Source organism: Oncorhynchus mykiss, chromosome 23 (assembly GCF_013265735.2).
Source record: "Oncorhynchus mykiss isolate Arlee chromosome 23, USDA_OmykA_1.1, whole genome shotgun sequence".
In the NCBI taxonomy this organism is placed as follows: Eukaryota; Metazoa; Chordata; class Actinopteri; order Salmoniformes; family Salmonidae; genus Oncorhynchus; species Oncorhynchus mykiss.
In genome coordinates this window covers 14,994,001-15,138,179 of record NC_048587.1, presented here as the reverse complement: position 1 = coordinate 15,138,179, position 144,179 = coordinate 14,994,001, and the positions used below count along the sequence as shown (strand labels likewise).

The following is a 144,179-nucleotide window of genomic DNA, read 5'->3' as shown; positions in this document are numbered from 1 at the left end:
CTCTCCCTCTAAACTTGAGACATCTGTGGCACTGTGTTGTGTGTCAAAGCTGCACATTTTAGAGTGGCCTTTAATTGTCCCCAGCACAAGGTGCACCTGTGTAATAATAATCATGCTGTTTAATCAGCTTCTTGGCATGCCACACCTGTCAGGTGGATGGATTATCTTGGCAAAGGAGAAATGCTCACTAACAGGGATGTAAATCAATTTGTGCAAAAATTTGAGAGAAAGAAGCTTCTTCTGTGTTAGGAAAATTTCTGGGATCTTTTATTTCAGCTCATGAAACATGGGACCAACACTTGACATGTTGCCTTTATATTTATGTTCAGTGTAAATAACGTTCTTCAGTTATTAATTATTAGTCTAGGGATTATGCTTGAATGGAATAATTGAACTGTAATAACAGGTACTGTCACGTTCTGACCCTAGTTCTTGTCTTATTTGTTTGTTTTAGTTGGTCAGGACGTGAGTTGGGTGGGCATTCTATGTTTTGTGTTTCTAGGTTGGTTTTCTGTGTTCGGCCTAGTATGGTTCTCAATCAGAGGCAGGTGTCGTTAGTTGTCTCTGATTGAGAATCATACTTAGGTAGCCTGGGTTTCACTGTTGTTTTGTGCGTGATTGTTTCCGTGTCTGTTCGCCACACGGTACTGTTTCGGTTTTGTTCACGTTTATTGTTTTGTATTCATTTAGTGTTCAGTTTATGTTTTTACTTACCACGCTGCGCATTGGTCCTCCGATCCTTCTCGCTTCTCCTCCTCAGATGAAGAGGAGGAGGAAAACCATTACAGGTACATTTCATAGGTAAAAAAAACTATGTTCCTTTGGGTTTTCAAGTTCCTCTCTCAACTACAGTGGATTTTTAGGGCGCCATGATGCCTTGGGCCAGTTAAGAAAAACATGCAGTGTCCTGGAAAAAGCTTTTATCTTGGGCAATGCAGACCCAGAGTAGACAAGGGAGGTGATAGGTGAGAATAAGGATGACTCATGGTTGTTGAAAAACAGTACTTGAATTTATGAAGGGGCTCAGAAAAGGGTTTGGTGCTATAGGTTCCAGCAGAAAGACAAGAATTATAAAAAGAAGTATGAACCATTTCTAAAGCTGTGTTTTCAGCAAGCATGCTTATTACATATTTAGCCATGTACACTTTTTTAAAGGAGCTATATGTAGAATTTGTTATTGTAATTTAGGAAATGTTGATATATCTGTAGTAAAAGTGGAATGATAGTGTTTCACAATTTTTCACAAATATTATTTCGGGCCTGTAAAATATTGCATTCTGATAATGCCGCCTTCCTACTTGACAGCAAAAGACGGTCTGTCCTCTGTCAAATTAGAAGCTGCACTCTCCCTCTTTTCCTTCAGCGTCACTCAGAGGCGTAGTTGAGCGCTTCAAGTTTCTTGGTGTCCACATCACCAACAAACTATCATGGTCCGAACACACCAAGACAGTCGTGAAGAGGGCACGACAATGCCTATTCCCCCTCAGGAGACTGATGGGTCCTCAGATCCTCAAAATGTTCTACAGCTGCACCAGAAAGCATGGTTGCATCACCGGCTGGTTGGGCAACTGCTTGGCCTCCGACCGCAAGGCACTACAGATTGTAGTGCGTATGGCCCAGTACATCACCCGGGCCAAGCTTCCTGCCATCCAGGACCTCATACCAGACGGTGTCAGTGGAAGGCCCCCAAAATTGCTAAAGACTCCAGCCACCCTAGTCATAGACTGTTCTCTCTGCTACCACACGGCAAGCGGTATCGGAGCGCCAAGTCTAGGTCCAAGAGGCTTCTAAACAGCTTTTTCCCCCAAGCCATAAGACTCCTGAACAGCTAATACAATGGCTTCCTGGACTATTTGCGCTGCCCTCCCTCATTTTTATGCTGCTGCTACTATCTGTTTATTATGGATGCATTGCAGTGGAGGCTCCTACGAGGAGTAAGGGGAGGAATAGTGAAAATAGTGAAACATTAAAGTTATCCCTTTTAGATAAAACTACAGCATACTCCATATATTCATATGTCACAGAATAATTTATTGAAGTAGATTATTTTGCAATGAAGGTCAAGTCTGAGCCTTGGTCGAAAGGTGGGTAAAGTGACCTGAAGAACATCGATTGTTAAGCAAAATGAAAAAACAAAAGCAGGGCATGCAAGAATTTGCTTTTAGAGGACACAATGAGAGGGAAAGTTCTGTTACCAAGGGAAACTACAAGGAGCTTGCAGAGGTAATTACACGTTACGATGCTTTACTTGCTGAACATATCAAACTTTCAACTGTCTTTTCTGGGATGTCGAAAACAATTCCGAATTTTGTGATAGCTTCCATTGCATCATCCATTAAAAGTTAGATAAAAGACGGCGCATTTTTTTCGTGCTCGCTCAGGTAGGCTTTCCACTTTCCTCTGGTATTTATTTAACAAAGATGAGAACACATAATCACTCCAGACAGACACAAGCAAAAACTCATGAAATAAATGTTGCAGTAGCCTATGCTACACCTAAACATTAGAAATCTGACATGCTGTATCGGATGAAAACAAAATGATTTTTCAGTCTGATCAAATGTTAATTGCGCCACCTCTCTGGGACCACCATAGGGTGCCTATGGTGCCACCGAGTCTGCTTGCAGTTGTCAGTTATCTTCAGCTATTCAGGAACGTTTCTTGGGATACTTTATTGTGTCAAGTGGGCGAGATGCGCAGTCTGTGTTTAACTTCATGAATTTTGAGATGTCTGAGTTAAAGTTCATAGAGAAACTCGTTGTCCAAACCTATGATCGCGCAGCTGTAATGGAATGTATCTGCTATTTGTATTTACAGTTAAGTCCCCTCCTGTTCCCTGATTAAGAAGTGATGACTACTCCACTCCATTACCATTGTCAACTTTCTCCTGACATGAACTGAAGCCACGTCTCATGTGCCCACTCATCCACTGGCTCATGGAATGTTTCCCCTCTAAGCACTGTCAGTACCTCTATCAATTTTCTCTCATTACTGTATGTAGAGTCAATCACATACACAATCACATTATTACACATCAATGATTTTACTCCTTGCTTGGACTAATTCATTCTTAGCTCGTTTGTCTATCTGTGTAGTGTGTTGCCTTATAGTTTATTGTCTTCCCAGTCAAATCCTGTCCTGCACTGGTCAAGCCTTTGAACACTTCAACTCAGGCCTTATGCTCTCATTCATTTACTGCTGTGATCCCTTCCAAACACTGTGTAAGTAGCCCTCTTTTTCCCATTCCCCATAATATTGTACAATAAATGTCTTTGTTAAATGCTTTAGGTTAAAATAGTTAGTCTTTGAAACACACTTTGTCACCTCTGTGCGTTCCGCGCCCATACTGGGTCTCCCATCCTCCTAATTTTCAAGTCACCAGTCTCCACTGATGCATAGTCACTTTACCTCAACCAACATGTACATATTTCCTCAATTACCACGACTAACCGGTGCCCCCGCAAATTGACTAGCCGGTACCCCCTGTATATAGACTCACTACTGTTATTTTATTGTTCCTCCTTAATTATTAGTGATTTTTCTATTATTCTAATTTCTTTATTGATTTTTTAATCATTTATAGTTCAGTTTATTTTAAATATATTTTCCAAAACATTGAGATGTGCACCCCACCTGCGCTGCCCCCCCCCAACTTGAACCCTCACCCTCAGAACAGCCTCAATTTCACCAGGGGATGGACTCTACAAGGTGTTGAAAGAGTTTCACAGGGATACTGGCCCATATTGACTCCAATAAAGCCAGGCGGGGTGTTTAAACATTGTTGCAATTGGCCTAGTTTCCAAGAGCATTTCACATGTAACCCCTTTATTAAAAGACATAGAGCTGCATCAAATAGTGCATGAGGTAACGATTTACTCTGACTATATATCTATAATACATTTATTACACATCTATAAGCATTTCATGAACGTATTATAACAAGTCCCAACCACATTATTAAAGGTTAAAGAAATACAGTTGAAGTTGGAAGTTTACATACACTTAGGTGTTAACCCTCGCTAGGATGCTGCCTAGACGGCATCCCAAGCCACGTCCTCAGAGCATGTGCAGACCAGCTTGGTGGAGTGTTTATGTACATGTTCAATCTCTTGTTATCCCAGTCTGTTGTCCCCCACTGACTTCAAGATGTCCACCGTTGTTCCTGTACCCAAGGTAGAGCTGTTAACTGAGATAAATGACTATTGTCCCATAGCACTCACTTCTGCCATCACGAAGTGCTTTGAGAGGCTAGTTAAGGATCATATTATCTTCAACTTACCCGACACCCTAGGCCCACTACAATTTGCATACCGCCCCATCACACTACACACTGCCCTATCCCATCTGGACAAGGGGAATACCTGCAGTTGAAGTCAGAAGTGTACATACACTTAGGTTGGAGTCATTAAAACTTGTTTTTCAACCACTCCACAAATTTCTTGTTAACACACTATAGCTTTGGCAAGTTGGTTAGGACATCTACTTTGTGCATGACACAAGTAATATTTCCAACAATTGTTTTGAGACAGACTATTTCACTTATAATTCACTGCATCACAATTCTAGTGGGTCAGAAGTTCACATACACTGAGTTGACTGTGACTTTAAAAAGTTTGGAAAATTCCAGAAAATAATGTCAGGGCTTTAGAAGCTTCTGATAGGCTAATTGACATCATTTGAGTCAATTGGAGGTGTACCTGTCGATGTATTTCAAGGCCTACCTTCAAACTCAGTGCCTCATTGCTTGACATCATGGGAAAATCAAAAGAAATCAGCCAAGACCGCAGAAAAATAATTGAAGACCTCCATAAGTCTGGTTCATTCTTGGGAGCAATTTCCAAACGCCTGAAGGTACCACGTTTCTTCTGTACGAACAATAGTACAAGTATAAACACCATGGGACCACGCAGCCGTCATACCACTCAGGAAGGAGACGCGTTCTGTCTCCTAGAAATGAACGTACTTTGGTGCAAAAAGTGCAAATTAATCCCAGAACAACAGCAAAGGCCCTTCTGACGATGCTAGAGGAAACAGGTACAAAAGTATCTACATCCACAGTAAAATGAGTCCTATATCAACATAATCTGAAAGACAACTTAGCAAGGAAAAAGCCACTGCTCCAAAACCGCCACAAAAAAGCCAGACTACGGTTTTCAACTGCACATGGGGACAAAGATCGTACTTTTTGGAGAAATCTGGTGAAATCATTTTGGCCATAATGACCATCGTTATGTTTGGAGGAAAAAGGGGGATGCAGGTGGGACTGGTGCACTTCACAAAATAGATAGAAAATTATGTGGCTATATCTAAGCAACATCTCAAGACATCAGTCAGGATGTTAAAGCTCGGTCGCAAATGGGTCTTTCAAATGGACAATGACCTCATGTATACTTCCAAAGTTGTGGAAAAATGGCTTAAGGACAACAAAGTCAAGGTATTGGAGAAGCCATCACAAAGCCCTGACCTAGAAAATGTGTGGGCATAACTGAGAAAGTGTGTGCGAGCAAGGAGGCCTACAAACCTGACTCAGTTACACCAGCTCTGTCAGGAGAAATGGGCCAAAATTCACCCAACTTATTGTGGGAAGCTTGTGGAAGGCTACCCGAAACATTTGACTAGTTAAACAATTTAAAGGCAATGCTACCAAATACTAATTGAGTGTATGTAAACTTCTGACCCACTGGGAATGTGATGAAAGAAATAAAAGCTCAAATGAATCATTCTCTCTACTATTATTCTGACATTTCACATTCTTAAAATAAAGTGGTGATCCTAACTGACCTAAGACAGGGAATTTTTACTAGGATTAAATGTCAGGAATTGTGAAAAACTGAGATTAAATGTATTTGGCTAAGGTGTATGTAAACTTCCGACTTCAACTGTACAGTATATCCATAGCATATCTATAGCGCATTAATATCATGCTATGCAACAGCTCATATTTAGATACATTACCTCAATAGATGCATCATTATAATGACAGCATAGTGTCATTATGGCTGTTCTCAAAAGTCTGCTTCTCCCATTAAAGTGTTAGGTTTTGCCTTTTGGCATTTTCTCTGTCACGACTTCCGCCGAAGTCGGCCCTTCTCCTTGTTCGGGTGGTGTTCGGCAGTCAACGTCACCGGCTTTCTAGTTACCATCGATCCATGTTTCAGTTTCGTTTTGCATTGTCTGTATTACACACACCTGGTTTCAATACCCATATCATGTTCCTTATTTAATCCTCTGGCATACATTTCTGTTCTGTCCGTGATTGTTGGTGTCTTAGTGGTTGTTGTAGGTGTTAGTTTATGTATTTTCCTATTTGGAATTTTGCTTGACTTTTGTGAGTAAACTCCGTTGTGTTGCTCAAACCTGTGTCCTGCGCCTGACTCCGCTACATCTCTGCACCCAATCGCTGACACTGACTGGACGGGAAGAAACTGAGAGTGACTCATTTTCTGTTTAGTGTGTGTTGCACCTGACGAAGCTGTTTCGGTTGTGCCTTTTGTTACTTTGTATTTAGTGTTCAGTTATATTTAATAAAATGCCGAACACGTACCATGCTGCACCTTGGTCCTCACCTTCTTCCACCAACGGCTGTTACAATACCAAATTTAGAAAAGGATGCTACCAGTCAAAAGTTTGGACACACCTACTCCTTCAAGGGTTTTCTTTATTTTTACTATTTTCCACATTGTAGAATAGTATTGAAGACTTCAACACTATGAAATAACTCGTATGGATACATTTTAACCAAAAAAGTGTTAAACAAATGAAAATATATTTTATTTTTGAGATTCTTCAAAGTAGCCACCCTTTGCCTGGATGACAGCTTTGCACAATCTTGGCATTCTCTCAACCAGCTTCATGAGGTGACCTGGATACCTCTATGTGGTAAAAGACCAAGTCCATATTCTGGCAAGAACAGCTCAAATAAGCAAAGAGAAACATCAGTCCATCATTACCTTAAGACATTAAGGTCAGTCAATGGGGAAAATGTCAAGAACTTTGCAGTCGCAAAAACCATCAAGCGCTATGATGAAACTGGCTCTCATGAGGACCGCCCCAGGAAAGGAAGACCCAGTGTTACCTCTGCTGCAGAAGATAAGTTCATTAGCATTACCAGCTTCAGAAATGGCAAATTCCAAATAAATGCTTCACAGAGTTCAAGTAACAGACACATCTTAATATCAACTGTTCAGAGGAGACTGCGTGAATCAGGCCTTCATGGTCGAAAATGTTGATTTTTATTTCCAACTGCCGTGTCTTTGTGAGACGCAGAGTAGGTGAATGGATGATCTCTGCATGTGTGGTTCGGTTCCAGTGAAGCATGGAGGAGTAGGTGTGCTGGTGTGGGAGTGCTTTGCTGGTGACACTTTGTGATTTTAGAATTCAAGGCACACTTAACCAGCATTCTGCAGCGATACGCCATCCCATCTGCTTTGCACTTAGTGGGACTTTCATTTGTTTTTCAACAGGACAATGACCCGACACACCTCCAGGCTGTGCAAGGGCTATTTGACCAAGAAGGAGAGTGGTGGAGTACTGCATCAGATGACCTGGCCTTCACAATCATCCAACCTCAACCCAATTGAGATGATTTGGGATTAGTTGGACCGCAGAGCAAAAGAAAAGTGCTCAGCATATTTGGGAACACCTCAAGACTGTTGGAAAAGCATTCCAGGTCAAGCTGGTTGAGAGAGTGCCAAGAGTGTGTAAAGCTGTCATCAAGTCAAATGGTGGCTACTTTGAAGAATCTAAAATCGAAAATATATTTTGATTTGTTTAACACACTTTACCACATGATTCCATAGTTTTGATGTCTTCACTATTATTCTACAATGTAGAAAATAGTAAAAATAGAAGAAAAAAAAACCCTTGAAAGAGTCGGTGTGTCCAAACTTTTAACTGGTAGTGTATATTTAATCAACTTTGAAATCAGGCTGTAACACAGCATCATTTGGAATAAGCTGAAGGGTATGAATGCTTTCTGAAGGCACTGTAGAGTGGCAGCTTTTCAGTTTGTCTGTTTAAGTGAACTGTGACATCAGTGATGCTTCTCACAGAGACAGATTCACCTGTGTAAGGCTTTGTTTAACAGGATTTCTGCTGGCTGAAGTGGAAGGTGTCTTTTTGTAGACTGTATCTGAGCCTGTGTCGATCTCTGTACGAACTGGCTGCCCCTCCGGCAAGGGAAACACCTAGTAGGGCTGTTAATGTACCTTGAGGATTCAACCCTGTGGGGAACTTCATGCACCTTTGACCTCAGTGAGAAGAAGATCGTAAGTCACGGACCTATACCGACCAGTGGAGGAAATGGTTTGATAAAGGGAAAGTAATCAGGGAGTGTTGAAGTCTAGGTGTGCCTAAAACATGGTTTGACCTCATGGCATTTTCAGTAACACTGGTATGGCAGAAGAACCCTTTTGAGAACAGCCATAATGATGGCACTATGCTGCCATTGTAATGATGCATCTAATAAGATACATAAATATGAGCTCTTGCATAGCATGACATTAATGCGCTATAGATATGCAATAGATTTAAGTAAATTACCACAGTGGTGTTACAGTAAAATTGCTATACTTTACACTGAGAATGGCACACGCTGGTCTGATAGAAGTAGAGCGTGATCTGACAGGCAGCTATTTGGCTGCATTTACACAGGCAGCAGAATTCTGATATGTTGCCCAATTAAAGGCAAAATAGCTGATCTGATTGGTCAGAAGACTAAAAACCCTTGTCAAACTGCAGCAAATTTGTACTTGTTCATGTGAATTACAGTGCCTTGCGAAAGTATTCGGCCCCCTTGAACTTTGCGACCTTTTGCCACATTTCAGGCTTCAAACTTAAAGATATAAAACTGTATTTTTTTGTGAAGAATCAACAACAAGTGGGACACAATCATGAAGTGGAACGACATTTATTGGATATTTCAAACTTTTTTAACAAATCAAAAATTGAAAAATTGGGCGTGCAAAATTATTCAGCCCCCTTAAGTTAATACTTTGTAGCGCCACCTTTTGCTGCGATTACAGCTGTAAGTTGCTTGGGGTATGTCTCTATCAGTTTTGCACATCGAGAGACTGAAATGTTTTCCCATTCCTCCTTGCAAAACAGCTCGAGCTCAGTGAGGTTGGATGGAGAGCATTTGTGAACAGCAGTTTTCAGTTCTTTCCACAGATTCTCGATTGGATTCAGGTCTGGACTTTGACTTGGCCATTCTAACACCTGGATATGTTTATTTTTGAACCATTCCATTGTAGATTTTGCTTTATGTTTTGGATCATTGTCTTGTTGGAAGACAAATCTCCGTCCCAGTCTCAGGTCTTTTGCAGACTCCGTCAGGTTTTCTTCCAGAATGGTCCTGTATTTGGCTCCATCCATCTTCCCATCAATTTTAACCATCTTCCCTGTCCCTGCTGAAGAAAAGCAGGCCCAAACCATGATGCTGCCACCACCATGTTTGACAGTGGGGATGGTGTGTTCAGCTGTGTTGCTTTTACGCCAAACATAACATTTTGCATTGTTGCCAAAAAGTTCAATTTTGGTTTCATCTGACCAGAGCACCTTCTTCCACATGGTTGGTGTGTCTCCCAGGTGGTTTGTGGCAAACTTTAAACAACACTTTTTATGGATATCTTTAAGAAATGGCTTTCTTCTTGCCACTCTTCCATAAAGGCCAGATTTGTGCAATATACGACTGATTGTTGTCCTATGGACAGAGTCTCCCACCTCAGCTGTAGATCTCTGCAGTTCATCCAGAGTGATCATGGGCCTCTTGGCTGCATCTCTGATCAGTCTTCTCCTTGTATGAGCTGAAAGTTTAGAGGGACGGCCAGGTCTTGGTAGATTTGCAGTGGTCTGATACTCCTTCCATTTCAATATTATCGCTTGCACAGTGCTCCTTGGGATGTTTAAAGCTTGGGAAATCTTTTTGTATCCAAATCCGGCTTTAAACTTCTTCACAACAGTATCTCGGACCTGCCTGGTGTGTTCCTTGTTCTTCATGATGCTCTCTGCGCTTTTAACGGACCTCTGAGACTATCACAGTGCAGGTGCATTTATACGGAGACTTGATTACACACAGGTGGATTGTATTTATCATCATTAGTCATTTAGGTCAACATTGGATCATTCAGAGATCCTCACTGAACTTCTGGAGAGAGTTTGCTGCACTGAAAGTAAAGGGGCTGAATAATTTTGCACGCCCAATTTTTCAGTTTTTGATTTGTTAAAAAAGTTTGAAATATCCAATAAATGTCGTTCCACTTCATGATTGTGTCCCACTTGTTGTTGATTCTTCACAAAAAAATACAGTTTTATATATTTATGTTTGAAGCCTGAAATGTGGCAAAAGGTCGCAAAGTTCAAGGGGGCCGAATACTTTCGCAAGGCACTGTATATTTTGAAGAAATGACTAGGGGGGTTCCTAAACACAGGCACAGAAAAAGCAATAAAATGGACAATAAAATTCACAGCGCTGAGCTTTCTTTATGCATGTTTGCATCGTGTAGTCTGTTGTTTATTGATTAATTCCAGTTAATACTTTGGCCTAATCAGCCCAAGTTTGAATATAAACCAAATCTATATCATTCACACATTGTCTCACAAACAAATGGGCTATAAATACACAACATTACTGCTTTTGTTAGTCGTCTACAGTTGATCAGACTGAAACATTTTCTAATTTCCATGTAATACAGTTTTTGCGTGTGCCTGTCAGGAGTGATGTGTTGTCATGCTTGCTGAATAAATACAGGATGAAAGTGGAAAGCGCCTTGAGCTTTGTGGTTGTTCCTGGCTAACCTAACATAGCAGGCATAAAAGAAACGCTTGAAACTAGGTCCACTACACGTTGGTCTTGACGAAAACTTGTCTGGGGAGGTTCTCTTCTACACTCTTCAACCAATCCAGTAGGTGTGGAAGAGGAGTTAAGATGGAATGTCGCCTTGTTAACATCCAAAAGCGTAAATCGTGTGAAAGGCTCTCTTTCCATTTCTCCTGAAAACTGGAACACCTGGTGGTTAAGAACTCGACAGAGGCTGCTATTTCTGTGAATCTGATTGGCCAAGACACACAACGAGCCTGCGGCAGCACTCCAATGTGAAGGACGAAGAAAGTGTGAGTGGTTTAAAAAACAGCACTTTGCCCCCTCTTTCTAATGTTTTGCGTCAATACACTGCCTGCCGTTCTGGACATCTATAGTGCCCGGTGTCACAGGAAGGCCAAGAAGATCATCAAGGACCTCAGCCACCCGAGCCATGGCCTGTTCACACCTGCTACCATCTACCCTGCACCTTAGAAACTGCTGCCCTGTGTACACAGTCATTGAACACTGGTCCCTTTGTTAGCAGGTCGATGGCACAGTCCTAATATGATGTGGGTAAAACAGTATGTAAAAATGTTCAGACTCTCCACCTCCTCACAGTCGCGTCTACCCCGTCGGTGGCTGTAACCAAGGCTATGGAGGAATATATCAAGGAGGCTCTCCAACAGGGTTTCATCCGCCCATCCACCTCCCTTGCATCGGAAGGTTTCTTCTTTCTACGTCCGTGCATCGACTTCAGTGGTCTCAATTCCATCACCACCAAGTACCATTACCCCCTACCGTTGATGCCGGCTGCCATTGAACAGCTCCGCGGGACACTTTTTTTTACTAAACTGGACCTGCGTAGTGCCTACAATTTGATCCGCATCCGGGAGGGGGGTGAACGGAAAACGGCCTTCAGCTCGATGTCTGGGCACCACGAGTACTTGGTAATGCCTTATGGTTTAGCCAATGCTCCCTCGGTGTTCCAGGCATTCGTGAACGAGGTGTTCAGGGTGGTTGTGTATATTGACGACATCCTGATATACTCGGCCACCTTGGAGGATCACATCGCTCACGTCCAGGTAGTCCTGGAACTCCTGCTGGAGAAGCATCTGTATGTCGAAGTGGAGAAGTGCCAGTTCCATCAGGCAGCTGTCTTCTTCTTGGGATACCAGGATAACATCCTCACCGACCATCGGAACTTGGACTACATTAGAAGAACAAGGTGACTGAACTCGCGCCAAGCAAGCTGGGCCCTTTTCTTCGCTAGATTTGCACACAGCCCTTGCCACTGGACACCCAGGTATCACCCGCACCACATCCTTTATGTACTGGTGGCCCACTTTGGCGCAGGACGTCGTCCGCTACGCCAACTCCTGCTTCGTATATAACCAAACCAAACCTCCCCGGCACGCTCCAGCAGGGAAACTCCTTCCCCTTCCCGTGCCTCATTGGCCTTGGTCCCATCTGTCCATACATTTTGTTACTGATCTCCCCCCTTCTGATGGTTTCACCACTGTTATGGTTGTTGTGGACAGATTCTCAAAATTCTGCTGTTGTATCCTTCTCTCTGGTCTCCCTACCACTCTCCAAGTCGCTGAGGCACTGTTCCAGCAAGTCTTTCAACACTATGGCCTTCCGGAGGTCATCGTCTCCGACCGTGGTCCCCAATTCACGTCGCGGGTATGGAGCGCCTTCATGGAGAAGCTGGGGGTCACGGTCAGCCTCACATCCGGGTACCGGCCTCAGTCCAACGGGCAGTTAGAGAAGACTAATCAGGAGCTGGGGAGGTTCCTTAGGAGTCACTGTCAGGACCGGCAGGTGAAGTCGGCCTGGTTCCTTCCATCGGCGGAGTATGCCCAGAACTCACTGCTTTACCACCTGACTGTTTCCCTTCCAGTGTGTCCTGGGGTACCAGTCAGCCCTGGCTACGCAGCCCTGGCTACGTCAAGCCAGACCGAAGCTCCTGCATTGGACAAGTGGTTCCGGCATGCAGAGGAAGTTTGAAATGCTAACGTTGTGGGGGTCGGCTCCAGTACCCGGTGGACTGGGAGAGGTACGGTCCAGAGGAGCGGTGTTTGGTTCCGGTGGACGACATTCTAGAGCCCAACATTATCTGAGATTTCCACCTTCGCCGTCTGGAGCGGCCCGCTCCTCGCCCTTGGGGCCGTCCCCCTGGCTGGCATCGCCCTGCGGCTGGAGCCACACATCAGGGGGGGTACTGTCATGTCTACTCCCACTCCCCTGCTCTGGTGCTCAACTTCGCCGGTCTACTAACCACTGGTCCTGGCAACCCGTCATTATGCACACCTGGCAACCATCATTACGCACAGCTGCGCCCCAGAATTAGGCACACCTAGACTTCATCATTCCCTGATTACTTTCCCTTTATCTAGCACTCTGTTGTATCGCCCATCAGGCAGTATTGTTTCCTGGTTTCATGTTCAGACGCTACTCCTGTTTTTGTTTTTGACTACCTGGGTCTTCGTCATACATGTTGTTTCCATGTGTTTGATGACATTCCATGCACTCCATTCCAGCCAATATTGTGAGCTGTCCTACCTTCAGCAGCCTCCACTACTGTATTCTAGTTAAGGTTCATCCTATATGACTGCTGCTGTACACACCTTTTCTATTCATGTACTGTCCATAATGTCTATACACACAGTGACTCACGGTATCTGTCTGTTTCTAGTAGTAGTGTGCAGCCAGCAGGTCTGCCACCTTGACGGTCTGTCCTAGTAGGCTGAGGAAAGCTCTGGTGAATGTGTCATCTGTCCAGTCTCTCTCTCTCTCTCTCTCTCTCTCTAATACACCTGTCTGTATGGGACATCATGTTTAATCTTCAAGGGTAGTTTCACTCAAAATATTTATCTGATCCTTTGGCCTCGAGTACACTTATTGTAAATCATTAATTTGTGCATGTTGTCACTGCATCAGATAAGGGGCCACTTGCTTGACTATTCAACAACTAGTAAGCCTCCACACTTCCTGCTGAACGAAATGGACATACAAAGCAGACAGCTCCCTGGTTGTACAATGTGCTGGGTAACACATCCATTCTCATAATAATTCTGAAATATTCTGACCGAGAGCGCATGATGATTCAAAATACCCTTGATTTCCAATTGAAATCCTGTTTTTGGGGTATGTAACTGTCATGTATCTCGCCATCTCTGAACGTAATGCCACTGGTATCTCATAAAAATGTAACAATGGCATGACTCTTCTGGAAGTGGACAACAATGTGAAGATACAGCATAAATCTTAATGCAGATGGAGAGAGTGTTTAGGTCTGCTCCTGCTTTCTCTCTCCGTCTCGCTCATACCTAGCCTCAGGGATGGCTAACTCTGGAAATCCCTTCGGCCTCCTCAGAGTTAGGTAAATCTGTGTTTAGTTTCTTTGCACCCCCATGTATGGATCTACAGATTTCCTTAAAACTGGATGTTCTGGTGCCTCTCGGGCAGTTCACATTGTTGATTAGGGACCTCTTTGCTGATGAATTTGATTGTATTACTTGAGTGTGTTTGTAATTTTGTATATTTGTATTATGTTGTATTTTGTAAATGGTGTATATGCAGGGGTTCCTTGCAAAAGAGACCTTGGTATCAATGGTCTCCCTGTTAATAAAATAAAGGTATAAATAAATAAATAAATACAAATAAATAAATAAGGAGGTAAGTCGGTTTTTCCTCTCTCTTGGGGTTTTCTCTCGGTTTGAAGGTAGACACACCACATTTCTTCAGCATGAGTGCTCTCTCTGTGGCACTTCTAAATGGCCAACCCCTGTCCTAGACTCCAGAAAACCTTGAGGTGTCTGAACATGTTTGGAATAACATTTCCTTGGAAATGTTAAAGTGCACACGCACAAACATGAAAGCATGAACACACACACAGATGAGTGAACATCCAAGTGTTCAGGCACACACACACACACACACACACACACACACACACACACACACACACACACACACGTGCGCGCGCAAAGAGGCCATAAATTAATTGGGCTAGGCCATGAGTGTGAGGAGTAGCACATCCCCCTTCACAGATAATGGGAGATGCCACAGAAGAGCAAGGGGGCCATGATAAAATTGACTAATGACTGGCCTCAGAGCATACACAGGCTGCCTGTGCTTTCCCACACACAGCTGCATACTGATATATAGAAACCAGAGATAACTCTCATTAGGCAAAGTGGAGCATTGCAAAGAAGATCCTTGACAACAAAGATGTTGTCATTTATTCTTGTCTATTGTCTGAAGATCTGTTAGTCTACACACCACTTGCGTGGTCTTCACATTTTACTGTGAAGGGATTAAATTAGATCTACACAACCTACTCCACATTTTCAAAGTGAAAGACATTATAGAACCCCCCCCCCCAAAAAAAAAACATTTATTTTATTTTATTGATTGCGTATGTTTTCACACCCCAGAGTTATTACTTGGTGGAAGCACCCAAACTCTACCAGTGAAAAGCATACCCATAACATGATGCTGCCACAACAATACTTGAAAATACAATGGATCGACAACTTTGCAATCACTCCACATTTACTGGCCTGTATGACAAAGAGAAAAGACGAAAAGCCTGTGTTAAAAAATCCACTACAAATAATCCATTATGTTTGTAATCAGGCAGTTAAGTAATACTGCAAGACAACACAGCAAAGAAATTAACGTTTTGGCCTCAATTAAAAACTATAGGTTTGGATCAAATCCAACGCAACTCAACACACAGTGAAACCCTCTGCATTTACAAGTATTGTGGTGGCAGCATCATGTTACAGGTATGCTTTTCACCGGCAGGGACTGGGTAGTGAAAGGAGAAAAGGCCAGGTAAAAAGTCAGAGGAAAACCCGTCTCAGTCCTCTAAAAAAAAACTAACCTTGGGATAGTTTATTTTCAGTTGGACAACTTTACTTTTATATCATCAAGAAAGAAGAAAAAAAGGGGAAAAAAAGGGAAAATTACTACACATCTTTTTAACACAATTCCCACATAACCATATTTACATGTTAAGGCTTGTTTACGGAAGAGAGGCGACCACCTGTTCTTAATTAGCTATCTAGTGTCACCAAACACCTGTGTGTAATGGAAGAAGGACGACAGAAAAGGGTTGTAAATTAAAAACACCTCTGGCTGCAGCTGTGTTAAAACAGTAAGTGTATATTTTGCATTTGTAAAATTATTTTAATGTGATATGAAAGTGGATGGCTTTATGTTTCTAGAACCGGATCACAATTGATAGTTGATTCACTGTTAGATTTAGATTGGCTGTTTTGGCTACCAAAGCCAGTTTACCTCTGAACATAGCAAGTAAGATCCTTGGACGAGGAGTAGGCTATGTTAATACCAGATATAAAGTTGAAAATTCATGCTATACACCACACTCCCAAAAGAATGAAGCTATGGACCTCCCTTACACTACAGTTAACCCCTGAACAGCTGTGCTACTAGTGTGCATAAGTCACACAGCGACAGACCAAGGCTAACTCGGATGTGTTTTGGGGCTTCGTCGATGGCTTACTGGATGGATGGTCTCAGGGGACCAACAGAACTGTCTGGAGAGGAGATGTACACCAGCCTACAGTACAGGCTATGAACCATAGCACCATATACCGTATAATCAGGTATTGTCTGCAATACATTGTAAAGGAGATGTTCTCCTTTGGGGAAAAAGGACTTTCTTGATTAGACATTTACTGCAAGTATCCATTCATCTGATATATCCTGAAAACACGAGAACACTTACATTTGCAGATCACACAGATGATTTTCAAGGGAAGTGATATACAGAGGTGTTGCTAGTCCTGGCAGCCTAGGCCCAGCTCTTTATAAGTCATTATTTTTATTGGGGCTTGTTCTTTGACCTGGCCTATCATTCTTGAACCTATTATTTGTCCTACAATATAACAGTTCACAAAGTGGTGGTGATATATACAGTGGGGAGAACAAGTATTTGATACACTGCCAATTTTGCAGGTTTTCCTACTTACAAAGCATGTAGAGGTCTGTAATTTTTATCATAAGTACACTTCAACTGTGAGAGACGGAATGTAAAACAAAAATCCTGAAAATCACATTGTATGATTTTTAAGTAATTCATTTGCATTTTATTGCATGACATAAGCATTTGATACATCAGAAAAGCAGAACTTAATATTTGGTACAGAAACCTTTGTTTGCAATTACAGAGATCATACGTTTCCTGTAGTTCTTGACCAGGTTTGCACACACTGCAGCAGGGATTTTGGCCCACTCCTCCATACAGACCTTCTCCAGATCCTTCAGGTTTCGGGGCTGTCGCTGGGCAATACGGACTTTCAGCTCCCTCCAAAGATTTTCTATTGGGTTCAGGTCTGGAGACTGGCTAGGCCACTTCAGGACCTTGAGATGCTTCTTACGGAGCCACTCCTTAGTAGCCCTGGCTGTGTGTTTCGGGTCGTCGTCATGCTGGAAGACCCAGCCACGACCCATCTTCAATGCTCTTACTGAGGGAAGGAGGTTGTTGGCCAAGATCTCGCGATACATGGCCCCATCTATCCTCCCCTCAATACGGTGCAGTCGTCCTGTCCCCTTTGCAGAAAAGTATCCCCAAAGAATGATGTTTCCACCTCCATGCTTCACGGTTGGGATGGTGTTCTTGGGGTTGTACTAATCCTTCTTCTTCCTCCAAACACGGCGAGTGGAGTTTAGTCCAAAAAGCTCTATTTTTGTCTCAGACCACATGACCTTCTCCCATTCCTCCTCTGGATCATCCAGATGGTCATTGGCAAACTTCAGACAAGCCTGGACATGCGCTGGCTTGAGCAGGGGGACCTTGCATGCGCTGCAGGATTTTAATCCATGAGGGCTTAGTGTGTTACTAATGGTTTTCTTTGAGACTGTGGTCCCAGCTCTCTTCAGGTCATTGACCAGGTCCTGCCATGTAATTCTGGGCTGATCCCTCACCTTCCTCATGTTCATTGATGCCCCACGAGGTGAGATCTTGCATGGAGCCCCAGACCGAGGGTGATTGACCGTCATCTTGAACTTCTTCCATTTTCTAATAATTGCGCCAACAGTTGTTGCCTTCTTACCAAGCTGCTTGCCTATTGTCCTGTAGCCCATCCCAGCCTTATGCAAGTCTACAATTTTATCCCTGATGTCCTTGATTGAGTGTGTGGACAGGTGTCTTTTATACAGGTAACAAGTTCAAACAGGTGCAGTTAATACAGGTAATGAGTGGAGAACAGGAGGGATTCTTAAAGAAAAACTAACAGATCTGTGAGAGCTGGAATTCTTACTGGTTGGTAGGTGATCAAATACTTATGTCATGCAATAAAATGCAAATTAATTACTTAAAAATCATACAATGTGATTTTCTGGATTTTTGTTAAATTCCATCTCCATCTCTCACAGTTGAAGTGTACCTATGATAAATATTACAGACCTCTACATGCTTTGTAAGTAGGAAAACTGCAAAATCGGCAGTGTATCAAATACTTGTTCTCCCCACTGTATTACCTGTTTTGACAAGGCTCAGAATATTCTCGTACTTTTTAACATCTGTTTGGAATTTTCTGGCGACCTCCGTAGCCTGCTGACACTCTAGCTCCAGTTCTCTAGCCCTGTCTTGGTGTGAGCGTCGCCCAGCAAAGTCTGTCTCCTTCTGGAGCGCGACACTCCACATGAGCTGCAACAGAGGCCCCAGCAGTGCCACCACCCAGGCCCATGCTTTATAATCACTTATTTTCAGCAGAGAATCAGCTAGCAGTATCAGTGCAGTGGTGTGCCTTATCGACAGCCAACTCTGTTTCTAAAGGGGCGGGAAGGTCTATAAAATCATTAAGCAACAAGCTTCTGTCCAAGCTATCCAGCTCAGAGAAAGATACAGGTAATAGTCAAAATAATGGAAACACCAACATAAAGTGTCTTAATAGGGCTTGGGCAACCGCAGCTCCAATGCACCTCAGCCTCAGGCCTCATTTTGTTTTGAGTGGGGGGCCGGAATATAATTACAAATCATTTGTGGACAGCAAATTGACCGCAAGAAGCCCAAACAGATATAATACTTGACTAAAACAATCATTTCAAACCTTGCTTACATTTGTATATGATCATTTGTGTTTCTCTCTATTAAGCGTGGGATTACGTTGGAACAGATTTCCAACATTAAAATCACTCAGAACTTGCTGGTGTTTTTACAATATTTATTTATTTATTTGCTCAGAGAACTTGGGGGGCCAAATAGAATCCCCCAGGTGCCAAATTCGACCCGCGGGCCATCAGTAGGGGAACCCTGGCGTACACAGACGTTTCGGCTTTGCAGCCTTCTTCAGTGTGTAGATCACTTCAATCTGCCAATGTGAACAAGGCTTAAGTGTGAGATGTGAGGCATGAAACCTCAAGTGTATTTGCTTTAAATGGCATCCAGGGGATAGAGTGTGAGCAGCTCTGTGTATCCTTACATTTAGGTTCAATAGTCTATTGAAATGTCTGTTAAAATCTTTGAACCTGAGCACAATCCATTCATTTTAAGTTACTATGGTCGAGCACAGCTCCTCCTCAGTCTATCCACTAGAGGCTCATTAGAATAATGCCCTTAATTGACTGAAAGTGAAGTGTTTATTTGTCGACTGATCTAGCCCTCATTCTGTTAAAAGAAAGCTCAGGCAGAGAAAAAAAGCAATCTAGTGCGCGTCACTAGACATCCGGCATTACCGTGAATCGCTGACAATTCCAAGTAATTTGCTGAGGTGGAGGGTAAAGGGAAAGTGGGAGCATTGAGATACACTGATGCTATCTGCCTACATTTCAAAACACACTGCAGGCAGACAGACAGACAGACAGATGGACGGACATGCAGGTGCACACTCCTTTCTACAGCTGCATCACAGCTACCTCCCACTACTTAGCACAGGTCCCCGAGAGCAACTTGGGGGAAAAATGCCCAGGTTACATTCACTCAGTTAGTTATCAGAATGTACAGACGTCCATGGTAAAATTGAAGGGAAGCACTGGAGAATTGACCCTTTGTCCCTGAAATTGACTTTGGCTACATTTAGCTGCTCTGCACTTTGAGCTGCGACACTGAATTCTTCTTTGTAACATTTGTACAGTAACCCAGCTCAATTACTCATTTGTTGTCCTTCATACCAATATTCTGTCACTGGTATATTTCACAGAGGTTGTATGGTGCGAACAGTGAGACCATATCTCCATAATACCCACCATCTGGACACTAGCCCACTGGAATCCACCAGCCATGGTTCTGTCTCTGACCTAAATTCACAACTCTCCATAGACCTCCTCCTTTATCGAAATGCATGTACAGAACCTAGCTGTTTATCTCTCTGGAGTCAGCTATGTCCTTGCAGTGAGGTGATTGTTAGGAGGAAGGTGGAAGGCTGAGAGGCACCTGGGCCGAGGAACCGTCTGCCTGCATGCCTGCCTGCCAGCACCTGGAGTCTGAAGCCCCCGGGGACGCTGCAGGAACATTTATTTGCTTGAGGGACAGTCCACCATCCAAATCATCCTCATTCTGTCAACCACAATACGCCAGTGTCCTCCTCCACGGCTCCAAGACTGACATGCAGGCAGGCTGACCCTGTCAACGCCTGGGGTTGTCACGACAACACTGATGCAATGAGATCGAGATGACCCCTCTGAATGCTCTCAGTTGCAGCACACTTTATTTGCACCGTATAACTTCATATTGAATATGGTGTGTTTATTCTCTCCACTGTCTCTTGATGTAATCGATGGTGAAGATGATAATAGGCCTTTAAAATGCAGTTCGGGGAGGATCTCTTTGTAATTGGGTATAGAGTGAGAAGCATAATGGAGCCATGAGGTAGTGTAGACAAACAGAATGTTTGGCACTTATTTCCTTCTCCGTCTCTCCAATTACATTCCAGCTCAGTTTTTGAAACACTTGCCGGTGGATTTCTATCTGACGTAGGGCTTTTCTTTACATAGGAAAAACGATGTCACTTGTCAAGATTGGTCTAGTTATTGAATCCCAAGGATTTTACATGATAGTGGTTATCTTTCAATGTCCCCCCCCCCCCCCCCCCCCCCCCCCCCCCCTGTGAATTAAAGTGGGTGCGTGTCCAATCTGTCATCTCACAGTTTCCCTACTTCTTCCTCTTGTTCATCAGAGAAAAAAGGCCAATTTTATATTCCCTGAGTGAGCCACAGGAAGCTGCTGAGGGGAGAACGGCTCATAATAATGGCTGGAACAGAGCAAATGGAATGGCATCAAACACATGGAAACCAATTAAGGTGCCACCAACCTCCTGTGCATTCTGGAGAGCTGTTCTGTCCGACTCATTATTTTTTAATAACAAATGATGACATGTGTATTCTGTGGATATGACTGTGGGCTTACACAAAAAATGGTACTGAATAGAATATTTCACTTGTGAGAGAACATTCTGATTAGCTATACTGTACTCACACACCATATTATTTTTATTTCATACTTTTTACATTTTGGTTCCAGAAACGGGTCATTGTTACTGTTAGAGCCATTTTGCCTATATAAAATGGAAGAAGCCATGTGGAGCTACAGTTTTCTACCGTTTCATTTGGATGTAACTTGCCTGCTTCTTATTTTTTTTTTTTAAACCTTTTGGATCCTACATTTTCGCTATCTTGTCTATTTAAATAGTTTTCTCACTGATTGAGACAGGTGGGTGTCCACCGCAAAGTGCAGCACGTCATAAGCGCGACTCAGAAATCAAGTGTTGCTTGATGTAAGGACTTCCGCCGAAGACGGCCCTTCTCCTTGTTCAGGTGGTGTTCGGCGGTTGACGTCATTGGCTTTCTAGTTACCATCGATTCATGTTTCAGTTTAGTTTTGTTTTGTCTGTATTACACACACACACCTGGTTTCTATTACATATCACGTTCCTTATTTAACCCTCTGGCATACATTCCTGTTCTGTCCGTGATTGTTTATGTCGTTAGTGGTTGTGTTTTGTGCTAGTGTTTTTTGTATGTTCCTATTTGGAATTTTGCTTGATATTTTGAGTAAACTCAGTTATGTTACTCAATACCTGTGTCCTGCGCCTGACTCCGCTATAACTCTGCACCCAATCGCTGACAGTTGGAGGACACTCACCTGCCTCAATCAATGAGAAGATTTGAAATATACAATATGTTGGATATTTCATGGAGCAAAACATGGATTTAATTGAATAACGGAGCATTTTCTAAATTCAAACGTGACCACCATTGGCATGTATTCATGGATGCCAACGGAACCCAGGCTTGCACAAATATTTGACCAATAAAAACATTTAAATTATAAAATAATTTATCTTTCATCTCTATGCTTTCATAATTTTCCTTCAATTTGCAAATGGCTGAATCTCACCGGAAAATCATCCAAGCGAGGGAAGCAGAACCCCTCTGTCTATGAATGTGTAGCACGTGTGTCTGATGCTGTCTGCGACTAGCCATGGACGTTTAGAAGGCGTTGTCTTCCAAGTTGGAAATTGAGGACGTATCGCCAAGTAAAGCGGTCGAAAATTCTCTGTGCTCTGCTTTACACTGCTTGAGTAATAATGCCTATCAGCCAGCTGGAACAGTACTGTATTAATGGTCTGACTAGGAAGTCTTTTTAATAGCTACCCTTACTGTATATTTGTGGACAGCAGAGAGATGCATTCATGCACATTTATGCAAGTCTTCTATTGACATCCGTAGATTATTTATATGAATGTCCAAACATATGTCAGGATATTGGCTGTCAGCACAGGATATTGGCTGGATGGTACCCTTTTTTATAATATCGTCCCCTCCTGAACATTACTGTGCTGACAATGATATTTTCTTTGCATGTTGTCCTTTTCAGCATGGGTCCAGCAACTAAGGTGGATGCTTAAGCAGGCCAGTACAGTACAGCTTGGCTCGGTTTGGCTTGGTTCAGCTCAGTAGTGTGAAAAGGATCTACCTGATTCCCAGAGCAGGGCCCATCTCCTTTCCTCCACTCCCAGATCCTCTGTGGGGACAGTCTGGCTTGTAGCTCCTCCCCTTGGCTGGCTCCTCCTCTTGGTGCTATGCTCCCACGGCAAACTCATACTATTTCAGCTACATCTGCTGCTACACTTTGCTCTCCTTCTTTTGCAGTCCTGTAAAAGGACAGTTCCTTTGGAGTCCGAGGCATAGAAATAGAACGACTAGAATGGGAGAGCCTCTGACCACATCACTGACTGCACCGTCATAGGTACACTCAGTAATGGCTGACAAGGCATTGTGAAGCATGTAGTTCTATTTCTATGGTCTGAGGACTACAACTGTAGCTACCAAAATGGAAGAACCATAGAGATCCTATTAATTATATGGGAAGCTGTAACGATTGTCCTGACGAAGAGGAGTAGTAGGAAGGATCGGAGGACCAATGCGCAGCGTGGTAAGTGTCCATTTTAATATATAAAACTGAACACTACAAAAATACAAAATAACTACGTGAATGAACAAACGAAAATCGAAACAGTCCCGTGTGGTACAGACACAGACACAGGAAACAATCACCCACAACTCAAAAGTGAAACCAGGCTACCTAAGTATGGTTCTCAATCAGGGACAACGAATGACAGCTGCCTCTGATTGAAAACCATACCAGGCCAAACACAGAAATCCCAAATCATAGAAAAAGGAACATTGACAACCCACCCAACTCACGCCCTGACCATACTAAAACAAAGACATAACAAAATAACTAAGGTCAGAACGTGACAGAAGCACACTGTGCCCTTGAAACTACTCTCCCTATTCCATTATAGAAATGTTTTGGGCTTGCCTGGTATGTCCAGGGGTTTGTGGTACAACTTAACAAGGCCCTGAGAAACCTTATCACAAGCCTCCGTGCTCTCTTTTGACTCACACTCGAGGAGGTGAGGAGCAGCAGCACAGTGTAATCTATATTCACACACCAGGCACAGTAACAAGTAACAGTCAGGGACTGTTGTTGAAGAGATACCCAAGCCCAACACCAATCAGATGCCAAGGCATAAGTAAGGCCAGGAGTTTTTCCCGACCACATGACCTGGCCAGAAATAGCTCTGAGCCTTAGTTATAGACTTGTCAGATCACATGGTAAATAAAAACTCCTGGGCCACATTCATTGGACACCAAATGGAAGAAAGGGAGACTAAAAGAGCAAGGGACTACCTGAACTTGTCCAATAAGAACCATCGTTTTCCTATTCTTTTGCAAAACAGTTTGTTACATTGTGCCCTGATGAACACAACCCTTACCCTGCTTATGCCATCAGTTTTGGTGCTAGGCCTGGGCATGTCTAGGTATGATGAATGAATCAACAGGTCACATGGACAAATAGATAAAGAACAGAAAAGGCAAACAAGTTTGTAGAAAAAAAATCTAATTCAAATGCTATTCTATGTTTTTAACGAGAGGTAGAGAAATATCACTTAGTTTTGCCCCTTCAATCAACAGGCTCGTCATTTTCAAATTCCATCGGTAATGACAAAACAGTAGAGAGCTGGAAGCATAGGGTGTCTGAGGGCCACACTGATAATGCTAATCGGGGAACTCTGATTTCAGCCTCTACTAATTTGACTGTGTCGGTCAGTGGCATTCAGACAAAGCATGAAAGACGCTGTTAAAGTAATATACGAGCACTCCATTTGCACTCTATTTACAATGTATGCATTGTTTTGTAATGTGGCCTAGGTGTATATACTGCCATATGGCATTGTATTGTATTAATGACCTTGTATTAAAGGAACAAAAGCCGGTTTTTGCATATGGTGTAAAAATGAAATATGAGCTATTTTGCTTTTGGGAGAGAGGGAGAGTGATGACAATGGTATTCCAATAAATTACAGATAATGCTTATGGTATCTTTCAAGTAAAACACATCATTTAAACTAAAGTATATGATGTGAATACAGAATTTGAAACAAGTTTCTGGGGATAGTAGAATTGAGTAAAAGTTAAAGGACTTAAAGGACAATCACCCCCAAGGATTGGGAACAACATGAATCAGCAGCACACCTCTGTTATCCTCAGCTTTGAGAAAACCCTTGTCATTTCGTCTGACTTTGGTCTTCTCCTGGTGGAACTGTTCTGTTTTCTGAGTGTGGCACAGCGTTCTGTGGAACTCCCTCTCCTCTCCGCCTCTCCCTGTCCTTTAGCCACTGATCCTGGGCTCTGAGGAGGCGGATCCGAACTTCCTCCCTGAATGAGGGGACAGAGATGTAAAAAAAAAAAAAAAAAGGATTCCCTTTCCACAGCAGTGCACCTCAACAACATCAAACATCCCTGTAAGAGGGACCAATATGAGTGATGCTACTTTGACATATTATCCTGATAGGGCCTGATCGGGGCTCTATAGCACAGTCTGACGGAGGGAGGAAATGCTGTCACACCATAAGATTACTGTACCTCATGTTAATGTGTTCAATGGCCTCGTCCAAAACATTTCCCTTTTGCCGACAGGTCTCCGATAGTTTCTGTTGTGTCAAACCCAAACCCAGTAAAATTGTCAAAGAAACTGCATTGCAGACAATACTTTGGAAATCAACTCATGATTTGTAGAACGTAGAACTCAGAACTACAGATTTAAACTCCTGGACCCCAGACTTGACAAAAAAACACATTTTCTAAATGTTGAAAATAGGTTTCTCCCCTTCCTACCCTTTGCAGCTATCTGTGTAGCTGTTGAAACGTCTCCTTCTCTCCTATCATGGTCTCAATGTCCTGACGCAGGGTGGAGTTGGTCGATGCCAAGGAGCTGAACCTGCCATTCACCTGGTGTATTCAGAGGGCAGAAATAAGGGCCTTGAGCAGATGAATGTACTGTACTCTCTTTGCTTTGGTCAAATCATTAAAATGCTTGTTTTAAATAATTATGTGGGTTTGTGTGTTTGTACACAGTTGCATGTCAGATTTTTGGGGATCTGCAAACTGATATGCACTGTGGATTATTGCATTGCTCCTTAATTGGAAAATGCTGTTATTTCAGTTATACATGCAAGAAGACAGACATGGCCATGCAAAGGAAGCAAACAACATTAACATTATCAAGAGATCTGTAATCCTTTCACTCAATTACTATGTGCACTGCTCTCCGGCACCAGAGTAAATGTACTATTCTGACTTCCTGCTTCTAAAGACTTGCAGACTGGAACCTGGTTTGAATATAAACTCTTTGGCTATGTTGACTACGCTAGTAAAAGAGTGTTAAAGCATGGCTGCATCTGAAAAGGCACCATATTCCCTATATAGTCCTGGTCAGAAGTAGTGCACTTTGTAGGGAATAGGGTGCCATTTCAGACAAAACCAATCTCTGCTATCCTTGGCTATTGTCTAATTTTAGTGGGTGAAAGATGTAAATAAGATTAAGAGTGCTTCTATTCAGAGTGTTGTTCTCTATTGCCAACCTGTGACACTCACATTGGACCGATTGTCAATGACACATGGAAGGTCGAGAGTGTTAAATGCAAAGGAGTACCAATTGCGTCATTGCAATGCCTCAAGTCAAGGAGTCAATGAGAATTGCTCTGCTTCCATACTGCCTTGAACAACACAAACACTGCTATTCAACAAAGCCTTTTAGGTGGGATGTTGTTGCAATAGTGTCACCAGGCAAGCTTTAGATACTATCCCAAACCAGCTCAGGAGATTCAAATCAAGATTAGTTTCAAAACACCTATGAAACGGCAGGAAAATGTGTTAATAATGGATCCTTTTAACAGCCATTCACAAGGCTGCAATCAATGAGCTTTGTATGTACAGAACGGTGTATTCGACAAAGCCTTTTAAGTGGAATATTGATTAAAGTGTCATCAGACAAGCTTTAGATACCAAACTAAATGGAGAATTCAGGGACATCAATTCAGGTAGAGAATGACTGTGGGGTGATTTAGCAAATTTACATTGACAGTTGTGATCCAAAGAGTTTTGAAGTGGCTAAAGTTCTTAAATGTTTTCTTTTTGAATTGATCCAATCAACAGTCACTGTAAGCCACGATCAATTTCCTGAATTCAATTTCCCTGTAAGAGGGACCAATATGAGTGATGCTACTTTGACATAGGGCCTGATCGGGGCTCTATAGCACAGCGAGTCTGCTTAGGACCATGATTCACATACTAGATACAATGTGTCAGCAATTAATAAACAGTGTCATAACATCCTCAGGTCTGTTATACTCACAGACAATATTTATTATTATTATTATTTTACCCCTTTTTTCTCCCCAATTTCATGGTATCCAATTGTTCTTAGTAGCTACTATCTTGTCTCATCGCTACAACTCCCGCATGAAAGTCATGCGTCCTCCGATACACAACCCAACCAAGCCGCACTGCTTCTTAACACAGCTCGCATCCAACCCGGAAGCCAGCCACACCAATGTGTCGGAGGAAACACCGCGCACCTGGCAACCTTGGTTGGCGTGCACTGCGCCCGGCCCGCCACAGGAGTGCGCGGGCCGGTGCGCGATGAAACAAGGATATCCCTACCGGCCAAGCCCTCCCTAACCCGGACAACGCTAGGCCAATTGTGCATCACCCCACGGACCACCCGGTCGCGGCCGATTACGACAGAGCCTGGGCGCGAACCCAGGGTCTCTGGTGGCACAACTGGCGCTGAGGTACAGCGCCCTTAACCACTGCGCCATCTGGGAGGCCCTCACAGACAATATTTTTACAGTTTTGGAAACTTTAGAGTGTTTTCTATCCTAAGCTGTCAATTATATGCATATTCTAGCATCTGGTCCTGAGAAATAGGCAGTTTACTTTGGGAAAGTTATTTATCCAAAAATAAAAATAGTGCCCCCTAGCTTCAAGAGGTTAATTAATAAACAGTGTCATAACATCCTCGTTAAAGAATTAGACAAATGTACATTTCTTATTCTATGAACATATTAGGAACAACACTGGAAGTTTGGGAGAAGGGCTGAAGTTTAGGAGAAAACGTTGAGAGTGAAAATAGTCAATAGAGGCCTGGGACAAAGCAAGCGGCATCACAGCACCGTCACGGCAAATGGAGTGTGATGGCTTGTTAAGAGGAATCTAATTAAACTATGCAAAATCAATTAACTTATATCTGAAAGTGACGAAATTACCCAAGCAGAAAACAGGTCACACCGTATAGTTACAGATATGTCACACGTATGAGTTTTGATATCACGGACTGGGAAATGTTACGGGTTGCCTCTGAGAATAGTATTGACGCGTAAACTGACTCAGTGACTGAGTTCAATCAGGAAGTGCATTTAGGATGTTGAGAACTCATCCAAAACAAAAACCTTGGATAGAGGGCAGAATTCACGCAAAACTGAAAGTGTGAACCATGGCATTTAACCACGACAAGGTGACTGGGAACATGGATGTGTAAAACAGACCAGCTATTCCCTCCGTTAGGCAATCAAATAGGCAAAGCAACAGTACAGGGACAAAGCGGAGGCCCAATTCAACGGCTCAGGCAAGGGAAAGCCAGCCACGTTGCGGACACTGACGCCTCGCTCAAAGAGAAGCTAAATACCTTCTTCGCCCGCTTCAAGGAAAACAGTGATCCACAGACACGGGCCACCGCCACTTACGAGGACTGTAAGCTCTCGTTCTCTGTGGCCGACTTGAGTAAGACATTTAAGCGTGTTAACCCTCGCTAGGCTGCAGGCCCTGATGGCATCCCAAGGCACGTCCCCAGAGCATGTGCAGACCAGCTTGGTGGAATGTTTATGTACATATTCAATCTCTTCTTATCCCAGTCTGTTGTCCCCCACTTACTTCAAGATTTCCACCATTGTTACTGTACCCAAGGAAGAGCAGTTAACTGAGCTAAATTACTATTGTCCCATAGCACTCACTTCTGCAATCATGAAGTGCTTTGAGAGGCTAATTAAGGATCATATTACCTTCAACTTACCCGACACCCTAGGCCCACTACAATTTGCATACCGCCACAACGCACTGCACACTGCCCTATCCCATCTGGACAAGGGGAATACCTACAGTTGAAGTCGGAAGTTTACATACAGTTAGGTTGGAGTCATTAAAACTAGTTTTACAACCACTCCACAAATTTCTTGTTAACAAACTATAGTTTTGGCAAGTTGGTTAGGACATCTACTTTGTGAATGACACAAGTAATTTTTCCAACAATTGTTTACAGGCAGATATTTTCACTGATAATTCACTGTATCACAATTACAGTGGGTCAGAAGTTCACATACACTAAGTTGACTGTGCCTTTAAACAACTTGGAAAATCCCAGAAAATGATGTCATGGCTTTAGAAGCTTCTGATAGGCTAATAGACATAATTTGAGTAAATTGGAGGTGTTCCTGTGGATGTATTTCAAGGCCTACCTTCAAACTCAGTGCCTCTTTGCTTGACATCATGGGAACATCAAAAGAAATCAGCCAAGACCTCAGAAAAACAATTGTAGATCTCCAGAAGTCTGGTTCATCATTGGGAGCAATTTCCAAATGCCTGAAGGTACCACATTAATCTGTACAAACAATAGTATGCACGTATAAACACCATGGGACCACGCAGCCATCATACTGCTCAGGAAAGAGACGCATTCTGTCTCCTAGAGGTGAACGTACTTTGGTGTGAAAAGTGCAAATCAATCCCAGAACAACAGCAAAGGACCTTGTGAAGATGCTGGAGCAAACAGGTACAAATATTTCTACATCCACAGTAAAATGAGTCCGATATCGACATCACCTTGAAAGGCTGCTTAGCAAGGAAGAAGCCACTGCTCCAAAACCACCATAAAAAAAGCCAGACTATGGTTTGCAACTGCATATGGGGACAAAGTCAGTACTTTTTGGAGAAATGTCCTCTGGTCTGATGAAACAAAAATAGAACTGTTTGGCCATAATGACCATCGTTATGTTTGGAGGAAAAAGGGGGAGGCTTGCAAGCCGAAGAACACCTTCCTAACCGTGAAGCACGGGGGTGTCAGCATCATGTTGTGGGGGTGCTTTGCTGCAGGAGCGACTGGTGCACTTCACAAAATAGATGGCATCATGAGGTAGGTAAATTATGTGGAGATATTGAAGCAACATCTCAATACATCAGTCGGGAAGTTAAAGCTTGGTCGCAAATGGGTCTGTCTTCTAAATGGACAATGACCCAAAGCATTCTTCCAAAGTTGTGGCAAAATGTCTTAAGGACCACAAAGTCAAGGTATTGGAGTGGCCATCACAAAGCCCTGACCTCAATCCTATAGAAAATGTGTGGGCAGAACTGAAAAAGCGTATGTGAAACGTTTGACCTAAGTTAAACAATTGAAAGGCAATGCTAACAAATACTTATTGAGTGTATGTACACTTCTGACCCACTGGGAAAGTGATGAAAGAAATAAAAGCTGAAATAAATCATTCTCTCTACTATTAATCTGACATTTCACATTCTTAAAATAAGTGGTGATCCTAACTGACCTAAAACAGGGAATTTTTACTTGGATTAAATGTCAGGAATTGTGAAAAAAGGAGTTTAAATGTATTTGGTTAAGGTAAATGTAAACTTCCAACTTCAACTGTATATCCACTGCTATATTCCTTAAACAATGTAAACTATGCTTTGGTCCTATTATTGCTTACACAATTTCTATTTGGCACAAAATTGAAAAACAATGTAACTGGGAATCAAAATAGTATGCCCAAACTTCAATATTTCCCAATAATGCCTAGCGATCTGGAGGGCAGCCTTTTGCATCCCCCCCAATTGTCCAAATGTGGAATCTGTACCCTTACCGATATCATGGACAGTAATGGTTTTAGAACATTCCAAGATTTGAAAGAAGCATACATATTACCAGGCAACTCCTTTTTACTATATCTACAACTTAGGCCAGCTATGCTATGGAGTCCCTTGGGAAACCCAACTACCGAACCATCCAATGATTGAATTTAAAAATAAATGATCTGGGCTCCCGAAAGGACTGATTGCTATAATATATAAACAGCTTTTGGAAAGCTCGAATTCTGAGCTAGCCATTAAAAAAATATGATCAACAGATCTGAACAACACTTTAACTGGAACAGAATATTGAAAAATATGACCGTAATCCACACCATCAATTTATACATTTTCAATTTGTTCACAGACTGTATTTAACACCAAGGAAATGTTTAACGATGAAATTGGCCCCGACTCCAAACTGTTCCCTGTGTTCCCTAAATAAAGGTAGTCACATTCTTTCATATGATGTGGAGGTGCCCTGCAGTTAATGCTTCTGGGACAAAGTTACTAAATTCATTTTGAAGCGCAAGAATCTTTAATATTCAATGCATTGCATCTACATACCATGTTACTTAATGATGATAGGTCCTTGAATCTCTCAATCAATCAGAGATAATTGATGCTGGTAGGCAGCACTGCCGCAAAAAAAAGATGTAGGCTCTTAGATGGCAATCACCCCACTCTCTCTCCCATTTCGCCAGTGGATACAGTTACTATTAGAAGTTATGACATTAGAATTATTGAGAAAGAATGGTGCTACTCAAGGAACAATTGAGGCCTGGGTAAATATACTTGACTCTGTAAAGAATAATCTCAGCTAAAGCCCAACACATACAAATGAACAAAGACCAACACACACACACAGTGCATTCGGAAAGTATTCAGACCCCTTGACTTTTTCCACTTTGTCACGTTACAGCCTTATTCTAAAATTGATTAAATAGTTTTTTCCCCCCTAATCAATTTACACACAATACCCCATAATGACAAAGCAAAATTAGGTTTTCAGAATTTTAACATTTTTTTAAATAAAAATGTAATACCATATTAACGTATATATTCTGACCTTTTACTCAGTACTTTGTTGAAGCACCTTTGGCAGCGATTACAGCTTCGAGTCTTCTTGGGTATGACGCTGCAAGCTTGGTACACCTGGATTTGGGGAGTTTCACCCATTCTACTTTGCAGATCCTCTCAAGCTCTGTCAGGTTGGATGGGGAGCGTCGCTGCACAGCAATTTTCCGGTCTCTCCAGAGATGTTCGATCGTGTTCAAGTCTGGGCAACTCAAGGACATTCAGAGACTTGTCCTGAAGCCACTCCTGCGTTGTCTTGGCTGTGTGCTTAGGGTCATTGTCCTGTTGGAAGGTGAACTGTCGCCACGGTCTGAGGTCCTGAGTGCTCTTGAGCAGGTTTTCATCAAGGATCTCTCTGTACTTTGCTCTGTTCATCTTTTCCTCAATCCCAACTAGTCTCCCAGTCTCAGCCGCTGAAAAACATCCCCATAGCATGATGCCACCACCATGCTTCACCATAGGGATGGTGCCAGGTTTCTGGCCAAAGAGTTCAATCTTGGTTTCATCAGACCAAATAATCTTGTTTCTCATGGTCTGAGTCCTTTTGGTGCCTTTTGGCAAAGTCCAAGTGGGCTGGCATGTGCCTTTTACTGAAGAGTGACCATCGGGTTCTCGGTCACCTCCCTGACCAAGGCCCTTCTCCCCCGATTGCTCAGTTTGGCCGGGCAGCCAGCTCTAGGTGGTCCCAAACTTCTTCCACTTAATAATTATGGAAGTCAATGTGTTCTTGGGAACCTTCAGTGCTGCAGAAATGTTTTGGTACCCTTCCCCAGATCTGTGCCTCGATATAATCCTGTCTCGGAGCTCTATGGACAATTCCTTTGACCTCAGCTTGGTTTTTGCTCTGATATGCACTATCAACTGTGGAACCTTGTATAGACAGGTGTGTGCCTTTCCAAATCAAGTCCAATCAAATGAATTTACCACAGTTGGATAGATATAAAAGTATGTGGACACCCCTTCAAATTAGTGGATTTGGCTATTTCAGCCACAGTGGTTTATGACAGGTGTATAAAATCGAGCACACAGCCACGCAATCTCAATTGACAAACATTGGCAGTAGAATGAACATTCAATTCTCTGGCAACAGCTCTGGTGGATATTCCTGCAGTCAACATGCCAATTGCACAATCCTTAAAAACTTGAGACATCTGTGGCATTGTGTTGTGTTACAAAACTGCACATTTTAGAGTGGCCTTTTATTGTCTCCAGCACAAGGTGCACCTGTGTAATGATCATGCTGTTTAATCAGCTTATTCATATTCCACACTTGTCAGGTGACTGGATTATGTTTGCAAAGGAGAAATTTTGTGCACAACATTTTTGATAAATAAGCTTTTTGTGCATATGGAAGATTTCTGGGATCTTTTATTTCAGCTCATGAAACATGGTACCAACACTTCATATGTTGCATTTATTTTTGTTCAATGTATATTAAATGTAGAGTAGTGTAATACTTGCCTGACAACTTTGCATTACACATTAAATATATCAAATATAGAATAATTACAGTATTGTCCCCATTCTTCAAACCAAGAAATGCCCTTGATTTGGCATGTACGCACATACTGTACTTGCAAAATACTGGACATTCAGTGATATGTTGAAAATAGTCTATAGATTGAATGCAGTGCAATCACAAGCATCGTGTGTATACTGGAAACTGGGAAGAGGAAGTAAAGATTGGACCCCTGGTACACAGTGTTTGCCTACAGTAACAGACTTGGAGCCACTCAGGGCCTTATCTTAAACAAGGCCTTTGTATGGCTCTAAATGTTGGTATGGAATGGGCATGTTTGTATGACCACAGTTACATCAATTGAGAGTTGTCTGATAAGCTAATGAGACAGCTCTTCATTTCACTCTTACCGAACATAGTATCAAAATATATTACTCCAAACAGAGCTGTTCAGGGGTAATAATCTACAGATACCAGTTTGGGCCTGAGGCCATACAAACCATATACACATACAGTACGCTATATAGGAAGAAAATATGTTGCCTGCCCATTGAACTGATATTATCTGAACAAGGGAAAACAGGGAGAAATGAGAATGCCCAGTCATCTCTCTATTGGAACCCAGCCTTTAAAACAAATCAAATGTATTTATATAGCCCTTCTTACATCAGCTGATATCTCAAAGTGCTGTACAGAAACCCAGCCTAAAACCCCAAACAGCAAGCAATGCAGGTGTAGGCTAGGGAAAACTCCCTAGAAAGGCCAAAACCTAGGAAGAAACCTAGAGAGGAACCAGGCTATGAGGGGTGGCCAGTCCTCTTCTGGTTGTGTCGGGTGGAGATTATAACAGAACAAGGCCAAGATGTTCAAATGTTTCATAAATGACCAGCAGGGTCAAATAATAATAATCACAGTAGTTGTCGAGGGTGCAACAAGTCAGCACCTCAGGAGTAAATGTCAGTTGGCTTTTCATAGCCGATCATTAAGAGTATCTCTACCGCTCCTGCTGTCTCTAGAGAGTCGAAAACAGCAGGTCTGGGACAGGTAGCACGTCCGGCGAACAGGTCAGGGTTCCATAGCCGCAGGCAGATCAGTTGAAACTGGAGCAGCAGCATGGCCAGGTGGGACTGGGGACAGCAAGGAGTCATCATGCCAGGTAGTCCTGAGGCATGGTCCTAGGGCTCAGGTCCCCCGAGAGAGAGAGAGAAAGAGAGAATTAGAGAGCATACTTAAATTCACACAGGACACCGGATAAGACAGGAGAAGTACTCCAGATATAACAGACTGACCCTAGCCCCACGACACATAAACTACTGCAGCATAAATACTGGAGGCTGAGACAGGAGGGGTCAGGAGACACTGTGGCCCCATCCGATGATACCCCCGGACAGGGCCAAACAGGCAGGATATAACCCCACCCACTTTGCCAAAGCACAGCCCCCACACCACTAGAGGGATTTCTTCAACCACCAACTTACCATCCTGAGACAAGGCCGAGTATAGCCCACAAAGATCTCCGTCACGGCACAACCCAAGGCGGGGCGCCAATCTTTACTGTACCTTCATTATCACTGTCATTATCACCTCCTTCTCTCCCACTTGTCTCCTGGATTCCCAGAACGCTCCTTGGAGGAACCTTCAACCACAATGACACACACACACATACACACTCAGTGCTACGACCTAGTAGGGCCTTCTATTTTGATATAAAGTAATTGAGGACAGCTTCACATTCAGAGTTCATGGATCTCTTAAAGTATAAGACCATTATCCACCCACCACAAGACAAAGATGTTTGAGAGTGTCACGACTTCCACCGAAGTCGGCTCCTCTCCTTGTTTGGGCGGCGTTCGACGTCACTGGCCTTCTAGCCATCGCCGCTCCATTTTTCCATTTGTTTTGTCTTGTTCCCCGCAAACCTGGTTATATACATATTCCTCTGTTCCCCCCATGTCCTTGTGTGGAATTGTTTTTGTTACATGTTCAGTGTGCCGCGCCAGGCTGGTTATTTCCCCCTGGGTATTCTTGTGTAACCCATAGGAGGTTGGATTATTCCGTTTGTTTCGTAACGCTATTTTGCGCATTTCTCTTTCGTTTTTTTGTCTGGAGGTTTGACGCTGTTGCGTCCGTTTGTTGTGCTTCTGCCCAAATAAAGAGTGCGCCTGATCACAACTCTGCTCTCCTGCACCTGACTTCAACACCAGTAGCGCATACGCTGACAGAAAGAGCAAACATTTTTACCAATTAACAACCATTTTTCAGCAGGATAGAAGTCAGCAGGATATAACAACACATACTGGGAAACTGAGGATTACAAGCTTATGGTTAATATTCTGGTTGCACTGCATAACCACATGTCCCTGAATTAGAATCAATAAACCCCACACAAAAAGCCCCATTTAATTGAAACAGTGAATCATGTTCTCTCAGCCACCATGTGAACTGACAAAGACTCTGCTTTGTTCATGTTGACAGAATGTTGATTTCCCGGTAAGTACAAAATCCAATTTTTATTCAAAGATACTTGTGTGACATGCATGTTACAGAAATCAGAGAACATCGAAAAGAAAACAATTATCTTAGTTCAAACATCTCTACCAAGGGTGCTTACAGCTAAGACTAACCTTAATGTTCATTCAAAGATGGCTCGCATTCACTTTGCCTTGAGATTCAGGTGGTCATACTTAAAAATCTGCCTCAAGGCAAACATTCACTCAATAAGCATGGAAGCCTCTACAATAACACACAACATACCTGCTTTACGAGAAGTGGATTTTCTAGAGTTTTTGGACTTACCCATGGCTCCTCGAAATTATTTTTGGTCAGATCAGTTTTTAACTCATTGATGATTCAGTCCTTTATGTTAATCTGTGAGAGATGATAGAAAGAGACATAGAAATATGGATAGAAAGGGCTGTCAAGAGTTTTACAGTGACTCTTGGATACCAGATAACAGCCAACATCCCACTTATCATCTAGAGTAGACTGTTGAGGTATATCTTGAGTTAAACACACAGCCAAAAGACAACACGGAAGCGAGCACTATAAACAAAATGGTTGCTAACAAAGGTGTGATGTATCGACAGGGTGAAACATCTCAAGAGAAACACACACAACTACTTCAGTTGCATCTGCTGGAACGTCAAGTGGCACACATGTTATTTGTGACCAGGGGCCGTATATATCAAGCGTGTCAAGAGTGCTAATTTAGGATAAGATTAGACTTTTAGATTACAATGAATAAGGTCACAGACCGCATGTGGGGGGGCCTGATCCTAGATCAACCCTCCTACTCTGAGACGCTTTATACATACAGCCCCAGGTGCTGTCCTGTGGCCTACTGTAGATCCAGTACTCTCACAACCTACCCATGTGGTCCAAATATTATGTACTATACATCCCTATGTTTTCATAGCTTTATTACATTATTGGTTTTGATAACAGTGTAATTCCAAAGCATGGCAGAGCTCCATAGGGGAGAAAGCTTGGGGAGTGGACGATAATGCTTTAGACATTTACCTCTTACCCGACCCTGTCTATCCCACCACTGGCACCAGGTGCATTAGATGGCTTATTTCTGCTGAGGCGCAATAAAACAGATGAAACAAGTGGAGGCAAACAATATATTTATTTATTCACTGAAGCCAAGCAACGAATGGTGAACTGTCTCTTAGAGAAACTGAGGATTACTCTTGGCTAATGCATTTTTGGGATCTGTTTGTAATTGTACAGCCTTGGGAATAACTGTGTTATTAGATGGCATTGTGTTGATGTTTTCTTTTAATAAAACAATTTTACGAATATCCTTAAATTTGAAGGAATGTTACGAGGGACTGAAGTGGATCACGTAATAACTAAGTTAGGCAGTCCATAGATGACACAATTGAAGGCTGATGATGAAGTGGTCAATCTTGGTTGAGCATCATGTGCATTCCCATCTCTATTTACCGAATCCTCGTGGCCTATGGTATCTGTAGAGAAAAGAGAAAGAGAGGGAGTAAGAGAGAGAGAGAGATGACTCACACAAGCAATGTGCTCCGTCTTTTAAATCCTAATAATTGACACAGTATTCAGTTTTAGGAACATTTTAATTCTAGGAATTGTGTCATGAATGGGATAAGCAAAAAAACAACACATTTTGCTTGGTGGCAAGACTAATTGACATCTGAATACATGCACTTAACCCTTTACACTCGTACCCGTATACGGGTTGAAAATTGCAGATTTTGGGCACTAATAAGCACCTACATTGGAACGCAGTGGCAGTACAGTAGCATGCTATACATGATGTAGAGTGCAGGTTCTCCGGTTCACAGTGCTGTATGAGTTTTAACTGAAAGCTATACTGAACTTGAGCATCATGAACTTGAGCATCATGTGACAAAAAGTTGCCAAAATCTATCCTGGTTAATAGGGCAACTTTTGTAAATGTTTTGTTATCTGACTTAGGGAAATGCTGTAAGTGAAGATGACTCTGTGTATTCTGAAAGATGAGACGTTGAGGATTATAATAAATACTGCTTTGATGCCATAAAAGCAAGCCAAACACCCGTGACTCCAAATGTGCACTTCACATTTCCAAACTCATGTCATATACAGTGTCAATAATCATGCTCACTATGTTTGATGTACAGTTCCAAGATTGCATGGCATCATACCCTGGGTTGTTCTGAACATAATGAGCCTGTTTGTTTATTGTGAAGAAAATTCACAGCGGCACACGCACCTGAATATACTCCGGACTCATTTCTATGCGCACCAAAACTACAAACAATTTATTTTAATTGCCTTGTGAAAGCCTAACACTGTCAAATTATATTTTAGAACTTACCTAGTCATATTAGCAATAGAACAAGCTTTCAAGTCATGCTGACCTGACCCAGATCGTGAGTTATGATTGACTGTTTTTGGATTGTGTTAACAACAGTAATTGTCTGATGGCCGGGAAGCAGGGTTGTGTTCCAAATGAAACTACTACAAGTATGCTTGCTCTAGTTCCTCAACGGCAGTTACGAAAGCTTTCAAAAAGTACCTTATAGTTGAAATTGCTTAGGAACTGTGCACACTTTGGAGGTGTATGGCCACTTGGGGACACCAGTTAGTCGTCTCACTCAAACCCCTGTAATTTGTATTGCACCTACCCCACATTTTCCAGGAATATTCTTATTTTGCTACTGAATGTATTCAGAACATTTTCAGATTTCGTTATCAACAAATATGTCAAAAAGGCACAGTAAAAGTAAAATGCACTTAAAATCAGGGTTTGGATTCAGTCTTGTGTCAGGTGAACTGTTGTGCACTCACCTTTGGTCTAATCATTTTCCCATTATCTCCAAAAGGTTCCCTTTCAATTGCTACCATGGTTATGCATATGCCATTCATATTTATTCTATAAGAAACATTTCCCTATCCATATAGGCCAATTCCCACTAGTGTAAAGGATTAAAGGCTCACTTGATGAATGGCATTATTCCCGCATAGTGCCACCAACAAAAATGTAAACAACGGAGCAAATGCATACCATGGCATTTTTGTAATGCAAAAAGCACTTAACATTCTTCCAAATGGGTATATTTAACTACATATCAATTTCAACATATTTTCTCACTGCCTTAACAGAATACTACCAGATATGATTGAATATGGCCCAGCCCCAGAGTTGTAGTGATGGCCTACCATCTGATCCTGCAGTGTTTGTGTCTTTCTCTTTGCTCTGGACTTCTCCCTTCCTCAGTGCATGGACAGCCTGGCCAGAGGTCAGGCCTACCCTCAGGAGATCTACAACACATGAAAACACACAGTACACAACATATATTACAGCTATTCTTAGACTTCATATCACACCTTAAATTAAAGCTTTCATGTCCCAGTTTAGGTTGATTTGAAACTGTTTTTCATTTACATACAGTAATGTGCATCAGTAACAGTGTATTGAACTCACTCTCCATGACGAAGTCCATGTTATTTATGTTCCTCTGGGGGCTGCTGTGCCACTGGTTGAGCAGAACACAACGGACGCCACTCAGAGTGAGTAGCAGGGCTGTCTCCAGGGGCCTCTCCAGGGCCAGGTGCCCATCACTAAAGGAGAGGGAGAAAGCGAGAGAGATAGAGAGCGAGAAAGAGAGAGAAAAAGAGATGGATAGAAAGAGAGAAACATAGATAAAGGGGAGTGAAAGAGGGGGAGAGAGAGAATATATAGATAGAGGTAGAAAGAAGGATAGAAAGAGAGACGGAGACACATGAGGTCTAAAAAGGAACTGTCCAGCGTCTTCTCATAACCATCCTGAGACGAAGCATCAAACAGCTGTGGTGTATCAGCTGTGAAGGAGGGGATGCAACTTAATGCACTTCATTGGATAAAGTCATAAGAAGCACATGCAATGCATTACCTCTTTTGCACATCTAGCTTGGATTGCCGTAGCATGCTGGCGCTGTTCTGGACGAGGTCGAAAAGGACAGCCATCTGGCACTCTTGAGGACAAATAACAACACATTATCATCATCTGGTCATGGGTCGTTCCACAAATAGTGACTTTTGTGTCCCTTTGATATTTTATGTAAAAATGGTACACCAATAAAAGCCTGTTATATTAAATGTAGTGCCCCTTACATAAACCACATGGACAATTCAATAAACCCAAGATTTTTTATATGAATAAAGACTTGCTAAAGTGCATGTTTTTCTGACTTTTAGGGAAAGATTTCAACCCACTTAACCCCAAAATTATTTATTTCACATTAGTGATTCCTTTACGTTTGTCCCTCATTTGAAGTTAAACCCTGTTTCTACTGAACCCTCATTTTAATATTGTGAAACTATTCCTTTAAATGATATTTTCAAACGATAGTGTAAATCATAGTGTAAAAGCATGTCAGCTGGTTTTACTCTTTTTGACCATTTTCTGGTGTTTGGTGGTGGAAAACTGAACGGATCGAGCATAACACATCAACCCTGTTACCCATCGATAGATAGGCTAGAAATGTTTAACTTTATATATATATATTTTTTTTAACTTACATTCAATTGCCACTCCCTGTTGAACACAAGCTTCCATTCCCCGTCACAAGGGGAGTTATGGCTGATTTAAGATGAAATCATCAGCCTTTTTACGTCAATCCTGTTACTTTAAATGGCACCACATTCATAATTTAACTCTTTTGAGATGTGAAAACATGCTTTTTATCAAATAACATTTTATTGGCCACATATTTAGCAGATTGCGGGTGGAGCGAAATTGTTGACTATGTGCTCTTAATGACAACATTTTGAAATGAGGTGAAATAAATTGTTATTTGGGACCAAATTACACTACCCAAAACGTACTCTATGGGTGGAATGATACACTACTGGGGTCACTTAGAAATGTCCTTGTTTTTGAAAGAAAAGCATTTTTTTTGTCCATTAAAATAACATCAAACATCAGTCTCAACGTTAACAGTGAAGAGGCAACTCCGGGATGCTGGACTTCTAGTCAGAGTTGCAAAAAAAAAGCCATATCACAGACTGGCCAATTAAAAGAAAAGATTAAGATGGGCAAAAGAACACAGACACTGGACAGAGGAACTCGACGTTGAGACTGGTGTTTGTCGGGTACTATTTAATGAAGCTGCCAGTTGAGGACTTGTGAGGCGTCTGTTTCTCAAATTAGACACTCTAATGTACTTGTCCTCTTGCTCAGTTGTGCACCGGGGCCTCCCAGTCCTCTATATATTCTGGTTAAAGCCAGTTTGTGTTGTTCTGTGAAGGGAGTAGCACACAGCGTTGTACGAGATCTTCAGTTTCTTTGCAATTTCTCGCATGGAATAGCCTTCATTTCTCAGAATAAGAATAGACTGACGAGTTTCAGAAGGAAGTTCTTTGTTTCTGGCCATTTTGAGCCTGTAATCGAACCCATAAATGCTGATGCTCCAAATACTCAACTAGTCTAAAGGCCAGTTTTATTGCTTCTTTAATCAGAACAACCGTTTTCAGCTGTGCTAACATAATTGCCAAAGGGTTTTCTAATGATCAATTAGCCTTTTAAAATGATAAACTTGGATTAGCTAACGCAACGTGCCATTGGAACACAGGAGTGAAGGTTGCTGATAATGGGCCTCTGTACGCCTATGTAGATATTCCATTAAAAATAATCTACAGTTTCCAGATACAATAGTCATTTACAACATCAACAATGTCTACACTGTATTTCTGATCAATTTTATGTTATTTTAAATGGACAAAAAAATGAGCTTTTCTTAAAAAAAAAAGGACATTTCTAAGTGACCAGAAACCTTTGAACGGTGGTGTATGTATTCTTGGATTTATTTATTTATGGGATTTACTTGACAGGGACCGTGCACATTAATGAACATTTCCTTGTTTACATCAATCTAAATGCACCAGAGTTAGTAAAAGGGCTAATTCTCATCTGTAGCCCCTAGATCGGTTATGAAGGAAGGTCAATGAATTTAGGCCAGTGTGTGTAAACAAAAGGAAAAAGAGAAGAGAGCTGTTGATTGATGTTCATGACTCCAACAAGCACAGTTTGTCATGCTCAAAACTCTCTTCAGGCATTAGATTGAGTGCAGGAAGTAGAATATAACTCATTCTCCCTCCCTCTGCTCTAGATCAGTTCTGAACATCTCGGTCTGTCGCAAGAAAGACATTTCCCTGTGCTTGTACTTGTGCATGACATTAAAACTTGAAACTATCTGGAACATCTGCAAACACCTTGTACCTGCTGGCTTGTTAACTGGGTGGGGTTGGCTTGTTATCGAGTTACAGCTGTTATTCAGACGAGGCAACATAGTCTGAACATTCCTCACCACTTTGATGGTTAGAAGTGCCAAAGCCCAGCCTGTCTTTGATAGTGGATGGTATTGTGAGGCCCAGGTTGATGTGTAAGGTCATCCTGACTTCCACTGTCAATCAGATCAAATACACCCAGTGTCATCCACACCCAAAACGTCCTTTGTTTTGGAGGAGGTAAAAAAAAAAAATCAAGCAAGGCCAAGAGCCATGCCTGTGAAAAGGGTTTGATTGTTGTTGAAAAGGGTTTGAAAGGTGTGAAAAGTCAGAAGGCTTTTTGGGGTGTGTGATCAGTTATTTAAGGAAGATTAGTGAAAAAGTATCGTAATAAAGAAATCAAGACAGCAGCCACTGAGGAAAGAGTGAAGTCTCTGTCTCCCAAATACCAAAGGTCTATGAAATTAACATGATGAGAATCAATACCCCCCCCCAAAAAACATGAAGAGTGCCTTGTTCCGCCTTTCTTTTTGATGACCAATTTACCCCTTTTACCAAAGAGCACCTTCTGTCTACCAAAATCTACTATTGTGTACCTTAGCAGCGCTTCCCTTCCTCCTTGTTTTATACAGGCTGCTTTATGCTCTATTTAGAGAGCGGTATTTTATTTCACATAATGCCAATGAGAAGAAAAAACATGGCTATTCTTTTCACAACATACTGTAAGTTCAACAAAAACATGTTATTCTTTTTTGTCAATGAATGTGTTAGTCAAGTGTCTATTTCCATTTACTCTTAAATGTACTACAGCACTACGACCTTGTACAGATTTCTGAGTGGCAATTGGTGTAATAAATGTTTATAGACAAGGCCCCTAGTCAATATCAATTGCGGAGGTGTTTGTCAATGGATCTGCCAAAATGTGACACACCCGGGTTAGGCCACAGGTGGGGCACTGTCAGCTCCAGACTCTGATCTGCTGGATTGGGAACGCCAGAGTTCCTGTCCAGGGAACAGTTCAATGTGAGATTAACGTTAATTGACAGCTTGCTCTCTAGTGCGACAGATTCAGAACACTACATCTGATTAACATCTCCAATGCACACATTAAACCTACATCAAACCATTACTAGGCCTATATCATGTTAATAAATCATATAAGCCTAGTGATTATCCCTAATCCATTCATTCTGAATCTCTGTATAATTTCTACAAGTGCTTGGTGAAACTTGGAAAATGTAACAGCAACCGGCCTATAATGAAATCTAATTGATGTTATATTGCTGTCTTTCTAAATATAACCACTCGGGGAATTAAAGATTGATGTGTTTAAAGAGATTAAGTCTACTGCTCCATTTACGTACATAAGCTACACCCAGTACAATTTAAAATGTATATCTGGGTTTTTGTTTCTCCGTCACTGACTTTGGAAAATCCTTCATTTGATTAAATAAATCATATTATCATCACATAATATCCAAAGCCACTCAGATCTTTGACATAATGTGACATTTTTATATAAGTCTTTACAAATATTCCGTTATAACGGAAGAGTTATGTTCTGTGTTCTGAACTTATAGCCTTATGCCTTTGAACACCAGTCTTTGGAGTTGAATGAGTTGGATTTGGAGTTGAATGATGTTTTCTACTTAGTTTCCTTAATTTTAGATGGCAAACAACAAATCTCTGACACACAGGATGCATCCTAAATGGCACCGTATTCCCTAAATGTAGTGCTTTATTTTTTACAAGAGGCCCTGGTCAAAAGTAGGGCACTACATAGGGAATAGGGTGCCATTTGGGACGCCCTTCCAGACGAATGGGTCACTTCAAAAGGTATGTTGTGCTAATTCTGCAGTGGTGGCATATATACAACAGCAGCTTACTGGGAGGGAGGCATAGTTGGAATGTGGCAGGTTCTTGTTATTTATTTGTGTTCTGGTATTTGAGCTTTGGCTTTGGTTAAGGGCATGGTTGTTTTCTGATCAAACAATTGAAATAGTCTGTATTTGATGGAAAAAGCTGATACTATAAAATAAAATCTACCTCAAATCGTCCAACATCTTCACAAGAAGGTTCTTGAAACTCAGACCAAACAAACTCAAACCACAAAAGAAAATAGGTAGGTATTGGATACAGTACCAGAAAGGTTGAGGGCAGCCAGCTTGGATGGTGGGATGTTAGCGAGAAAGCGCTCCATTCCATGGAAGATGAAAGCACTGCAGTTTGTCAGCAGCTGCTCCAGCTCTGCGAGACTGACACACACACAACAGTGTTAGTGGCTTAGAGTGCAGCATGCCATGAAAAAACATCAGCCATCAGATTGGTATGCCAGCGGACAGGAATACATGACATACATATGTGACTCTTGTGTCATTACTGCTAATGAGTGTGTTGAGTGAAAGTGACTTCTGACCTGGGAGTGCGTTCACTCCCCAAAAAGCCCTCCCACAGTGGGGTGAACTGCTGGCTGTATGCCTCCAAAGTCCTCTTCATCCTCTCTGTCAGGCTGCTGCCTTCTGAAACACCCCCCCCCCCCCCCCCCCACACACACACACACACACACACACACACACACACAACGTACACACACGACACACACACAGAGAATAAACAACAGTTCCAGCATCATTTACTATCATTGGATGAGGTATATTACTGTAGGACCCAATCTATAGTAGAAGCTGGACTGCATAATTTAAATCTAAGCTGTACCTAAAAATTGCACTGACAAAATGTACAGTATGAAGGGAGTTTGGTGACCCGGTGGCGGAGAGGGAGGAGGACACGTCAAGGCCAGTCAATAGTCCATTGGATTTTGGCAAAGAGCACATTAATCACTGCAAAATTCTCTTTGCTGAGTAGGAGTCATAGCTCTAAACACAGAGGCTGTGTCCGAATACCCATACTAGCGTACTACATACTGTACTTAAACCGCATACTATGTACGCATCGTTGCATAGTATTTAGCACGTGATGTACTGTTTATTAAAAAGTATGCAGTATGCCATGGCCGCAACGCAGGCCGTGTGTGGGTGGATTTTTCCAAATTTAACAGGCATGCACCACATTAACCAGCCTGATAATAGCTCATTTTAATTTGATTAATTTCTCTGAATAGAATCTGAACTCTGAATAGAATAGGAATGTAGTAATAGCACTATCACATTCAACTTATACCATAGTAGACCACATAGCCCATCTATTCTATTTAAAAAGGACTGAAGACAGAAATGCATAATTTGGTTCCATTTCAACATATTTATTAGTGAAACCTAAGTGCTGTAACATACATACATTAAATCAAATAGCCTAGTACACACACCAAAACTTTTCAAATGCTCAAATCAAAAGGCTATTGCACAGAACAATTTGGACAGTTGGGTGCATCGCAAATTCAGAACCGTTCGACAGCAACGTAATAAACTAAAGCACTGATCATTGGGAACGAGATGAAAATGACTGCTAAGGCTTGATCCATACATGTAATAATTCAATAGATAGCCTAGCCTACAAAACTATAACAATCCATATGTTCAAATCAAAAGGCCTGACTAACATGACATCAATAACGTAGCCACATCCCGAGTCCCCTGTGTCGACACGTTCAGAAATCAAAAGATGGTTTAATATTTAGTTTAAAAGCTCTGACGAAGGCCAAGAGAACAAGAAACACTTTTCAATGAGAAAGCAGAAATCCATCTTCCTAATTAACCTCTACGGGATCGGTGCCCCCCCCCCCCCAGGACATATCCATATATGATATGGGCAGAAAGATTCAATTATTTTTAATCTAACTGCACTGTCCAATTTACAGTAGTTATTACAGTGAAATAATACCATGCTATTGTTCGAGGAGAGTGCACAAATATGAACTTGAAAATGTATTAATAAATCAATTAGGCATATTTGGGCAGCCTTGATACAACATTTTGAACAGAACAATGGTTCATTGGATCAGTCTAAAACTTGCACATACACTGAAGCCAGCTAGTGGCCAAAATCTAAATTGCGCCTGGGCTAGAATAGTACATTATGGCCTTTCTCTTGCATTTCAAAGATGATGGTACAAAAAAAAAAGAATGCATGTTTTTTCTTCGTCTTATCTTTTACCAGATCTAATGTGTTATATTCTCCTACATTCATTTCATATTTCCACAAACTTCAAAGTGTTTGCTTTCAAATGGTATCAAGAATATGCATATCCTTGCTTCAGGTCCCGAGCTACAGGCAGTTCGATGTCATTTTAGGCGAAAATTGAAAAAAGGGTAGGATCCTTTTAAGTATAGTTTTGTTGTTTGGCTACATGAAGAGAAGTAGGGCCTATCAATCGCAGCCCACCTCTTCCAATGCATTGTGGAAAAGTGTGCAGCGAATTCTACTAGATGAAAATCAGAAATGAATATAACATCCTGGCATTTAAACCATACTCGATTTAAAAAAAATGTACATACTACAAAACATTATATTTTTGCATACTGAGAATGCGTCATGCACGATTGCGTTGTTTTGTGTTATTGGTTAATTTTGGTAGCACATCCCCATATCTGATTATCAGCTGTAAAAGCCGAAATGAGAATGACATCCAGGCATTTAAAGCATACTCGATTTTCATTTCACATACTGTACACAGCCAGTCCAAATACCCATACTTGCATCGTAAATAGTAGGCCGTTTGAGTTTGCGAAAAAATTACCTTTTATAGTTTGTGAAATGTTGAAAATCGAGAATACTTTAAGTGCCCGGATGTCATACTCATTTCGGCTTTTCATCTAGTAGAATTTGCTTCACAGAACTGAATAGTTTTTTCACACTCAAGTGTGTTCGACACCAGCTGATAATCAGAATAGAGGACGTGTTCTACAAAATTGTATGAACGTCGGGGAAAAAGCGCGATTGCGCATTCAATGAGGCCATCTCAATATGGATGAGTAGTATATTGATATTTGTTGCTTACTGCATATGATTTTACTAAACAGTACGTTCTACATAGTATTTGGTATGATTAGTACACAGTATGCAGTTTAAGTAAGTAGCAGGCAAGACAGATTTCGTAAAACGGCCACTCGCATACATAGGGATATCAACATAAAAGTCAGCTAAAGGTTAAAAAGTCTGACCATTACAACCACGTCTATTTGGCGCTGGCAACATTTTCATGCTTATTAAAACAAAATATCAAATCAATAAATGGGATTGGAAAACAGTGCTATCTTGAATCAATTACTTTTTGGGGGCATATTCTACACTAGATTGGAGGCACCTCTTTACGGTATTCTTGGATGTTTCGTTCAGGAGAGCCATGTCCCTAGGTGTCTACTGCAACAAAACCCACCATTGCACAGCTCACAAAGATATCAGTAGAGATCAGGGTCTATATTCATAAAGTGTCTCAGAGTAGAAGTGCTGATAGCCTAGCCTACAAAACTATAACAATCCATATGTTCAAATCAAAAGGCCTGACTAACATGACATCAATAACGTAGCCACATCCCGAGTCCCCTGTGTCGACACGTTCAGAAATCAAAAGATGGTTTAATATTTAGTTTAAAAGCTCTGACGAAGGCCAAGAGAACAAGAAACACTTTTCAATGAGAAAGCAGAAATCCATCTTCCTAATTAACCTCTACGGGATCGGTGCCCCCCCCCCCCCCCTCTTCCTTTTCAGTAAATGTACCCTATAATTAAATCCAGAAACAACAGACAGACACCTCGGGCCCATATTCAAAAGTGTCTAGGATCAGATTTGACTTTGATATCATAATGTATAAGATTATATGGACAGGGGGTCCATATAATCTTATACATTATGATATCAAAGTCAAATCTGATCCTAGACACTTTTGAATATGGGCCCGAGCTGTCAGAACAACATAGCTTATCGTCTGGGGCCGTATCGTGATCAACGATTCTCTTGTGGAAATTATTAGCAAAATCAGAAACATAATAATGACAACTAAGATCATGCTTACTTACCATATGCCTCTTCGTTGTAAGGGTCTATGACATCTTAGATGAGGTGTATTAAGGACAATTTTCTCCACAGTATGTCACTGGTCTGGCATTAGAAACAATCTTATTTCCCAAATCAAATTTCATGAAGCCATTTCTACATAAGCAGTTGTCACAAAGTGCTTTACAGATGTCGAGGGTTAAACCCCAAAGAGCAAGCAATGCATAGGTAGAAGCACTGTGGCGAGGAAAAGCTCTAGAAAGCAGGAACATAGGAAACAACCTAGAGAGGAACCAGGCACACTGAGGGGTGGCCAGTCCTCTTCTGGCTGTACTGATATTTAAGAAATACCCATCTAGGAAATTCCTAGAAATATAGATTATCTCACCACTGAAAATCAGTGAAATACTTATTGGAGGTGTTAAAAGGTCATTATTAAAGTCAAACAAGTAAAATATACATTTGAAGTTGTGTGTGTCTACTGGGAGGGTGTTGGGGGGCAAGACACGATTGACCGGAACCTGGGTAACAAGAAACACAGATTAAATCCAGGTAGATTAATATTGGATAGAGACATCCAAACAAACATCTGTGACAGCAAGAGCGGAAGAGACACATTTGAGTGAGAGAGTGGAGTAGTGAGAGGGAGATAGAGAGGGCGGGGTTGAGAGAGCGAGAGAGAGGGGGAGAAAGAGAGGCAGAGGAAGAGAGAGAGAGAAAGAGCGCAAGAGTGAAAGGGTGACAGGGAATAAATATGATATAGAAGCAAGACACAGGATCATTACAGAAACATTATGTCATTGATTGGGAAGTCACAAGCGGGCAAGGGGACTTAAATAATTTCCTGTGCTGAAGGCAGGTAAAAAGGTAGGCCTAGATTTATTTACTGAACTCACCATTTTGATGGCTTTGCTTTGATCTACCTTCCCCTTGGCTCCCTTTCCACCTTTGGTCTCCTTTTTGTTGTCACTTTCAACTGCAGCAAACAGGATGCAGAAATAATAAAGGAAGCGGTTGTCTGGCGGTTTAAATTACACAGCATTTTGACAAATCCTAATGACTTTACTTTACTTTCAGGTTTACTGCCAAAGCCAATGACATCATTAAAGACGCTGAAAGAATACAGAAACTCTGAAAGTTTTCCTACGACCCATAAATACTTCCTTCTGCAGTGACCACTAGCAAACTAGTAATCTCTCGAGGACAGACTACGTCTGACCAAATTAAGCAAGATTATAGTTCCATGTTAACCGAGATAGCAAACTAGTGAACTGCAAAGCATTGAACCCTTAAACGTCAGGCCTTGTAGAATTCCTTTTCAGTAAATGTACCCTATAATTAAATCCAGAAACAACAGACAGACACCTAAACAAAATAACCACTGCTTTCCCAAAGGAAGTATGCTCAAATTCATCCTGTGCATGTTTCATGCAAACTACTGCGTAGAATAACAAATAGCGCTTTCCAAAAGGTGCTTCAGGCACTACATCTTCTTGACACAGTGGTAAACTATAGATGTCAAAATTATGGTAATGTTTGTCCTAGGTGTGGAAAGTAAATGTCACTTTTTTATATATACTCCAGCCACCCTCAGCCGCATACAATCTCTGCTCAGTACGACATGTGTGTGCACGAGTCACACGCACACACGCACGCACACACACGCCAGATTCCAAATGCCCTATGTACATCTCTGCTCATTTAAGTCTAACCTTTGAGCACCCACTGGTGTTATGCAAATTATTTAACCTTTTTAAAGTTAATTAAGCTTGCCCAAACATAACATGAACTACTTTTTCTTTTGGAAATTCCAAATGTGCATATTTTCGGAAAGGTTAAAGAAAACGTCATCCTTCAAAAGAACTACAATAAAACATTTAAAGACAATTTACCTACTGTAATTTTACATGTGAAGACCATTTCAGAGGTTCAAAATGTTGAATGCATGTTGGGTGTTTGTTACACTTGTTTTACATCCAGACAGGCTGCGAGATACACTGCGAATGTCCATGTATAAATAAAACACAAAAATAAAACTTATCATGAAAAATGACGAGGCTTAAAAATCCTTCTTTAACCTGTCTCCCCATTATCTATACTGATTGAAGTGGATTTAACAGTTGACATCAATAAGGGATCATAGCTTTCAACTAGATTCCCCTGGTCAATCTATGTCATGGAAAGAGTAGGTGTTCTTAATGTTTTTTATACTCAGTGTATGCCAAATATTCAGTCAGACAATAATATAGTTTTGTATATGGCTAATTTATGTGCTAACAGGAACTTTGCAGCTCGCTGGTGCTTCAATACCACTCTCTTACAAAATAAGAGCTTCAAATATTAATTTGCAATAGATCTCGCAGAATTCATTAGCATTAATGAAGGATCGGTTGATGATCCAAGCATACTTTGGGATGCAATTCAAGGCTTTATTAGAAGCAACGCAACTTTATTCTCTTTTAATTTATACAAGGCAAATATTAATGAAGCAAAACGATTGGAGGCAAAGTTAAATGTTTTACAACAGAGTGCAATCTGACACCTCTTCAAAATATTTACACGACATAGAATTGGTTAAGAAAGAACTGAATGTTTTATACAGACGTGCGGAATTTACAGTGCCTTGCGAAAGTATTCGGCCCCCTTGAACTTTGCAACCTTTTGCCACATTTCAGGCTTCAAACATAAATATATAAAACTGTATTTTTTTGTGAAGAATCAACAACAAGTGGGACACAATCATGAAGTGGAACGACATTTATTGGATATTTCAAACTTTTTTAACAAATCAAAAACTGAAAAATTGGGCGTGCAAAATTATTCAGCCCCCTTAAGTTAATACTTTGTAGCGCCACCTTTTGCTGCGATTACAGCTGTAAGTTACTTGGGGTATGTCTATCAGTTTTGCACATCGAGAGACTGAAATGTTTTCCCATTCCTCCTTGCAAAACAGCTCGAGCTCAGTGAGGTTGGATGGAGAGCATTTGTGAACAGCAGTTTTCAGTTCTTTCCACAGATTCTCGATTGGATTCAGGTCTGGACTTTGACTTGGCCATTCTAACACCTGGATATGTTTATTTTTGAACCATTCCATTGTAGATTTTGCTTTATGTTTTGGATCATTGTCTTGTTGGAAGACAAATCTCCGTCCCAGTCTCAGGTCTTTTGCAGACTCCATGAGGTTTTCTTCCAGAATGGTCCTGTATTTGGCTCCATCCATCTTCCCATCAATTTTAACCATCTTCCCTGTCCCTGCTGAAGAAAAGCAGGCCCAAACCATGATGCTGCCACCACCATGTTTGACAGTGGGGATGGTGTGTTCAGCTGTGTTGCTTTTACGCCAAACATAACATTTTGCATTGTTGCCAAAAAGTTCAATTTTGGTTTCATCTGACCAGAGCACCTTCTTCCACATGTTTGGTGTGTCTCCCAGGTGGTTTGTGGCAAACTTTAAACAACACTTTTTATGGATATCTTTAAGAAATGGCTTTCTTCTTGCCACTCTTCCATAAAGGCCAGATTTGTGCAATATACGACTGATTGTTGTCCTATGGACAGAGTCTCCCACCTCAGCTGTAGATCTCTGCAGTTCATCCAGAGTGATCATGGGCCTCTTGGCTGCATCTCTGATCAGTCTTCTCTTTGTATGAGCTGAAAGTTTAGAGGGACGGCCAGGTCTTGGTAGATTTGCAGTGGTCTGATACTCCTTCCATTTCAATATTATCGCTTGCACAGTGCTCCTTGGGATGTTTAAAGCTTGGGAAATCTTTTTGTATCCAAATCCGGCTTTAAACTTCTTCACAACAGTATCTCGGACCTGCCTGGTGTGTTCCTTGATCTTCATGATACTCTCTGCGCTTTTAACGGACCTCTGAGACTATCACAGTGCAGGTGCATTTATACAGAGACTTGATTACACACAGGTGGATTGTATTTATCATCATTAGTCATTTAGGTCAACATTGGATCATTCAGAGATCCTCACTGAACTTCTGGAGAGAGTTTGCTGCACTGAATGTAAAGGGGCTGAATAATTTTGCACGCCCAATTTTTCAGTTTTTGATTTGTTAAAAAAGTTTGAAATATCCAATAAATGTCGTTCCACTTCATGATTGTGTCCCACTTGTTGTTGATTCTTCACAAAAAAATACAGTTTTATATCTTTATGTTTGAAGCCTGAAATGTGGCAAAAGGTCGCAAAGTTCAAGGGGGCCGAATACTTTCGCAAGGCACTGTATTATGTACAAAGCTCGTCAGAATTATTACTTCAACAGTGCACGGCCCAGCCGGTTATTGGCTATGAAACTAAGGACCAATAAGGGCTTTGCAAATAATATTAGAGTCAAATCAACAGAGGGGATAGTCCATACAGACCAAAAGCTAATTAACAATACTTTTCACTCTTTTTATTCTAAATTGTAGGTTAAACATGACGATAATGATGGCACCAGTATTCTATTGCCTCATATCATTGTTAAATTTAGATGTTAAATGATATGCAAAAATTATTGGCTCGCAGACTTGAACCTTGCATGACAAATTTAGTTCAGCATGATAAAAAAAAAAACTAGTTAGGCCTCTGACAACATCTGCCGTCTGCTACACATCATTGCTGCAGCTGCAGATGTGGAACTACCTGATGCTGTTCATTTCACTTCATGCCGAAAAGGCCTTTGATCACTTTGAATGGCAGTACCTCTGGACAGTACTCAAACGTATGGGCTTTGCAAATGATTTTCTAAACAATTCCTCATTGCCAGAAGGACAAGGCAAGGATGTGCTCTCAGCAGCTTGCTCTTTGCTTTATCACTAGAACCCCTGGCTCAAGCAGTCTGTCAGTCCACACATGTTCCTATCACTACTCACATCTCTGACCACCATATGCAGATGAAATATTACTATAGGTTGGAGATGTCCCTCGTTCTCTACCTGTCCTTCTCAATATCTTTAAAAACTTTAGTTCAATCTGTTACGGTGCGTGAATGAGGACCCAAAAGCGACTTAACGTAAACAGAGCTTCTTTAATAACAAAACAAACGTAGGCTCAGATGGACCGGCAGATTCCGACAGGACAGGACAAGGTTGCAGCAAACATGACGATAGTCTGGTTCAGGCATGAACAACACAAACAAGAATCCGACAAAGACAGAAACAAAAACAGAGAGAGATATAGAGGACTAATCAGAGGGAAAAAGGGAACAGGTGGGAAAAGGGGTGACGAGGTAGTTAGGAGGAGACAAGGAACAGCTGGGGGAAAGAGGGGGAGAAAAGGTAACCTAATAACGACCAGCAGAGGGAGACAGGGTGAAGGGAAAGGACAGAAACAAGACACAACATGACAGTACCCCCCCACTCACCGAGCGCCTCCTGGCGCACTCGAGGAGGAAACCTGGCGGCAACGGAGGAAATCCTCGATCAGCGCACGGTCCAGCACGTCCCGAGAGGGAACCCAACTCCTCTCCTCAGGACCGTACCCCTCCCAATCTACTAGGTACTGATGACCACGGCCCCGAGGACGCATGTCCAAAATCCTACGGACCCTGTAGATGGGTGCGCCCTCGACAAGGATGGGGGGGGGGGGGGGGGGAAGACGAGCGGGGGCGCGAAGAACGCGAGCTCCTTTCCACGAGCTCGGTGACGAAGATCAACCCGTCGCTCAATGCGAATAGCGAGTTCAATCAAGGAATCCACGCTGGAAGGAACCTCCCGGGAGAGAATCTCATCCTTTACCTCTGCGCGGAGACCCTCCAGAAAACGAGCGAGCAAAGCCGGCTCGTTCCAGCCACTGGAGGCAGCAAGAGTGCGAAACTCAATAGAGTAGTCTGTTATGGATCGATTACCTTGACATAGGGAGGACAGGACCCTGGAAGCCTCCTCCCCAAAAACAGATCGATCAAAAACCCGTATCATCTCCTCCTTAAAGTCCTGATACTGGTTAGTACACTCAGCCCTTGCCTCCCAGATTGCCGTGCCCCACTCACGAGCCCGTCCAATAAGGAGAGATATGACGTAGGCGACACGAGCAGTGCTCCTGGAGTAAGTGTTGGGCTGGAGAGAAAACACAATATCACACTGGGTGAGGAACGAGCGGCATTCAGTGGGCTCCCCAGAGTAACACGGCGGGTTATTGATTCTGGGCTCCGGAGATTCGAAAGCCCTGGAAGTGGCCGGTGGATCGAGGCGGAGATGGTGAACCTGTTCTGTGAGGTTGGAGACTTGGGTGGCCAGGGTCTCAACGGCATGTCGAGCAGCAGACAATTCCTGCTCGTGTCTGCCTAGCATCGCTCCCTGGATCTCGACGGCTGAGTGGAGAGGATCCGAAGTCGCTGGGTCCATTCTTGGTCGGATTCTTCTGTTACGGTGCGTGAATGAGGACCCAAAAGCGACTTAACGTAAACAGAGCTTCTTTAATAACAAAACAAACGTAGGCTCAGATGGACCGGCAGATTCCGACAGGACAGGCCAAGGTTGCAGCAAACATGACGATAGTCTGGTTCAGGCATGAACAACACAAACAAGAATCCGACAAAGACAGAAACAAAAACAGAGAGAGATATAGAGGACTAATCAGAGGGAAAAAGGGAACAGGTGGGAAAAGGGGTGACGAGGTAGTTAGGAGGAGACAAGGAACAGCTGGGGGAAAGAGGGGGAGAAAAGGTAACCTAATAACGACCAGCAGAGGGAGACAGGGTGAAGGGAAAGGACAGAAACAAGACACAACATGACACAATCTCAGGTTACACAATTAATTGGACCAAATCCACACTATTACCGCTTAATGAAGAGATACCTACATGTCCCCTGACATCCCAATAGTAAGCCATTTCAAATACCTAGGCATTGACATCTATCCGTCCTTACAGATCACTACCAATTTTAATAGTGTTCATAAACCAGTAGAGTCAGATCTACAAAGATGGTCTCAATGCACAAATTCAAACTCTTTTCAGACATGCACGTACATCATTAAGCTGAACATACTTCCTCTGATAAACTTTTACAGCTCTATGATTCTCCTTTCACAGCCACTGGGATATTGGAAGAAACTGCACCCTTTGATTTCCAAATTTATATGGAAGGGAAAGTGCCCTTGGATCAAAATGTCCACTTTATAAAGACGGAAGTGTTCTGGAGGCCAAAATCTCCCCAATCTTAAATTATGTTTCTGGGCCTTTATTCTGTGCCCACAATATGTGTGGTTTAACGCCAAAGTACAGGGGTTCCTCCGTTAAAAATTGCGAGCTTACACCACGGGACTTAGAGGTAATTTGTGGTTTAGTACGGTACCCTGCGTCACCACTTCATTGCTCCAGACCAGAGCAAAGGGGAGTTAGAGCACTGATTATGCTTTTGGGTCCAAATGGGTCTCTGACAATGAATGGGTGACATAAACCTAAATAGAAACTGATAATTGTGCAAGACTTTGTATTACTTACTAAAACTGTTGTTACACTAAGGTTTTTATTATTTTATTTTGGTCTTACTGTAGTAGTGTAGCCCACTCCTGACCGGTCAAGTTATACAGCGCCTGAGTGGCGCAACAGTCCAAGACACTGCATAGCAGTGCAAGCTGTGTTGCTACAGATGCTGGTTCAATACCTCCTTGACTGGGAGACCCATGAGATGATTGTAGGTTTTTGGTTTCTCTCCCTCTAAAAACAGAACTAAATCATTCTAAATAACAAATTGGCAAATTGGCAATGTACTACTGTTTAACGATGAGTCTTCACTGAACTTAACATACAGGCAGAGAAGGATCTGGCTTGCCGGCCTAACAACAGCCAAGAGAATGGTTGCCTTACAATGCCAAGCCCCACACACTCTGCCACATTAGCAATGGATTTATTTATTCATGGACATAGCTCAATTTGAACTGTCAATCTCTCAACTGCATGGTGCAAAACTACAACACTTGGCAGTATAAAATCATTACTTTATATACATGTACTTAAGTAAGCAGGTCCTGTGAGTGAGATGGGAAGGAGGGTGGGGGGGATAGATACATGTGTAATGTCTGCTGGTGTGTGTGTGCTTCTGTTTTATAGTTTGTCTTGTCAACCAATAAATTATAAAACCTCATGAAAAAAATAAATATTAAAAAAGTGTAATGACATTCAACAATTGTCATTAGGCCTACACTATTGTAGTCTGAAATAATTATTGAGTCTTGCTGACAAATGGATCTTTAAAAAAACAAAAAACAAGTAATAAAGTTATTTATACTTAAATAAGTATTTTCTTGTCCATTATTACATTTTCGTGGTGAGTTGTGTACCCTTCAGGCTACAGTAAACATTGTCCTTCACTCAACAATGGCTGTCATTCAGGATCTATTTGTTCAAAATGCCTCTAATACATTTCTTATTCCATTGAATTGGATTATACTCAAATCAATGACGTTAGAACGAAGCAGCCCTATTGATAAATTTCCTCTGCAACGACAATGGTGTTATTGCCAGAGATGCCAGAGACTTTGAGCCCAGGAGCTACAAAGAGATGAGTGACTCAAGATCTTGACGATCAGAATCTGCTTGCTGTCTAACAAACTGCTTGTCTGAAAATGTGTCCTGGACTGACAACACATGAAATTAAATTCAATATTTCACATCCAAAACTGTAAACATACAGTATGCAGTATTACGAATTTGTGACTAACCTTGAACATCCTAATCTCCCTACTGTCACATCTAAGGCAATCTAAAACAAATTTCAATGTAATTTCATGGATGGAATAACATGTATTATTTTGGGAGAAATAAATGTAAAAACAACATTTCATGCCCTTCCATAACCCTATAGCCCTATTTGGTAAAAGTCCAAGTCCATATTATGGTAAAAACAGCTCAAATAAGCTAAGAGAAATGACAGTCAGTCAATCTGGAAAACACATGAAGGTCAGTCAATCTGGAAAATTGTGCAGTCGCAAAAACCATCAAGCACTACGGTGAAACTGGCTCTCATGAGGGCTGCCACAGGAAACGAAGACCTAGAGTTACCTCTGCTGCAGAGGATAAGTTCATTAGAGTTACCAGGCTCAGAAATTGCAGCCCAAATAAGTGCTACACAGAGTTCAAGTAACAGACACATTTCAACATCAACTGTTCAGAGGAGACTACGTGAATCAGGCCTTCATGGTTGAATTCCTGAAAAGAAACCACTACTAAAGGACACCAATAAGAAGAAGAAGAAGAAATGTGAGATTTTTGGTTCCAACCGCCGTGTCTTTGTGAGACGCAGAGTAGCTGAACGGATGATCTCCACATGTTCCCACTGTGAAGCATGGAGGAGGAGGTGTGATGGTGTTTTGCTGGTGACACTGTCTGTGATTTATTTAGAATTTAAAAGCACACTTAACCAGCATGGCTACCACAGCATTCTGCAGCGATACGCCAACCCATCTGGTTTAAAGGCTATTTGACCAAGAAGGAAAGTGATGGAGTGCTGCATCAGATGACCTGGCTTCCACAATCACCTAACCTCAACCCAATTGATATGGTTTGGGATGAGTCATGAAGCTGGTTGAGAGAATCTGAAGAGTGTGCAAAGCTGTCATCAAGGAAAAGGGTGGCTACTTTGAAGAATCTCAAATATATAATATATTTGGATTTGTTTAATTCTTCTTTCGTTACAACATAGTTTTGATGTCTTCACTATTATTCTACAATGTAGAAAATAGTAAAAATAAAGAAAACCCTTGAATGTCTGTCCAATCTTTAGACTGGTACTCTATGTAAGAGCATCATGATCTATGTGCAGTACATACCTTATTGGATAGACACTGCAGCTTTCTAATAAAATATATTGATTGAACACTATCTGACACTTATTTCATTGCATCCTCAAGAATGTGAGGCTCACATTTCTCTGCGTCATTATCAGAATTACCTTCCCAGATATAAATGTAAGTTCACTTGTCATGTGAATTTTACAACCAAATTACAAATTAATTTGGATACGCAGACCATGTTGGGAAAGAATAGAGCAGAGGTACTCAAATACTTTTTGAGAAGGTCCGGTCACACAAATTTCCTAGGCGACAAAGGTCCGGATGGATATTGTAATTTATCCGCATCGTAACAATGACTACCGCCCTGTAGCACTCACATCTGTAATGTAGTGCTTTGAAAGGCTGGTCATGGCATTCATAATCCTGGACACCCTGGACCCACTCCAACTTGCATACCACCCCAACAGATCCACAGACGATGCAATCTCAATGGCACTCCACTCTGCCGTCTCCCACCAACAAAAGTGAGAGTGAGAAAGTTACAGACGCAGACCTATATCATACCCCTCCCCCCAAAATGCTAACCTCCCCTGTTATTGTAATGTTGAGAGGTTGGCATATCTTGGGGTATGATATTTGGTGCTTCTAACTCATCATTACTCACGATTCAGTCAGAACTAAACGTAACCATGGTAGGTAGTATCCACATTAATGTAGAAGTGTTTAAAAATATATAATATTCTTATTTACAATAACAGTGACTTCAGTGACGTTTGTAGAGTCACAAGCTTGATGTAATTATTGCGCGCTAGGAATATTAATACACATACAGTGCATTCGGAAAGTATACAGACCCCTTTACTTTTTCCATGTTTTGTTACGTTACAGCCTTATTCTAATATATATATTTTTTTAAATACATATGATTTTTTTGAAATAACGTATTTACATAATATACAGACCCTTTGCGATGAGAATTGAAATTAAGCTCAGGTGTATCTTGTTTCCATTGATTATCCTTGAGATGTTACTACAACTTCATTGGAGTCCACCTGCTGTAAATTAATTTTATTGGACATGATTTGGAAAGGCACACAGCTATCTAAATAAGGTCCCACAGTTGACAGTGCATGTCAGATCAAAAACCAAGCCGTGAGGTCGAAGGAATTGTCCTTGGAGCTCCGAGACAGGATTGTGTCGAGGCACAGATCTGGGGAAGGGTACCAAAACATAAAGGTCCCCAAGAACACTGTGGCCTCCATCATTCTTATATGGAAGAAGTTTGGAACCACCAAGACTCTTCCAAGAGCAGGCCACCCAGCCAAACTGAGTAATCGGGGGAGAAGGACCTTGAGCGGTGACAAAGAACCCGAAAGTCACTCTGACAGAGCTCCAGAGTACCTCTGTGGAGATGGGACAACTATCTCTGCAGCACTCCACCGTTCAGGCCTTTATGCTAAGAGTGGCCAGACAGAAGCCACTCCTCAGTAAAAGGCACATGACAGCCCGTTTAGAGTTAGCAAAAAGCACCTAAAGGACTCTCAGACCATGAGAAACAAGATTCTCGGGTCTGATAAAACCAAGTTTGAACTCTTTGGCCTCAATGCCAAGCGTCACGACTAGCGGAAACCTGGCACGATCCCTACGGTGAAGCATGGAGGTGCAGCATCATGCTGTGGGGATGTTTTTCAGAGGCAGGGACTGGGAGACTAATCAGGATTGAGGCAAAGGTGAATAGAGCAAAGTACAGAGAGATCCTAGATGAAAACCTGCTGCAGAGCGCTCAGGACCTCAGACTGGGGCGAAGGTTCACCTTCTAACAGGACAACGATCCTACGCACACAGCCACGACAATGCAGGAGTGGCTTCGGGGACAAGTCTCTGAATGGCCTTCTGTGGCCCAGCCAGAGCCCAGACTTAAACCCGATCAAACATCTCTAGAGAGACCTGAAAATAGCTGTGCAGCGATGCTCCACATCCAACCTGACAGCACTTGAACGGATCTGCAGAAAATAATGAAAAAAACTCCCCAAATACAGGTGTGCCAAGCTTGTAGCGTTATATCCAAGAAGACTCAAGGCAGCCAAAGATGATTCAACAAAGTACTGAGTAAAGGGTCTGAATACTTATGTAAATGTAATATTTTATTTACTAAAATGTCCCACCCTTAAGTTGCTGCCATACTGTTGATTATTATTGATCCTGCCCGCCACTTTCGCCTAATATTTATTTTTATTTGTATTAGTTATACTATTTTGACATTGATTGCTGCACTTTGGGTAAAGCTTGCAAGGCATTTCACTGTACTTGTGCATGCGATAAAACTTCCACTTGACACTGTTCACAACCCTCTTTTTGGCGGAGAGAACATTTTGCCGCTTTAAAGATTATTTCCTGCAATTCTACACATTTTGCCATGTCTTATGTGTGTTCATATGATATCTGAGTGACTCCAACATTACAACCAAATCAAATAGGGGCCTCAGCAGAGAATCTGGCTATGATAACTACAAGGTTTAGATAGCTGGTTAGCTTAACTTACCTAGCTAAAAAAAATGGGCTTGTTGATTTCAATAATTGCTTCGATTGCATTCTTTTATTACAGTAAGTTTCACTCAACAGTAAGTTTAAAGCCCAACTGTGTTTATTAACACATTGTAGGTCTGGATCAGGACTATTATAGTCTGCCTATTGAGTATGGCTGGAATGAAGGGTTGTAGCCATGCAAACACTGTCAAAGTAATTCCAACTGAGGTTTAAAGAGATTATAGTGTGGGAGAGGGTGTTAATCCTGCCCAAACAAATTATGTCATGAAAACATCATTAGTATTCCAGAAAGTTTAACGAAGCTTTGCCAATTGGATAGAGGGGTAAGAATAGATGAAATGCTTGTAGAGTACAAAACCCTCTGGGCGGACTTAGATGCTAATTTGCACTTGCAAAGTCTGCAAGTTGTCTAATTTATGCATGTGTGATGAACTACCTTAAATAATGTTTTTGTTAAAGTTAGACTCAACTAAATGACGTTGCCACGAGCAGCACCGGAGATATTGAAATGAGCAAGAGGCAACACTTCGCTCGCACACCGTCACACACAGTTTCTCTGCGCATGTTCACAGATTTGTGTCACTCTGTTAACAGTGTGGAAGCCAGGGCACCAAAACTGCGGACAAGTTGACCCTCGCGCTTCAATGCTCTCAGTTGTTGCAGAAACTGACTGACTATGCTGTTTACTTTCTGCATCTACGTCATATTGCTGAGTCTTCCTTTAATACTACTAGTGTGGGCATGCTAATGAAAATTTGCTGTGTTTTGAAATGAAATAGAATGAAAACTGTACTTGCAACTAAGCACTCCATTTGTGTGTGTGTGTGTGTGTATGTGTGTGTAACCCCTCACCTGGTTCCTCTCTCTGCAGGCGAGTGTGGAGGAGTTGCAGTGAGAAGTCACGAGATACAGAGCTCAGCCCCTCTTCTTGCAGGATTGCCAACGCTTCCAGAGGTAGTTCCATGAGCATCCAGTCAGCCAGGAGCACGACATACTCCCCAAGCTCTGCAGGAGACCCCACTGTTCACACAAACAGACACAGATAAAGGTGAGCACACACACCTGCACACACAGTGTACAAACGTCAATACAATATGCTCAGCTTGCTGTGAAAATGTTTATAATTGTGTATATATAGTAATTTTGTTGCTTTTGATCACAAAAGCCATACAACATACTTTATTACAGAGTACAAAACATTAGAAACACCTACTCTTTCCATGACATAGACTGACCAGGTGAAACTATGTGAAAGCCATGATCCCTTATTGATGTCATTTGTTAAGTCCACTTCAAATCAGTGTAGATGAAGGGGAGGAGACAGGTTAAAGAAGGATTTTTAAGCCCTGAGACATTTGATGGTGTATGTGTGCTATTCAGCGGGTGAATGGGCAAGACAAAAAATGCAAGTGCCTTTGGACAGGTTATGGTAGTAGGTGCCAGGAGCATGGGTTTGAGTGTGTCAAGAACTGTAACGCTGCTGGGCTTTTCACACTCAACAGTTTCCCGTGTGTATCAAGAATGGTCAACACCCAAAAGACATGTGGGAAGCACTGGCGTCAACATGGGCCAGCATCCCTGTGGAACGCTTTCAACACCTTGTAGATGAATTGAGGCTGTTCTGAGGGCATAAGGGGGTGCCCTCAGAACAGCGGCAGTCACGAGCCATGAAGTCAAATTCCATGTGACCGTTCGGTCACTGTAATTAGGCTTCTCCAAGCACTGATGCTGCTGATGGTCATTAGTAGCATACCAAACTTGCTAACTCACTTGTGAATGATATAACTTATCACTTGTGTATCATGCCCAGGTTGTGTGCAGTAAGTCAAGAAACAGAGCATTCCTTTTTTTGCGAATTTTTCCAATTATAGTCACACACCTCATGTAGCCTAGCCCAAGGTTTATATCACAACAAAAGTGGCCAAATAACTTCTTAAATTTAAGCACATTAATGCACTTTACAACAGGTGTGGAGCCTAACTGGCATATATAAGCAGCGCATGAGTTTCAAATTTTGGGAAGATAATTTTCACCATAAAAATGCACCTTTTTATGCATAATTACATTTGCGGTCACTTTTGAGAATGGTGTTTTTCCCGCTAATTGATTGCATTTTGGAACATTTGTGCTTATAGCCTACTGCCGTGTGCACATTCCTGCGCTTATAATGTGAAGAAAAAGCCTAAGAGTTTATCAACATTTTAAGCTAATCGTTCTGATCTGTTGCATTAGCCTCATTGCTTAATTATTTTTTTGGGATGCTAGTGGTTATACTGTATTCATTTGGGATCTATCGCATCCCACAACTGTCCCAGACTATGTTTGGAATATTTCTTTCTCGAACAGAATAGGTCAACTTTTGTACTATGAGGCATTGTAGATTGACATAGCAGTCCGTTAGACCTACTCATCATGCTGGTCGCCGAAAAGCCTGCGAGAAAGACCTGATCACCACGGACAGACATTGGCTAATAAGAATTGAGCTGAGAGACCCATGTGAGTGAGAGGTGCTTCTTCGGAGCACGTAGCCGGGAGAAGGGAACTATAATTATTATATTCAGCCCAAGGGCATAACGGCCCGTTGGCCGCAAAAGGCATGGATTTTTTTTAGGGGCATTACGGCCACACAAAGGGGATGCAGTCGGGAAAATCGAGGCAATATCAAGTGTTGCGAATAAGAGACTGATGAAATGTGTGCAACTTGCGCAAATAACAACAGAGCTCATGCCTTTCATGCAACTTTTTTCAAATCATCATTAGAGTCATATCATGCAGCCTTAGAATGTATTAAAAATACAAACGTTGGGCTATATGTTTTGATCACAACTAAAGTTACATACATTTTTATTTATTTTACCTTTATTTAACTAGGCAAGTCAGTTAAGAACAAATTCTTATTTTCAATGATGGCCTAGGAACAGTGGGTTAACTGTCTGTTCAGGGGCAGAACGACAGATTTGTACCTTGTCAGCTCGTGTGTTTGAACTTGCAACCTTCCGGTGCAACGATCTAACCACTAGGCTACCCTGTCACCCCATGAAGCATATAGGAGGACCTGTTTCTTTGTTAACAGCTCAACACAGAATAGCCACGTGCGCGCACTCCCTCAGAAATCACTGAGAAAATATCCTATCTATTTCATCCAGCTATGTTAAATTGCATTCTTCATACTATAAAATAATGCCATGGAATTCTAAGCAAATCTTGTCTGCTAAATAAACTAGTGAAGCCCACAGCCATATGACATAGCCAGATCAGGATCAAACATAAGGGCAAGGAGTATGCTATTCTGTTCTTCTGAAATATACATTTTCTTCAAATCAGGTTTCTTTAGACCCGTCTAAAATACATAATGGATTCATTGTGATTGTGTAGGGTATGGATTTATTAGACTTTTTAAAATGTAGCTGTTCCAAAAGGTCTGCATCAGTGGCTTGTAGTCTATACGTGGAAGCCAGGAGATGCTAAAATGTGTTTATGTTAATTACCAGTCAATTACCGTGAGACCGGCAGTTATCTGCTTGACAATCACCGGCTGACAAAATGTCATGACCGCCACAGCCCTAGGTGCAACTCAATATTAGAAAGGCGATCCCAATGTTTTGTACACTCAGCGCATACTTATACATGTAATGGTGCGAGGGAAAATCCAAAGTACAAATCACCATCTGAAATGGGTCTCTTAAGCCCTGGTCCAGTTAGCTATTTGGTAAGTTATATTTTCCATTACACTATGGCTGTACTGTATCTCGCACTAGAGTAAATATTTGAACATATATATTTCAGGTAGTATTGTGTTTAGGGAATTAAATACCATTTGCCTTTTGTGTAAAAACATGCTGATGTGGCTCCACTGTACATCATTTGGTCAATAAACAAACTGGTATAACAAAAATCAAAAGAAATGGGAGATGGAGGGGGAATTACTAAACTTAAACTAATCTAAGTAAATCCAGCTGTGGGGCTAATCACAAGCAATGAGCAGGTACAGTACAGTACACATCAAGCACTCTCCGGATTCTGAACATCAGTTCCCTGATCCTTACACTGTATATATCCGTTTCTGGGACAAGCAATACACACCCGCTAGACCTTTATCTAGGCCTGCTTTCTCCTCCTTGTCTTTGGGCCGGATGCACTCCGGGATGGATATTGATGGCGTCTGGTGCCTGAGTGAAATAGATAAGGACAGGGAGGATCAGTAGGGATACAGTGGAGACCTGGTCCAGACATGAGAAAATTAATGTACAAGGCCCAGAGAAGCACAAGGAGGCGGAGAACACAGAGGAAAGTCACAGCTGACACCTAACTCGACAAATAGACAGACTGATGCATGCGGACACATACAGTTGAAGTCGGAAGTTTACATACACTTAGGTTGGAGTCCTAAAAACTTGTTTTCAACCACTCCACAAATGTCTTGTTAACAAACTATAGTTTTGGCAAGTCGGCTAGGACATCTACTTTGTGCATGACACAAGTCATTTTTCCAACTAATGTTTACAGACAGATTATTTCACTTATAATTCACTGTATCACAATTCCAGTGGGTCAGACGTTTACATACACTAAGTTGACTGTGCCTTTAAACAGCTTGGAAAATTCCATAAAATTATGTCATGGCTTTTGAAGCTTCTGATAGGCTAATTGACATAATTAGAATTTGAGTCATTTTTTTTTTTTTTTTTTACCTTTATTTAACTAGGCAAGTCAGTTAAGAACAAATTCTTATTTTCAATGACAGCCTAGGAACAGTGGGTTAACTGCCTGTTCAGGGGCAGAACGACAGATTTGTAGCTTGTCAGCTCGGGGGTTTGAACTTGCAACCTCCCGGTTACTAGTCCAACACTCAAACCACTAGGCTACCCTGTATGTATTTCAAGGTCTACCTTCAAACTCAGTGCCTCTTTCCTTGAATTCATGGGAAAATCAAAATAAATCAGCCAAGACCTCAGGAAAAAAATTGTAGATCCCCACAACTCTGGTTCATCCTTGGGAGCAATTTCCAAACACCTGAAGGTACCACGTTCATCTGTACAAACAATAGTACGCAAGTATAAACACCATAGGACCACGCAGCCGTCATACCGCTCAGGAGGGACAAAATAGATGGCATCACGAGGCAGGAAAATTATGTGGATATATTGAAGTAACATCTCAAGACATCAGTCGGGAAGTTAAAGCTTGGTTGCAAATGGGTCTTCCAAATGGACAATGACCCCAAGCATACTTCCAAAGTTGTGGCAAAATGGCTAAAGGACAACAAAGTCAAGGTATTGGAGTGCCATCACAAAGCCCTGACCTCAATCCCATAGAAAATTTGTGGGCAGAACTGAAAAAGCGTGTGCGAGCAAGGAGGCCTACAAACCTGACTCAGTTACACCATCTCTGTCAGGAGGAATGGGCCAAAATTTACCCAACTTTATTGTGGGAAGCTTGTGGAAGGCTACTCGAAGTTCAACAAGTTCAACAATTTAAAGGCAATGCTACCAAATATTAATTGAGTGTATGTAAACTTCTGACCCAATGGGAATGTGATGAAAGAAATCAAATCTGAAATAAATCATTCTCTCTACTATTATTTTGACATTTCACATTCTTAAAATAAAGTGGAGATCCTAACTGACCTAAAACGTGATTTTTAATGTCAGGAATTGTGAAAAACTGAGTTTAAATATATTTGGCTAAGGTGTATGTAAACTTCCGACTTCAACTGTACATGCACAAAGAAACCATACTCCCACACAAACATACACACCAGTGGAGGCTGGTAGGAGGAGCTCCCCCGGGTTAGGGTTTGGCAGGGGAAGGTCGTCATTGTAAATAAGAATTTGTTCTTAACTGACTTGCCTAGTTAAATCAAATTAAAATAAATACTTTGCACAAGTTGACTCCAGGTATTAACTTAAAGTAGCTATAAATATAAAAATGTATTGAAAAACTTAAAATAAATTGTTATGATGGTATTGAAAAACCATCCCGTGGCTTTTTCCAAATACCCCGGTATACGGTATACAGTTAAGAAATAAGACCCTGGGGGGGTGGGGGGTGTGGTATATGGACAATATAGTTTGACTTATTAGAGCAGTAAACCCCTAAACCTAACAACGTAATTAGAGCAGTAAAAATAAATGCTTTGTCATACCCGTGGCATACGGTCTGATATACCATGGCTGTCAGCCTATCAGCATTCAGGGCTCGAACCACCCAGTTTATAATATACGATATACCGCCCCAGTATATGGACAATATACCACGGCTAAGGGCTGTTCTTACGCATGACGCAACGCAGAGTGCCTGGATACAGCCCTTAGCTGTGGTATATTGGCCATATACCACAAACGCTGAGGTGCCTTTTTACTATTATAAACTGGTTACCAACGTAATTAGAGCAGTAAAAATAAATGCTGTGTCATACCCGTGGCATACGGTCTGATATACCATGGCTGTCAGCCTATCAGCATTCAGGGATCGAACCACCCAGTTTATAATATACGATATACCGCCCCAGTCTAACCATTAACCTAACCCTATCCTTAACCCTAAACCCCTAAACCTAACCCAAATGTTTTTAAATTACATTTTTTCACTTTTTCTCCACAATTTCGTGATAACGATCTTGTCTCATCGCTGCAACTCCCCAACGGGCTCGGGAGATGCGAAGGTCGAGTCAAGCGTCCTCCGAAACATTACCCGCCAAGAAGCGCTTCTTAACACTCGCTCGCTTAAACCGGAAGCCAGCTGCACCAATGTGTCGGATGAAACACAGAATGTCCCTTGTTTTACTATCCGTGTGAGGATTTCTGGTCCCCGCAAGGATAGTAAAACCAAACAAACACACAGAGAGAGAGAGAAAAAGATCACAGGCCACACTGACACAAAGTCTCGCAATGTGAATGTCTAGCTGATACAACACATGAATAAGTCAGACATGATGAACTAGACCTGGGAAGGTAAACAGAAAATAATCAACACTGACCATACCGATCATAGCATATACTAGAGAAGTTTGAAATGAAATAAGTTTGCTAATATGGGTGATGTTAATGGGAGAATTGATGGCTACAACCATCAAATTGCTAGTAGTAGTTTAAAGGATACAAAACAACTTTAAAAAGTGTTGCACTTTAATGTTGTAGTCTTATCGTTAATGCATTAATTCAGGCAATTTATTGCAATATTGCCCATATCGCCCAGCTCTATGATGAACTGTAGACCAAATCAACTGCATTGGAGTTTTCTTATTCAATCTTTCCTTATTCAAGCTCTGCCTCAAGGGCAAAAACAATGTGATTAGTTGAGTGGTTCAGCCAAGAAAAGAGGCTGGTCATGTTTAGGTACAGTAAGTTCCCAATCGGTTAAGGTTAGGGTAAAGGGTTGGGTTTAGTTTAAATTCTGCAATAAATAGAACTCAGCAGCAAAATGACCATTGTACAATACAGGACAATATCCGGACCTGTATTGACTTACCCGAAGCATGAGAAGTCAAACTGAGAGAGGATTGGACACAAATAGTCCTCCATTTCTTGTACAATGGCTTTGAAATGAGATTCCAATTTCTCTTCAGAGTTCGATTTCTATACAGGGACAAAAAGAAAAAGCCTAGCTGACATGTAAAATCAACACTTGTCTCGAGCACTGACAACGATTACACAGACCTACATAACTTGAACAATGTTTGGTCATTCAAATCCGATATCGGCAGAAAGAAAGGGAAGAGAGAAATTCAGCTCCGGGATATTGTTGTAGACTGGTTTATTTATGAGGCCAGTCGATCATTTTAATAGAGAAAAAGGGGTTGTAGAGGGTTTGTGGAGGGGTAATAGAGCAGGGCCACTGACATTTTCAGTTGATGGCTCCAGGTCATGATTTGGTCGCACCATAATGTTGTTGAGGTGTCATGCAATTAATATTTTTTTGCAATCATCTCATAAAGTAATTCAGTGCTACCTAGATGGTATGTTTCAAGAAATAAGTTGAATTTAACATGTACAAGCAGGAATGCATGATCAAGATATTTTTGTGTGCAATCTGAAAAAGTGATTGTCATGAATTTTGGGTTGACAATTAGGCTATTGTTGCTATATTTTAATCTCAAAATAGGGCTCCAGAATCGCAGATTCCTTTTGTTCAATAGAGATTCATTTGGTTAATCATTTTTGTGTACCAATATCATAATTCATTTGGGGCTAATTCACCATTGTGTAAAACTAACAGTACATGTAATGTATTTAAGTAAGCAACAAAAAAAGCTCAAGTTTTCCAAGAAAAGAGAAACACGGAAACTTCTCTTGCTCGTGTCACTGATTAAAGCTCAAAGCTCTGAAGAAGGCCAAGAGGCCGACACAAAAGCTTTAATAAATTGTATGATGCGGGTTTCTCTTTTCATTGAAGTAATCACACTATTCCCACACACCTGTTTCTAGATACAGTAACTCAGCTTTTTTGCATTAAGCATACTAGTCAATGAAATCACTGAAAATGGCAGATGCACACTTCCCGCGCTCCATATTTCTCAAACACATATAGACGGTTAAAAAAGAGAGATGAGAAATAAACGTAATACCTCCAGGAAGCTGAGACCCTCCTCTCTCTTACAGTCACAACAGTATGTGTGTTCAAACCATTCATTCCCTGCGATTGCATTTTGAATGTTGTTACGAAATCCAAAAGCACATCTGAGTTATCTTGTTTGAGCTACTGTTCGACCCAATCATGCTTTTAGCAGCCCCCCAAATATGTTTTGACTGAAGTGACCAGCAAGAATTTGCAGGTCGCATTGATGCGACCAATTAAAAATGTTACTTGCACAGCCAAGTCAAAGGGTCGCAAAGGATTGTAGTGGGTTCATAAAGGGGTTGTAGAGGGTTCGTGACCTACTAGGTGAACGTGACGCTCGCTCCCCGCCCTGCCCTCATTGCCAAGCCAATGCGCCTCTTTCAAGAAGTTGTGTTTGGTCTCGCGTTTGAAGGCTTGTGTTCTGTCCCGGAGATCAAGCAGAGCCCTGGGCTGGACAGCAACCGTGGCGACCCTGGTACAGATCAGCATTCCTGCAACAAAAGAACAGCACAGCCGCTGTAACTGGTTCCCCCGAGCCCACATCCTCCTTCTCTACTCAGTACCTCCCATCTCTCTTTCCTTCTCCCTTCCATGCCTCTCTTTCCCTCTCTCTCTCTCTCTCCACACACATTTTGAAAGATAGAACTCCATGACTTTTCAATGAGACTTTTAACCAAATTTCCATGACCAACAATTGGCAGCGTCTCAATGTACGTATAAAAAAGTAGGCATAATGTGGTATCGACACAATGGGTGGTACCATCTTCTGTCATTGAGCAAGGCACTTAACCCCCCATAAAGTAGAATACCTGTTAGGCAACTGTATAAAACATGTGTTCAACCCTCAGTCTGGAGAGCTACTGGTTGTGCAAGCTTTTGATCAAGCCCTGCTCAAACACATCAGAGCTAGTTTATCAAGGTCCGGTTGACCAGTTCATTTTTAAAATGTAGTTTGTTAGAAGGGGACTGGAATGAAAGCCTGCACACCCATTAGCTCTCCTGGAGGATGGTTTACCACCCTTGATGTAAAACATTGCAACAATACAATCAAATATGTTTAATGCCTTTTTAAATAATGTGCTCATTCAATATATCAAAGATCAAATGGCTATGGTAAGCTACAAATCTTTTTATTCTGATAAAGCAGGCACACACATTATCATCAGGAAATAAACCTTTTATAGTTTAGTCATATTTATCTTAGCCTATAGCCTGATGAAGACATATTGGCTTTCAAAACATTGTTATTACATTTTTGCATCTGAGCTCCTCGCCTTTTTTCTTTTTCAAATATTTATCTTAGCTACTTTAGAAGTACTTACTTTGCAGGCTGACTAGCATCTATTGAGTTGCAATGTCCAATACATTGGATGCCCAATAAACCAGATAATCCAAAAGAAAGGCTAGAATATAATATTTTTACATAAAATTAATGTTCACGATTCCCATTTTATTATTTTGATTCACATGTTTCGATTCGCCACAATTGAACTGAATCCCAACTAATACAATGGTGAAGTGAATCATTTGTTTCATCAAAAATAATAATTTAAAATAATCATATGATTCTTTAAAAAAAATGTAATACATTTTGTATGGGCTTATTCGCAAATGTCGGTGGAAAGTTTTTTGGGACATGATGAAAACATTAATACATGCTATCAATCGCTAAACAGTTAACTAGAGGGTACAAGTTTTGTTTTGAATTGCTGCCTAGCTAGTCTGTTCTCTATCATATTTTATAGGCTAGGCCTACCTGCTGCTGCATGTCCGACTGTCTCTCTCTCTCTCCTTGAGCAATGACCCACTCGTCTCACACACACGCAGGTGATGCTCGAAAAACAGTGTCGTTCCGATCCTGGATGATATGTTGATTTTTATTTGATCGATAAAATATTTAAAAACTGTGCCTAAATAAATTGAATTAAATGAAATTATGAAATTAATGTCCATCACTTTTCCATGCTTGGAAAACACCATTTTAAAATTCCATGACTTTTCCAGGATGTTCATGACCGTACCAACCCTGTCTCTCCATCCCTTCCCCTCTCTTCTTTGTGATGAACGTATTTGATCTCATTCTCCCGAAACAAGCCCAGATGCTAGCCTGTGCCTTTTTCCAACAGTCTACAGAAAGGTCATTTGAGGAGGTAATATGCAAACGTTACTTAGTTTTTTGGAATTAGAACATCAACTATTCCCATGCTTGGCTAGCAGCTGCAGACGAAAGGTGAAAGGGTCCGTGTCCAGGTATCTTACTATTCAGTGTTCATCTTTGCTTGTGTAAATTAGCTCTCAACTTTTCATTGGCACTGTTGTTAGGGAGAGACCCGGCGTACTAAATGTGACGCTGGAATGATTTCTTTCTTTATAGTTTAATTCTGAATGCTGATAACACTTAAGTGCATTGCTGCAGTATATCAATGGAATACTTGCCTAGTCTTAAAAAAACAAATTGCATATCATAGCAATGAAAATCCCATCCACACACAAAAATAAATAATTAACCTTTAAAAGGTTGGCATCCATCTTCTTATTCCATAAATGCAAGCGTGCTACTGGATACCACCTACTGAACATGTACTACATGAAAATATCCCAAAGGTTGAGAAGCCTCACCAGAAACCTGCATGGCCTTCCCTCTCTGACTCTCTGTAAGTTTGCTCCTCTCATAGAAAGCTCCATAGAGAGTTGACCTAAAAAAGAACACACATTTCACCTATTTGCCATACAAACTGTGTCACGACAGAACTTTATATGTATGTTTGGCATTTACAGTAAAGTATGTTTGGCATTTACAGTAAAGTATGTTAAATGGTATAGCAGGAGCCCGACTGTGCTGATTCTACAGAGGACATAGGATGAGACTCTCCCTCGTGTGGTGTCATCAAATATTGCACCCAGCTCCAGAAAATGTGTGTTAACTAACCCAATGTGAAATGTGACCACGCGGTCATAAAATGGCAGACTGTGAGCCAGTGTAACAGATGGGGCCAGAGGAGACTCGTGGGCTTGTGTGTGTCTGACATACGGTAGACAGACTAAATGCCCGCGTTGACATGTACCTGTCTTGTGTGTGCTGAAGCAGCAGGATCTTCAGGTTAGAGGGCAGCTCTCCCAGAAGACTCAGGTGACTTGGGTTGATGGTCAGGTGGCTGTAGGTCTGGGCACAGATTTGCGACATGTTGATCAATTTTTTACCCATTTATACTGAGCAAATTATTTATGTTGATACATAATTTAAATGGCAACTGCAAATAAATACTCTTTATCCAAAGCTTGTAATGAACACTCTCTAAAGGGCAATTAGCTAGCTAAGAAAGATAGATGCACCACAGACCACATGGCGTTCAATGTGTGAAACAAAACAAGGCATATTTAATCTATTTCAATACATTCATGGGGAACCAGTAATGGGAGCTCAAGTGAATCTCTATGATGCCTAGAAAACATTTGTTGTATTGAGGGTGTTTTGTGGGACATTACCTTGGAGAAGCCATTGAGTGAGTCCTCCACTCCCTTCAGCAGACTAGTGGGGGTCTCCACCTGTGAAGGGAGCAGGTTGCTGTGTAGGTTGAGTAGCGCAGAGAGCTGGGACACACGAGTGTCAGTGCAAGCAGATCTTAGAATGTCAGCCATCATAGCTGTGCAGGAGCAGCTCTGGGAATAGAGATTAACAGAGATTAGCAAAAGCACACAATATCTAATTTAAGGAGAGTAGGGACACTAACACACAAACATTTAGACTGTGACACAAAATCTTAGTGACCAAGACAGCCTCTAACTACGCACACTTGCACAGCAGACATGCAGACATACACATGCATGTACACATATACACAAACACCCCTCCCTACACACATACAGTTAAGGTCGGAAGTTTACATACCCCTTAGCCAAATACATTTCAACTCAGTTTTTCACAATTCCTGACATTTAATCCGAGTAAACATTCCCTGTTTTAGGTCAGTTAGGATCACCACTTTATTTTAAGAATGTGAAATGTCAGAATAATAGTAGAGAGAATGAATTATTTCAGATTGTATTGCTTTCATCACATTCCCAGTGGGTCAGAAGTTTACATACACTCAATTAGAATTTGGTAGCATTGCCTTTAAATTGTTTAACTTGGGTCAAACGTTTCAGGGTAGCCTTCCACAAGCTTCCCACAATAAAGTTGGGTGAATTTTGGCCCATTCCTCCTGACAGAGCTGGTGTAACTGAGTCAGGTTTGTAGGCCTCCTTGTTTGCACACGCTTTTTCAGTTCTGCCCACAAATTTTCTATATGATTGAGGTCAGGGCTTTGTGATGGCCACTCCAATACCTTGACTTTGTTGTCCTTAAGCCATTTTGCCACAACTTTGGAAGTATGCTTGGGGTTATTGTCCATTTGGAAGATCCATTTGCGACCAAAATTTAACAAGACTGATGTCTTGAGATGTTGCTTTAATATATCCACATAATTTTCCTGCCTCGTGATGCCATCTATTTTGTAAAGTGCACCAGTCCCTCCTGCAGCAAAGCACACCCACAATATGATGCTGCCACTCCCGTGCTTCATGGTTGGGATGGTGTTCTTCGGCTTGCAAGCATCCCCCTTTTTCCTCCAAACATAACGATGGTCATTATGGCCAAACAGTTCTATTTTTGGTTCATCAGACCAGAGGACATTTCTCCAAAAAGTACGGTCTTTGTCCCCATGTGCAGTTGCAAACCATAGTCTGGCTTTTTTTATGGCGGTTTTAGATCAGTGGCTTCTTCCATGCTGAGCGGCCTTTCAGGTTATGTCGATATAGGACTCGATTTACTGTGGAAAAAAATACTTTTGTACCTGTTTCCTCCAGCATCTTCACAAGGTCCTTTGCTGTTGTTCTGGATTGATTTGCACTTTTCGCACCAAAGTTCATTCATCTCTAGGAGACAGAACACGTCTCCTTCCTGAGCGGTATGGTGGCTGCGTGGTCCCATGGTGTTTTTACTTGCGTACTATTGTTTGTACAGATGAACGTGGTACCTTTGGCGTTTGGTACCTTTGGCGTTTGGAAATTGCTCCCAAGGATGAACCAGACTTGTGGAGGTCTACAATTGTTTTTCTGAGGTGTTGGCTGATTTCTTTTGATTTTCCCATGATGTCAAGCAAAGAGGCACTGAGTTTGAAGGTAGGCATTGAAATACATCCACAGGTACACACACCTCCAATTGACTCAAATTATGTTTAATTCGCCTATCAGAAACTTCTAAAGCCATGACATAATTTTCTGGAATTTTCCAAGATGTTTAAAGGCACAGTCAACTTAGTGTATGTAAACTTCTGACCCACTGGAATTGTGATACAGTGAATTATAAGTGAATAATAATGTCTGTAAACAATAGTTGGAAAAATTAATTGTGTCATGCACAAAATAGATGTATTAACCGACTTGCCAAAACTATAGTTTGTTAACAAGAAATTTGTGGAGTGGTTGAAAAACAAGTTTTAATGACTCCAACCTAAGTGTATGTAAACTTCCGACTTCAACTGTACATATTATACCTGGAGCAAGGCCAGGTATTGACCAGTGGAACAGGGGTCAAACTGGCCGTGACACTCCAGCATGTTGAGACAGGCTTCTGAGAGGATGGAGCTTGGGAGTTTGTGTTGGAGAGAAAGGCTGATGGCCTGTGCTAAAGTCTCACTGGCCTGAGCCAGAAGCTGCCGGGCAGAACGTCTTCTTCTCTGGAATACACAGGCACACGTACACACATGCGCTCACGCGCACACAGAGAGAGAAAACAAGTAGCTTCAAGTTACTTGTTCATAATGCCACCTGCTGCTATTAATCTATTGCACCAACTTCAGAGTAACATTTCTGGATGGACATGACCTTCTTAGGTTACTTTTAATATAATCTCTCGTGGACAGATGAAACGGCGAGAATCTGTCAAAGCGCACATAGAAGTTTGTGATTACGAGCAACAGTAGTTCTTGGTTTGGGGTTTTTGTCATTGATTATTTGGATGAATCAGGATTGGACGCAGGCGGTGATTAAACTGGTGCAGTGATGATAAACGGTTTCCACTAGATTCCACAGTCACAAGTCAAAATTGGCTGTATCGTAAAAATTCATTAAACAAAAACATTTCCTTTTTGGCCATGATAAACACGGGTGAAATTAGTGGAAGGGAGGGGTTTGGCCAAGAGTTTCCGTTTGCGAGGGAGGAGACATCACTTCCTTACTTTGCACCAGTGGTGTAAAGTACTTAAGTAAAAATACTTTAACGTACTACTTAAGTAGTTTTTTTGGGGTATCTGTACTTTACTTTACTATTCATATTACTTTTACTCCACTACATTCCGAAAGAAAATAACATACTTTAAATCCTTACATTTTCCCTGAAACCCAAAAGTACTCTTTACACTTTGAATGCCTAGCAGGACAGGACAATTGTCTAATTCACACACTTATCAATAAAACATCCCTGGTCATTCCTACTGCCTCTCATCTGGAAGACTCACTAAACACAAATGCTCCCTTTGTAAATTATGTCTGAGTGTTGAAGTGTGCCCCTGGCTATCGTAAATAAAATAAAACATTTAAAAAATCGTGCCGTTTGCTTAATATAAGGAATTTGAAATTATTTATACTTTTTCTTTTGATACATAAGTATATTTTAGCGATTACATTTACTTTTCATACTTAAGTACATTTAGACTTTTACTCAAGTAGTATTTTACTGGGTGACTTTTACTCTAGTCATTTTCTTTGAAGGTTTCTTTACTTTGGGTACCTTTTCCATCACTTGAACAAAGATAATCATAATTGTTAATGGCATTCCCCCAAAAGTAAAACAGAAAACGACAAACTTTTACAAGAGAATATTACTTCTGGCTAACCAAGACTACTTTTAAAATAAAGACTGTCTTTTACAGTATATCAAGACTAGCCAAGAAAGTGACTTCTGTTGAAGATAAGAAAGACTAGATTTGTCTAAAAACACCAGATTAATGTGGAGGAAAGATTCCAGGTAGACTATACAGTACCTGCAACTCAGCACATTTGGCTGCGTACTGTCTGGGCTCCGTTCTGCTTGACTCTAGGCCATTCTCTCCGGTTAACTCCTCCTCCTCCTCAGGGCTGGCTTTAGACTCTGACCGGTCCTCCTCCTGTTCATAGAATCAAGATTAGTTTACAATCTGGTCATGAATGCTGACAATTTTTTTTGAGCTCTTAGATTTTTGTGAAGTGGAATGACATCTCTAAAAGTCACTTTAAGCCCCCCCTAAAAGTTACTTTTAGTCCATTTTTACTGTTTTTGGTATTGTCTGTCAGTGTCTGTACCAGGTTGTGTCCATCCCAGAGGGTGAAGGGGTAGAGCGGGTCTCTCTGCATGGCTAGCAGCCTCAGGCACTTCCCCATCAGGCTCAGAGAGCTGGCTCTGGTCTCCACACAGTCAAGGGACAGGAAGTTGACCGTGGCCAGCTGGCTCAAAGCCACCTGCCCCAGGGTCCTGCCTGTAGCTATCCACTCCTACAAAGGGAACAAAGGGGATGGGGTGGTTACTGGGGGACACAGAGGAAATGGAGGGATGTATAAAGGAAGAAGGGAGGGATATGGAATACAAAATTCTGCAGCACACCTAAAATGTCCCTATTAATTTATTTAGTGGTAATGACCATCTCATCTGATCCAACACTGCAAATCATATATTTTCTGTGACTAAAGTTTAGACATTAAATAGGGTATATTTGAAATATTTTCATCGTTTTGATAGTTCCTTACTCATGTTAATTTGTGTGTACCCCTGTAAGAGCGTTCCGGGAATGTGCACTAAGAAGAAAATGTAGCTCTGGTAAAAATAGGTCTTAGTTTTGAACAGTTTGAGCTACAGATGAGCGGTTTTAGGCTTTATAAAGGCGCAATCACGGACACAATGTCATGCTCCGTTTGTTCCTATGGCAAAGGCTGTGGTAGAGCTAAGCCCAGAGCCATGTATTAACAAATAAATGACTGACTAAACCTAAATCAGATTTGCCTTTGCTAATGGTTTTCAGATTAAGAAAAATGACCCATCAAACGGTACAAATGTAATAACAGCCTGAGCACACTGGACTTGAAACAACGATACAGTTGTAACCATGTGCCATTTAATGTATTATCTGACCGGCACTAGTGCCCCAAGTCAAAATTCCATAGGTCACTTTTATAAGTGAGTGTACACTGGTTGGGAACTACTGCACTATGTCACGCCTGCTCCAGCTCTTCCCCCCTGGCACTTGAGGGCGCTAGACTCCCCAGCATTGCACACTCCTGCCATCATTATAACGCACACCTGCCTTCCTGTCACGCGCATCAGCGATTATTGGACTGACCTGGACTCAATCACCTCTGTCCTTACCTTCCCTATATCTATCTGGTTCCCAGCTCTGTTCCCGGCTTCTACATTAATGTTCGTATGTCTTTGTGTACCCCTGTGCTGACGCTGTTCCTGTTACCTGTCTGTTCCGCATTAAGTGTTCAACTCCCTGTACCTGCTTCTCAACCCCGGCGTCGGTCATTACACAATAGGTAGGCCTATTCCTTATTCCAAAACCAACTTGGACTTCCTCTAAGGGAGGAGGTTCTCCCTCCCGTGTACCAACTTTGGGAATTTCAAGACAAACACAAACTCCTCCAAATCGAAAGCACATTGGTTTAATGAATCGTCTTGGTTGCAGAAGACGAGCCATTTCTCAACAACAACAAAAAAAAACTTAAAGGTTGTAGCTACAGACCAGATCTTACTCATAGTGAGATCTCGCTTAGTTTTTTTCATGGGGGAGCTGATATGACGGGGAGCAGCAACAGAGAGAAACAACATGAAGCGAGTCATCAAGCAATAAGCTTAATCACTGCCAATATTGATCAGATCAGTCCCATTTTAGTGGTGGAGATTTCACTTTGGGAGAAAAGCCCTTTACTATCAGACAGACATGATTGCGGTCCTCCCACAGAACTACTGAAGATCGACCAGAGGAGTGTGTGTGCTCTGCAGTCGGCATGCCCATATCCTACGAGCCCATCCCTGTCTGAGCCAAATCATTAGCTTCACACATAAATATTAGATAGAACATTTACAATTCAAAGTGCTGGTTGATGAAATTGGCAATCTCCTCTCCAACTCTCACAAGTCGGGCATTGACTTGTAATAAGCCTCCCAGAATTTAGGAAATAGTTTTGTTTGTAACTTGTCCAATAACTGTGTAGGCCAGTAGTTTTCTTTCGTTATGTCTATCCACCAGTCTCAAATTTCTCCCCATCCCTCCCCCTTGGCATTAATCCCTTGATGTTAGCATGTCTGAAGTGTATGTATAGGTGTAAGAGGTGTAGTGGTAAAGCTTCCACCATATTGCTTTCACCTTACAGATCTGCAAACATTGAAGGGGTAATTAGGGCCAAGGGGAGGGGTACCGATCACACTGGAACTGGCTTAATCCCCGTTACCATTGGGACTTTGAAGTCAACCCAGGTTGGGCTGGCCTTGGTGGACTAACACAAATTGTGTTAACACTGCCTCCAGAAATTATATCATGTTGCTAGGCAGCCAATATATAACTGCAGCTAGCTTTGCTAATGTTGCTAGCTAGCAAGATGTTGAAGAATTTAATTCACCCACACCATGCTGTAACTAACGTTACCCCATACCCCTGCCAGTGCCAGCCAGACTCAGAGCTATATATTTAGCTTGACGTTAGTTAGCTAAACAGTAAGCATCGTCGCTAGCATAACAGGCTAGCCAGCTTAGATCCTACCTTGCTTGCCATGGCATTGACTATTAGCTAGCTGGCTAACCAGGCAAACCAAATTGGTTTGAAAATCGAGCGTGTTCGCTGCTATTCGCTAATTTTTTTAGAGGACATCCCATATTCTGATTATCAACTGTTGTCAAACACAAGTGAGTATGAAAATATGATTCTCTTCCTCAACAATGTGCAGCGAATTCTACTTGATGAAAAGCGAAATGAGTATGACATACTGGTATTTAAAGCATAAAACATTTCAGAAATGTCATATACTATAAAACGTTCAATATGTTCGCATACCCCAAAAGCCTACTATTTAGAACGCAAGTATGTATATTTGGACACAACCTCTGTCTATGCCCTTACCTGCTCTACAGAGCCGGGGTCTGGTGTAATGCGTACAAACTCCTCCACGGTCCTCTCCACAGAGGCTTTCCTGTCCTGGGCCATGGCTAGTCTGTTCTCCTCAGCACACACCTGTTCCAGCATGGTTAAGGACAGCTCAGCCAGAGCCAGTCTGACCCGCAACAGCCTCCTCGTGGCTGGGAGAGACAAGGGCTGACACTGTGGAAGGCACAGAGAGCAGAATGAGAGAGCGAGAAAAAGACAAAGATTATGACAGACACATTACAACAACACGAACACACGCACAGACACCACTGTAAATGCAAATGCAAGAAGTTAAAATGTCTTATTGTGCCCAGCTCATTTTTCAACCCAGTGCAAGATAGCTTTAAAAGCCTTAGATCTGAATTTGATTTCCTTTGAAATGGAAAAGTTCATGAAGAAGATAAACGTATATCGATGTACATCTTCAGACTGAACAAAAGTGACACCTTCATTTACAAAGTAACGACAGGGAAGTAACCAAGAAACAAATGGAGATTGGGTCAAATAAACTCAAATCTTGCGTGACAGACTTTATATGCAATTTTCAGACACTCGTCTGGTTCCACGAGAGTAAGTGAATTCAAATACACTCCTGTTTTCATATTTGGTATGCCATTTCAATGTAACTTATTGGGGCAGCAGTACCATCTGCTGAAAGCACAGGGTTATAGACTGTTAATCCTAAATGCAGAATTGGACCGTCAAAGTAGATTGTATCTAGCTAACTGGATTCTTCCGGATTTCAGCAGGTGGTTTAATAATGAAGCAAGATGCAATTTCAATGTCCTTTCATGATTAGATCAAGATGCACTTCAAAATGGCAGTGTGCAAGTCATGTCTGCTCCATCTTTGACATTGACTTTCGGAATGCTTTTTCTACATAAGGCAGTTTGGATGTTGGCCTGTTTGAAAGTTGGCTCTTAACCATCAGGTGTTACTGAAAAAAACAACTCAAACGTGTGTGTGTCTGTCTGTTTACTCTGTAGGCTATATCGCATATGAATTGAGGTCTGGAGCAAATAGGTGGATCACCAGAGTCCACACACATTCAGTAATGATTTGGCTGAGATACCATGTTCTGCAAAAAAAAAAACTGATTATGCCATTTTTATTGAGCGAGTATTAACAGGCAAATCAGGTTTATCTTGTTTATAGGTATATTTATCTGCTTTATAATGAATGGTTCTGTCCTTTTCAGGAATTCCTTGTTCTATAATTAAATAATCCATTTGGAAAATGTAACAATGTAGATCCCTAGCGAAACAAAGGGCAAAATGAATTCAATAAATAATTTAGCAGCACTGGCTTGGACTTGGCAGCCCTGGGTCGACAGGAGTCCAAGCAGCGAATCAGGCTTTCTGACAAGCCATATATGGACTTTTCACAAGCAAATCTAATATCTCAACCCTGTCAACATGTTCAGTTACTCTCTAAATAGAGTGTAATATGTTTGCAAATGCTTTCAGTTCCAGGACAGATAGCCAGAACTCTGTTTTGAGGAACTGTAACAGCTGAGCAAAATAGGATTTGCACACTTATTAAGACAAATTCCTTCACAATGAAGAACACTGCTGAGATATGGCTCCAATAAATGCGTTCTGGCCTCCCGAATGGCGCAGCGGTCTACGGCACTGCATCGCAGTGTTGCGGCCTGGGGTTCGACCCCAGGCTGTGTCATTAGCGGCCGTGACCGGGAGTCCCATAGGGCATCGCACAATTGGTCCAGTGTCGTCTGGGTTTGGCCGGGATGGCTTTACTTGGCTCATCACGCTCTAGCGACTCTTTGTGGCAGGCCAGGCGCCGTTGAACAGTGTTTCCTCCGACACATTGGTGCAGCTGGCTTCCATGTTAAGTGAGCGGGTAATAAAAAGCGCAGTTTGGCAGGTCATGTTTCAGAGGACGCTTGACTCGACCTTCGCCTCTCCCAAGCCCGTTGGGGAGCAATGAGACAAGATCTTAATCACGAAAAAGGGGGTAAAAATGATAAAATAAATAAATGTGTTCTGTTTAGATCAGAATCTATCCGAATAACTTGACTCAACCTGGTGGTGATGATTAGTAAAATTACAACGTGTTTTAAAATAGGTCCAAATTATTACCTAAGAGTTTGAACTGTATGGTATGTTCTGACTTGAAGGCTGACTTGAAGGCTGATATTGGGAAGGTATACAGGTATGTGCTTTACCTCTTGTGATGGGAACAGGCTTTGGGCGTTCAGAACCACATGTTCCTGTACAGAGACGGCCTGCTGCATGAAGGAGTAGGCATCCAGCAGGTGGCGCAGTTTTCCCTCATCGCCAGTGTGTTTAGCCAGTATCCTACAAAGTAGAACATGCTGTGAATGATTTGAAGCGGACCAATAGAGGAATTGTCGACAAAAATGAATGAATGAACGTTATTGATCCCAAATTGGATAGATCATACTATGATGTGTTGTGTTGATGTCTGACCTCAATGCCTGTGCGTGCTCCAGGAGAGCTTCAGCAGCTTGCTCTCTGTGGCCCAGTCGGAGGAACTCACGGGTGCTCTCTCTCAGGGTGTCACAGGCAGCCATGAGATTCTGTACTGACTGGGTGGACAGAGCCTCACCTGGCTCGACAGGGCTGGCTGCATGCAGACGTTCCACCGCCCCTCTGAAAGACAGACATCACAGCGAGTCAATGACATCTAGGGGTCTGTTTTGGTCACAGCACAGGGGAGAACACTGTACACCAGGGCTTTTGATCCAACCCTGCAGTACCACACCTGATTCAAATATCAAACTAATCAAGGTGATGAGTCTTCACTCTGGACCATAAGGTTATTTACAGCGGGGCTTGATCGACAGCCTGCACAACCCAGAAGCTTTCCAGGACTGAATGTGGAGAACACAGACATCAAAGAGCCTTACCTGCTCTCCAGAGACGTGATCAGGAACCTGAGCGCGGGAGCTCGGTTATGCCTCTTTTCCAGCATCGATTTCAAGGCTCCACAGCCTTGCTTTACTATTTGATCTGTCTGTAACGGGAGAGAGTGGTCACTTTGAAAAGGACAATATTTGCTTCAGAGGAGACAATTGAGCAGAGGCTTGTAGGAGCTTCAATAGAATAAAATAGAATAGTTTTCACCTTGGTGTCTATATCCTGGCCCCTCTGGGTCACCGTAGCTGTCAGCAGGGCCAGGGTGAGCTTGTACCAGAAGTCCTCATCACCTCCCATGTCTTGGGCCTTCTCCAGCAGTGCCAGGGCCTGAGAGTGGTTCTGTTCCTTATTGGCCAGGATGGCAAGAGAGAGCAGACTCCTCCCTGCTGCAGCCTGATCTCCCAGCTCCTGAGCACACAATACAAGAGACCACAAAAATAGAATAAAAGTGAATTGCTAAACTGTTATGACTTCACATACACATAAATACGAGTCACATTTCAACCAAAAGAGAGAAACACTTCACAAATATGCAGTGGACTACTTAAGATAAATATTGAAAACCAAACTATTGACAAAATTACTCAAAATGAAATGAACCTTAGCCACCAGATGGGCCTCTGCCAGTAGCTGTCTGGCGGGTTGGTACAGTCCCATACCAAGGCATATCTCAGCCTTATCAAGCCAGATATCCTGACTGCACAGATCCCCACACTGCTTCCCAGACAGACAGATGTGGTCAACCTTAGACTTCTGTAAACAGAGAAATGGATAAAGGCAGCAATGTCAGAATTCTGATCCCTGAATTCTATTCAATCCCCTGGCCCTGCACCTCATGGAAAATATGGAATTATGGAATGAACTCAATAGGTTAAGTCTTTACATACTGTAAATCTAAAGGATTGTTCATGGGCTGCAAAACTCTGGGTAAGGCAATGAAAAAATACAACCATTAATAATGCGCATAAAAAAAGAAATGAGGGTCATGGTCATGCCAGATTGACATGAGCGACGGCCATTTGAAATTTAACAAGCAACTAATTAAACTCTCATGAACCTGTGATGATGATGTGTTATGGGTTTCACATTATGAAAAGTGCAGTTTGGACTTATATCCCTGTCTGCGTTTGACTGTAATCAACCTGTGCTGCTTGCCAATCAGGCTTTAAACTAGAATAAAAGTAGAATAAAAACTAAGAACTACAGTAGTGCAGTTATTCATTTCAGGGGTCATTTCGCTTTCTTTCTTCTCAACTCTAGGTCTATAAACCCGTACGGTGATAATACACCTTGCGTGGTATGCTTGTTCATTTCAGCTGTGATGCTTTGAAACTAACCTCATTGTCCGTTTTGCCATTATAACCCATATACAGGCGCTTTCTCTCTCTTTGTAAAGCTATAGCTTTGCGACACCTGCAGTGAAATAATGCATGTACAGGAGATCAAAACACTAGTAACAGAATCAGAGCAAACACTATAGATTTAATACAAATGAGTACTCAGTATGTACAGGAGCTGGTGGAAAAGAGTGGGGCACACATACTCCATTTGTTCCTGCTCATGGATACCAGTCAGGCTCAGGAGCTTCTCGTGGTACACTGTAGACGTCTCCATATCCAGCTGAGAACAGCTCCTCACAATTCTAAAACGTTAGAATAAGGAAATACGATGGGAAAACTATTAGGTAATATTTCACAAGAAATCAATGATTCAGAAATGGGCAAGGGTTTGGACCACACGTGGGAAACCTTTCATATTGGAATGTTTAGCTCTACACTGTAGTAAAAAGTAAAAGCAGTAGCCTTAACTAACATGCACTAAGTATACCAAACATTAGGACCACCTTCCTAATATTGAGTTGAACATTTTTTTGTCTTGCCCATTCACCCTCTGAATGGCACACATACTGTACACAATCCATGTCTCAATTGTCTCAAGGCTTAGAAATCCTTCTTTAACCACCTGTCTCCTCCCCTTCATCTACACTGATTGAAGTGGATTTAACAAATAACATCAATAAGGGATCATAGCTTTCGCCTGGATTCACCTGGTCAGTCTGTCAAGGAAAGTGCATGACATACTGTGTTCTTCATGTTTTGTATACTCAGTGTATATGCACAATTACCTGGACACATTAAGTCTAGTCCTGGACTAAAAAGCAAGATAAATGGAGAATCTCCATTGAAAATACTTTTTAGTCCAGAAATTAGCCTGGTGTCTGGTAAAACAGTGAAAGTAGCAGTATTGCACCTGTGCACGAACAGAAAGAGTAAACTCTTGAAGCGAAATTGGCATTATTCACCTGAGACGGTAGAGGTCAGAGAGGCTCCTTCTGTCTAGCAGGTCATGGGCAATGACCTCAGCCAGGTGCAGTATGGGAAGAGTCAGGTGGGTGAGAGAAAGAGACTGCAGCTCTTTCACCAGCAGGTCCAGGAAGAACAAGCTCTGAGTCTGCAGCCACCCAGACACAGGGAGAAAAGGAAGTAAACACATGACTTAATCATTACTATTTTGTTTCATTAACATCCTGCGTTTGTAATTAGTAATTTAGTAAGTAGTTAAAGTGCAGGACAGTGATTACATTTGATGTGTAGAACGTGTAGGACAAACTTTGAGCCATGGACAATAAGACTTTAGCCTCTTGTATCATGTGGTGATACAGCTTGTGGAACAGGACAGAGAAGAAAAAAACACTACAGTACAGCCTGATATCACATGAAGTGTTGGACTGGTCATCGTTTAACATATTTTTCACACTGTGTAGGACTGCACCATCTGAGCATCTTCTCATTTAATTTGTATGATTACCAAGCATAACTGTGTCACCTAATACAGTCACACTGGAGTGGCATAAGATAAATGAATCACTACACGTCTTTAATTTAAAATAAGCTTCTTCTTTTCTGTCTCTGACAACATTCTGATTTGCTTCCAAAATCAATCAGTAGACATCCTCTTCCAGCCAACAAATGATGACTTGTCAAGACGAGGATCAATATCGAGTCAATGTTTCTGGCTTTCAAGCCCTCGACCCTAACCCGCCACGGCCAATCGAAACAGTCCCTGTTCCGATAATGACTCAATAATTTATATTCATTAGGGACCAAAAGGACAAAAACAGACTGAAATAGGGAGAGACTACATGAACTTGTAAATTTTTGTTGCAAAACATTTTGCCATGGTGTGCCCTTAATGAACATGACCCCATTGGGCTCTATAACAGAGGCAGTCAGAGAGAGCTTAGTGGTGCCTGCCTGTTTGCTGAGGCTGTGTCTGTTGATGCAGTGGGGGCTGGTGTCATATCTGAAGGCCTGGCGGACATCCCCGGGACAGTCGTACTGTGCCCACTCCTCTGGGCTGGAGGGCAACACGTCATCCTGTGGCCTCCGGGCTTTGGGCTTCTCCTCAGCAGGGGGTGGCTGTTTAAACACAGAGGAGCTCTGGTATTCCTTGGCCAAATATGAATTCCTAATTGCTTTCAGCTGGCAAAAGTGAACTGAAAGCAATTGAACTGTACAAATACTCTAAACTGCACTTTGGCAAGAATGTACAATGGTAAAATAACATGTCGTATCATTCATTACTTGTCATTTGCAATGCTCTACAATGAGAAAACAACAAAAAATAGCCATGGACTTCTCTGAAGGTGGTCAGGCCTGGGTGGTCAGGTCTACCTCTTTAGATTTTTTGCCTTTGTCCTTCTCCTTATCTTTGTCTTTTTTGGCTGTTGCAGAGGGACATGGCCGGGACGTTGGGACTAGAGGATTCTTCATCATCTCCTTGATTACCTGACATGCAGTTGCCATGGACACCTGCAATGGGAATGCACTGCTATCACTCGTCTTTTTGTTACCCGTAAATCACATTTTTTAAAACGGAGAAACCGTTTTGTGGCTTATACTGTATGCATCTGATGGTATAAAACATAGTGAAATTACTGGGTCGTGTTCAGTAGACATGAAACATTAAGGTACTATCTGAACCTGTTGTCCATTACAAAATGTTTTGCTACGGTGTGCCCTCATGAACACAACTTAGGTGTGGTAGTTTTAAAGGAGTCCCTACCTGCCAGATCTGCAGCACTAGGCTATAGGCCGTAAGTAGGTTATGTTGGTGCTGGGGGGATGCCCTGTCCCCCATGACAGCCAGCAGAGTGTGTGCTCTGACCAGGCTGTCCAGACGCCTCACCTCCCTGAGGTCAGAGATACAGGGCCCAGACACCACCCCCTGCACCCCGACGTGGGATTGAACCTTCACTGGTATCAGCCCTGTCCCTTCTCCAGACTCATCTGTAAGGGAGGAGGATACACACATAGGACCCGATTCAGAGTTAAGAAATGTATATATTCTGATCTTGTATATTACTTAGGGTTAGAAGGTATTCATGAATGATTCAAAATATATATTTGGAGAGCTTCTACACACTAAATATATTGGCGAATCAAAAATACATTGGTTTGATTCATCCTGAAGTTGCCATGTTCAATTGTTCAATAGTGGAAATATTGGAAGGTGAGTGTACAATAGGTGAGTATATGAATCTACCCTAATTATACTCACTCATCATGTGCTATGCTCCAGGTTTAAACTGCTACGTATGGTATGCGTTCCATAATGACACAGATAGACTACACGACCCCTATTGTTGCACAACTTGAAATAAGTTAGCCTAATATGATCCACTATTGCTAGCAATCCTAAGGAACAACCCCACGAACGTGACAGAGGAAATAAAGGTTAACAAACAATATAATGGAATCCAGAAAAAAATAACAATAATAAAATAACAAAAGTGACAGTAATACATGAATGTAGGGATAATTGACGGTGGCTACCGATAGTGGCTAATATTTAACACCATACCATTTTTGTTGTTGTTAGAGACAGTGAACAGTCTGGGCATAACTAAAACATTTTTAGAAATCATAAATCAACTTGGTAGGTTTGACGCTATAGGCCTGTCATTTGCGCATGGCTACAGAAGCCTAAAGCTTTGATCTCCAAATGTCATCCTTACATGTTATAAGGCCAGCATTTCATAAACTTCACTGTGGTGATAAAAGGTGACATGTTGATATGCTTCAGTTTGCTGCCATATGACCGGTTTCACAATTTGTCTACAGCGATCCTAAGATCTAAAACAATTGTAATTTATATTTACAATCCCCTTACCCAAACGGCTTACTCCATTTACCTAGCTCTTATCAATTTGTAAATTACAGTGCATGGAGAATGGTGTTACTTCAGAAAAATTAAGTAGATGTTGTTCCACTTGGGACCAACAGGCTGCTCGACCTTAATCGTCATTTCATTGTGAGTAAAGGTGGTGGAATTATGAGGGAATTAAGTCAGAATGCGGCTTATCTGTAGACACACCTCTTAGATCTCAAATGGTGAATAGGATGCTATTCTCATGCTTAAGTTCAAGGTCGGAATACGCATAGAGAGAAAACTGCATAAAAAGGGAAATTGAGTTCCAGTTACGCGTGCTTAAACTCGGGTCGGATTTCCCCGCATACTGTCCACCTGGGTTCAAACACATTTTAAATCCTTAAAATACTTTCCCATTCGCTCTGGCCTGTCTGTAATGCTAGTGGCAGGGTTGCAGTTTTGAAAATATTCTCCTGGGTCCAGGCAAGCTCAATCAACCCCTTGCTAAAATATTTGAAAACATCTGAAATAGTATTCGAACCCAAGTCTGGTATACATGTACAAGCACACACGCACCGCATTCAACATAAATGAGTAGACTCATCCCAAGAGAAATCAGTACCTCCTTGGGAATTTTCTCTCCTCTCCAGTTCTTTCAGTTTGCTTCCCTTGGAACCGGTCTTCTCTATAAATTAAAATGAAAAGAACAAAAAAGGAAATTGTTTACGATTCTTCAGTAACTAAACAGACCTTCACACAAACACATAGCAATGACAAGAAACATACCATTGCTCTCTTCCTGGTCAGGGATCATGTGCAGGAGGATGTCGATAGCCCACTGTATCTGGTGCTGGGCATCAGAAAGGGGAAAGTTCTGACAGTACAGCCACTCCCCAAACTCCAACAGGAAATCCGCCTTCTGCCACTGACTCTTCACACTCTACACAAACACAACAAACCCATAAGGTTCACCCATACAAAGCTACAGCGTAAGCGATGCACAGAGCCTGGCTGCAATAGCACTAAGCTTCCACTAGATGCTGCTAGTGTCCCTTAGCTCAATAGGGCCACTTGGATTCAGACCTGCAAGGAACTGCGGCAATATTTCACATTTCGAAGAGCACACTGAAGAACTGTATGTTTGTAAAGTAATCAAAAGTGAAAATGTACGTGTGTGGTGTAGGTGGGTGTGTGTGTTTGCTCAAGAATGTGTCTTCGTGTGTATATGTTTGTGCATGTGCAGTATAAAGTACTTAAGTAAAAATACTTAAGTCGTTTTTTTTTTGGTATCTGGTACTTAGTTTATTAATTTATATTTTTGACAACTTTTACTCCATTACATTCTTAAAGAAAATAATGTACTTTTTACTCCATTCAGTTTCCCTGACACCCAAAAGTACTCATTAGATTTTGAATACTTAGCAGGTGCCGATGACGTGGACGTAGATTAAGGCAGCCCTCCATACCTCTCTGATTCAGAGGGGTTGGGTTAAATGCGGAAGACACATTTCGGTTGAATGTATTCAGTTGTGCAACTGACTAGGTATCCCCTTTCCTTACCAGTAAAGAAGTAATGGCATTCTGGTAGCAGGCCAACTGCTGTAGCATCTCCCCAGAACACAGCGCCACTCGGTGCCACATGTGGGAGCAGTAGAGCTCCCCTTCACCTCGGAACTTCTGCATGTCTATTACCACACTCTCCCCCAGCCGAGCCTTCACCAGCACCCGGTGCTTGAACAGGAGCCTTGGGCACAGTCATGGGGGAAGACAAGCACAGTTTCACATTCTCATGCCCTTTTCCCACCATCGTGCCAACCCAAACCATACTGTGCTGGCTCAAGACATTTTCTTTTCACATTGTCATTTCCAGCAACTATGTGGATGTGTAACCAGGCCAGCACAGTACAGCTTAACTTGGCTAAGTAGTGTGAAAAGGGTATCACATTCTCACACATGGGTAACCCCACAGAAATATGATTGTGATAATGACCATGAAAAAGTTACGTTTCATATTTCCTTTTTAAGGGCATCATTTCCTCCAGTTAAACTATCAAGACCTAATGTTTTCATTACTAAGGATTTGATGCTCTGAAAAGCCCTCGCAAAAGCTGAACCCCCCCCACAAAGAAAATGAATTGTTTAAGCAAAAGATTTTACAAATCAAACATATTTTATGCTTATTCACCCAATAAGGGTCAGGCTTTTTTTGCTGAGGCCTCCATAATGATGGAATTGCCCATATCCAAAATATGACATTTCATAAAACACACATACTTATTTATAGCGTCATAATCATATTGAGGCATATTAACATGCGTACAAATAAGCACATAGAAATGTGATGACGCCAGTGATAGGAGTCCAAAGTCCTGTATAACCTCTCTCTCTCTCTCTCTCTCTCTCTCGCTCTCTCTCTCTCTTCACCCATTCTATCCCCGTTTTCTCCTAGTGTCAGTGTAGTACTCATGGCCTTTAACCTCTTCCATCTCTCTCCTCTCTCCCTTTCCTCCCCCATTATTTTCCCTTATTCCCGCATCAGTTCTCTCCAGCTCTCACAGCCTGTGTCTGGTGCGGGGCATGTCTCTGATAGCCTGCTCCAGCAACGTCAGAGCTCCTGTCCAATCTGAGCTGTCTGCGTGGATGTGGAACAGCAGGCCGTACATGGCTGCTCTCAGGGTCAGGTCATCCTCAGGGCTCCCCATGCCTACACACGCACACACAAAAATGTACAGATAAACACACACAAGCACACATGCAAACACAAATGCACAGACACAAACAGACACAGAAAGAAAGGAATAGAGAATGAGAATAAAAAATCAATTGGATTCGCACACCAGTAGGCCATTAGATCTGTGGCATTTATATACAAGCAGTCACATAGAGTAGCGTTTTTTTCCCTGAAGTTCTCTGTAGAGAGTGAATAGGTTGGGTGACATAACTTAATAGAACGTCAGGAAAAAGCACTACTCTATGTGACTGCTTGGATGTAAATGCCACGGATCTAATGGCCTACTGGTGTGCGTGGGAATGTGACTTCATCTATCATGTCTACTAGTGGTGTTTGAGAGTGTTACAGCACAAGACAGGCCGTTTTGGAAATAAATAAGCAAGCAGGCTTATGGAATTAAAGTCACGAACAAGATTATAGAATAAAAAGTAGTAGTTAGCTGAGAAGCAGCAGTCAAATGTTTGTGCGGTATGAACATTTGAAGTTTGTGTGGGGACTCACTTGAGGCTTCCAGCGATGAGGTCACAGAGGGCATCCCAGTCAGGGTAGCCCCTCCCTTCTCTTTCCCCTGCTTAAACCACCAGAGAAAATGAATAACACACATGAACACATCAAACTCCACTTGATTGAATAGGAGTATTTTTACAGTGACAGCACCAATGATACACATACTGTACAGAAGCCAATGTGGAGAGGGTCTCGTACCAGAGAAACATGACAAATACGACAGGAGTTCGCTATAAAACTAGATCTGGGACCAGGCTAGTTCGAGATGGGGTTCTTACAGTTGGGTCTTTCTTGCTGGTGTGGACCAGGGCTTTCAGGATCTTCTCTAGAGGCTGTCGGAGCTGCTGTCTCTCCAGTGAGGTCTCAGTCAAGGGCAGGCAGTTGTTCCAGTAGTGGCGCGCTGTAGCCATACACAGGACAGAGTTACCTGCCTGCTCCGCATAGCTGAAGAAGAGAGAAAGCATTGGTTGCTATGGCACGAATGGATATGAAGATGGTTGAAATGGAGAGTAAAATAAAGACAGATCGAGAACGAGAGAGAGAAAGAGACAGAGAGAGAGATAAATAAAGGTAGACGTAGGGGAGACAAAAAGAGAACAAAGTAATGAGCAGTCTATTGTTTAGGAATGACAGAAAACAGTAACTAACCTGACACTGGACTGGAGCATCTGCAAGGCTTCTCTGTAACTGTGAGGATGTCCATTTGACTTGTGGACCATGCTCAATCCTCTTAGACATGCAGCATTGCTCAACATCTCCTGCACGGCCGACTGGCTGTAACTTGAAAAGGTCAAACATTTTTTAATTAAATAAGCTGACAAATTTGCCCTTCAGAGAATCAAGTCAGCCAGTCAGGAATTTGACAAAATGTCACTGCTACAGTAACGTAGATACTGACAGTCATCATTTTTTAGAATGACGGACTGTCAGAATCCTACAAACAGTGGGACCTTAAAGCCTTGAAGATAACAATTAACTGAAGTCATTTGATGATAGTATATTGCACATTGTTGTAACATAAAATGATTACTGAATATATGGTCCTGAGTTTATTGTAATGTTCTCTTCTGGACACTACTGTAGGTGTCATTTGCACTTCAACTTGCTATGTAAAAAAAAAACACTTGATCACATCCCATATTTTGATTTAAAGGCAAATTGACCGAAATGGGTAGATATCAGGTAAAACATACAGGGAAGATCTGACCATTTCAGCCTTGGTAAAACAGATGGAATCAAAGTCACCATAGTGACCAACACCTACAGAGCATAGGCCATGACCGTCAACCTCTGAGCTGCAGCGGCCTCCAGCTGCAGTGCATTGTGGCTGCAGGTCATGACCAGGTTGTGGTCCTGGGCCTGGTGAGAGAAGCAAGCCAGGTGTGTCCACACCTGCAGCTCGACAACAGGGTCACTCCACTTGCAGTCTGATGCCATGCGGACCAGCTAGAGGAGAGGATGGAGAGAGGAGAGGGGAGGGGAGCGGAGAGGAAAATAGTAGGGAAGGAGGAGAAGATGAGGGAGATGAGGGAGACAGAGGCAATGAGTGCTCTGTCCTCTGGATCCATAGAACTGGGGTTTAATGATGCAAGAATACAGGACGGAAACGCATACAGTCCTACAGGGCTAGGAAATGAAAACAAACAAATCAAATAAGATGTTCATTTGAGGAAGCATTTTTTGGGGGACCAAATTCACAAACATAGGCATGAACAAACGCTCTGATTACCAGTACGGTCTCAAGGCATCTGTTGCCGCCTGGCCAAGAAAGCAGGACCTACCGTAGAGAGACTAGGGACAGAGAACTCTATCTGCCTGGGGTGACTGTTGCATAACAGCATTTCCACTCCTACCAGCACACGTGTCATGGCTGACACTGCCTCATTCTTACACTGGAAAGACAAAAAGAGATAAAGACACAACTGAATATTTCATCACAATTTCACAATTTCACATCACAATGAATAATATTTCTTCTCACATTAACACTGCACTGACTCAGAGTCTGGGGGAATAACCACATTTTGTAATTTAGTCATTTAGCAGACGCTCTTATCCAGAGTGACTTAAGAGTTATTGCATCCATCTTAAGATAGCTAGGTGAGACAACTACAACTCAGTTATAGTTCCCTCAAAGTAGCTATTAACAAAGCCAGTGCTAGTAGAGAAAAGTCAAGTGCAAGTTTTAGTTCACAAAAGGCAAGGGTGTTAGTTAGTTGTGTTTTGGGGGGGGGGTTCAGACGTTTTCAAAAGATGGGCAGGTACTCTGTCCTTCAGATTCAGATCAACTTTATTATCCCACCAGGGAATATTCATTTGGTCATGTGCTTTAAAAGACAGTACATAAAACATGAAACACAGAAAGTACACAACAGAATTCATTCAAAGTGCTATAGCTCCACATTTAAAGTGAAAACGCAATATGCTGTATACTCGATGGACCAACAAACTATCTATTATACAGCCTAATGGCTGTTGGAATAAAAGAGTCCCCATACTTGAAGAAGTCTCTTTCCCCTTGTTCGGCAGCTGCTGTGACTGACTTTTGAGTGAAGGGGATGAGAGTCAGGGGGAAGCTAGTTCCTCCATTGGGGTACCAGGGCAGAGAAAAGCTTTGACTGGGCTGAGCGGGAGCTCAGGGGTGGGAGGGCCAAGAGGCCAGACGTGGCAGAACGGGGTGCTTGGCTTGGGGTGTAGGGTTTGAGCATAGCCTGAAGGTAGGGAGGGGCAGTTGCCCTTGCCGCTCCGTAGGCAAGCACCATCCTCTTGTAGTGTATGCAAGCTTCAACTGGAAGCCAGTGGAGTGTGCAGAGAACTGGGGTGAGATGGGAGAACTTGGGAAGGTTGAACACCAGGCGGGCTGAGGCGTTGTAGGGGCTCCACTGTGGAGTTGTCAACCGTGATGGAGAGGTCTTGGAACGGGCAGGCCTTCCACAGGAGGAAGAGCAGCTCCGTCTTGTCGAGGTTGAGCTTGAGGTGCTGGGCTGACAGCCAGGCAGATTCATAAACAGCTCATCATACTGACTAACTTGACTGAGTGAGTGTGTTTTTATTTGATTTTTATCTAACCTTTATTTAACCAGGAAGTCCCATTGAGGTCAGAAAACATATTTCCCAAGGGAGACTTGGACTGTTATGTTACTGTACCTCATCATCAATGTCCAGCTTCTGTCCAATCTGCTGCTGGAGGAGCCTCTTGGTCCACACCCACGTAGAAATGACCTGTTTCCTCGCTGCGATAGGGACGCTCTCTACCGGCACATTGCCATTAGAAAGGTGCAGTGCATAGTCACACAGCTAAAAGTCCATAAAGTGGGGGAAATAAAAGTTAGCATAGTAACCATAGCAGCATAAGGGTTACATTTACATTTTAGTCATTTAGCAGACACTCTTATCCCGAGCGACTTTGAGCAGCAATTAGGATTACGTGCCTTGCTGAAGGACACAGACAGATTTTTTCACTTAGTCGGCTCAGGGATTCGAACTAGCAACCTTTCGGTTACTGGCCCAACACTCTTAACTGCTAGGCTGTCCGCTTTGCAAAAGGTTTAAAACTGTTTGCATAACCATAGCAGTTTGTAACTAGCCTAACCGTGTGAATCTGCACAATACTCTTTTCAAATCCACATACACTTATAACCTTGGGACTCCATAGCCGGGGCTTTGCAGCTCTGAGTTCCACATATGACAGTATCTAGAGAAAATCCATTGCGTAATCTGAGTTTGTTTAAGTCAGCTATCTAAGATTTATCTGATATATAGGCCTATATGTTGAAAATGGAGAACCATTTTTATCTTCAGTTCTGAAAGAGAACACTTAGTTAATAATTCACTAATAAAGTTACTTCAATCCAGAGTATGTGCTGACGATACAGCAGACCCTTTGGAGAAAAGCAGAATAGATGGAGGAAATGGGATTCAATTGGGAACAAATGCACTTCATTCACATGAAATAGTTCAAACCAAGCACATCTATCTCTGTAAAAGATGAATGAATGTCAGAATGAGTCACTTGGGTTTCACACACTAGGGGCTCTAATTCCAAATCAAATTCAAGTTTATTTGTCACGTGCGCTGAATACAACAGGTGTAGGTAGACCTTACAGTGAAATGCTTACTTACAGGCTCTAACCAATAGTGCAAAAAAGGTATTAGGTGAACAATAGGTAGGTAAAGAAATAAAACAACAGTAAAAAGACAGGCTATATACAGTAGCGAGGCTATAAAAGTAGCAAGGCTACATACAGACACCGGCTGATTGAGGTAGTATGTACATGTAGATATAGTTAAAGTAACTATGCATATATGATGAACAGAGAGTAGCAGTAGTGTAAAAGAGGGGTTGGCGGGTGGTGGGTGGGACACAATGCAGATAGCCCGGTTAGCCAATGTGCAGGAGCACTGGTTGGTCGGCCCAATTGAGGTAGTATGTACATGAATGTATAGTTAAAGTGGCTATGCATATATGATAAACAGAAAGTAGCAGCAGCGTAAAAAGAGGGGTTGGGGGGGGCACACACAATGCAAATAGTCCGGGTAGCCATTTGATTACCTGTTCAGGAGTCTTATGGCTTGGAGGTAAAAACTGTTGAGAAGCCGTTTTGTCCTAGACTTGGCACTCCGGTACCGCTTGCCATGCGGTAGTAGAGAGAACTGTCTACGACTGGGGTGGCTGGGGTCTTTGACAATGTTTAGGGCCTTCCTCTGACACCGCCTGGTGTAGAGGTCCTGGATGGCAGGTAGCTAATTTTGGATGCCCCTAAGGCGGCGCTATTGTCAAATGCACGGTATTTGTCAATTATTTGTAAAAACTGTCGCTCTGGCATTTGCCACCCCTTGCAACCAGGTTTGGCAATTTACCTGTCTAACATCAGCTTTTTTGCTTAATTAAAAAATATGTATATGTCCATATGCCCATCATGGAACGAGAGACTCGATGATGTCGGTGACCCTCATATTTAGAAATATTTAAGATATTTTCCTGTCCAATTCCTTGCTTTCGATTTTTGATTAAAAACCAAGCCCACGGTAGGCTAGCCTACTATAAGTCTGGTTCAACAGCAATGTGTCTTCGCATCTTTTTTGTTTATTCTGGCCATACATTAGCCAAGTAGCCTACCAATGAAAGGTTATAAAATATTCTACTCGTGAGAGTGCCTTGAAATATTTGAGGTTTTTGCCCTCGTGCTTTTGCTTAATTCACAATTTTTTTGAGCTAATATTTATTTATTTCTGGAGTGAAAATGTGATGCGTAAAGACATGTTGAAGCCAAATAGAACAATGTAGACCGCAAATATGCCAAACATTAAACAAAGCAATGTATTTTACTGTTACTGCTATTACTTGTTGCTGTACACTATTTAATAAACAGTATCAATCCACAAAGGACTAGGAGCTGATGATATCGCAAAGACTATCAATAGCCTAAACAACTTGAAACAACCGCATACAGTACTAAGCCATAGAGAACATTTATTAGCCAGCGAGTGGTCAAACCCTCGCCACACTTACAACTTATTCATCAAAACCCAGCCTTTCCTTGCCACCGCCAGGTATTACGCCCATGATTCCCACTGTGAAAATATAATAAATATTTCAAAACAACCACAACTCAACAGCGGCTGGGATAAGATTTACCATAGCGCTAGGTTAGAAATATTGATTTGTTAAAATAGAGCCCTAGTTGTAGAAATATTGATTTGTTCAAATAGAGCCCTAGTTGTATTTAGAGTATTTCTGAAAAGCATAATGTATCAAAGTGCCTTGATTCTTTCATTCTTTGTGCTCCCCCCTTTCAACAAAAAAATATATAGGAGAAAGACACTGGAGATACTAAGATGTAAGACAGAAAGAGTTTCAACAGCCCTCCAGGAACTTATTTAGAGATCACTTATTCAGAGAAACTTGGGAAACCTGAAGACCAGAGGCTGCCCTTCAGGAATACACAAGCACAGCTCTCTGATCCCTCAAACTGCCCAGCAGTAATATAGTCCAGGTCTCTATGCAGGTCCACCTCTGCCCTCTGCCTATCCCAATAAGCTCAAAGTGGGAGAGAGGGTGTTTGTTTTTGCAGTGCCCAAATTAAGACCTCTTCAGGGGAGGGAGTACCCTTGACAGCACATTGAAGGATAATAGAACCTGACTCTCTGCCAAACCTAATTAGCAAGTCACCTTTCAAATCTCCCATGGCCCCATCTCCTGGCTACCTCTCTACTTGACCCACACACACACACACACACCTCCAGAGCCTTCCGCATGTCCTGGAGGGCCGCATGGTCGAGGGGGAGGCTGTGGATACTGCCTGTCCTCTCGGCTCCTTTCCCGGCTACTTTCTTCCTCAGCTCCCCCCTGCTTCCGCTGTCCTCCCTTCCCTGGCCAGTTCCCGGCCCAGCAGCCGACACAAACCAGGGCTGGATCAGCCCCTGGGCCACCGCATCACACAGCATAACCAACAGCACCGGCTCCCTGGAAGCACAGAAGAGCATCATACACTGTACATACAATCTGATGTGTGGAGACATTTCACTGCAGCTAATGTAGAAGGAAAAGCTGTGTACATTTACAAATACTGTGCCAAATCATATGTGAAGAATGCAACAAAGATGCAGAATCATCTGGCCAAGTGCATAAAGTTCCCTCAGTGCTCACAACAAGCAACCTCTGACAAAACTTCCTCTACTTCTATTCAAGGTGAAAATGATGAATCAGACACCCTATCGATAGCAACAGCTTCTTTTGACCCAAATGGAGGAACATACTGAGAGAAATGCGGATGAATGTCTTGCCCGAGCAGTGTATGCAACTAGTTCACCTCTGATGTTCACAGGCAATGTGTATTGGAAGAGATTTCTAAATGTTCTTCACCCAGCATACACCCCTCCAACCAGACATGCTTTATCTATTCATTTGCTGGATGCAGAGTTCAACAGAGTGCAAGTGAAGGTCAAGCAAATCATAGAGAAAGCAGACAGTATTGCAGTCATCTCTGATGGGTGGTCGAATGTTCGTAGGCAAGGAATAATTAACGACATCATCTCCACCCCTCAACCACTATTCTATAAGAGCAAGGGACAACAGACACACCGGTCTCTACATTGCAGATGAGCTGAAGGCAGGCATCAATGACCTTGTACCACAGAATGTATTTGCACTGGTGACAGACAATGCTGCAAACATGAAGGCTGCTTGGTCTAAAATGGAGGAGTCCTACCCTCACATCACACCTATTAGCTGCACTGCTCATGCATTGAATCTGCTCCTCAAGGACATCATGGCACTGAAAACAATGGATACACTCTACAAGAGAGCCAAGGAAATGGTTAGGTATGTGAAGGGTCATCAAGCTATAGCAGCAATCTACCTCACCAAGCAGTGAGAAGAATAAGAGCACTACATTGAAGCTGCCCAGCAACACCCGTTGGGGTGGTGTTGTCATCATGTTTGACAGTCTCCTGGAGGGGAAGGAGCCTCTCCAAGAAATGGCCATATCACAGTCTGCCAATATGGACAGCCCCATCAAGAGGATCCTCCTGGATGATGTATTTTGGGAGAGAGTGGTAAGCAGACTGAAACTCCTGAAACCTATAGCAGTAGCCATTGCACGGATTGAGGGAGACAATATCACCCTGTCTGATGTTCAGACTCTGCTTGTAGATGTAAGAGAAGAAATACATACTGCCCTGCCCACTTCACTGTTGCTCCAAGCAGAGGAAACCTCAGTTCTGAAATAAATGAAAAAGCGTAAAGACTTCTCCTGAAGCCCATACACGCCGCAGTGTACATGTTGGACCACAAGTATGCTGGCAAGAGCATCCTGTTAGGTGCAGAGTTCAACAAGGCCTATGGTGCCAACATATCTCATCAGCCACCTGGTGGAAGGGACTTTGTGGATCTGAGGCTCTTTCCCCTATTGCTTCCATCATCCTCCAAATCCCCCCAACATCAGCCGCCTCAGAGCGCAACTGGTCCTTGTTTGGGAAAACACACAACAGGCTGACCAATACAAGGGTTGAAAAATTGGTGGCCATCCGGGAAAATTTCAGTTTTTTTGAGCCTGACAATGAGCCATCCTCAACAAGGTTGGAAAGTGACAGTGAAGATGAGGCCTCAGAGTCTGATGTTCAAGAGGTGGACATTGAGGAGGTCCAGGGAGAAGACATGGAAGCTTGAGAAGAAGACAACCAAAGCTTTAGTTTCTAGACTATACTTTTACAGATGTATGTTGAAAACATTTTTGGGAGATGTGATGGATCATTGGGGATCATTCAATATTCAACTCATTTAATTAAAGTTCAATTCATAACTAAATTGTTTTTTTGTATTTCTATTGAAAGGATTTAATCATTTGCAATTATGTCTACTGTACTTATGATAAGGTAAAAGGTTTATGTTTCTGTCTCCAAATGATATGGTAAATATATCCAATGCAAAAAAACATCTACATTTAAATGGTATTAATATTAATTTTCATATATTTCCATTAATTCCCATATATTCCCGTTAATTCCCACGGAAAGTTTCCACCTCTGAATATTACCCAAATTGTGCAACCCTACATACAAGTTTGATATTAAGGCAGAAGAAAGTTCACGTTCGAGAAGGCATTTCGACAACAAACAAAAAAAATTACGTTCAAACAGCTCTCCTGTGAAGTTGTGACTTGCAACATACACCTAGTTTCCTGAATCGGGTCACATATGTACTATGTCACAAAAAAGCTGATGAGCATTAAGTGTGTGACAGCAACAAGCAAATGTTACAATTTGTAGTGTTTAAGTATTTCCGTCCAGTGAGATGTTCCTCTTAGACTTACCCAGCGTGTCCGGTCTGTCTCAGCAGCTCCACGGCTCTCTGGAAGGTGGGCAGGAGGCGTCGCTGCTCCCCAACTGCCACCAGGTGGCTGTTGTAGTTCCATAAGTACACGGCTGCGTTGACCACCACCCAGGCCTCACGAATCTCTGCTCCCAGCTCGGCTCCCCGCAGGAAGTTGGAGGTGGCGTAGGCAGATAAGTCCTGGATCCAATCTCTGGGAGTGGGAAGGAGGGGAACGATAGTTATGTTGTCTGCAGTGCATAATATATGAGAAAACAAAGGAAGTCACACTATATTTTTAATATACTGTATAACACACTACATATTACATATAACAAACTGGTGAACCAAGCTCCGTAACTACATTTACACACTTGACTGGTTATATTGAGAACCACAAATAAGTTATAATAGTGTTTACATTTAATATAAAATGATATGCTGTGCTTTGTCCGTTTATCTGCATGTTTTGTTTGTGTTTGTGTGTGTGTGTGTGCGTGCGTGCGCGTGTTGATTCTTCCAGCCTTGTGGGGACCTAAAATACCCAAAAGTCCCCACAAGGATAGGAAAACAAGGAAAATGTTCCACATACCCATGGGGACAAAAAGCAATTTTAAGCTTAGGGGTTAGGTTCAGAGTTACAATTAGGGTTATGGTTAGAATTAGGATTAGGGTTAGAATTGGGGTTACGGTAAGGGTTTAGTGGTTAGGTTTAGGTTTAGGTTTTGGGTTAAAGGTTAAGCTTAGGGTAAGAAAAATAGGATTTTGAATGGAAATCCATTTTAGGACAGAAGAAAAAAAACATGAGCGTGTGCAAATCTCCACCCGGCACAGCCAGAAGAGGACTGGCCATAGCCTGGTTCCTCTCTAAGTTTCTTCCTAGGTTCTGGCCTTTCTAGGGAGTTTTCCCTAGCCACAGTGCTTCTACACCTGCATTGCTTGCTGTTTGGGGTTTTAGGCTGGGTTTCTGTACAGCACTTTATGACATCAGCTGATGTAAGAAGGGCTTTATAAATACATTTGATTTGATGATGTGTCCTCACCTGTAGACAGCCCACTGTGGATTGTCCTCAGGGAGACGGAGTCCTCTCTCCTCAGGAGGGGCGGCTGGGGTGTTGAGCTGTACCCCCTCAGAGCGGAGCTTGTGTATGGTGGCCTGTAAGGGACAAACACGAATGATATTGATGATGACTTGCCCTCCCCATAACTCTGCCTCAAAGGAGCAAATAACACCACTCAGCAAATAGCAAAGAGACAAATGGGCTGCCACACAGCCATAGTCATCGAAGGCAGCAAATATAACTGGTGAACTCAGAGAACAATGATTTTAACACCTGTGGCTGTCTGACAACTAAGGCGAAACTCTTAGAACGTTTTGTGTACCGTCACATGGGGCATTTTTTTTTTTTTTGAAGAGTCAACCTCTCTAAGAACAAAGGGAAATAAGACTGATCTTGCTTCTGTTGTCTGTTTGAGTGTTTGGGTGATAGCCTACTGATTCTGTGAGCACCAAGCCTCACGCAACAATTTCACAAATGTGGCTGTTTTTAAATCTTTGCTATGCTGTCATTTTTTTCCACAACTAGTCAAATTTATTCCACACACCCGACTTCCCCTTTACCTCATTTGCAACCAAATAAACCTTCCCCCCGTTTCAAGTTTATTTGTCACGTCCTCTGCATCCATTTTGCTGTCACATGTGTTACAGTGTTCATAGTTTGATATAACCAGTTTATTGATGTGATCATGCTATAGGTCAGGCCCTATTGGTCACGTGCATGCGAAGAATACATGTCACGTAAAGAGAGCAAGGGTTGAAGGGAATATGTAATCTATTTCCTAAACAAATTAGGGATTTTGGTAACATAACTTTTCAGTCAGAAATGGATGTAATTGTGTTGCCGCTTCAGCAACACAGACAGCGCTATACACACACTGATGTTCTGTGGTGGTCGCTGCAGCAGGGAGGAGAGAGAGGCAACAGGTGCTAGTCCCAGTCACTCGCTGTATTTTTTTTAAAACAGCGCATCAAGTCTGAGCCAAGCGGCACAATCAAATCAACTGCGGTCGGACTCCCTCTAGTCATGTGTGTCTTAATTATTTCATCAAACAGGTCGCTTAAAGCATCAGAAAAGCTCAGTGCATATAGTTGATTTGATTAAAATGTGTCTATGTATGGAAATATACAAGTAAAAAAATGTTGACCAATAGATTTTTGGGGGTCGGGGACAGCCCTAATCATTACACAGGTCCACCTTGTGCTGGAGATAATACAAGTTTTGTCACACAACACAACGCCACAGATGTCTCAAGTTTTGAGGGAGAGTGCAATTGGCATGCTGACTGCAGGAATGTCCACCAGAACTGTTGCCAGAGAATTTAATGTTCCGGCATAAGCTACGGACAGTGAACACAATTGCATTTTATCGATGGCAATTTGTATGCACAGAAATACCGTGACGAGATCCTGAGGCCCATTGTGAGGTCTTTTTTTTTAAAGGTATCTGCGACTAAAATATGCATATTTGTAAATTTGTATTTAACCTTTATTTAATTAGGCAAGTCAGTTAAGAACAAATTGTTATTTACAATGACGGCCTACCCCAGCCGAACACTAACCCGGGTGATGCTGGGCCAATTGTGCACCGTTCTACGGTACTCCCAATCACAGACGGTTGTGATACAGCCAGGAATATCTATATTCCTAGTCATGTGAAATCCATCGATTAGGGCCTAATTTATCTATTTCAATTGACTGATTTCCTTATATGAAATGTAACTCAATAAAATCTTTTAACTTGTTGCATGTTGCGTTTATATTTCTGTTAAATACACATCATATCGCTGACTCTACCTTTACTCAGTTGTTTTCCTCAAATGAAGGGTTGATGACGCCATCTTTGCGAGAAGGGGAGAATCTGATTTCATTCAGGATAAGTGGAGTTGGCCCTGAGTTAGTCTGTACCCGGAGCAGGTAAGTTCTGAAGGATTCATTGCCATAAAAGGTGAGCCACTTTCGTGTGCCCGGTTATCCCGAGTTGAACTCAGAGTTAACCAAAGTTAGCTCTCTAACTGTTCTATCTCGCACCATAGTACACCCCCTCTGTACCTCCGGGCTCAATCTGATTAAATCTCACAGTGCCACTCTACTGCTAATATTGGTATTTCGCCTTTACTTTGCATTAATTGCATCAATATAATCAATCAATGTCTATGAAGAAAAGTCACAGTGACTATAGTGTGTGGTCAGGAGAACTGAGGATTGGGGGGGTTCTACTAAGCTAACATATGGAATTGTTTTAAGATGGTCATACCAAGGATAAATTAGCAATTTGATTTTGGATTTTAGAATTAACATTATTTGATGAAACACTGAATTTGGCCTTACTACTATTAGCCAATAGAAAGGCATTAACTAACAGATTCATACATAGAAAAACAGACAGTCAAAAAATAAATCAAAACTAAGTTTGTTTAAAAGTGTCTGTCCAATATCAGAGATATAAGAAAGATCATGAAATTATTTATATTTTTTGGGATCCATATATACCCCGCAACAATTGGGCACTAAACTACTTCCGAATACACTTCCATTCATTTTTTAAAAGTGGTACCGGGCAACCTCCAGATGAGTCTTAAGGCTTGTAGGTGTCCTAGAGCAAAACAACCGACATGTATGTGTTCGTGTGTAGCCAAAACTGTTTGGACGCTACGGACAAAACTTGGCAGATCGGTCAGTCCCGTGATGCTTGTCGAGAAAAACGGAGAACAACATCGTGTTCGTTAGTCTTACCATGGAGTGGTCATAGTAGTTTGTAGGCCAAACCGTTCGAATGCTACAGAAGTTTTCGTGAGAAGACCGATTTTCTGAGCATATTAAGGGACATGGGTCAAGGGTCAAAGGTGGTCATCTGACCTCAGCATTGATGAAGCAGACTTCAGCCAGCAGACGGAGCAGGTCCTTCTCCGCACTCTGAGACAGTCGCCCTGCCGATGGACGCCGGTCACCATGGAGTCCACCCTCCACTGGGCTCTCGTCCCCCGCCTTGCGCTCACCTGGGGACCAGAGGGTATCGAGTGAGCCAGAGTGAGCATGTGCAGTTATGCGTCAGTAGTTCTGTTAACAACCCAGTCTCTCCTCCCTCCTACACTAATCTCCATTACCACTGACACTAACCAGTGAGCCACATGCTAGTTATCAATATCATTGGTTGATAACTAACTCATTTGCACCCAAATAAATATGTAAGATGATTTAATGATTTCAATGAAGCAGTTGAGCACTGTCGATAGACTGACTTAGTGAAATCAATTAGGTGGTGAAAACATTTTTCACCTGTAAATGTAAACTCAAAGAGTATTGGACACTACAATCCTCCAGAGATACCCACTACTTAGGTTTCAATCAGTTACTAGTCTAGGATTCATAATCAATTCCTCTTGATACAATTAGTTTATATATATATAAAATATGTATATATAAAATATGTAGACACACACATATATATACATAAACACACACACACACACACACACACACACACACACTCTGCTGTTCAAACGTTTGTCCTTGTTTTTTAAAGAAAAACAATTTTTTTGTTCATTAAAATAACATCAAATTGAACAGAAATACAGTGTAGACTTTGTTAATGTTGAAAATGACCATTGTAGCTGGAAATGGCAGATTTTGTATGGAAAATCTACATAGGCGTACAGAGGCCCATTATCAGCAACCTTCACTCCTGTGTTCCAATGGCACGTTGCGTTAGCTAATCCAAGTTGATCATTTTAAAAGGCTAATTGATCATTAGAAAACCCTATTGCAATTATGTTAGCACAGCTGAAAACTGTCGTCCTGTTTAAAGAAGCAATAAAACTGGCCTTCTTTAGACTAGTTGAGTATCTGGAGCATCAGCATTTGTGGGTTCGATTACAAGCTCAAAATGGCTAGAAACAAAGAACTTCCTTCTGAAACTCGTCAGTCTATTCTTGTTCTGAGAAATGAAGGCTATTCCATGCGAGAAATTGCCAAGAAACTGAAGATCTCGTACAACGCTGTGTACTACTCCCGTCACAGAACAGCGCAAACTTTCTAACCAGAATAGAAAGAGGAGTGGGAGGCCCTGGTGCACAACTGAGCAAGAGGACAAGTACATTAGAGAGTCTAGTTTGAGAAACAGATGCCTCACAAGTCCTCAACTGGCAACTTCAGTAAATAGTACCTGCAAAACGCCAGTCTCAACATCAACAGTGAAGATGTGACTAGGGGATGCTGGCCTTCTAGGCAGAGTTGCAAAAAAAAGTAATATCTCATATCCCATTTCTAAGTGAGGCCAAACATTTGAACAGTGGTGTTTATAAACTCAGCAACAAAATAAAACGTCCATTTTTCATGACCCTGTCTTTCAAAGACAATTCGTAAAAATCCAAATAACTTCACAAATCTTTAAACACTGTTTCCCATGCCTGATCAATGAACCATAAACAATTCATGAACATGCACCTGTGGAAATGTCGTTAAGACACTAAAAGCTTACAGATGGTAGGCAATTAAGGTCACAGTTATGAAAACGTAGGACACTAAAGAGGCCTTTCTCTTGTAAAACACCAAAAGAAAAACACCAAAAGAAAGAAGCCCAGGGTCCCTGCTCATCTGTGTGAAAGTGCCTTAGGCATGCTCCAAGGAGGCATGAGGACTGCAGATGTGGCCAGGGCAATATATTGCAATGTCCATACTGTGAGATGCCTAAGGCAGCGCTAAAGGGAGACAGGGCGGACAGCTGATTGTCTTCGCAGTGGTAGACCACGTGTAACAACACCTGCACAGGATCGGTGCATTCGAACATCACACCTGCGGGACAGGTACAGGATGGCAACAACAACAGCCCGAGTTACACCAGGAACGCAAAATCCCTCCATCAGTGCTCAGACTGTCCGCAATAGGCTGAGAGAGGCTGGACTGAGGGCTTGTAGGCCTGTTGTAAGGCAGGTCCTCACCAGACATCACTGGCAACAACGTCGCCTATGGGCACAAACCCACCGTCGCTGGACCAGACAGGACTGGCAAAAAGTGATCTTCACTGACGAGTCGCGGTTGTGTCTCACCAGGCGTGATGGTCGGATTTGCGTTTGTCGTCGAAGGAATGAATGTTACACTGAGGCCAGTACTCTGGAGCAGGATCAATTTGGAAGAGGGTCCGTCATGGTCTGGGGGGGTGTGTCACAGCATCATCGAACTGAGCTTGTTGTCATTGCAGGCAATCTCAACGCTGTGCGTTACAGGGAAGACATCCTCCTCCCTCATGTGGTACCCTTCCTGCAGGCTCATCCTGACATGACCCTCCAGCATGACAATGCCACCAGCCATACTGTTCGTTCTGTGTGTGATTTCCTGCAAGACAGGAATGTCAGTGTTCTGCCATGCCAGCGAAGAGCCAGGATCTTAAATCCCATTGAGTACGTCTGGGACCTTTAAATGTTTTATTTATTTATTTCACCTTTATTTAACCAGGTAGGCTAGTTGAGAACAAGTTCTCATTTGCAACTGCGACCTGGCCAAGATAAAGCATAGCAATTTGACCCATACAACAACACAGAGTTACACATGGAGTAAAACAAAATATACAGTCAATAATACAGTAGAACAAAATAAAATAAAAATTATATATACAGTGAGTGCAAATGAGGTAAGTTAAGGCAATAAATAGGCCATGGTGGCGAAGTAATTACAATATAGCAATTAAACACTGGAATGGTAGATGTGCAGAAGATGACTGTGCAAGTAGAGATACTGGGGTGCAAAGGAGCAAGATAAATAAATAAATACAGTATGGGGATGAGGTAGGTAGATAGATGGGCTGTTTACAGATGGGCTATGTACAGGTGCAGTGATCTGTGAGCTGCTCTGACAGCTGGTGCTTAAAGCTAGTGAGGGAGTCTCTAGCTTCAGAGATTTTTGCAGTTCGTTCCAGTCATTGGCAGCAGAGAACTGGAAGGAAAGACGACCAAAGGAGGAATTGGCTTTAGGGGTGACCAGTGAGATATACCTGCTGGAGCTCGTGCTACGGGTGGGTGCTGCTATGGTGACCAGCGATCTGAAATAACGGATGGCACTGTGATAGACTGCATCCAGTTTGTTGAGTAGAGTGTTGGAGGCTATTTTAGAGATGACATCACCGAAGTCGAGGATCGGTAGGATGGTCAGTTTTACGAGGGTATGTTTGGCAGCATGAGTGAAGGATGCTTTGTTGCGATATAGGAAACCAAATCTAGATTTAATTTTGGATTGGAGATGCTTAATGTGAGTCTGGAAGGAGAGTTTACAGTCTAACCAGACACTCAGGTATTTGTAGTTATCCAAGTATTCTAAGTCAGAGCCGTCCAGAGTAGTGAAGCTGGACGGGCGAGCAGGTCCGGGCAGTGATCGATTGAATAGCATGCATTTAGTTTTACTTGCGTTTAAGAGCAGTTGGAGGCCACGGAAGGAGAGTTGTATGGCATTGAAGCTCATCTGGAGGTTAGTTAACACAGTGTCCAAAGAGGGGCCAGAAGTATACAGAATGGTGTCGTCTGCGTAGAGGTGGATCAGAGAATCACCAGCAGCAAGAGCAACATCATTGATGAATACAGAGAAAAGAGTCGGCCCGAGAATTGAACCCTGTGGCACACCCATAGAGACTGCCAGAGGTCCGGACAACAGGCCCTCCGATTTGACACACTGAACTCTGAGAAGTAGTTGGTGAACCAGGCGAGGCAGTCATTTGAGAAACCAAGGCTGTCGAGACTACCAATAAGTATGTGGTGATTGACAGTCGAAAACCTTGGCCGGGTCGATGAATACGGCTGCACAGTAATGTCTCTTATCGATGGCGGTCATGATGTCGTTTAGGACCTTGAGCGTGGCTGAGGTGCACCCATGACCAGCTCGGAAACCAGATTGCATAGCGGAGAAGGTACGGTGGGATTCAAAATGGTTGGTAATCTGTTTGTTAACTTGGCTTTTGAACACCTTAGAAAGACAGGGTAGGATATATATAGGTCTGTAGCAGTTTGGGTCTAGAGTGTCACCCCCCTTAGAAGAGGGGGATGACCGAGGCAGCTTTCCAATCTTTGGGAATCTCAGACGATACGAAAGAAAGGTTGAACAGGCTAGTAATAGTGGTTGCAACAATTTCGGCAGATAATTTTAGATAGAGAGGGTCCAGATTGTCTAGCCCGGCTGATTTGTATGGGTCCAGATGTTGCAGCTCTTTCAGAACATCAGCTATCTGGATTTGTGTGAAGGAGAAATGGTGGGGGCTTTGGCGGGTTGCTTTGGAGGGTGCCGGGCAGTTGACCGGGGGAGGGGTAGCCAGGTGGAAAGCATGGCCAGCCGTAGAGAAATGCTTATTGAAATTCTCAATTATAGTGGATTTATCAGTGGTAACAGTGCTTCCTAGCCTCAGAGCAGTGGCAGCTGGGAGGAGGTGCTCTTATTCTCCATGGACTTTACAGTGTCCTGGAACTTTTTTGAGTTAGTACTACAGGATGCAAATGTCTGTTTGAAAAAGCTAGCCTTTGCTTTTCTAACTGCCTGTGTATATTTGTTCCTAACTTCCCTGAAAAGTTGCATATCACAGGGGCTATTCGATGCTAATGCAGAACGCCAGAGGATGTTTTTGTGCTGGTCAAGGGCAGACAGGTCTGAGGTGAACCAAGGACTATATCTATTCCTAGTTCTAAATTTTTTGAGTGGGGCATGCTTATTTAAGATGGTGAGGAAGGCACCTTTGAAGAATAGCCAGGCATCATCAACTGACGGGATGAGGTCAATGTCATTCCAGGATACCCCGGCCAGGTCGATTAGAAAGGCCTGCTAGCATAAGTGTTTTAAGGAGCGTTTGACAGTGATGAGGGATGGTCGTTTGGTAGCAGACCCATTACGGATGCAGGCAATGAGGCAGTGATCACTAAGATCTTGATTGAAAACAGCAGAGGTGTATTTGGAGGGCGAGTTAGTTAGGATGACATCTATGAGGGTGCCCGTGTTTACGGATTTGGGGTTGTACCTTGTAGGTTCATTGATCATTTGTGTGAGATTGAGGGCATCAAGCTTTGATTGTAGGATGGCCGGGGTGTTAAGCATGTCCCAGTTTAGGTCACCTAGTAGCACAAGCTCAGAAGATAGAAGGGGGGCAATCAATTCACATATGGTATCGATGGCACAGCTGGGGGCAGAGGAGACCTGTTGGATCGGAGGGTGAGGACTAGGGCCATTCCCCCCAGAAATGTCCGGGAACTTGCAGGTGCCTTGGTGGAAGAGTGGGGTAACATCTCACATCAAGAACTGGCAAATCTGGTGCAGTCCACGAGGAGGAGATGCACTGCAGTACTTAATGCAGCTGGTGGCCAAAATGGCCTAAGGACAACAAAGTCAAGGTATTGGAGTGACCATTACAAAGCCCTAACCTCAATCCCATAGTAAATGTGTGGGCAGAACTGAAAAAGTGTGTGCGAGCAAGGAGGCCTACAAACCTGACTCAGTTACACCAGCTCTGCCAGGAGGAATGGGCCAAAATTCACCCAACTTATTGTGGGAAGCTTGTGGAAGGCTACCTGAAACGTTTCACCCAAGTTAAACAATTTAAAGGCAATGCTACCAAATACTAATTGAGTGTATGTACACTTCTGACCCATTGGGAAAGCTGAAATAAATCATTATCTCTACTATCATTCTGACATTTCACATTCTTAAAATAAAGTGGTGATCCTAACTGACCTAAGACAGGGAATTTTTACTAGGATTAAATGTCAGGAATTGTGAAAAACTGATTTTAAATGTATTGTGACTAAGGTGTATGTAAACTTCCGACTTCAACTGTAATGGTAAGAACAGCCCAAATAAGCAAAGAGAAACGACAGTTCATCATCAAGTTTCTTCAATTGCAGTCGCAAAAACCATCAAGCGCAATGATGAAACTGCCTCTCATGAGGACCGCCACAGGAAAGGAAGAGCCAGAGTTACATCGGCTGCAGAGGATAAATTCACAAGAGTTACCAGCTACAGAAATTGTGGCCCAAGTAAATGCTTCAGAGTTCAAGTAACACACATCTCAACATCAACTGTTCAGAGGAGACTGCATGAATCAGGCCTTCATGGTCGAATTGCTGCAAAGAAACCACTACTAAAAGACACCAATAAGAAGAAGTGACTTGCTTGGGCCAAGAAACACAAGCAATGGACATTATAGTAGACTGGTGGAAATCTGTCCTTTCGTCTGATGAGTCCCAATTTGAGATTTTTGGTTCCAACCGCAGTGTCTTTGTGAGATGCAGAGTAGGTGAACGGATGATCTGTGCAAGTGTGGTTCCTACCGTGGAGCATGGAGGAGGTGATGTGATGGTGATTTGCTGGTGACACTGTCAGTGATTTATTTTGAATTCAAGGCACACTTAACTAACATGGCTACCACAGTATTCTGCAGTGATACGCCATCCCATCTGGTTTGCGCTTAATTGGGACTACAATTTGTTTTTGAACAGGACAATGATCCAACACACCTCCAGGCTGTGTAAGGGATATTTGATCCAAGAAGGAGAGTGATGGTGTGCTGCATTAGATGATTTGGCCTCCACAATCACCCGACCTCAACCCAATTGAGATGGTTTGGGATGAGTTAGACTGCAGATTGAAGGAAAAGCAGCCAACAAAAACCCTTGAATGAGTAGGTGTGTCCAAACTTTTGACTGGCACTGTGTGTGTATATATTTATATATATATCCCTTCTGTTGTCAAATGGAAAGTTCCTCACAGTCTGATTTAGTAGCTTTCCATCGTCCATCGTCGTAGAGCAAACAGAAACGACAGGCAGCTCGACACACATCCCAAACCTCCTGCTTCCTAGCTGTCTTCGCCAAGGCTGCCCACAATTTTACCCTGAAAAAAAAATGTATTTGATTATCCATACTTTGTTTGGAGATGGTTAAATAATAATAGTTTCCTTTGGCTAGTTCGACCGCCCTTGCTGTATGTTCTTCCCCCACTGTGATTCCAGATCTTTTTGATGTGTTTATTCATCAGGGTGTTACTGAAGCCTGGTGGAAGGCTGGTTGTGCTGCTACACATCATCCCATATCCTCACCCTGAAAAACCTCCTACTAATGATATTCAGTACCAGTAGTAGGCACAAAAAATGAATAAGCTACATAGTTCAGCTTGACTTCACAGTGTCCTAGCACATAGAAACCTATTTAAAGTTGATAGCTACCAAATGGTTAATGTTCATAAAATGTTGATTCCGCAGCATGTGCACTCATTTGTGTTAATGCCTGTAAGATATCAAGACAAGAGCACATGTTTCTAGAAAACCTTGATATATTCTCTCTCACCCACCCACACACATATTCACTCATATTTACATGATACACACCTCTCCCTGTCATTCTTGCCATCTCCCTGTCTGCTCAGGTGTCCCTGTACCTTCTCAACACATGCAGAGTGGTGCTGAGCCTTAGCAGAGAGATGAGCCACACCGCCAGGTCCACTGGTGCCTGAGGGGACTAAACACATTTGAATATACATTTACATGAAGAAAGCAACTGCATTGGAATAGTGATAAATAGGCCATCATATTGGCACCGTACACACAAACAAATACAAAAATACGTCATATGACAATGATGGACAATCACTTTGAAATTGGAACGAATCCAAGGAGCCTGCAATTTGCCACAGACTCTTCCCAGCCCTGACAAACAGTGTTGTGATTGGCATGAAATCCAAAAATGTAAAGCTATAGGCTTCTAAAGAGAAAATGAACTCCGAAAATCCAGGAATCAGTGATTAATCAGAAATCAAGAAATTACATCCCTGAAAAATGGATCCACACAACTGTGCAACAGCGAGAGGCACATAGTGTTCCTGCTTGAATAATGTAAAAGAGGTCTGTGCCTCCATCTGATTACAGCGTTTTAAGAGGCAGAGTGCTCCAAGGTTAGACCCTTGCTTCGCAGACAGCCAGACACGTCTCACTACAGCACATTGCTGATGACAGTCTGGGGACCAATGACAGCATGGTACAAACACTACATCCTATTATTAATTTGTTAATCTTCAGCACATGCTCAGCATATTTCTCCAATCTCCGGGGTCACCCGGGTTGCTTGGATGTTCAAACGGCTTCATCATCGGGTTTCTTTGTCTTATGCCTCGAAAGCCAGTTTGTGCTTGAGGTGTTAGTGTTGTAACACAGGAGGTATCGTTAGGTAAAAGTAGTCATGACCTGCACACTTGACCCGTGTCTGTATAAGCAGCTAGTCTGCTCCAGTCTCATGGCCTGGCTGTCAGATGTAGGACTCTGGCTGGGTCGTTAGGCAACGGAGTGTTCATTTGATCCTGGGCACAAGGGGGCCAGGATCAGAGGGGAGAGATCAAAGAGTGCCAGCCCCTTAGCCCCAGGGCTCCATAGGCTCTATGATCCAGTGCATAAGAGCTATAGGGTTTTTGTCATGCAGACATATCGAACCAAGGAGTCAGTCAAATCCTCCAAGAAATGGTTCTAGTACTTGGATGCTGGGCTATGAAGTAAGTAAGCCTCTCTTTCCAACTAAGCCCCCCTCCGAACTCGGTCTTAGTTTTGAGGGTACCTTAATCACCAATAGTGAGCTTTACATAGCAGGATTAGGCAATCCTATACATGACGGGTGAAAGACACTACACCAAAGTCATACTAAAATGAAATGGTTATTCAAAAGGATAGTTTGTACTTTTTGCAGTGCTATCTGCGTCGAGCACCACCTGGAAAGCGTCGGGGGCCAGAGTGAGGCCTGCGTTGACCAGCATGGGACGTCTTTTTCTCACCTCCTCCTGTGGCTGACCATTCTTAGCCTTCACCAAAGAGAGAGAGAGAGAGTGCGAAAGAGAGTGATGAAGAGAGAGAGAGACAGGCAGAAAAATACAGAGAGAAAGACAGAGACTGACACCCATGCTGTTTTCACCTACTACGATCTCTCTTCTCTGCAGGCAGACTCTGATGTAGCATTTTACCAACTGACTGAAAATCTCACAGTTTGACATATCATCATAGTTGTACTTTTCATCACAGTCGGGCAACAACAAACATGCCTATCAGGAACATCACAATTTATATTTCACAGAAATTATATTTAATGCCTGCTTCACCCTACTGCCAGGTTTCATCTTACAGTAAGTCAAGTAAGGTCAAGTCTCCCCAGTCCTGCTTTGTATTTAGTGTAAGGGGTCCGCAGACCTGTTGGATGAGCATGGCAGCCTGGTCCTCTGTGCTGCTGGGGGTCTGATATAGGGTGCCGCGAAGCTGAAGGAGGTTAAGGGCTGAGGTGAGCCGCTCGTGGTGCACCCCTCTCTCGTCCAGCAGCAGGGCCCTCTGGAGGTGAAGCAGAGCGGGCTCCAGCCTCCCCTCTTCCTCCTCGATCACTGCCAGCTCACTGTGGACCTGACAGCGCATCTCCAGCTGCACACTGAGAGAGAACAAAGTTAACACTTTAGATTGGACACACATGCAGGCATGAAAGTGCACAAACACACACAATGGCCTCTGTGTGTGTGTGTAGTCACCTGTATGTGTCCTCCAGGACTTGGGCCACTTTGAGGAGCGCCCCCTTGACATTTCTCCTGAGGTTGTGCTGAAGGAGGGGCAGACAGGTGTTCCACTGTGAGGCACACACCGCCTGCATCACCTTGGCATCCCCCTCTCTTACTGCACTCTGCAGCACCTTGTCCAGTCTGCCTATCACCTTCAGCTGAGCCTAAGGGACCAGGCAACAACTACAGCAAGGACTGCCTAATGCATCTACAGAATCTACTAAATATGGCGCAACACTGTTGCGCAGAACAATCAAATATATTGAATCGCGCCAACAGTATAATAATTAGATAATACTGTAACATCATGATACTACAACACACATTCCCAATGACATCCACAGCTTGGTTTGCAGTAAAAAGAATGAATGCGTAAAAGGCGCTGGGCTCTTCTGAGCTCAGTCAACACTGTATTGATGTAATGTAATATGTTCTGGGTAGCAAACAGGCACATTAACGCTGCTAACTCATGCACAGGAGAGGGCACCTCCACATTGGCTTTGGAGTAGTCCTTCATCCCCCCCTCCTGCTTCTTCTGGAGGTCCAGGTCACACTGGACACACTCCATCATGATGCACTGGCCAACACTCTACAAATAGAGAATTTCAAAAAGTGAAATCCAAAACAGGTAAGGAGCATGGCATTTCTACTGCAAAATTATAGTGAGACCAGCCATGTGTATTCACAGTGTCTTAGAGTAGAGCGCTGATTTAGGATCAGCCCCATGTACATAATCGTACTTATTATGATAACATTTTCATAATAATGATCCTTGATCAGCATTATTTCTTTGAGATGCTCTGTGAAAAGGGGCCCTGATGGCTCCAGTTGAATCACAGTATTGAAGTGAGAGTGTAGAAGACGTTGTACGTCTAACTCTTATCGTTACCCAATACCCATTTCCACCCACACATGTAATGTAGAATTACTGAGTGTATTAGAAATACAACTGATGGTAAAAGGGAATATGTGGGCCTCTTCTAGCTAATCAAGTCTTATGTCGAGACCTCGACTGAGAAATTGGGTCAATTTACGTGCATGTGTTCGCAAAATCGCATTACTCTATATGGAATATAGAGACATGATAATAGAGTTATCTGTGATTGGCCGCCACTCACAGTGACTCCCGTTGTCTTCAGCTCACTCAGACAGTCCGCTGCCATCTGGTGATGTTTCAACTGCAAGGCCAGAAAGGCTAGCTCCAGGAGGAAGGCAACTCTTTAGAAACAATGTATAAGATTAACATGGTTAGTGAGACATTCATAAGACATTCACAATTACTTTGATCATCTGTAAGAGTAAAAACTATGTTTTAGACCTGTCAGCTGGAGGGATGGGTGAGGTGCTCTCTGCAAGACAAGGGCTGGAGCCACGCGCTATAACAGGGGATTGGGCTGCAGCAGAATGCATAAGGAGCAGGAAAATCTCCTTAATCCTGGCAGCGTCCTCTTTTCTGGCCTCGCAAACGTCATCAACCTTACTGTGGAACACAGAATGAACACACACATGCACATTAGTGCACACAAGCACGAGCACAAATGCGCCACACACACACACACACACACACACACACGTTAACCTACTGTTTATAATTCTCATGATGATGGTAGGGTCTGGGTGATGGTATGAGTCATGCTGCCCATGTCTATAGCTCAGCTTGTTAACCGTGAGATAATCTGACATGTAGAGTACACGCCTGCGGAGAGGGCGCTGGTCTTCCTCTCAGTAGTACCAAAAGTCATACTAACGTGCAATAAATATCAGTGGTCTAATAACCTTGTCCCCTCTGAGATGCTCAGGGTCTAGCTGAGAGACAGCATATCACTAACCCAATGACCTAGGTCCAGTGGGTACAAATAACCCTGTCCCCTCTGAGATGCTCCGGGTCTACCTGAGAGACAGCATGTCACTAACCCAATGACCTAGGTCCAGTGGGTACAGAGGGTCCAAATCAACTTATGCAATGTAATCTTTAGGACCACTAATAAAGAACTGCCCACTCTCAACTCATTAAACCATGGCAAACAAATAAACAGACATACCACAGCAAACAATAACCTTTTAGTCTTTAAAAAGCACAATGTGTATGGCTGCAAAAAATGATATCAAAGCTTTTTGCTTCTTGCAAACAACTTTGGAAAAAAATAACAGTGGCGGCAGTATGATTGTTCAAATGCATTTTCAAATGAAAAGATTATCAATATGCACATCACAATCTAATCCCAAAAGCACTTTCAAAATATTTAGCTTCAACTTGTTAACGGTTATTGTGGTTATTGCTTTTCAGTCTCATAAATGAAGATACAGAATACATCCATAGTTGGAAAAGAAACACACTAATCTCCTGGGATGTGTTGCTGCAAAAAAACATTGAGCCTACGAAGACGCTCAACGGGGCATGGAAAAGTTAAGTGACAAAGAACTCTTAAGTTGATTAAACAAAATAATATCATTTTAGATAAAGGGGGGGAAACACTTACTGTTTGAGCTTCTGCATTTTGTAGATGACTGATAAAACAGGACTTGCTTCTGTTTTTTGGGGGGTTTTAGTGAAGTCAAACAGCTTGTGTCGTACCTAGGAGTAACGTAATTGTATTAGTAGATAAATAGAACGACCCAGTTTAACCCCACATATAACCATGCTCTACCCAAAGACAGTCAAAACAAGGGAGACCCTAGTTGTGTCTTTCCAGACCCTGACACCACATCCGAGAAGGAGTTCATGACTTTAGTCAGCACATAACAACAACAAAAAAAGAGGCTTTACCTGTAGGGAAAATATCTTTGGATACAGGTCAGGGATATGCGACTCTATGAAGTCTGAGGTGGCCTTGGCAAAACTAGAAGCTTCTTTCCCTTTCCCAGCATCCACAAGGCATTCGACAAGGTGCCTGCTTGTAGAGACAATGGATACAACAATCACTATACTCTGCACCTCAATACAAATCGTTGTACTGAAATCTTTTTTTTATTATTTTTATCTTGATTCGTAAATGTTCAGTGTCATAATTGAGGGACATTTGGCATTACTGATTGTTACTGTATGATGAGACAAAGTATGACAGTTAGAGCCACCTACATCATGAGCTGAGCTCTCCAACTGTAGTCTTGTTCCCCAACCTCCTCCAGTGCCTTGACCACCTGAGTGAGGGTGGGCACCAGGTGCTGGCGTGGCCCGGACCGCAGGAGCGGCCGGACCATCTGGAAGTAGAGCACTGAAGCATTGAACACCAAAAAGTGGTATCTACACGAACGTAAAGAGTATGAGAGAAAGAAGAAAACCTGTTGTTGAGATCAATAATTTACACAGCAGAAAAACACTATCTGATTTTTTGGAAAGTTATACAGTACATTTTAATTTAGGCCAAGTGTTGACTTGGGGATGAAAATTCCTATAAATTGACAATGTATGTACACAGTACAGTATAACAGTCTTTCAACGAGTGAAAGCCCTATGGTAAATCTTCATTTGGAGTACAGCCATTACTGGCTTACAGGCCACGGGGGTGGAATTTATCAACTAAAAAGGGTGCAGAGATTACTGTAGTTTTTCTAACATAATTGGAACTAATTTATCCTCCTGGGATGAAGGAGTACTTTAGTCTGGGCTGTGTTAGTCATTCCCTTTGGTCTTAATTGGGATTGTTCCGGCAGCCCTTCATTGACACATATAATTACATATTAGATCTGTAATTTAATAAGATCTCTGTGGGCCCTATATGATATTATGACTTAATAATGCACCTCTTACTGTCTGTAGAGCCTTTTTGCATAAATCTCATAACATATCTGTGTACAGTCACAAGGCATATAAGCCAGTAGATAATTACATTTGATATTCTTATTGCTTTGCTATTTGCTTATGGCTAGCCATTTCACCCTTAGGGTGAAACAAATATGAATCTTAAGAGCAACTTCATATTTGTATCGTATGTTTACACACCAAGAGATGAACTATATCGAAAAAAGGCCTACATTTTAACTAAGTCTCCCACTCCTGGATATTTCTGTGCCGCAGAAACAGAGTAAACCTTCATCCACCATACTCCCCACCTAAGCCTGTCGTCCTCCTGTGAATATTTCCCCTCTATGATCTATTTGAACATAGACTGACATGATGCCACTTTGTGCTAGACAATATGAAAGACGGACCACATATCAAATAAATAATTCAACTTTTCTGTCACAAAGACTGTGGGTACGGCTCACTTTGGTCAACGATGAAGACAGGAAAATGACTCATGTTAGATGGCATACCTTGGTTTGACCTTTGAAATCTCAATAGCCTTCAGAAAATAAATCACAGCCTTTTCAATCTCCTCCTAAGAGTGAAATAATGAGTATGAAAGGGGGGGGGGGGGGGGGTGGGGGGGGGTCACAATAACAGACAGGCAGAGGAGGAATAACATTATGAACACTATAGATGTATGTTATACGAGTCATTCATCGTATTTATATCATAGCTTGGGATCTGGGCCTGGTTGCATAACATATTTTAAGTAAATTTCCCCCTTATCTTTTCCCTTAAAGTTGCACAAAACATTTCAAGGTGCATTTCCCCCTTAAATGAAGTGAAAAAGTTGAGGTCCCGTACGTGCTTCATTCATTACGGAGCTCAATGTAAACAGAATTTGTGGAGGGGAATGTTTCTTCCCTTTGCCCTGGTTTCAAAAGGAAAACATCCACCTGCTAAATAGATATCTAGCTAGCTACATAGCTAAACAATGGAAGGTGCACAATCCATGGCTACAAAGCTAGCTGGCTAGCTAGCTACTTACTCTGTAAATTAGCTTTGCTTCCTAGAAAGTCATAGAAACAAGTTGAGGAAACACGTTATTATTATCATCTTCTGAATCAATTCGTTTCTCCTGTCTTGGACGTACAACTTCTATTTTGCAATCATCAAAAATAAATGTGATCTCTTTGAAGAGACTTTCAGTCAGTGAATTATGTCGTCTCTATGGTAACCAGATACTCTTTTATTTATTTTATTTATTTTACCTTTATTTAACCAGGTAGGCAAGTTGAGAACAAGTTCTCATTTACAATTGCGACCTGGCCAAGATAAAGCAAAGCAGTTCGACAGATACAACAACACAGAGTTACACATGGAGTAAAACAAACATACAGTCAATAATAAAGTATAAACAAGTCTATATACAATGTGAGCAAATGAGGTGAGAAGGGAGGTAAAGGCAAAAAAAGGCCTTGGTGGCAAGGTAAATACAATATAGCAAGTAAAACACTGGAATGGTAGTTTTGCAATGGAAGAATGTGCAAAGTAGAAATAAAAATAATGGGGTGCAAAGGAGCAAAATAAATAAATACATTAAATACAGTTGGGAAAGAGGTAGTTGATAGGGCTAAATTATATGTGGGCTATGTACAGGTGCAGTAATCTGTGAGCTGCTCTGACAGTTGGTGCTTAAAGCTAGTGAGGGAGATAAGTGTTTCCAGTTTCAGAGATTTTTGTAGTTCGTTCCAGTCATTGGCAGCAGAGAACTGGAAAGAGAGGCGGCCAAAGAAAGAATTGGTTTTGGGGGTGACTAGAGAGATATACCTGCTGGAGCGTGTGCTACAGGTGGGAGATGCTATGGTGACCAGCGAGCTGAGATAAGGGGGGACTTTACCTAGCAGGGTCTTGTAGATGACATGGAGCCAGTGGGTTTGGCGACGAGTATGAAGCGAGGGCCAGCCAACGAGAGCGTACAGGTCGCAATGGTGGGTAGTGTATGGGGCTTTGGTGACAAAACGGATTGCACTGTGATAGACTGCATCCAGTTTGTTGAGTAGGGTATTGGAGGCTATTTTGTAAATTACATCGCCAAAGTCGAGGATTGGTAGGATGGTCAGTTTTACAAGGGTATGTTTGGCAGCATGAGTGAAGGATGCTTTGTTGCGAAATAGGAAGCCAATTCTAGATTTAACTTTGGATTGGAGATGTTTGATATGGGTCTGGAAGGAGAGTTTACAGTCTAACCAGACACCTAAGTATTTGTAGTTGTCCACGTATTCTAAGTCAGAGCCGTCCAGAGTAGTGATGTTGGACAGGCGGGTAGGTGCAGGTAGTGATCGGTTGAAGAGCATGCATTTAGTTTTACTTGTATTTAAGAGCAGTTGGAGGCCACGGAAGGAGAGTTGTATGGCATTGAAGCTTGCCTGGAGGGTTGTTAACACAGTGTCCAAAGAAGGGCCGGAAGTATACAGAATGGTGTCGTCTGCGTAGAGGTGGATCAGAGACTCACCAGCAGCAAGAGCGACCTCATTGATGTATACAGAGAAGAGAGTCGGTCCAAGAATTGAACCCTGTGGCACCCCCATAGAGACTGCCAGAGGTCCGGACAACAGACCCTCAGATTTGACACACTGAACTCTATCAGAGAAGTAGTTGGTGAACCAGGCGAGGCAATCATTTGAGAAACCAAGGCTGTTGAGTCTGCCGATGAGGATGTGGTGATTGACAGAGTCGAAAGCCTTGGCCAGATCAATGAATACGGCTGCACAGTAATGTTTCTTATCGATGGCGGTTAAGATATCGTTTAGGACCTTGAGCGTGGCTGAGGTGCACCCATGACCAGCTCTGAAACCAGATTGCATAGCAGAGAAGGTATGGTGAGATTCAAAATGGTCGGTAATCTGTTTGTTGACTTGGCTTTCGAAGACCTTAGAAAGGCATGGTAGGATAGATATAGGTCTGTAGCAGTTTGGGTCAAGAGTGTCCCCCCCTTTGAAGAGGGGGATGACCGCAGCTGCTTTCCAATCTTTGGGAATCTCAGACGACACGAAAGAGAGGTTGAACAGGCTAGTAATAGGGGTGGCAACAATTTCGGCAGATAATTTTAGAAAGAAAGGGTCCAGATTGTCTAGCCCGGCTGATTTGTAGGGGTCCAGATTTTGCAGCTCTTTCAGAACATCAGCTGAATGGATTTGGGAGAAGGAGAAATGGGGAAGGCTTGGGCGAGTTGCTGTTGGGGGTGCAGTGCTGTTGACAGGGGTAGGAGTAGCCAGGTGGAAAGCATGGCCAGCAGTAGAAAAATGCTTATTGAAATTTTCAATTATGGTGGATTTATCAGTGGTGACAGTGTTTCCTATCTTCAGTGCAGTGGGCAGCTGGGAGGAGGTGTTCTTATTCTCCATGGACTTTACAGTGTCCCAGAACTTTTTTGAGTTAGTGTTGCAAGAAGCAAATTTCTGCTTGAAAAAGCTAGCCTTGGCTTTTCTAACTGCCTGTGTATAATGGTTTCTAGCTTCCCTGAACAGCTGCATATCACGGGGGCTGTTCGATGCTAATGCAGAACGCCATAGGACGTTTTTGTGTTGATTAAGGGCAGTCAGGTCTGGGGAGAACCAAGGGCTATATCTGTTCCTGGTTCTAAATTTCTTGAATGGGGCATGTTTATTTAAGATGGTTAGGAAGGCATTTTTAAAAAATATCCAGGCATCCTCTACTGACGGGATGAGGTCAATATCCTTCCAGGATACCCCGGCCAGGTCGATTAGAAAGGCCTGCTCGCTGAAGTGTTTCAGGGAGCGTTTTACAGTGATGAGAGGAGGTCGTTTGACCGCTGACCCATTACGGATGCAGGCAATGAGGCAGTGATCGCTGAGATCTTGGTTGAAGACAGCAGAGGTGTATTTAGAGGGGAAGTTGGTTAGGATGATATCTATGAGGGTGCCCGTGTTTAAGGCTTTGGGGAGGTACCTGGTAGGTTCATTGATAATTTGTGTGAGATTGAGGGCATCAAGTTTAGATTGTAGGATGGCTGGGGTGTTAAGCATGTTCCAGTTTAGGTCGCCTAGCAGCACGAGCTCTGAAGATAGATGGGGGGCAATCAGTTCACATATGGTGTCCAGAGCACAGCTGGGGGCAGAGGGTGGTCTATAGCAGGCGGCAACGGTGAGAGACTTGTTTTTAGAAAGGTGGATTTTTAAAAGTAGAAGTTCAAATTGTTTGGGTACAGACCTGGATAGTAGGACAGAACTCTGCAGGCTATCTATGCAGTAAATTGCAACACCGCCCCCTTTGGCAGTTCTATCTTGTCTGAAAATGTTGTAGTTTGGAATTAAAATGTCTGAATTTTTGGTGGTCTTCCTAAGCCAGGATTCAGACACAGCTAGAACATCTGGGTTGGCAGAGTGTGCTAAAGCAGTGAATAGAACAAACTTAGGGAGGAGGCTTCTAATGTTAACATGCATGAAACCAAGGCTATTACGGTTACAGAAGTCGTCAAAAGAGAGCGCCTGGGGAATAGGAGTGGAGCTAGGCACTGCAGGGCCTGGATTCACCTCTACATCGCCAGAGGAACATAGGAGGAGTAGAATAAGGGTGCGACTAAAAGCAATAAGAATTGGTCGTCTAGAACGTCTGGAACAGAGAGTAAAAGGAGGTTTCTGGGGGCGATAAAATAGCATCAAGGTATAATGTACAGACAAAGGTAAGGTAGGATGTGAATACAGTGGAGGTAAACCTAGGTATTGAGTGATGAAGAGAGAGATATTGTCTCTAGAAACATCATTGAAACCAGGAGATGTCATTGCATGTGTGGGTGGTGGAACTAATAGGTTGGATAAGGTATAGTGAGCAGGACTAGAGGCTCTACAGTGAAATAAGCCAATAAACACTAACCAGAACAGCAATGGACAAGACATATTGACATTAAGGAGAGGCATGCTTAGTCGAGTGATCAAAAGGGTCCAGTGAGTGGAGAGGTTGGTTTAGGGTCACGGCGATTTAGACAGCTAGCCAAGCCAACCGGTAGCAAGCTAGCATAGGATGGAGTCTGTTGTTAGCCACCTCTTGCGTTCGGTCAGTAGATTAGTGGGGTTCCGTGTGGTAGAGGGGATTAATCAAAATCACACAACAACAAAAATAAGAACAATAGATATAGTTATAGAGGCCCGAGAAGAAAACATAATAATTCAAATAAATAAATTGTCCGATTGTCTATTCAGAATAGCAGCCGGAAAGACAGCTAACGGTTAGCGGGCCGCAGATGGGCGTTCCGGTAACGTCGCGACAGAGGAGCCAGCCGGATCTCCTTCAGGTAGATAACGTCGGCAGTCCGGTTGTGAAGGCCCGGTGGGGCTCCGCGTAGGCAGTGAAACGGGTCCGGATAGGTGACTGCAGCCCAGGAGTGAATGATGGAACTCAGGCGTGATTGACGGAGCTGGCTAGCACCGGAACAATCGATGTTTGCTCCGGAATCGACGAAAGCCGACTGTCACACGGATAGCAGCTAGCTAGCTGTGAGATCCGGGTATGAATGTCCAGAGAGCAGTTGAAATCCAGGGACATGGAGAGAAAAATTGGTCCGGTATGTTCCGTTCCGAGCCGCGCTGCGCCGTACAAAACTGGCGATAGATTTTCGAACTAAAGGACAGCCGATGACCACAAACCGTGGTTAGCTTCTGATTAGCTTCTGGGCTAGCTCCTGGCTAGCTTCTGGCTAGTTTCTGGCCAGCCTCCTGGAGTTTCTGGCTAGCTTCCTGAAGGATTGCAGATCTGAGGTAAATAATACTTTTTTATAAATATAAATTGGTGAGGCTGGTTGCAGGAGAGTGTTTAGAAGATGAGTTGATGGAAAATAAAAATAAAATGTATGTGAAAAAAGTTGTAAATATATATATATATACAGGACACGACAAGACGAGGACAAAAGACGTCTGAACTGCTATGCGATCTTGGATCTTTCTGCTTACATGCCTTCAAATTACCATAAAACTACCGTAAAACCTTTAAAATAATGCCCTTGCTTAATGCTCAAGTAGACAATGGACCTGATCGGACAGCTCAGAGCCTCTGCTCTTTTCTGTCCATAAGAAACAATTGGATTAGTGGAAGAGGCAGGGCAGGCCAGGAACAAGGAAGAAGGGTGTGGTCAGCAGGGCATCACCCGAGGCTGAATGCCCTAAGGTTTTTATCAGAACGGTTAGTTTCGCCTTTTTGCTTTTCCCGACATGAATTTGTTGTGTTTTGTTTTAAAAATAGAGGTAAAATATAAGAGGAGAAAAAAAAGAGGAATAAAAGGACTTTGTAGCTCACAGCTGTGCATGGGGCCCTTGCTTAAGGAAATGTTTGAGGGGCTTTATGCAAAACCCTTACACAGTTGCATTAGGGTATAGGAAAATTATTTATTAAAGGTAAACCCTTAAGAGAAACACTTTTGTGTAAGGGTGTTACATAGAGGCCCTCAAACATTTCCTTAAGTAAGGTCATAATTTAAGGGTTTTAAAGCCATGTTGTATGAAACCGGGCCCTTAATTTAAGGGAGAAATTTGCCTTAAAATGTTTTGTGCAACTGACTTAAAGTTAATGAAACTTTTTAGAGAAAGATGTTTTATGATGTTGCACAATGTTCCCTTACCTAAGGCAATTGCTTAAGGGCGTTGCATAGAGCCCCTCAAATATTTCCTTAGTCAAGGGCATACTTAAGGGCATACTTATGGTAGTTTGAAGGCATGTATGTTAGAAAGAGTATCTGGTTTCCATGGAGACGGCCTGATTTCACGGACTAAACTTCTCTCAAGTAGATTGCTTTCATTTTGTTAGATAGCAAAATAGAACTTCTACCATCAAGACAGGATAACCAAATTGATTCAGACAATAATAAACCATGTTTCTTGTAGTTACTTTTTTCTCAACTTGTTTATATTACTTTCTAGTACCTCGAGCTAGCTTACAGAGTAGCTATAGCGAACTAGCCAGCTACAGTAGCTTTGTAGCAATGCACCTTCCATTTTTTTTAGCTACAGTGCCTTGCGAAAGTATTCGGCCCCCTTGAACTTTGCGACCTTTTGCCACATTTCAGGCTTCAAACATAAAGATATAAAACTGTATTTTTTTGTGAAGAATCAACAACAAGTGGGACACAATCATGAAGTGGAACGACATTTATTGGATATTTCAAACTTTTTTAACAAATCAAAAACTGAAAAATTGGGCGTGCAAAATTATTCAGCCCCTTTACTTTCAGTGCAGCAAACTCTCTCCAGAAGTTCAGTGAGGATCTCTGAATGATCCAATGTTGACCTAAATTACTAATGATGATAAATACAATCCACCTGTGTGTAATCAAGTCTCCGTATAAATGCACCTGCACTGTGATAGTCTCAGAGGTCCGTTAAAAGCGCAGAGAGCATCACGAAGAACAAGGAACACACCAGGCAGGTCCGAGATACTGTTGTGAAGAAGTTTAAAGCCGGATTTGGATACAAAAAGATTTCCCAAGCTTTAAACATCCCAAGGAGCACTGTGCAAGCGATAATATTGAAATGGAAGGAGTATCAGACCACTGCAAATCTACCAAGACTTGGCCGTCCCTCTAAACTTTCAGCTCATACAAGGAGAAGACTGATCAGAGATGCAGCCAAGAGGTCCATGATCACTCTGGATGAACTGCAGAGTTCTACAGCGGAGGTGGGAGACTCTGTCCATAGGACAACAATCAGTCGTATATTGCACAAATCTGGCCTTTATGGAAGAGTGGCAAGAAGAAAGCCATTTTTTAAAGATATCCATAAAAAGTGTCGTTTAAAGTTTGCCACAAGCCACCTGGGAAACACACCAAACATGTGGAAGAAGGTGCTCTGGTCAGATGAAACCAAAATTGAACTTTTTGGCAACAATGCAAAACGTTATGTTTGGCGTAAAAGCAACACAGCTGAACACACCATCCCCACTGTCAAACATGGTGGTGGCAGCATCATGATTTGGGCCTGCTTTTCTTCAGCAGGGACAGGGAAGATGGTTAAAATTGATGGGAAGATGGATGGAGCCAAATACAGGACCATTCTGGAAGAAACCCTGATGGAGTCTGCAAAAGACTTGAGACTGGGACGGAGATTTGTCCTCCAACAAGACAATGATCCAAAACATAAAGCAAAATCTACAATGGAATGGTTCAAAAATAAACATATCCAGGTTTTAGAATGGCCAAGTCAAAGTCCAGACCTGAATCCAATGAAGAATCTGTGGAAAGAACTGAAAACTGCTGTTCACAAATGCTCTCCATCCAACCTCACTGAGCTTGAGCTGTTTTGCAAGGAGGAATGGGAAAAAAATGTCAGTCTCTCGATGTGCAAAACTGATAGAGACATACCCCAAGCGACTTACAGCTGTAATCGCAGCAAAAGGTGGCGCTACAAAGTATTAACTTAAGGGGGCTGAATAATTTTGCACGCCCAATTTTTCAGTTTTTGATTTGTTAAAAAAGTTTGAAATATCCAAAAAATGTCATTCCACTTCATGATTGTGCCCCACTTGTTGTTGATTCTTCACAAAAAAATACAGTTTTATATCTTTATGTTTGAAGCCTGAAATGTAGCAAAAGGTCGCAAAGTTCAAGGGGGCCGAATACTTTCGCAAGGCACTGTAAGTAGGTAGCTGGTTGATGTTTTCCTTTTGTAACCAGGGCAGATGAAAGCAACATTCACCTCAACAAATGCTGTTAACTAGTGGTGGAAAAATTACCTAATTACCATACTTGAGTAAAAGTAAAGAAACCTTAATAGAAAATTACCTTCAAGTAAAAGTGAAATTCACCCAGTAAAATTCTATTTGAGTAAAAGTCAAAAAGTATTTGTTTTTAAATATACTTAAGTATCAAAAGTAAATGTAATATTCAAATATACTTAAGTATCAAAAGTAAATGTAATATTCAAATATACTTAAGTATCAAAAGTAAAAAATAATTTTAAATTTCTTATATTAAGCAAACCAGATGGCACAATTGTTCTTTTTTTTTTACATTTGCGGATAGGCAGGGGCACACTCCAACACACATCATTTACAAAAAAAGCATTTGTGTTTAGTGAGTCCGGCCAGATCAGAAGCAGTAGGGATGACCAGGCATGTTCTCTTGATAAGTGTGTGAATTGGACTATTTTCCTGTCCTGCTAAGCATTCAAAATGTAAGGGGTACTTTTGGTGTCAGGGAAACATGTATGGAGTAAAAATTACATTATTTTATTTAGGAATGTAGTGAAGTAAAAGTTGTCAAAAAAATATATAAAGTAAAGTACAGATAGACTAAAAATCTACTTAAGTATTACTTTAAAGTATTTTTTTCTGAAGTACTTTACACCACTGCTGTTTACATTGATATCCATACTGAATTAAGCAGTTAAGGGACCTCATGGGTACCCTTAACTTCTTCACTTATTTTAAGAGGGAAATTCACCTTAAAATGTTTTGTGCAATGGACTTAAAGTTAGGGAAACTTTCAGGAAAAGATAAGGGGGATATTAACTTAAGGTGTTTTATGCAACCGGGCCCAGAGCCTCATATGCAGAGGTCAGAGCAGAGGAACCAGTGCTAAGCTGCTGGTTCTATGGGAAAATACAGACAGTGCTGCTAGAGTCACAAAGGTTGTCTCTGTTCATCCATTATAAAATGTCAAACCAATGGTTAGCAGAAAAGATACACTTAGACGATCAAACATTGCTGAACAACCACAAACTAGTAGACTTTTAGTCGTGTTTGTCCTCACCACACTCCCAAAGCTCTGTGGAGACTCCAGCTGGCCCTGACAGAGGTACGCTCGACACAGGAATTGATTGGCTGGGGGTTTCCCTTCAAAGTACATCATTAGGCAGTCTCGGCTGATATCTGCACATCCCAGCTAAAAACACAAAACATACACTGAAATATGCTGTTTTCAAACAGTATTCTACTTTTAATCTGTAATTCAACAAGTTGACTGAAATCGGAGTTCAATGTTGATTTATTTATAGTGCATTCAGAAAGTATTCAGACCCCTTTCCACATTTTGTTACGTTACAGCCAGATTCAAAAATTAATAATTACAAATAATTACAAATAATTACAAAGTGGAGATTGGAAAACCTTCCAGAAGAACAACCATCTCTGCAGCACTCCATCAATAAGGCCTTTATGGTAGAGTGGCCAGAGAGAAGCCAATCGCCAGTAAAAGGCACATGACAGCCCGCTTGGACTCTCGGACTCTCAGACGATGGTAAACAAGATTCTCTGGTCTGATGAAGCCAAGATTGAACTCTCGCATCACGTCTGGAGGAAACCTAGTCAGGATCGAGGGAAAGATGAACGGAGCAAAGTACAGAGATCCTTGATGAAAACCTGTTCCAGAGAGCTCAGGACCTCAGACTGGGGGCGAAGGTTTACCTTCGAACAGGACAACAACCCTAAGCACACAGCCAAGACAATGCAGGGGTGGTTTCAGGACAAGTCTCTGAATGTCCTTGAGTGGCCCAACCAGAGACCGGACCAGAACCCGATCAAACATCTCTGGAGAGACCTGAAAATGGCTGTGCAGCAACGCTCCCCATCCAACCTGTCAGAGCTTAAGCGGATCTACAGAGAATAATGGGAGAAACTCCCCAAATACAGGTGTGCCAAGCTCATACCAAATAAGACTTGATGCTATAATAGCTGTCAAATGTGCTTCTATAAAGTACTGAGTAAAGGGTCTGAATACTTATGTAAAAGTCATTGTTTATTTTTTATTTTATAAATTAGCACAAAAAAAACTTTTTTTAAAAACAAACAAAAAAAAACATTTTGTTTTGTCATTATGGGGTATTGTTTGTAGATTGATGAGGACAAAAAACGATGTAATCCATTTTAGAATAAGGCTGTAATGTAACAAAATGTGGAAAAAGTCAAGGGGTCTGAATACTTTCCGAAGGCACTGTAAATATTCAGTTTGGTGTATTCAATCATTCTTATGGCACGTGTTTCTCTGGGGTAAAGCATATAATCATGATGAGTCTTTGTTGGGATTTCCCGTAAGTCTTCTGAAAGGGTTCATATGAATAATGCTTAATCTTGTGAAGCATGTAGGCTACATGCCTGAGAATTAAGCATTATTCAACCATTCTTTATGGCCCATGGATCTCTGAGCAAAAGACAAATGTGATTCTTATTCACACCGACCTCTTCTGTGCTATCCACCCTGACCCATATATAAACAACATACATCTCAGCTCATCTTAACCACAACATATTTGTCATTAGCCTGAGTCTCTAATTGCTGTAAACAAGGATGGCTCATTAGGAATTAAACAGTATTTTGATGTGTTAACTTTTTATTTACTAAACAATATAGGCTATTCCCTTCTGCATCATATAACACTCTAATGGCTGTTGAGATTACGTAAGAGAGGAATGGGGCTTGGTAGAAGCTAAAGGCACATTAAGATCTGCCAGGCAGGATTAGTTTACAGGCTAGGATGAAAATATACAGATTAAGACAAGAGGATTGTAATATCCCATAAACATTTGCATAAATGTGGAAGAATTAGAAACAATAGGACTAGCAATATGAGCAAAAATGATTGGAAGTGAATGTTAGCAGTACAGAAAGTTCGCCATCGAAGTGGAAAATAAACACAATTGTAGTGGATTTCAGTCAATTACTCAGCAAACTGTGAATCTATTCATTTAAACGTTTTTCAAATTATGTACAGCCACTTCATTACTCAGTCACTCGGGAGATTCATGAAATGGGTTTCCATGGCCGAGCAGCCGCACAAAAGCCTAAAATCACCATGTGCAATGCCAAGCTGGGGTGTAAAGATCGCCTCCATTGGACTCTGGAGCAGTGGAAACAGGTTCTCTGGAGTGATGACTCAAGCTTCACCATCTGCGTTTGGCGGATGCCAGGAAAACGCCAACTGCCTCAATGCATAGTACCAACTATAACTTTTTGGTGGAGGAATAATGGTCTGGGGCAGTTTATGGTTCGAGCTAGGCCCCTTAGTTACAGTGAAGGCGGAAACTTAAAACCTCAGCATACAATGAAATTCTAGACGATTCTGTGCTTCCAACTTTGTGGCAACAGTTTGGGGAAGGCCATTTTCTGTTTCAGAATGACAATGCCCTCGTGCACAAAGCGAGGTCCATACAGAAATGGTTTGTTGAGATTGGTGTGGAAGAACTTGACTGGCCTGCACAGAGCCCTGACCTCAATCCCATCGAACACCTTGGGGTGAATTGGAACTCCGACTGCGAGCCAGGCCTAAATCGCCCAACATCAGTGCCCGACCTCACTAATGCTTGTGGCTGAATAGAAGCAAGCCCCTGCAGCAATGTTCCAACTCACCTGAGTTACCTACGCGGTCAGTGCTAAAACACAGTGAGATCATATCAAATCTGATGTTTTGAACACTTCAATGTCCTATTTCGGGTATACCAGGACTGTACACAGTAAGTGCGGTATTCAGAGACTTGACATCTGCGAGTCTCCCTTTGACATCAATGAATGATTCACTTGAAAGTCTGAGTTACGCTCAAAGTCAAGTATGAATACTGCCCTAAATAATGTGGACATGGTTATATCTGGACCAACAATACACTCCTGTGAACCAAAGGAAATGGCTAGTAGAGTAGCCTAAATGTAGGGTAGAGAGTAGAGGGATATTGTTATCCACGTTGGCACCAACGATGTTAGAATGAAACAGTCAGAGGTCACCAAGCGCAACATAGCTTCAATGAGTAAATCAGCTAGAAAGATGTGTCGGCATCGAGTAATTGTCTCTGGCACCCTCCCAGTTAGGGGGAGTGATGAGCTCTAAAGCAGAGTCTCAAAACTCAATCGCTGGTTGAAAACTGTTTTCTGCCTGGCCTGCAGCCTACAAGCTGTTGCGCAGCAACTCACTGCCTTCCTGAAGACAAACAATGTATACGAAATGCTTCAGTCTGTTTTAGACCCCATCATAGCACTGAGACTGCACGTGTGAGGGTGGTAAATGACCTCTTAATGGCATCAGACCGAGGCTCTGCATCTGTACTTGTGCTCCTAGACCTAAGTGCTGCTTTTGATACCATCGATCACCACATTCTTTTGGAGAGATTGGAAACCCAAATTGGTCTACACGGACAAGTTCTGGCCTGGTTTAGATCTTATCTGATGGAAAGATATCAGTTTGTCTCTGTGAATGGTTTGTCCTCTGACAAATCAACTGTAAATTTTGGTGTTCCTCAAGGTTCCGTTTTAGGACCACTATTGTTTTCACTACATATTTTACCTCTTGGGGATGTCATTCGAAAACATAATGTTAACTTTCACTGCTATGCGGATGACACACAGCTGTGTCAATAAAACTGTGAAGGACCTCGGTGTTACTCTGGACCCTGATCTCTCTTTTGACGAACACATCAAGACTGTTTCAAGGACAGCTTTTTTCCATCTACGTAACATTGCAAAAATCAGAAACTTTCTGTCCAAGAATGATGCAGAAAAATTCATCCATGCTTTCGTTACTTCTAGGTTAGACTACTGCAATGCTCTACTTTCCGGCTACCTGGATAAAGCACTAAATAAACTTCAGTTAGTGCTAAATACTGCTAGAATCCTGACTAGAACCAAAAAATGTGATCATATTACTCCAGTGCTAGCCTCCATACACTGGCTTCCTGTCAAAACAAGGGCTGATTTCAAGGTTTTACTGCTAACCTACAAAGCATTACATGGGCTTTTCTCCTATAGAGCTCCATTTTTATGGAATAGTCTGCCTACCCATGTGAGAGACGCAAACTCGGTCTCAACCTTTAAGTCTTTACTGAAGACTCATCTCTTCAGTGGGTCATATGATTGAGTGTAGTATGGCCCAGGAGTGTGAAGGTGAACGGAAAGGCACTGGAGCAACTAACCGCCCTTGCTGTCTCTGCCTGGCCGGTTCCCCTCTCTCCACTGGGATTCTCTGCCTCAAAACCTATTACAGGGGCTGAGTCACTGGCTTACTGATGCTCTTCCATGCAGTCCCTAGAAGGGGTGCATGACTTGAGTGGGTTGAGTCACTGACGTGATCTTCCTGTCCGGGTGGGCGCACCCCCTTGGGTTCGTGCCGTGGGGGAGATCTTTGTGGGCTATACTCAGCCTTATCTCAGGATAGTAAGTTGGTGGATGAAGATATCCCTCTAGTGGTGTGGGGTCTGTGCTTTGGCAAAGTGGGTGGGGTTATATCCTGCCTGTTTGGCCCTGCCCGGGGGTATCGTCGGACAAGGCCACAATGTCTCCCTACCCCTCCTATCTCAGTCTCCAGTATCTATGCTGCAATAGTTTATGTGTCGGGGGGCTAGGGTCCGTCTGTTATATCTGGAGTATTTCTCCTGTTTTATCCGGTGTTCTGTGTGTGAATTTAAGTATTCTCTCTCTCTCTCTCCGAGGACCTGAGCCCTAGGACCATGCCTCAGGACTACCTGGCCTGATGACACTTTGCTGTCCCCAGTCCACCTGGTTGTGCTGCTGCTCCAATTTAAACTGATCTGCCTGCGGCTATGGAACCCTGACCTGTTCACTGGACATGCTACCTTATCCCAGACCTGCTGTTTTCAACTCTCTGGTGACACCAGGAGCGGTATAGATACTCTGAATGATCGGCTACGAAAAGCCAACTGACATTTTGCCAACTGACATATTATTTGACCCTGCTGGTCATCTATGAACATTTGAATATCTTGGCCATGTACTGTTATAATCTCCACCCGGCACAGCCAGAAGAGGACTGGCCACCCCTTATAGCCTGGTTCCTCTCTAGGTTTCTTCTTAGGTTCTGGCCTTTCTAGGGAGTTTTTCCTAGCCACCGTGCTTATACACCTGCATTGCTTGCTGTTTGGGGGTTTAGGCAGGGTTTCTGTACAGCACTTTGTGACATCAGCTGATGTAAAAAGTGCTTTATAAATACATTTGATTGATTGGTTGATGTACAGCAATTCAACACAAAACGGCTGCCAACATCTTTCTCAATGCTATCAGTCTCAAGCACAGACTAAATCCTCAATCAAGAGAGCATATGACAGTTCCATCATCATTATACTGAAAGAGAGCCCTTACAACATGCACTCTATTGAATTTAGATGTTGCATTTAATGTAACAGGGGTGCGGATCAATTCCATATTCTGCACAGCCAGATACGGCTTATCCCCCTTTCCAGTGGTTGACAAACTTTTTTCTTTTTTTTAAGGAACTCAGTCCGTACTCTTGAAAGTTGTAATAGTTTAATGGACAAGGTGCAATTTCGAAATTGGGTAGTGCATCATCAGTTTTTGAATCATTGGGTAGTGCATCATCAGCCATTGTTTGCGTATATGTCATTGTTGAATATTCAATCTTGTTCAAAGTAAATAGCCTACTTCCTGACCTTAAATAGAAACGTTTTATAGAGAAGCCTAAACTTAACTATATCCTTTTAATACCAACAACCATGACATGACTGCGCTAAGCACAGAAAGAAAAGTTAGACACATATGGAATGTGGGATTAGGGAGATGATTGTATTGGCGACCCATCATTCAGGGCGGCTGGGGCTAAACCCCACCTCTTCTGAGACAACTGTTTAGCTAAAAAAAATATATACAGTACCAGTCAAAAGTTTGGACACACCTACTCACTCAAGGGTTTTTCTTTATTTTTTTACTATTTTCTACAATGTAGAATAATAGTGAAGACATCTAAACTATGAAATAACACATATGGGATCATGTAGTAACCCAAAAAGTGTTAAACAAATCAATATATATTTATATTTTAGATTCTTCAAAGTAGCAACCCTTTGCCTTGATGACAGCTTTGCACACTCTTGGCATTCTCTCAAACAGCTTCACAAGGTAGTCACCTGGAATGCATTTCAATTAACAGGTGGGCCTTACAGTTTATTTGTGGACTTTCTTTCCTTCTTAATGCGTTTGAGCCAATCAGTTGTGTTGTGACAAGGTAGGGGTGGTATACAGAAGATAGCACTATTTGGTAAAGACCAAGTCCATATTATGGAAAGAACAGCTCCAATAAGCAAAGAGAAATGACAGTCCATCATTACTTTAAGACATGAAGGTCAGTCAATGTGGAACATTTCAAGAACTTTGAAAGTTTCTTCTAGTGCAGTCGCAAAAACCATCAAGCACTGTGATGAAACTGGCTCTCATGAGGACCATCACAAGAAAGGAAGATCCAGAGTTAACGCTAATGAACTTATCCACTGCAGCAGAGGTACCAGCCTCAGAAATTGCAGTCCAAATAAATGCTTCACTGAGTTCAAGTAACATACACATCTCAACATCAACTGTCCAGAGGAGACTGCATGAATCAGGCATTCATGGTCAAATTGCTGCAAAGATACCACTACTAAAGGACACCAATAAGAAGAAGTGACTTGCTTGGACCAAGAAACACAAGCAATGGATATTAAACTGGTGGAAATATGTCCTTGGGTCTGGTGAGTCCAAATTGGAGATATTTGGTTCCAACTGCCGTGTCTTTGTGAGAAGCAGAGTAGGTGAAGGGATGATCTCCGCATTTGTGGTTCCCACCGGGGAGCATGGAGGAGGAGGTGTGATGGTTATTTGCTGGTGACACTCAGTGATTTATTTGGAATTCAAGGCACACTTAACCAGCATGGCTACCACAGCATTCTTCAGCGATATGCCATCCCATCTGGTTTGCACTTAGTGGGACTATCACTTGTTTTTCAACAGTACAATGACCCAAAACACACCTCCAGGCTGTTTAAGGGTTATTTAACCCTAATGGAGAGTGATGGAGTGCTGCATCAGATGACCTGGCCTCCACAATAACCTGAAATCAACCCAATTGAGATGGTTTGGGACGAGTTGGACAGCAGAGTGAAGGAAAAGTAGACATCAAGTGCTCAGCATATGTGGAAACTCCTTCAAGACTGTTGAAAAAGCATTCCTCATGAAGCTGGTTGAGAGAATGCCAAGCGTGTGCAAAGCTGTCATCAAGGCAAAGGGTGGCTACTTTGAAGAATCTAAAATGTAAATATATATTGATTTGTTTAACACTTTTTGGGTTACTACATGATTCCATATGTGTTATTTCATAGTTTTGATGTCTTCACTATTATTCTACAATGTAGAAAATAGTACAAATAAAGAAAAATCCTTAAATGAGTAGGTGTGTCCAAACTTTTGACTGGTACTGTATACATACACATTATATTTAGGGATATTACATTTTTGGCTGATATCGATATCCAATATTTTTCTTGCCAAAAACCCGTTACCGATACCCGATATTTAAAAATGTTAGCGGCTTTTAAGCATTCTAGTCCAGTTAAATAGTTAACACACTGTGGCAGTCGACAGGGAGAGGTGTAGAGTGATAATTGAGGGATATCTTGCAGGTAGCTGGCTCCACCCCCAAGCCTCATATGGACTTCCTGCCCCAACGAGGAAAGGCTGTGAGTCGTTAAGCCAGGGAGTGCTTGGGGATAAAGGAGGAAGCAGCCTGCACAAAGGGGGCAGAGGAGGTGAGAGAAATGAACGCAAAATCTTTGTGATTGCCTGTTGTGACCGGGACTGTCAGACTACTTGTTTCCATCTTGTCCAGCTGTGTCTAACATTTCACGTAAACCCTGTTTCTTGTCTGCATCGAAGTAGTCCTTGTACCTAGCGTTGAGCATGGTGGCGACACAGTAAAGAGACTCAGGGAATGCCACCGAATCGCTTGTACATGTAGCCAATAGCCTGTTTTGGAGAAATGTCATAATTGAATATTGTAAGAGCTTTCATTGTCTGCTTAAATGCCCCTTTATTTATCCTACGGTTTTGACTTGGTGTGCAGGGAGAATACTGTAAGAATGGCCCATTGAAATTACACATTTCCACTTATCCGCTCATCATTCCCTTATGCCATAGTTTGTACATCCTAATTGTTTAAGCAAGTCAGCCATATCAACTGAACTGTTTCCGAACTGTTTCGCTGCCAGACAAGGCACCGCTGATAGCTAGATGTAGCGGTGGTATGGATTCACTCCATGGTGCTGAAAAGAAAGCTCTGAGGTTGGGACAGCTTTATGTAGGCCCTATTACTTTGTGGGCAACGTTTGTCACCATTATAGTACAATTCATGTATTGTTTAGTGTTGTGTGGTGGCTTTGCTGGCATGCATCTAAAAAAAAATTGGGGGGGTTGCCCCAACAAGATTAAAATCACCACTTGCATGATTGTAGCGAACACTAGCTAACTACCTGGCTTACAATGGTAACAATGCAACAATGTAACAACAATGTAACAACAATGTAACACTGTAGCTAATAGAATTGTTTGCAACATTATAGCACATCATAGGCCTACCTGTAGGGCTTGTTCTGCGCACAGAACGTACAACTCCGGGCAGAAGCATCGCGTATCTGACCCCTCTCTGATCATGTCATAGGCTGCATTCAGCGCATCAGTGTCTAAAGACAAAACCACACGATATGAAACGTGTTCAACAACACTATCAGTCAACTATTTAGATAGCTAAGAAACTAGCTAGTAGTGTGTTACCTTTTTGTTGACGTGCCTTGGTCAAATACTGGCGAATGTGAAGATCCATGATGCTCAGTCTTGACAGGTGGTTGCTGTGCTAGAATTAGGCGGGCCCGGCAAGCTTTAACAAATAACTAGCTTGCTAGTTAACATAACGTTAATTAACCTGGTAAGTTTTTTATATCTCACTCGTACTACTTTAATAGATACTACTAGCTAAATACTTAGCTACTGACAAGTTTTTGCGTCTCCTGTCGCACCACTACTAACCTTGTTGCTTGTTGTGGTTAGGAAATTGGGAGTGTATCTTAGCAACAAGTAACGGCGGAAGCGACTCTAAGTGAGACGGTTCATTTGGCTCCATTCGTTTAAAAAAGATGATCATTTGGCTCACAAATCGCTCTTCGTTCAGTAGCGCTTAAAAATGTAGGCTACCTAAAACCATGTAAAAATGGCAAATATCTTATGTAAGCCAACAAATTTTGCTGCCATCATGTCAGATTGTGACATGTGAGTTCAAATAGTTTTACCTCAACAAATAATTAGATGGGCTGCAAAAAAACAAAACAAAATATGAACGCACTACATAATTACGTGGGCCAGAAAAAGTCTCTCCCCGAGTCGCTAGTGCCTTCAGAAAGTAATCAGACCCTTTGACTTTTTCCACATTTTCTTAGGTTACAGCCTTATTGTAAAATGAATTACATAGATGTAAAAAAAAAAATAACTCAGCAACCTACACACAATACCCCATAATGACAAAGCAAAAAAAAAGGGGGGGGGGGTTGAAAGTCTTTGCAAAATTACAAAGAATTCAAACACAAATTCCTTATTGACATAAGTATTCAGACCCTTTGCTATGAGACTCGAAATTGAGCTCAGATGCATCCTGTTTCCATTGATTATCCTTGAAATGTTTCCACAACTTGATTGGAGTCCACCTGTTGTTAAATCAATTGTTTTGGACATGATTTGGAAAGGCACATACCTGTCTATATAAGGTCCCACAGTTGATAGTGAATGTCAGAGCAAAAACTAAGCCATGAGGTCGAAGGAATTGTTCGTAGATCTCTGAGACAGGATTGTATCGAGGCACAGATCTGGTGAAGGGTACCAAAACATTTCTGCAGCATTGAAGGTCACAAAGAACACAGTGGCTTCCATCATTCTTAAATGGAAGAAGTTTTGAATCACCAAGGCTTCTCGTAGAGCTGGCCGCCCGGCCATACTGAGCAATTGGGGGAGAAGGGCCTTGGTCAGGGAGGTGACTAAAAACCTGAAGGTGCTTCAAAGTACTGAGTAAAGGGTCTGAATACTTATGTATGTTGCTAAATCTGTTTTTGCCTTGTCATTATGGGGTATTGTGTGTAGATTGCGGGGGAAAAAAACAATTTAATACATTTTAGAATAGGGCTGTAACATAACAAAATCTGGAAAAAGTCAAGGGGTCTGAATACTTTCCAAAGGCATTGTATAGTTCCTGCAGTGAGGAATCACAATCTTCAGAGAATGTTATTAACATCTGCAGTAGGCCTAGTGATGTGTAGATTGACTTAAAAAGAAAACAATACCTTACAGTCCAAAAATGTTTAATTATTGTGCAATTTATATCTATAGGCTACATTGAGGTTTTTCTTTCATTTTAGGCTATTTGGCATTAGTGTGTAGACTCGTAGGGGTGCTGGGCGTGCTGAGCTCGGGACGATTCTGGTGTCAGTTATCTGGCTCGGGCCGATTGGGGCTACTCTCTGGCAGATGATTACACGGGCTGCTTTATATAATTAACATTTCATTATTTATTTTAACATATTTTCTCATTGTTTCTGAAATCAAAAAAATACAATTACCATTCAAATGAAATTCTTTAAGAGTCCTGTGTAGTTTTTTAGTATTTTGATACTTTGTGCAAGGCAATTGATAAGCATAAAAAACTTTGGATGGAGCCTCCTGAGTGGTGCAGCAGTCTAAGACACTGCATCGCAGTGCAAACTGCGTTGCTACAGATGCTGGTTCGAGACCCATGCTGGCCGCGACAGGGAGACCCATGAGGTGACGCACAATTGGCCCAGTGTCCTCCGAGTTAAGGGATCTGTAACTTCTTCTTTAAGAGGCTCCTCTGTCCTCCACTCGTTACCTGTATTAATGGCACCTGTTTGAACTTGTTATCAGTATAAGAGACACCTGTCCACAACCTCAAACAGTCACACTCCAAACTCCACTATGGCCAAGACAAAAGAGCTGTCAAAGGACACCAGAAACAAAATTGTAGACCTGCACCAGGCTGGGAAGACTTATTTTCCACCATAATTTGCAAATAAATTCATTAAAAATCCTACAATGTAATTTTCTGGATTACCTATGATGAAAATGACAGGCATCACTCATCTTTTTAAGTGGGAGAACTTGCACAATTGGTGGCTGACTAAATACCTTTTTGCCCCACTGTACATATGAGATGTGTAATGCAAGATATACAAACATTATTAAAGTGGCATTCTTAAAGTGACTAGTGATCAATTTATTAAAGTGGCCAATGATTTCAAGTATGTATGTAGGCAGCAGCCTCTCTGTGTTAGTGATGGCTGTTTAACAGCCTTATGGCCTTGATCAAAGCTGTTTTTCAGTCTCTCGGTCCCAGCTTTGATGCACCTGTGCTGACCTCGCCTTCTGGATGGTAACGGGGTGAACAGGCAGTGGCTCGGGTGGTTGTTGTCCTTGATCTTTTTGACCTTCCTGTGACATCGGCTGCTGTAGGTGTCCTGGAGGGGAGGTAGTTGTTGTGCAGACGTTGTGATACGTTGTGCAGACCGCACCATTCTCTGGAGAGCCTTGCGGTTGAGGGCGGTGCAGTTGCCGTACCAGGCGGTGATACAGCCCGACAGGATGCTCTCAATTGGGCATCTGTAAAAGTTTGAGAGAGTTTTAGGTGACAAGCCAAATTTCTTCAGACTCCTGAGGTAACATTCCGGCGCCGACAGAGATGGCCGCCTCGCTTCGCGTTCCTAGGAAACTATGCAGTTTTTTGTTTTTTTACGTGTTATTTCTTACATTAGTACCCCAGCTCATCTTAGGTTTCATTACATACAGTCGAGAAGAACTACTGAATATAAGATCAGCATCAACTCACCATCAGTACTACCAAGAATATGTTTTTCGCGACGCGGATCCTGTGTTCTGCCTTACAAACAGGACAACTGAGTGGATTCCATGCAGCGACCCAAAAAAAAAACAACTCCGAAAAAGAGGGAAACGAGGCGGTCTTCTGGTCAGACTCCGGAGACGGGCACATCGTGCACCACTCCCTAGCATTCTTCTTGCCAATGTCCAGTCTCTTGACAACAAGGTTGATGAAATCCGAGCAAGGGTAGCATTCCAGAGGGACATTCACGGAAACGTGGCTCACTGGAGAGACTCTATCCGAAGCGGTGCAGCCAACGGGTTTCTCCACACATCGCGCAGACAGAAACAAACAACTTTCTGGTAAGAAGAGGGGCGGCGGCGTATGCCTTATGACTAACGTGACATGGTGTGATGAAAGAAACATACAGGAACTCAAATCCTTCTGTTCACCTGATTTAGAATTCCTCACAATCAAATGTAGACCGCATTATCTACCAAGAGAATTCTCTTCGATTATAATCACAGCCGTATACATCCCCCCCCAAGCAGACACATCGATGGCTCCGAACGAACTTTATTTAACTCTTTGCAAACTGGAAAACATTCATCCGGAGGCTGCATTCATTGTAGCTGGGGATTTTAACAAGGCTAATCTGAAAACAAGACTCCCTAAATTTTATCAGCATATCGATTGCGCAACCAGGGGTGGAAAGACCTTGGATCATTGTTACTCTAACTTCCGCAACGCATATAAGGCCCTGCCCCGCCCCCCTTTCGGAAAAGCTGACCACGACTCCATTTTGTTGATCCCTGCCTACAGACAGAAACTAAAACAAGAGGCTCCCACGCTGAGGTCTGTCCAACGCTGGTCCGACCAAGCTGACTCCACACTCCAAGACTGCTTCCACCACGTGGACTGGGACATGTTTCGTATTGCGTCAGACAACAACATTGACGAATACGCTGATTCGGTGTGTGAGTTCATTAGAACGTGCGTTGAAGATGTCGTTCCCATAGCAACTATTAAAACATTCCCTAACCAGAAACCGTGGATTGATGGCAGCATTCGCGTGAAACTGAAAGCGCGAACCACTGCTTTTAATCAGGGGAAGGTGTCTGGTAACATGACCGAATACAAACAGTGCAGCTATTCCCTCCGCAAGGCTATCAAACAAGCTAAGCGTCAGTACAGAGACAAAGTAGAATCTCAATTCAACGGCTCAGACACAAGAGGCATGTGGCAGGGTCTACAGTCAATCACGGACTACAGGAAGAAATCCAGCCCAGTCACGGACCAGGATGTCCTGCTCCCAGGCAGACTAAACAACTTTTTTGCCCGCTTTGAGGACAATACAGTGCCACTGACACGGCCGGCAACGAAAACATGCGGTCTCTCCTTCACTGCAGCCGAGGTGAGTAAGACATTTAAACGTGCTAACCCTCGCAAGGCTGCAGGCCCAGACGGCATCCCCAGCCGCGCCCTCAGAGCATGCGCAGACCAGCTGGCCGGTGTGTTTACGGACATATTCAATCAATCCCTATACCAGTATGCTGTTCCCACATGCTTCAAGAGGGCCACCATTGTTCCTGTTCCCAAGAAAGCTAAGGTAACTGAGCTAAACGACTACCGCCCCGTAGCACTCACTTCCGTCATCATGAAGTGCTTTGAGAGACTAGTCAAGGACCATATCACCTCCACCCTACCTGACACCCTAGACCCACTCCAATTTGCTTACCGCCCAAATAGGTCCACAGACGATGCAATCTCAACCACACTGCACACTGCCCTAACCCATCTGGACAAGAGGAATACCTATGTGAGAATGCTGTTCATTGACTACAGCTCGGCATTCAACACCATAGTACCCTCCAAGCTCGTCATCAAGCTCGAGACCCTGGGTCTCGACCCCGCCCTGTGCAACTGGGTACTGGACTTCCTGACGGGCCGCCCCCAGGTGGTGAGGGTAGGCAACAACATCTCCTCCCCGCTGATCCTCAAAACTGGGGCCCCACAAGGGTGCGTTCTGAGCCCTCTCCTGTACTCCCTGTTCACCCACGACTGCGTGGCCACGCACGCCTCCAACTCAATCATCAAGTTTGCGGACGACACAACAGTGGTAGGCTTGATTACCAACAACGACGAGACGGCCTACAGGGAGGAGGTGAGGGCCCTCGGAGTGTGGTGTCAGGAAAATAACCTCACACTCAACGTCAACAAAACTAAGGAGATGATTGTGGACTTCAGGAAACAGCAGAGGGAACACCCCCCTATCCACATCGATGGAACAGTAGTGGAGAGGGTAGCAAGTTTTAAGTTCCTCGGCATACACATCACAGACAAACTGAATTGGTCCACTCACACAGACAGCATTGTGAAGAAGGCGCAGCAGCGCCTCTTCAACCTCAGGAGGCTGAAGAAATTTGGCTTGTCACCAAAAGCACTCACAAACTTCTACAGATGCACAATAGAGAGCATCCTGGCGGGCTGTATCACCGCCTGGTACGGCAACTGCTCCGCCCTCAACCGTAAGGCTCTCCAGAGGGTGGTGAGGTCTGCACAACGCATCACCGGGGTCAAACTACCTGCCCTCCAGGACACCTACACCACCCGATGTCACAGGAAGGCCATAAAGATCATCAAGGACATCAACCACCCGAGCCACTGCCTGTTCACCCCGCTATCATCCAGAAGGCGAGGTCAGTACAGGTGCATCAAAGCTGGGACCGAGAGACTGAAAAACAGCTTCTATCTCAAGGCCATCAGACTGTTAAACAGCCACCACTAACATTGAGTGGCTGCTGCCAACACACTGACACTGACTCAACTCCAGCCACTTTAATAATGGGAATTGATGGGAAATGATGTAAATATATCACTAGCCACTTTAAACAATGCTACCTTATATAATGTTACTTACCCTACATTATTCATCTCATATGCATACGTATATACTGTACTCTATATCATCGACTGTATCCTTATGTAATACATGTATCACTAGCCACTTTAAACTATGCCACTTTGTTTACATACTCATCTCATTTGTACATACTGTACTCGATACCATCTACTGTATCTTGCCTATGCTGCTCTGTACCATCACTCATCATATATCCTTATGTACATATTCTTTATCCCCTTACACTGTGTACAAGACAGTAGTTTTGGAATTGTTAGTTAGATTACTTGTTGGTTATTACTGCATTGTCGGAACTAGAAGCACAAGCATTTCGCTACACTCGCATTAACATCTGCTAACCATGTGTATGTGACAAATAAAATTTGATTTGATTTGATTTGATTTGACAAAATCGAACAAGGAGAGGCACCAACTTCGGCGGAAGTCGTGACATCCACGATCATCTCCTTTGTTTTGTTGATGTTGAGTGAGTGGTTGTTTTCCTGACACCACACTCAGAGTTCCCTCACCTCCTCCTTGTAGGCTGTCTTGTCGTTGTTGGTAATCAAGCCTACTACTGTTATGTTGTCTGCAAACTTGATGATTGAGTTGGAGACATGCATGGCCACGTAGTCATGGGTGAACAGGGAGTACAGGAGGGGGCTGTGCACGCACCCTTGTGGGGCCCCAGTGTTGAGGTTCAGCGAAGTGGAGATGTTGCTTCCTTCACCACCTGGGGGCGGCCTGTCAGGAAATCCAGGACCCAATTGCACAGGGCGGAGTTGAGACCCAGGGCCTCAAGCTTAATGATGAGCTTGGAGGGTACTATGGTGTTGAATGCTGAGCTATAGTCAATGAACAGCATTCATACATAGGTATTTTTCTTATCCAGATCGGATTTGTTGGCATGAACTCGTTTATAGAACATTATTTACAGTTTTAATACGAAATGTAAAAAAATTGAATTGACATTATAAAGTTAAAACAAGATTTAGAGTAGAATGCATTTATTTTTCACCCCAGATGTCATAGGAAATGTAGTACTGCTTAAATCGACTTTATGGCAGTAGAATGCACATCGCCCTTACAAAAAAAGATTGCCGTTTTGAAACTGCAGTAAAAAAGTGCCGAAACTGCAGACGACTGTTGTATTTTAGAGCGAGTAATTGCAGAATAACTGCAGTAACACTGCAAAATTAAAGAAAAATTTGTAACTCTCACTGCAGTTAAACCATTACGCCTCGATCACACCGATAGCGTCATTGCATTTTGGTACAGCAGAAGTGCATTCATTTCAAATGGAAGGCTAATAGCCTTGCAGCATTGCGTTGCAAAGGCAGTTGAGGTGAACTCAGTGTGGTGCATACATATGCGTCAAACTGTATTCGTAGAAGGCTTAACAGAAATGATAGCAGAAGGTTAATGTTGAACTTTTATTGCACACACATCCAGATGCTGCTGCTTACCATTTTGCACAATGACGCCATCGGTGTGATCAAGGCGTTAGTGTACTGCAGTTACACTGCACTCAGACTGAAATCTTTTTTCATAAGGGTGGAAACAAGGTGACGAGCTGATATGTCATACTTACGTCAGACTTATATTTAAAAATTTTTCTTTAAACAGCCTAGTACCTGATTTAGTCCAAAATCAGTCAAAATTTGATCAAAACAGTTCTTGGCCAAAACATAAACATCTATAATGTGCTATACTGTACTGTAATGCACTGTATTTTAGTCTGTGCTCTTCTCTACTGTACTGTAATGCACTGTATTTTAGTCTGTGCTCTTCTCTACTGTACTGTAATGCACTGTATTTTTGTCTGTGCTCTTCTCTACTGTAGTCTACTGTCAAGGGGGGGAAAATAACCCAATTGCGTAAAAATAAAAGTGAGTCACCCGGTAAAATACTACTTGAGTGTAAAAGTATTTGGTTTTAAATATAAGTATTGAAACTAAATGCAATTGCTCAAATATACTTAAGTGTCAAAAGTAAAAGTATGAATCATTTAAATTCCTTATATTAAGCAAACCAGACGGCATCATTTTCTTTTTTTTACGGATAGACAGGTGCACACTAACATCATTGACAAACTAAGGTTGTGTGTTTAGTGAGTCCGTCAGATCAAAGGCAGTAGGGATGACCAGGGATTTTCTCTTGATGAGTGCATGAATTGGACCATTTTCCTGTCCTGCTAAGCATTAAAAATGTAACGAGTACTTGTATTATTAAATGTATTATGTAGGAATGTAGTGAAGTTCAAAAATAAATAAATATAAATAGTAAAGTACAGACCAAAAAAACGACTTATGTAGTACTTTAAAGTATTTTTTACTTAAGTACTTTATACCACTGTCTACTGTACTGTGCTCTACTGTACTCTACTGTACTGTGCTCTACTGTACTGTTCCCTACTCTACTGTACTGGTAATAGTGATCTCAGTTTTGAGACTGCTCAAGACCTCATACATTTGGTCTTTAACTTGTCATGGTGTCAACTCACTGAGTCTGGGTCTGGATCTTGGGACCAATGTCCTGGCATAAATCTTGGTCTTGGCTCCTGGATATTACCTTAGTCTTTGGTTTACAAACCATAGGCAACCCAATTTGAAGAAGACAATGCCCTCTGATCATTGGCTGATCACTCCCAACCCATAGAAATTCCCACTCAGTTGACTACTTTTAAATGGTGGAAGCCCTCAACGGCAATGTCTATACTAAAACTGGTTACATCCATCAATATTCATCCATTTATCTCTATGATTGACACTTGACTCACGCCTGATATTTTGCTAAAATAAAGATTGGTAAAGTGATAATTTAAATATCAAAACAACAAAATTAATTTGATGCATAAGCAATTAAAACAATCAAGTTTCAGGTTCATACAATCAACATTGAACATTTTACAGAAAACAATACAGATTATGTTTTGAAAATCAGATTAAAATGCATGTTTTAATTATTTTGTTAATTTGGTATGAAAATATAATTTCTAAAATTAATGTTTAATAGAAGGTTAATCAAAATTATCATTGCTGTGCATGGTTCTCCCTTTACTGCAACTTTTTCACTCTTTTCGGTAGTGACACATTTTGTGAGGTGGTAAGGAATTCAGGTAAATATTTAAAATATGCAAAACAAACAAAGTGTGTGAGTAGTATATACACTGAGTGTACAAAACATTAGAAACACCTGCTCTTTCCGTCACTGACTAACCAGATGAATCCAGGTGAAAGCTATGATCCCTAATTGATGTCACCTGTTAAATCTACTTCAATCAGTGTAGATGAAGGGGAGGAGACAGGTTAAAGAAGGATTTTTAAGCCTTGAGACATGGATTGTAAAGTGTGCCCAAAGGACATCCAACCAACTTGACGCAATTGTGGGAAGCATTGGAGTCAACATGGGCCAGCATCCCGGTGGAACGCTTTCGACACCTTATCCCTGCCCGACAAATTGAGCCTGTTTTGAGGGCAAAAGGGGGTGCAACTTAATA

The 144,179-nt window shown here is 42.3% G+C and overlaps 1 protein-coding gene across 4 annotated transcripts; it reads right to left on the bottom strand.

Annotated features, from left to right (window-relative positions):
- Nucleotides 1-36,659: 36,659 nt before the first annotated feature.
- Nucleotides 36,660-134,945, bottom strand: LOC110502315 (cilia- and flagella-associated protein 46). 4 transcript variants are annotated; one of them, XM_021580249.2, is made up of 60 exons: nt 134,679-134,945; nt 134,484-134,587; nt 125,901-126,032; nt 116,671-116,735; nt 115,493-115,657; nt 115,181-115,304; nt 114,894-114,988; nt 113,732-113,893; nt 113,532-113,631; nt 112,901-113,002; nt 112,387-112,577; nt 112,061-112,289; nt 111,558-111,678; nt 110,222-110,351; nt 109,604-109,728; nt 102,730-102,869; nt 99,857-99,969; nt 98,815-99,027; nt 96,242-96,467; nt 93,149-93,298; nt 91,783-91,893; nt 91,266-91,447; nt 90,650-90,781; nt 90,280-90,445; nt 89,996-90,065; nt 89,320-89,467; nt 88,324-88,507; nt 87,550-87,703; nt 87,386-87,448; nt 85,678-85,901; nt 85,287-85,424; nt 84,867-85,031; nt 83,915-84,063; nt 83,156-83,254; nt 82,950-83,025; nt 82,213-82,365; nt 81,820-82,020; nt 81,603-81,709; nt 81,163-81,345; nt 80,898-81,030; nt 78,689-78,886; nt 75,882-76,070; nt 75,584-75,706; nt 74,096-74,278; nt 72,048-72,221; nt 71,627-71,724; nt 71,181-71,257; nt 68,883-69,052; nt 67,473-67,579; nt 64,086-64,171; nt 60,855-61,022; nt 48,625-48,704; nt 48,189-48,249; nt 47,752-47,784; nt 44,192-44,294; nt 43,918-44,030; nt 39,440-39,521; nt 38,992-39,128; nt 38,727-38,828; nt 36,660-37,021 (listed from the first exon to the last, which is right to left on the bottom strand). In XM_021580249.2, the coding sequence occupies exons 1-60, from the start codon at nt 134,725-134,727 to the stop codon at nt 36,894-36,896; spliced, it is 7,986 nt and encodes a 2,661-aa protein (XP_021435924.2). In that variant the 5' UTR covers nt 134,728-134,945; the 3' UTR covers nt 36,660-36,893. The 4 variants fall into 4 exon arrangements, 3 of the variants coding, with proteins under 3 accessions (XP_021435924.2, XP_021435925.2, XP_021435927.2); XM_021580250.2 differs by having other exon boundaries at nt 44,192-44,291; XR_002470314.2 differs by lacking the exons at nt 36,660-37,021; nt 38,727-38,828; nt 38,992-39,128; nt 39,440-39,521; nt 48,189-48,249 and having other exon boundaries at nt 43,967-44,030; nt 44,192-44,291; nt 47,752-47,833.
- Between the last annotated feature and the right edge of the window lie 9,234 nt (nt 134,946-144,179).

Bases quoted from the DNA above. Each gene is read 5' to 3' on its own strand.
- LOC110502315 (XM_021580249.2), bottom strand. From the start codon at position 134,727: ATGGATCTTCACATTCGCCAGTATTTGACCAAGGCACGTCAACAAAAA. The intron at 134,588-134,678 runs GTAACACACTAC...TTTTGTCTTTAG, and splicing joins CAAGGCACGTCAACAAAAAG to ACACTGATGCGCTGAATGCA. The intron at 69,053-71,180 runs GTGAGGCTTCTC...CTTTTGTTGCAG, and splicing joins GAAGGCCATGCAGGTTTCTG to GAATGCTGATCTGTACCAGG.